The sequence below is a fragment of the Stegodyphus dumicola genome, chromosome 1, assembly GCF_044657685.1.
Source record: "Stegodyphus dumicola isolate Sdum_Otavi_A_Nest chromosome 1, ASM4465768v1".
Lineage (NCBI taxonomy): Eukaryota > Metazoa > Arthropoda > Arachnida > Araneae > Eresidae > Stegodyphus > Stegodyphus dumicola.
In genome coordinates, this window is record NC_140768.1 from 296365182 (window position 1) to 296509360 (window position 144179).

At 32.8% G+C, this 144179-nt stretch overlaps 1 protein-coding gene, 1 long non-coding RNA gene and 1 pseudogene across 7 annotated transcripts; 2 read left to right on the forward strand and 1 right to left on the reverse strand.

The window, feature by feature from the left end:
- Nucleotides 1-400: 400 nt before the first annotated feature.
- Nucleotides 401-1089, reverse strand: LOC118204821 (inositol polyphosphate-5-phosphatase A pseudogene; annotated as a pseudogene).
- A 2457-nt stretch (nucleotides 1090-3546) lies between these two features.
- Nucleotides 3547-79444, forward strand: LOC118203721 (uncharacterized). 6 transcript variants are annotated; one of them, XM_085808776.1, is made up of 8 exons: nucleotides 3547-3909; nucleotides 4376-4477; nucleotides 13127-13211; nucleotides 17349-17428; nucleotides 17536-17686; nucleotides 26218-26321; nucleotides 53584-53660; nucleotides 79046-79444. In XM_085808776.1, the coding sequence occupies exons 1-4, from the start codon at nucleotides 3831-3833 to the stop codon at nucleotides 17425-17427; spliced, it is 345 nt and encodes a 114-aa protein (XP_085664902.1). In that variant the 5' UTR covers nucleotides 3547-3830; the 3' UTR covers nucleotide 17428; nucleotides 17536-17686; nucleotides 26218-26321; nucleotides 53584-53660; nucleotides 79046-79444. The 6 variants fall into 6 exon arrangements, with proteins under 6 accessions (XP_085664902.1, XP_085664904.1, XP_085664895.1 ...); XM_085808769.1 differs by having other exon boundaries at nucleotides 3555-3909; nucleotides 17346-17428; XM_085808781.1 differs by lacking the exon at nucleotides 17349-17428 and having other exon boundaries at nucleotides 3561-3909.
- On the forward strand, nucleotides 13225-14726 carry LOC146999598 (uncharacterized). The gene is made up of 2 exons (XR_015038826.1): nucleotides 13225-14162; nucleotides 14263-14726. It is a non-coding gene; the product is annotated as an uncharacterized LOC146999598 (long non-coding RNA).
- Nucleotides 79445-144179: the final 64735 nt, after the last annotated feature.

Below are 144179 nucleotides of genomic sequence, written 5' to 3' on the forward strand. Positions count from 1 at the left end.
ATCACTACATACGTCTTGATCAGCCGATGGTGAGGTTGCAATTTGTCGCGCGACCAGACCCAGCATCTAGTGTTTTTCTTCTACCAGCATGATAACGGCAGCTTTCTGAGCAGGGTCTTCCGGAAAAGGCGTCGGCGTTTCCATGTGAGGATCCCTTCTTGTGTAGTTTGTTGAATTTAATTATTTCTGTACTTTAAAAGAAGACTCAACTAATGAGTATAACTCAAGAATTCAAAACTTTTATTATCGATTTCGTAACCTCGTGGTCAGCTTGTTTAGAATAACAGAAGACAGTTTGCCTTCGAAAGTTTTCTATGAAATTCCCGAGGCAGATATTCTCCAAATAAATTTGTCCTATTAGCAATCCTGTATTACACCTTTGGTATCTAAGCGAAAATTAAAGTCTCCAAAAATAAAGAATGGTACTTTCTCATATTGGTCAGTAGAAAACATCTTCCATGGCTATGAAATTTGATGCGTCATGAAAAAGATGTATATTGACTAGATCAAAGATTGTATGACCAATACTCCAGCGTGTTCTCATGAATCCTTCACTCTCAAGAAATATCTCTGTGGGAAATTTTAATTTTTCTTTCGTTCCAAAATGCTCAATACTTCCAATATAAACTTCTTTCCCTGTCAAAGGTAAGTATTTGTGGCCATGCAAGTCCCATATTTGAACATTCTTTGAGTTGTTATGTATAAAATATAAACTTCGAAGTGCTGTATATTTTTCTGGACATCTGATATCTTCATCAAGAAATATCCTTAACTGACCAAAAGGACACAGCTGTTCACTGGTTACGAGAGCTCTTAAGAATTCTTCAACATGCCCCATAGATTCTTTAGTATTTTTACCTCCAACTTCTTGGCAATGCAAGGTTATAAATTTTGGTTGATAACGCTTAACCACCAGTAAAAACTCCCTGAGCCAAATTTTCAACAGTTCTTGTGGTCATCAGCATCTGTATCCATATCTTCTTTAATGGAAAACTCAGGATTTTCATATTCATAGTCTTCAAACTCATCTTCATCAGACTTCCGTTCACGGAGTTCAACATGGACAGGCTCATTTTCATATGCACAAAGAGGTGCAGGCATTGATAAAACATTCGTATCAAGGCACTGACTTGTCTGAATTAATCATCTGAACGAGCCATCAATTGATCCACTGGCTCGTGGACTTGAGTTCTGATTAGGTGGTGATCTCTACGAGTTGCTTGCTGGGCTGCCTCGAATTTCATGGTATACACTAGAGAAGCGGTTCTCAACCTTTTGAGTAACGCGTACCATCTAAACAAAAACTGAAAACTTTTAGAACCACTACTACAAAATACTGATACTACCACCACTCTTGAACAAAGCTCAGATCTCATAAACTTGTGATTGTCAGAGAAAAAACTCAATCAGGATTTTGGGGTCTTAATTTTTGAATTTCATAGTTAAAGATACTTTGCTTCTTTGTGTACCACCTGTTTTCCCCTTGCGTACCACCGGTTGAGAACTCCTGCACTAGAACTTTTTTTAAGTCCTTGACATCCGCCATTCCTAAAGCTTTCTGTATTTCAGGATCCTTTATGCCGTCGATAAAGTACTACAAGGACAGTATTTCCCTTGTTTCTGTCGGGAACTCCAAAAAGGTCAGATGAGACAGCCTTTCAATGTCCATGGCGAGCTTCTGGAATGTTTCCGTGGACTTGTGTTCACGGGATTTTAATTGTAGCCTGCTGTAGTCATTTAAGCATTTCTTCGCGGAATGCAGCTCCACCGCCCCGGATAGAACTTCGAAATCTAACCTTTTGTTTTCAGAAAGAGTCTGAAGGATATCTGCTCGTTTGCTCTCAGAGAAGCGGCGAGATGACAACCTTATCTTGGGCATCCCATCTACTCGCTTCCTCCACTATAGAAAATCGTGTTTTGTACAACTGCCAGGAGGCCTTCCCATCATAGATGGAAAGCTTCAGAGAGATACGAGCAGACATGGGTAGAAATTTTAAACCTTCAGGTTTGTTTTCTGCTTTCGCTACACTTCTTTTAGGTGTCAACGTCTTTGCCAACGGCAGCAGAAACTCTGTCATCAATTTGTTGTTGGATGGCAGAAACTCTTCCTTCAATTCGTTTCTTCACAGTTTTTTCTTCTATTTGTTATTTTACAGAAGAAAGTCCTTCTTCAATATGTCCAACTTCGTTTTCAACAGGTAGGTCAATTCTATAATACAGGTAATCTCTTTTATATTTCCTTTTGACCTACTTTCATCTTTTGCTTTAACAGATTTTTGACCAGCTTCCAACTTTTTTGAAGAGCTTTCATTTTTATTTAACGGATTCTTAATCTTTAATCTTTTTAAAGGATGCTTGGCCAGCTTCCATCTTTTCTTGGAATGCAGCAAAATGAGCAAAAGCGGTCATGAGCTGTCTTAATTATACTTCGGTCGCTCTTGTCAATCACATTCAATCCCACGTTTGTCACCAGAAAGTGTTGCGTGCGTACGGGTTCGTAACAGATTGAACGCACATGTCCGATAAAAGCTTAATAAAATTTATTCTTATCAAAAGAAATATAATCAAAAACTGGAATTTTTCTCAAATATTTGTAAAAGTGTTCACAATATTCACGTAGTAATAATCAGTAGTAATACTTTGAACTACTAAAAACGTTAAACAGAACGCAAAGCAAAGCACAGAGAAGTCTAATGTGATCAACAATATCAACGGCAGCTAACTAAGCAACTGAGCTGAAATGTCTCTTTCCTGCTTTTTAAAACTTTCATTCGATCGTGAAAGAGTGCTTGTAATTTCTTTGCTTCTCAAGATTAAACAGACAGGCCGATAAAGTAGACAGATGACTCGTTCTGCACCTGCTAAGTCTTTCTGCACCGATGGGCAAAAAATCAAGCTTAGGTGAAGGAAAGGTATATAGAAAAGGGGAAATTTCGTATTTCAGAGAAAAGTAAAAAGGAACTTCGTACATTTTATACGAGTTTGAAAGGCCAGGAAGAAAGGATGGGACAAATAAAACTAAAATAAATAGTCCCAAATTAATAGAGGAAAAAAAAAAAAAAAAAAAAAAAAAAAAAAAAGGGCCTAGAGAAAGAAACTGAAAAGAAGTAGTAAATTTCCTAAACTATGATTGCGTCCACGAGTGTAGTCAAAAGGGAAGAAGAAAGCTGTGTTCATTATAATAAATAGTGTCTTCCAGGTGTTCGTAATGAGTGTCTGGAAACCATGCAGGATAGAATACCAATCAGAAACCAAGTAGATGATAGAATTACTGTTACAGCTAACACAGTAGTCAATTACATTTATTCAATTTCAATACAAATAAAAGAGATATTCATTTATTAACTTTTAAGTGCAAGTGCTCTTATATATATATATATATATATTTTTTTTTTTTCTGCCTAGCTTTCTCTTAAAATTCAATATGCACTGCATTACATGGGGAAATAAAACCATTTTAATTATAATTCTACTAAAAATATCTAACTAAATACAAAATTCGTAACAATATTTTTACTGGAAAATACATGCACGGAACAGCTTAAAAACGTACATTTCACAGCCGTAATGCAATGTTTTGATTTTACAAAAATGGACGCTGCTGGTTTATTCTCAGATCATGATGGAAACTGCGAACCTAATGATTTCGAACTTCTATTTTATTTATGACGAGCTAAAGCTTCTCTATTCTTTCTATTTGCCTTTTCTTCACACGTCTGTTTTTCACCCTATGGTTAGGAAGACTTAGCGGATGCAAAACGAGACATCTGTGTCCTTTGTGTGCGTAAATTTAAATACTATGTTTTCATTTGAAGTATGGATTTTATCTCATGGCTCAATCTCAGAAGACAATGTTCATACCAAGACGTTGCTTACTTAGCTTAGGCTTGGACGCGCCTTTTTATGTTGGTAAGTGTATGATCGTTTTCAATAATTTAAAGGGAAAAAAAAAAAAAAAAAAACATTTATGTAGTGATGCGCGTGTTCCCTTTTGGTTTTTTCCCGCATTTCGCAGTAAGTTTATTAAAAGTACTTATTATTGCTGGTATTTATTGCGGACCTTTTGAATCATCTATATTTTGCAAATGTTATCAATGTTTGACAGTATATATGTATGTGAAAGTGCTTTTTCTGCTGTCAAACAAATTAAATCAAAAACAAGAAATCGCATTGAAAATGCTTTACTGGATCGAGCCCGAGACTTTGCCTTACTGAAATTAAAGTGGCCATTGATAAACTTGTACCAAAAAAGCAGTGCCAATCATGACATTGATTTCTAGACCGTAAAATAAAGTGATATATTAAACTAGTGATTTTTTATATGTAATTCATTTTCTTTCTTTAATGTCTCTGGCCCCCACTCTTCTATACTAAGGTTTGATTGGCCCTAAAGATTGGACCATACTGGTGGAATGCAAAGATGAATTTCCTTTCGTAACTACTCTGATATGCACCCTCAAGTCGCCAAACATTTTCGGTAAGAAACTCCACGCTGCCATATTACTATCTAAATATTTTGTTTAAATTTCGAACTTTAAGCCTAAAATGTCTGCAAAAACCACGTTTTGAACACACAATTCAAGCTAAAAGTCTGAAACAAACGCAAAAAATTTAGATAGCAAAAACGTAAAGTTTCTAACCAAAAATATTTGATAAGAATCCTTGTACACAGCGACATTTTTTAACTTGAAAAAACATCGGTAAAATCCTAGTATACGGTGCAGCCTTGGGACGATTTTGAAAATTATCGCCAACACCAAAAATGACTGAAAGAACGTCTATGTATATACTATACACTATATACATAGTATATACTATGTATAACTATATATATTCTTTGAATACCCGTTTACTACTCATTGTATATGCCCCGTTTTTACTGCTCATCATAAAAGTAGCCAAATACCGTGTGCACTGGATACTAGGATTAAACCAAAACATCTACAATTTGCAAAATATAGGCAGCGAAGGAATCTACAAACTATGCACACCTCGCTTTAATAAATTAACATAACAACAATAAATTTCAAAGAATACCATGTACACAGCATCCTGTTTAAACTTATTAAAAAAATATATAAAAAAAATCTACGAATTGCGCAATTTAGGCAACGAACGAATCTACGAACTACTCACACCTCACTTTAATAAATTAACATAACAACAATAAATTTCAAAGAATACCATGTACACAGTGTTCTGTTTAAACTTTAAAATACATCTACAAATTGCGTAATTTAGACACTACGCACTAATCAACAAAATAAACTAAAATAAATTTAAAACAATTAAAAAAACAACAATAACGACAGAAATTCATACTAAAAAAACAATGAACATAACATTCTACAAAATAAGAACAAGTATAAAATAAAATGCCCTTACCATGAATTAATGCTTTTGCAAACAGCAGAAATACTAATTTCATATCGCCTTTAAAATGCCACCACGTAATCACTATCGTATTTATATGACAGCCAGACACACTATCCAGAAAATTCATAGGCTGATCTTTAGAATATAGGAACTGGTAGTTTGACGACATTTTGGAGGCCATAAAGGTTACTACCTAGGACTTTGGTAATAATGTGAGAAGTACTCAGTTCCGATTACGCATTATTTTGTGTGAGGGAAATGAGAGATCATGAGATATGTCATGTGACATTAATGGACGAATTACAGTTCTTTAATCGGAAAAGGGGGGGGGGAATTTGGAAAACTGTAGTACTATAATATTATGTATTAAGCTTCATTGTGTGTTGTGTGAAATAGTGGAAGTGTGCGTGCCACGTAATGGAGATTCTGAAGAAGATTAGGTAAGTTAGTATTTTTAATCATTTGAGGATATTATTTTTATGCATTGTTCTAAATGTAAGGAGTAAATAAATTAAAATGGTATTATTGGAAAATTGTTATTAGCAATGATTTAGTTTAAAGTAATTAGGATTGTAAACTAATTTTTATTAATTTAATGTATGTGCTTATTTATATTTTAAGTAGTGTTTTTTAATTTAATTATATTTTAATTTAATGATCGTGATTTTGTCAGTTATATGTTTGTAGTATTTTGGAATACGTTTAAGTAGAATACGTTAAGTATTTTCATGCATTTTCGTGAAATTTTTCTAATTTATGAGAAAAAAGCAGTATACATAGATATAGTGAAGAGTGTGCGCAGTGCCATTTTTGTGCAATTCTGGGATTTTTTTTAAGTAAAAATAAGTCGACGTGTACATGGTTAAGTGATATTTTAATTAAATGATGGTTATTTTGTGAATTTTATGTTTGTAGGAATTTGGTATACGTTTCAGTTGAAGTAAACGTGTATGGAAATAATTTAAATATTTGATGAAAGTGATTATTTGATAAGTATTTGTAACTATTTTTAATGTTTGTGTATAAATTCGTTGGTGACGTTTATAATATAATAGATAATTTAGAGGTAAAAGCTTTTGGATATTTTATTTATTTTATACATGGAAACATTTATCCTTGGAAAGGGTATATACTTTTTTGCGATCAGGTAATTTCATATATGTGCTTTTTACCGAGTTTAAAGATTAAGAAAATTTTCCTGCATTTTCGTGCAAATTTTTGTAATTTATGAGAAAATAGCAGTGTAGATGGATAAAGTTAAGAATGTGTGCAATGCCATTTTTGTGAAATTCTGGGATGTTTTTTTAAGTAAAAATAAGTCGACGTGTAAATGGTTTATGTGTATGTGCTATTCTGGAAAACGCGCAAGGAGTTTGTGATTGTGCACTTTTTCCCAATTTTGCAGTTAATATTTGTCATGATTAAGCAGTTTTGTTACATAAAATTTCTAGCATAAGTGTAATTCAGCTAGTAGATTGTTGGAAAAAGTGTTGAGTAAATAAAAAGAAAAGAAATATGTCTTTACTTCGTGAAGACAAAATGGCGGCGAAAAAAATAGAGGGTTGCTGTAGCAGAGTTGGTCGCCAAATTTTCGCCTAAAAATCGCCAAGTTACCATAATCCAAAGATCAACCAATTCATATTATGGTTCACAAATAAATATAATCACAAATCCCTACTTCTATCATGTATAGCCACTAAAAATAATCTCCCAGACCCTCTTTGGTAAAATCCTAGTATACGGTGCAGCCTAGGCGCGACTTTGAAAATTATCGCCAACACCAAAAATGATCCAAAGAACATCTCTCTCTATATATACTATACACACATAGTATATGTATATACACACATAGTATATATACTATATACATAGTATATACTATGTTTAACTGTATATTTTCTTTGAATGACCCGTTAACTACTCATCGTATATGTCCGGTTTTTACTGCTCATCATAAAGTAGCCAAATCCCGTGTGCACCGGATAATAGGATTAAATCCCTCTTTCCACTCCTCTAAACACTCACTGTCTCTCAACAGGATGGCCACAATGATATTTCCTTTTGCCGAACTTCAATTCAACAACTTTCACCATTTTATCTCCCCCCCTCCCCATCTTCTCAGACACAGATGTGAACAAACGAGCATGACGCGAACCAACGAGCTCCAGCGAAAGATTTTTCAACGTCAACAGGGTTGCTATATAACGCACAGTCGCGCCAAAAACCAGCGCAGAACACATATCGCCACATTTAGTGAAATTAGGGCGTATATCAGAGTTTTACCTTCCTTTCTTATGTTATTTCATTGTTTGATTTAAAGGTTAATCTTTGAATTATGGTAACTTAATGATTTTTTGGCGAAAATTTGGCGACCAACTCTGCTACAGCAACCCTCTATTTTTTTTTCGCCGCCATTTTGTCTTCACGAAGTAAAGACATGTTTCTTTTCTTTTTATTTACTCAACACTTTTTCCAACAATCTACTAGCCGAATTACACTTATGCTAGAAATATTATGTAACAAAACTGCTTAATCATGACAAATATTAACTGCCAAATTGGGAAAAAGTGCACAATCACAAACTCCTTGCGCGTTTTTCAGAATAGCACATACACATAAACCATTTACACGTCGACTTATTTTTACTTAAAAAAAATCCCAGAATTGCACAAAAATGGCATTGCACACACTCTTAACTTTATCCATCTGCACTGCTATTTTCTCATAAATTACAAAAATTTGCACAAAAATGCAGGAAAATTTTCTTAATCTTTAAACTTGGTAAAAAGCACATATATGAAATTACCTGATCGCAAAAAAGTATATACTCTTTCCAATAAAATATCCAAAACCTTTTACCTCTAAATTATTAAATTATATTATAAACATCACCAACGAATTTATACCGCAAGCATTAAAAATAGTTGCAAATACTTAGTGTCAAATATTTAAATTATTTCCATGCACGTTTACTTCAACTGAAACATATACCAAATTGCTACAAACATAAAATTCACAAAATAACGATCATTTAATTAAAATATCACTATACCATGTACACGTCGACTTATTTTTACTTCAAAAACATCCCAGAATTGCACAAAAATGGCATTGCGCACACTCTTCACTATATCCATGTACACTGCTTTTTTCTCATAAATTAGAAAAATTTCATGAAAATGCATGAAAATACTCAACGTATACTATTCAAACGTATTCCAAAATACTACAAACGTATAACTGACAAAATCACGATCATTAAATTAAAATATAATTAAATTAAAAAACACTACTTAAAATATAAATAAGCACATACATTAAATTAATAAAAATTAGATTACAATCCTAATTACTTTAAACTAAATCATTGCTAATAACAATTTTCCAATAATACCATATTAATTTATTTACTCCTTACATTTAGAACAATGCATAAAAATAATATCCTCAAATGATTAAAAATACTAACTTACCTAATCTTCCTCAGAATCTTTATTACGTGGCACGCACACTTCCCTACAGAAAGAGTTCCAATCGGCTGCAGTACTACTTCTAATTTCTAAATCCGAAATCCAGTAGTCAATTGGCAGTCTATTCACCCAGTAATAAGAAATTAATAAAATTTCACCCATATTCAAACTACTTTCAGGAAACCACGTACCCTTCCTTACACTCTGTTTCACAAAATATCCATTTTCACCAGATTTCTTGCACCGCCATTCAAACTTATCTGTAATATCCTTCCTTTCACACAATCTCAACTTATTATTATTATCAGATAAACGCTTTAAAAATTTAGAATTCACTTTACATAGCACCATGCAATCCGAAAATTAATCAACACTATTTCACACAACACACAATGAAGCTTAAGACAAAATAATATAGTACTACAGATATTTTTCCAAATTTTTACCCCCTTATCCGATTAAAGAACTGTATTTCGTCCATTAATGTCACGTGACATATCTCATGATCTCTCATTTCCCTCACACAAAATAATGCTTAATCGGAACTGAGTACTTCTCACATTATTACCAAAGTCCTAGGTAGTAACCTTTATCGCCTGCAAAATGTCGCCAAACTACCTGTTACCATATTCCAAAGATCAGCCTAATCTTCTTCAGAATCTTAATTACGTGGCGGATAAACTTTTCTTATATATACAATAAAATTATTGAATGATTTTTTCTGCAAATTTTTCCGCCATAGTACTTCCTCTGCTAAATAAAAAGCAAAATTCTCTTTATCATAATGCTTCGGAATGGAGCTTTTTATAGCACTCCACGTGCCCTCTATTGTATTCATATGTGCGCCTGTTTTAGGATCTTTAAAATGATACTTATGGTTCACAGCAAGATGTTGAAAACCTTCATCCTCCAAACATGCATATGACTTCCAGCAATCAGATATGATTATTGTACCAGGTAGACTATACTGCTTAATAAAACTTAATAAGCAATCTTTACTTCTATCTCGCACAACCTTAAAAAAAACACTTATTACTACCCCTTTCAATCCCACCAAATACCCATTTCGAATTCACTTTACATAGGGCCATGGGATCCAAAAATTAATCAACACTCTTTCACACAACACACAATGAAGCTTAATACAAAATACTATAGTACTGCAGGTATTTTTCCAAATTTCCACCTTTTTCCGATTAAAGAACTGTAATTCGTCCATAAATGTCACATGACATATCTCATGATCTCTCATTTCCCTTACACAAAATAATGCATAACCGGAACTGAGTACTTCTCACATTATTCCCAAAGTCCTAGGTAGTAACCTTTATAGCCTACCATAATGTTGCTAAACTACCTGTTACCATATTCCATACATATATATGTTCATAAAGATTAGCCGATTTAAAATGTAGTTTATTGAGATTATATATATTTTTGTTGGCTGCTCCTTTGACTTTTTAAGTTAATATAGTTCAATGTGTACATGGACAAAGTCGAGAGAGTGCACAAAACCTAGTTTGTGCAATTCTGGGATATTTTTTTTTGAAGTGAAAATAGGTTAGTGTGTATGTGGATATCGAGTTTGTGCAAGTTTTGTTATTTTTTGCTTTGTATAAGATAAATAAAATCACACAAACCAAAATAACAAGTCACATACTCGGTATCCATGTACCACCAAGTTTTGCGAAAATGGTACCCGTAAATGTACTTTTACCAGAATTTTAAAATGTTAAAACCAAAACATTTCAAACAAGCAAAACCCCGTATTAGTTCTAAATTTCTTACTTTATGTCTTTAATGATTATTTTTCTGCAGCTTAATGCATGAAAATACTAGGCATGTTTGTATTTTATTTTCAAAATTATTTTGTAATTATAAAATATATAAAAAAATATATGTGTTTTATAAAGCTTAAAAAAAGGCCTTATAATAATAATAATAATAAAGTGTTATGCAAAATCTTATGGTTATTTTAAAAAAAGGAAATAAAAAAAATTTTTTTTTTCAAATATTACTGTTTTCTCTACAGAACATGACTTAAATCATCAAGTAGATTTTACAAAAAATTATTGTAGATTTTACTGTGTTAAAAGCTAGAAAAATTTGAAAAAAGCTTTAAAATTAATTCAATACTTTTATATTAATTACAGTCAAAAGTCGTTAATTCGGACACCCATAATCCGGAATGATCTATAATCCGGACCTCAAAGCTACAAATTTTCTGCGCACTGACGCATGCGCGTAAGACCTTTACGGCTGCGAAATATGCTTGTGCGTATTCTCGGCACAGCAATTATAGGACTTGAACAGCGGAACTTTGTAACTAAACAAGAATTTATGTCTGTTTAATAGAATTAAAGAGAAAGTATTATCACATGAAACAAAGCAACTTAAACAACTTACATTAAAAGAAATGTTTAATAAAGTAAACAAATAAATATTAAGCTTTTTCTTTTTGTAAATTTTGATACCCTTTAGATCATAATTGTTCTTTATTTCATAAATTACGGTTTCATATTTTTAATTTTATAATTTCTGCATGCCATCTTACCAGATTTAAACTGATGATCTATAATCCAGAAAAATCGATAATCCGGAATCGCCGAAGTCCCGACGAGTCCGGATTAACGACTTTTGACTGTATATGTTATTATATATTATTTTATAATAATTTATATTAATTATAAATTTATAGTAGAGTTATTTGCTAATTATTAAAAAGGTATTTTTAATTTCAAAATTATAAACAATTTACACCTATTTGGTTTCTGAATATATAAATTTACATTAAACTATTATAAAAGTAATAGCATGATTTAGTATAATTACCTTTGCTGAATATGAAAGTGTCACTCTATTTGATTATACAGGGGTATGCATTTGCCTTTTTGCCACGGGAAAAAACGTAGGCCGAGCTCTCCACAGCAGAAATGTTGCGTCTGTTTATTTTTTAATTCAATTTTTTAATTGTTTTACTGTAATATCATTTAGCATATTACTTTAACAGAGCACAAGAAAAGAAAATATTTTGTGCTTTTTTTTAATCATAAGTAATTTTTAAAATTGGCTTTAAGGATGTAAAGTTATATTCTTGCTTAAATTATTAAACAAAGCTTTAAATTTCATAATAAATGCAATAGTGTGCATTATTGTTAAATTTCTGCTGGAGATTTTTGCGATGTAAATATTTGCATATTGTAATATTTTTTTTTTTTCAAATCAAATACAGACAAAAGTCTTTAATCCGATAATAACACCTCAAAGCTACACACTTTCCGCGCATGCGTCAACGCATTAATGAGTTGACGCGTGCGCGTTTAATGTATAACGGATGGTATAAGCTAATCTAAGTTATCTAACTATCTATTTCAGTTAATGTTTCAAATTGTGTTGTTCCTTAATCTTCGAATTGGATCCGGCTTATTATTTTTTGCAAACTGTTAGAGCAATTTTATAAAAATAAGCTTAACCTTCGATTATGTCAAAACGAATTTCCGATTCAGGAGCTGCCAAAGGATCTACAAAGCGAAAGCGTGTTTCAATGTCCATCAAACAAAAAGTGGAATTGCTGCAAAAAATGGAGAAAGGCATATCCTTTGTTTCTCTAACCATTCCGAAATCTGTTTATCAATTTCATGCTGCTGTGCGGGGGGGGGGGGACGTCGCGGCGCGCAATGAACTTGAAGTTGATCTGTCAGCACTATCCTTATCTTCAGGACAGATGTTGTAATTTTATTCAGCTTATAATTCCTTACTAAATATAGTATTTCATCTCTATGTACTCCATCTTTTATATGATTTAAATCAAATTCCTTATCATTATAAATATCACGAATACACATCAAATAGTTTTCTGGTTGCAATTTTCTAATTTTGACTATGCGTAATGTATGCTTTACGCATGCGCGCATGAAAGAAATGTTTAATAAAGTAAACAAATAAATAATAAGCTCTTTTTTTTTTTTTTTTTTTCTTTTGTAAATTTTGATACTCTTTAGATCATAATTGCTCTTTATTTCATAAATTACGGTTTCATATTTTTAATTTTATAATTTCTGCATGCCATCTTACCAGATTTAAATTGATGATCTATAATCCGGAATCGGCGAAGTCCCGACGAGGATTAAAGACTTTTGACTGTTATAGATCTTTCTGTTATAAAGTTTATTTCCATATTATTTACATTTCTGCTTAAAATATTTCAATTTAATTCAATTATTCGTACATCAGTACTTTTTAGGTATTTGTGTATAACTGACTTCATCCTTTTTTGATAGGCACCTCAGTCTCCAAACCACTGTCTTGGGACTACATGCTAACAGGATGCACCGTCTTCTTGAGATGGGCAGTTTACATGGCTAAGTATAACTTTGGAGAAATATTTACATAAATTAACTTTATAGCCCAGTTGTTCCAGTTTTTGGCACATTTTGAGAGGAACACTCGCATAGTTGTCAGAATTAACTTCAAAACTTTATCATTTTATTTTCCTTGACATTTGTAATGTAACAAGTGTTTTGCTAAGCAGTATACAAGCAGCCCTCAACCTTCACATATAATCAGTCTCTAAAAATATGTGCAAATATTAAATGTTTGAAAATAGAGGAATGTAAAAAAACATTAAAAATCGTATTTTAAAATATTTGTTCATCAATATAATTCAGGGGTGAGCAACACGTGGCCCGTTAAACATTTTTATGCAGCCCACCAAGCATTTCTAAAATTGAATTTATTTTATTGACTTTCTCCCATCAATATATTGTTATAAAAATAATTATAATAAAATGGTAGTACATACTAAACCGAAACAATTTTTTGTGAGGAGTTGTTCGAAGTTCAGACTTAGTGCATGAAGGTGCATTTGCCCCTCGCTCCCTATTTTTTGACTTTGCTGGTTTGTTTGCTTTTTAGTCTACATTTTATATGTTTGATCAGATAGCCATCATCAGATCAGATTACTATCTCAGTAAAAATAGGTGGCCAGTGTAAATTTAACTTAAAATCCGGTTTCGACCATGTGTGTGCTGTTAACGACCACGTGTTTCTGAGATTCCTTTGCCAATGCTTTATTTTTCTTCTTTTCCCTTTTCTAGTAATTTCGTTCTCCTGATGAGGGGGACCTTTAGCTGCCCTCGAAATCAATTGAGTGTTTTAATATATGTACGGGTTGTTATTGTGATTTTAATTGTCACATTGGCGTGTTTCTCTTCTATTCTAGTTACTCACTTGTCGGTGACTTGTTCAAACATGCAGTACAAATGCGCCACGTCTGTGCTTGCTGTGTTTGCTTCCGTCACACAATCAGTCAGAGTGGTAAGCTTTTAACTAGCAATTTTAGCAATTCTTGTGTTTCTTGAAAGGCGTGAGTGCAATATTATTGTCAAAAATAATGTGTCTCACTTTCCACATTTAGAAAAAGAAAACGTTACTACTCCTAAAAAATATGCACAATATATTGACATTTTAATCAACGAATTTCAATTACGACTTCAAAGCTGAGAAGACAGCGGTTTCCATGAAAAGGTTTTCCTCGCCGTTTAATATCGATGTGGATACAGTTCCTGAAGACTTTCAAATGGAAGTGATTGACATGCAGAATAATACCGATTTAAAAAATGTATTTTGCTCAGTAAACATCGAAAATTCTTATAAATCTTATGTGAGCCCTGAGAAATTTCTGCTTTTGATGGAAAATGCAAAGCAAATGATGTCTCTGTTCGGAAGTACATATGTTTGCGAACAATTATTTTCAACCATGAAATTAATCAAAAATGACCACCGATCAAGACTGAGTGATGCAAGTAAATTAGTTTTTCTGTTCTTTTCTTGTTTGTTTTTATTTTGCATTAAAATTTGTACATGTTCATTATAAATAAAGTTTTGTAAATTATTAATAAGTGTTACTTTATGTGCAGCCTGCCAGAAAATTTTAAAATTTAAATTGGCCCGTTGATTAAAAAGGTTGCTCGCCCCTGATATAAATAATTGATGAGACAGGTTTAAGCACTTTATTTTGTTTTCTTTATAAACTAAATAAAGCTTGTTTAGTATCACCCATCAGCTTCTTCTTCCTCACTTTTATGTATTTCATTTAGCTCTTGTTACTCAGTTAAGTATTCATATGACAGAGGTACTGAGTGAGATTCAATCAACTCATTAATATCTTCGTTGTTAGCTTCCAAGTTTAATTCATTTGTTAGGCTTATTATTTCATCTGTGATATTTTCTGGAGTTTCTTTAGAATTTGTAAAATTACTAATAATTTGTGGGCATAATTGTTTCCAAAAGCCAGTTATTGTTTACTCTTTTATTTCAGCCCATAAATCTCCAATATTAGTTACTGCGTCCCATATATATTCCTGTCTTCCAAAAATCTCTTAATGTAGGCCTTCCTTGCCAGTTGCCTTGATGGTCTGATTCACTGTCATCCTCTCATAATATCATTTATCACTATTAAATATTGATGACTTATATCAGCTGTCACTGTTTAATCTATGGCTGTATGATGCAGTAGTTTGGGAAGAAGGAAATGCAACATGAATTTTCCAGAGAATCCTACAGCACTCTCTAAGCTTAATAAAGCTTTAAGTTTGAAATTTTTATCTTTACAATATTGCTTAACTGCTGGCATAAAATGAAAAGGGGACTAATCTTTATATCTTAACATAGTAACCAATTCGACAGCTTGTCTTTATACTTTCTGGAGGCTTATAGAAAATGCTTGGGTAATTACATTTTAAAATTCACGCAACTCTATATCATTAATATGTTCATTAAGATTTTTTGTTAATGTGCTCACACAAACTGTTTCTCAATGGAGGTTGGGTCTCAAACCTGAAAACTCCGATGATGCACCACTCTTATTGACTTACATAGGAATGACTGGATTAAAGCAAATAGTGTTTGTAATGTTGACAGAAATCTTTGAAAAACTGAATTTTTAAAACTATGCAAAAGTGAAGAGCCTCCTGGATAAAATATTCATCTCAGCACAAGCCATATTGTAAGAGGAATGAATAAAAAAACCCTCTAATGTAATAGCATATATATCTCCATATCGCCCAAAACAAAAGTATTCAGAAGCATCGAGAAAATCCCTATATATTTATATCATCTGAGACAATTTATTTACATTACTCAACCAACGATTTCTGCTTTGATTCTGAAATGAAATAACAAAAATAAAAAAGTACTGCTATTTTTTAAGATCTGCTGATGAATGATAGAGGCATAACATGGTCTTAACTAATATTGTTATGTTAGGAAAATTTTTTATCATAAAGCAAATTTGCTCCCATTCAAAAAGAAAACAATCTTTGGTACTTTCTGATTATCGGCTGAAAAGTCACAGAAATGCATATATGAGGTAAAGCAGAATGTTGTCAAAATAGTTAATGTTGCAGACCATGAAGTCACTGAAAAATATTTATGTGTCAACACAGGAATGTCTGTTTTCACCAGTGTGCAATGCAGAAGATGCATGGAACCAAGTTTTGCTAGTCTTTGATGATCAGTGTGTCTGGAAAACAGCAGCACTGAAAAAGATAAATGTTTTATTATTGATGTTTCTTGCTTTTTTACCAATTTATTAGTCTTATGGAATTGTTAGTGCACCATAATTCTGAAAATAACTATTGTTGTTTGCACTTTAGCTTGGCAAAAAATTAGTTGCTGATAAGTTTGCAAATATTCTCAAAAATTTCCAGAAATTTCATGACTTTTGAGTGGGGGCTGTAAGTTATTGGAAAATACCAAATTTTCTAATTTGCATTCTCCATCAAATTGTCATAAATGTTTTCAATGACTTCACTGCAAGTGGTGTTATGCTGTAAAAGCAATCTAAACAAAAAGTTACATAGCAAACTTGGTTCTTTTATTCTTTCGGTTAAGAAATGCTACATTACCTGCTCTTAAGCAAACTGAAGCAGCAACTGATAGATTAAAATACACATAGTGTTGGTTATACTTGTGCAAATTATGTCTGAATAAAAGTTAATTACTGATATTACAGTGTTTACTTTTAAAATTTGTTTTCATTATAATAATTACCTTACAGTGCATGAAAAGTGCTTAAGTTATAGTTTATGGCTATAAACTTATTTTCATCAGCTTCCTGTAAGAATGTGTTCTGAGGGAGAAGGCTAGCGGACATCAAGATGAGAAGAAATCATGCTTCTGCTCTTGAATATGACATGTACAGAACTGAGAAAAGAAAATAATATTAAACTAAATTATTCTAATTCCCATTTTGTTGATGCTTTTAACACTGTTAATATTAAAAATAAGTAGCAGATTTGTTTTGAGTATACTAGAATGCTAAAAATTTATGAGATGTACGGTATATATAGAATGAAATATACTAGAAGTAGTCAAACTGACTACAACAATTATTATTCAAAAAAAATTTTTTTTAATAGACTAGATTTAAAAAGAATGCATTATGTTTGAAAGGTATTAATATCCAAATATTCAATAGGGGTATCTGTATTTTTATAGCAGTATCCAAGGTTTGTTGAGGCAAAGAATTTACTGGCCTCTGATCTGTGCGCTAGTACATAGCACCACTGCAATGATTTAACGTAAGTGTACTGAAGTCTCATGTAGAAATACAGTTATTAGATGCTGTTATATTTATGTGTAATTAACATATGTATGTGTGGAGTTTAACTGTTTTATTGTCTTCCAGGATTGAAATGGATTAGTTAGAAGGGAGTAATAAGTAGTTTTCTTCAATATATACAGCTGGAAGATATAACTTCTGCTTTCAACAGGCAATTTATCAGTCTTCACATTATGTGTTAGAGAGAAGGATTACTTTAAAAATGCATCCTATGCTGGTAAGAAATTTCAGAAATGATCATATAAGTTCAGCAGTTGTTGAGACTTTTAATCCTACTGTATGAAATAATTAAAGAAAATATTGCATTATGCCCTTTTTTATTTATTCTGCATTACTTTTATCTGATTATTGATATGAATATCAGTAGTCATTGCAGAGTGGAACATTTAATTTTTAATGAAACAGACTGTAAATTTAAGACACAATAACACGCCGAATAAGTACTCTTCAGAAGTCTAATTCAGAAGTCAAACAACAAAAATCAGTGTTAATTTTCAAAATTTTCACAGAACTAGTTTCGATGGTTTTACCGAACCACCATCCTCAGCTGCAAAACCGCAAATGAACAAGATAGGAAATAATGATTAGATAAGATAAGAAAGCCTGGACAAGAATAAGCAAGTGGCGCCATCTGCTGGTGAAACCAGAACTAAAACGTAATTTCTTTAAAGGACAAAGGCAAAGATGGATTCGAATTAGGATCGTTAACAAGAACAGAAAGAATTTTTTGAATGTTAAATGCCTCTAGAAAATCCAGTTCTCCAATGGAAGATGTTTTTTGAATAATTTTGGCAGCAGAAAAATTGAAAGTGTTATTTTCGGACCAACAATGTTGAGCAACAGAAGACTTCTATGTTTCCTTTTTTCTAACATGTGCCTCATGTTCCTTGACACGAAATTTTAAGGCTCTCTTAGTTTGGCCAATGTAAATTAAACCACACTGGCAAGGAATCCTGTAAATACCCCAAGAATTCATATCCGGAATGTGGTCCTTAAGTATGGAACTCGGAATTTTATTGATGGGAGAATAAACAACCCGAAAGTTAAATTTCTGCAAAATATGTGCAACTTTATAGCTAATTGATGGAAAGAAGGGAATGACAACAGAATTTTTATAATCTCCTAACACAAGAGTGTGTTGTAACCTTTTAGTGTGTTGAGATGAGAATTTTGTAACTGCTTGATTAATAATGTTGGTGGAAAAGGCCCTGTCAATAGCTATTGCTTTTAAATAATTATTACCGTAATTTCGCACGTATAGTCCGCAGACACGATTTTATATAAAAAAAATTTCAAAAATCGTCAGATAGTCCGTGGACTGTACGTCCGAAATTACGTTTTTTTTACTACGGCAATATTAATGTATTTTAGAAACAAAGAACTAAGTATAAATCTAAAAAATGCGATGTTTCATCAACGTTATCGAAGATGAAAGACTAAATACGAAAACAAAATACTTTGCAACGTGCTATCCTCATGATAAGTGGTAATGAAATGTGACCTTCGACCCCACTCACTCGGTGTCGCCAAACCATGCTATAAGTAAACGAATCACGCTTTTTTTTCGTACTCCAGGTACTTGCTACTAAGGCTCCTAAAAACCGAGCTGACACATCAACAACTTTTCCCCCTCCCGGCAGTTGCGCTAAAGCAGTGCGAAGGATACTGGGATACAATACTCTGGTTGCACTAAGTGAGTGCTCATATCCCGGCATCGCTTGATGCGCCCAGCCTGGATTTCAGGAGCTCTACTTGCTACTGCTCATTCGTTCTACACTATGCTCTATGGTTTACTATTGATACGATATATACGAATGTTTTCTTGGAATCTCTCGCTTTTTTTATATTTGATCATGGGCAGTTCACGACTTCGTGTTTTTTAAATTTCAACGATTTTAACCATGAACAACCAGCGTATTATCCGCATTGGTGGATAGTCCGCAGCTTCAAAAATTCGCATTTTAAACACAGATAGTCCGTGGACTTTACGTGCGAAATTACGGTATTTAACATATATGCGCATGCGTAAAGGTATTATGTGTTATTATTAAATGCATTATGCATTTACGCTTGCGCAGAAAGTTTGTAGCTTTGAGGTCCGGATTATACATTCTGGATTATGGACATCCGGATTAAAGACTTTTGACTGTATTTCTAGAAAAATGTCAAAATAATTCCTAAAAAACTTACAAAAATATGCAATATTCTAAAGCAACGCAAGGCTCTGTTTACAATTTACAAACACAGTTATCGCAAATTCGGTAGCTATGTAGCTACAAGAACTAAAAGGGAAAAATTGGGAAAAACTGGATTCTTAACACAAAGACCTTTGAAAGAGATAAGTAGTTAAAACACCAGGCATGTCAAATTCGACATTTCACCCCACTCTTTCAGCCTGGAAAATGGGGGAAAATGACATGGCCACTAAAGTGGACCATCCTGTCATTTCAAACAGAGGACTCTATGGCCACTATAATGGCCATTCCGTCTTCAAAAGGTTAAACTTATTTCCTCACCCCTGCTTTCAGTGTTGTAATGTATGTAAGTGGAAGTGAGAGAGTGCAGTTTTCGACAACTACCTGGTAACCAAAATCTTGCATGTTAATAACTTACATTTTTCAGTGATACTCTATTTGAAGACTGTACTTAATACTAATTCAGAAGTCAAACAACAAAAATCAGCGTTATATTTACAAAATGTTCTAAGCTAATGTACTTAATGTTCTAAGTTTCATTTTCTTTAAATCTCTTAGTGATAGCTGAAGAGCCTAACTTTTAACTACTTTAAATTCACTATACTAGCTTTTACTTTGCTTCAAATCATTATGACTTGCTACCTTATACTTGAAATTTATCATGCATAATATAGGAGCACTTAACTTTTACAAAAACAGTTAATAGAACATACTTCAACTTTTACAAAACAATTAACAACATGCTTTATGGAAAAACATTTAAAATTCAGACATAAAATCCTTCAAGGTAGATACATAACTAAATCGAAAAGCCTCTTGCTGAATAAAAACTAAGATGTCCCCACTTGAGGCAAAACTTAATATACATAGCAACTGTTGCTCTAAGGTATAAAATCAACTGAACATTCAAAGGAAATAATTTAAAAATTTTCACTTATATTTATTTATTTCGAACTCATTCATTCTTTTTTACAAAAATTCCTCTCGGGAGGGGAAATACTCACAGTACTCATATGACGGATACATAGTTTTTTCCTCGGCTATTGATTTCCTGGTAGTTTGCATTTCTGGGCTCTGTCCATTACTGATTTCGATTTCCTCTGGGGCTGTGGAAATTCTGGCATAGTTGGCCTCTTTCTTGGTGCTTGATGTCCTGTCAGAAACCTCCTCTGATTTGCTTAGAACTTCACCTTTTGGCCTGGCTCATCATCCATTAGTCATTTGCCATGTAAATTCTGGCATGGTTGATCCCATCGCCCCATCTTTTCCCATCACTTCACAGCCTCTCTCATAACTGGGCTTCTCATTTGATGACTTCCCAACAGTCATTTCTGATTACTTGATTGGTCACTGCATTTGAGGGATCTTAATATATATATATATATATATTTTTCCTTTTGGATAAGTTTCTCTTCTATCTGCTTGGCCTCCCATTCTGCATAGCTGTACTTTTTGAAGATTCATCGAACTTAGATTTTCTCTTCTCTTTTTCACTAGTTCTGACCTCCTTTCTTCTTTGTGGACATTGTACTCTGGATATTGATATTTTATATCAGCTGCATTTCAAGATTGTTTTTCTTTTCTCACATTACGTGATTTTTGCAAAACATCTCATAGCAGTGACATCAGCACGCTCATAATAATCCTTAATCTGATTAACATTAGCTTTGATATTTTCCCATTTTGACTTTTCAGAAGTACTCATTTTCCCCTTATTTGCTCAATTAAAATTGGAAATTTGAACTTATTACAAAATTTTCCATCCTTTCCTTCTTGTTTGTTTGAAAGATAATATTAATTTTCATCTCCCACCTTAAAATTGGCTTTCTGCTTTTTCTTCTCTTAATAAAATTTATGTTTCGTTCTGGTCATATTAAATTTCTAATTGTCTTGTCCAGTAAGTTCTGAATATCTGTTATCTTAAATTCCCCAGACCTTTTTTGAATAGCAAAGTTTTTTGACGGGCATAGTCCCAGTGTAACCTTCCTGATGGCAAATGGGACTTCATTGACACAATCATCCCAACACTCATGATGTTTTTTTTTACATAGCTGTGGATGCTTTTAGCTATTTTTCTATTCACTTTTTCTTCAATATTTGACTGTGGTCAATAAGGAACTATCTTGAAATGTTGTACGGCAAGACCTGTAGGTATATTCTAAAAAATTGACTAATGAATTGTTTTCTGTTTTCTGATATTATTTTAGGTGAAGTGCTGTATTTTATTATAGACGTATTTAAAAATAAATCTGCAACAATTTTAGAGGGAGCTCTTTTGAGAGGATCATTTCTACATTGAGCAAATATCTATTTCTGTTTTTTTCACTATGTGTGTAGGGACCTTGTAGGTCAATTTATATTAATTCATTAGGGAAAATAGCTTTTATGCTATTTATATATCCAGCCATGCTATAATTAATATCAGTAACTAACTGACAAATGTTATGGGACTTGACATATTTAGTTACACATTTTTGTAGTTGTGGAAAATAAACAGCTTGCTTTTACTCTTTGAATGGTTTTCCTTATTCCAAGATGGTCAGAAATTTTTACATCATGTAATCTGCGGAAAGTAATTAAACTTGCTGTGATAACTGATTTTTAATTCATTATTATTATTTGTTACTTTGAAATAAAACAAAAGATTGTCAACTATTTTATATTTTGCAGATCTGTTTCTAATACCTATCATAATGTGGTGTTCAAAGTGGTGGTGACCTTTCAGATACGTATAAATAGTTTTAAATTTTGGGTCTTTTTATAGTTCTGTGATAATTTTTTCTCAAGAACCTAAAATATTTTAAAGTTAATATTTGTTCTTGTCACAATTCTTTACAGAGCATCTGGTACAACGTTTTCTTTCCTAGGAGTAAGTTTAAATATTAATTGTATTCTTGCAATTTAAGGGTCTATGAGTTTAGGTGATAAATTCTTCCTGGAATACAAACAAACCACGGCTGCATGTATACGAAGTTTCCCAAAATAGAGTCAAAATTTCTGTATCACTAGAAAGAATGCTAAGGTTTCTCTCTCAGTAGCAATATAATTCGATTGCACTAAGTGTCTTGGTAAAATATGCAATGGGCTGTCTGTCTCAGGTAAACAAAGTACCTACTGCAAAATCTGATGCATTTGCTGAAATTTTGAATTTGCTATTCACTTCAGGAAATTTCAAGATGAGAGCTTGAATTCATGCCGCTTTAAGTCTTTCAAATGCTGTGTTTGCTTTTGCCTACCAGGTGAACTTGTTCCTTCTCTCTCTAAGTTGAATAATGAATGGCTCTGCCATATGAGCAAATTTTTGATGACAGATCTACAATAGGAACACAAGCCAAAAAATCAGGGCACATATTAGGTGATTGGTAGTGTTTTATGCTACAATTTTAGAATCTATTTATCTTAATTGATTTTACAATTAATTTTGCTTCCCTTTTAAGATATCTTATAGCTCATGTAATGAAGTTCTGTGTCTACATTTACATTTGTTCCACTAGTAACTATTATATTATGTAAGTAAATAAATGTAGATTTTCCAAGGAGAGGTCTTTGATTAATATCCAAAGCTCTTTGAAACAAGGCAGGTGCTCTATATAAGCTGACTGGTCTTCTAAGTAGAGCATAAAGTCCTGATTTGGTGATAAATGCATTTCCCCCTCTATTCTTCTGATTTTACACATATTTGAAAGTATCCTGGGCTGAGATCTAGCGTTGTCATGTATTTTGTAGATCTGATTTTTCGAATTATTTCCTTAATAATTGGTAAGGGATGAACCAGAAATTGTGTTATGCTATTTAGTTTTCCATGGTCAATAGTAAAACACAGTGCTTTAAAATCCATAGGTGGAAGATTATTTCTCTTTTGACACAGTGCTATAAGGCTAATATAAGGGCCACTTAAGGCGATTATAACTTTATTCTTTAGCATTTCTGCAGTTATGCTGTTCTATTATTTCTTCCTTGAGCTTATCATCATAGTAGGGTTTGTCATGGCAGGGTGGGTGGATGGGAGTGATTTCTACTTTCTATGGTGTGATTTACTGCCAGAGTCCATCCTGGGGCATCGTCGAATAAATCTTAAAATTTTCTCACCAACTACTCCAGCTTCACTCTCTCATCCATCACTGGTGACTGGACTTCTTTTGTCCACCAGCTGATTCATTTCCATTTGCACAGTACTTTCCTGAAAATTAATTTTTGCTCTTTCTGCCTTTAAAATATCCATTCCCCAATATTACATTAGACTGTAGATTTTTCACTGCAATGAAAACATCTTTCTGGTGTTCATTTTTCACCTGCGTATATAATGTTACTTTCTCCATGCATTCACACTGTTTGCCTTGAGCAGCGATCACTGGTGTTCATGTGACACCAAACACTGTGTACTGTTTAAAGTTTTTCCTCAAACTTTTTCTGCCAAAAAATTCTTTATGACCCTGTGTCCAGTAATGCATCTGCTGGTACATTATTTAACAGAATTTAAATCACTGGGAGAGACAAATTTTCTATGAACAGTATTTAATTGAATCTGAAAGAAATTATTTTTCACTCTGGGGTAGTTGTGCTTTCTGTATTTCAGTATTCCTGACCAGTTTAAAGGCTTAGCACCATCTTCCAAGTTGCTCTTTTGTGATTTAATTTGGTGCTGGCCATTAGAGCGTAAAATTTTCTTCTGGTTTTTCAAAACATTTGTTGCTGTCAAACCTTGATCTGCCAAAGATCTACAAAAATATCTGCTCATATCCTACTGTGCATATGCTCATTGATTGTCACCTACATTTGAACTTCACCGCTAGCTCATTTAAATGTTCTAGTGTACCCAAGTTTTGTAATTCAACATAATTCTGAACTTGAGGTAGCAACCCTTACAATAAGATTTGGATGACCTCTGCTTCAGGCTTCTTCCCATGTAATATGGTAAATACTTGAATTTTTCTCAATATAAACTCACTTAACCCTTCCACCTTAGTTAGATATCTTCCAAACAGTTCGGCTCCTGATTTTACTCTGTCTTTCACCCCTGGGGAATGCTTTTGCAAAGGTGGTTTTAAATATTTCAAACCTTAAATTCCCACTGCCTGGTTCACTTAAAAAAATTTACTGATGCTTTTGTACCAGCTCAGTGCCTGTCCATGAAGTGCTGCAATTGCTATTATGACCTTACGTAATTTTGCAATCAGAAAAAAGCAGAAAGTGCATCTCTTAAATGTTCCAAAAATGTCACTGCTGAACTTCTAACATCGAATATAATGGCTGGTTTATCGAAACTCATGTAGTGTCTAGGATTAACCCAAAGCCTTTAGTTAGACTTCCTGATAGAGCCTACAGTTTTGGGAGGAGGCAGACTAAATGTTGCCTTGTTTTGTAATATGATGCATAATTTTTTTTAGCATCACTTGTAAGGTTAAGTACTCGATTTGTTAATGCTATTTTAGTGTAATAGCTCTTATAGATGCAAAGCAACTTATCACTAGATCTGAGAATAATAACGTCTTGAGAAGGTAAAAATAATCGCTTGATTTAAACAAAATTTAGGACATAAAGGCACTGTGTTATGCTACAATTTCCAAAACTGTTGGGGATGCAAAATAAAATAGAACAGTCCAAATTAAATCTAATGTTGAAGAGCAGAACTAAATACTACTAGAAACTGTCTTATATTAACTCTACATGAGTTTTAGAATCAAAGTATTGGCAGCGAGAAATCAAAAAGCTGAACAAGTGCAAATACTAGAGCTGACTGCAAACTAGCATATAGCGTATATGCGATACCAGAAACACACTCTCTCTAATCCAAAAACCTCAGTTTAACACTCATTACTTATTTGTATTCTGGTAAGGATTACAGAAAGGGGAAGTTATAGTAAACAAGATATTATAACTAACTAATTAATTAACATAAGATACCTAATGGTGTAAAAGAAAATGTGTTTTCATCTAGGACATAGATGAAACATAGTGAAACCTGAGAGATTTAGGTTTTACTATCCACCATTTTCTTCTTTAACTCTTTCATCTATTAATGAAACAAAATTATGCATAAAAATTATACATTATAAGTGATAGTAAAAATACGAAATGATAGAAATATATAAACAAAAGTTATAAGCCACCTTAAATGTTTTGAAGTTCTTCAAAGTTTCTTTCAAGACTAGTAAGCTGCTAATTTTCTAAGGAATTGAACAAGTGAAATAGACTAGACATAAGATAGAAAATAATTTTGACAGAAAAAATACAAGACTATCTTGAAATTACTAGCATCGAAAGTGATAAATGAAATAGTGGTATAGTATATAATGTTTTTCTTGGATATTTATAGAATGATATTAAGTCTGACTGAAAAGCATAAAGAAGACATACAGATAAGATATTAAGTGATTGATAGGCATTCGCCTATTGAAAATCTGAAATTTGCTAAATTTTATGCACACCCTAAATTTAAAATAATGTGTATAGATGCATAACTTTATTTTTAAAGTGATGCTTGTAATTAAGTACCCTGTGTACTGATTAGTTTATCATGCTGTATTAATGTGTTCTTTTTTTGGTTCTATAGCACTCTGGAAAGAAAAGATTAGTTTGGATTATTGCCTGAAAATTTTCCAGATCTCTGTTACTTCTTGAAAGCTGATCTGATCTAGGTTTAGTGCAACATGTATGGTAAGTGTAATGTTATTTTTTCCCACTTGGTATTCCTCTTAGAAATAAAGATGAATCTGTTAAAATGTTCATTATATTTATTGCTTACATAATTATTTTTATTTAATTTAACTTTTATAATATTTAATTTATTTATTTTATTATTTTATTTAATTTAACTTTTACAGCAGATTATTGTTTTGTTATTTTAATATACACTTTGTGTCAAATGACAGATTTGTTTAAATTTGCTAACATCCTATTCACAAAAAAAAATTGACTGAATTAATTATGAGATTTCTTTGCTATACTTTTCTTTATACTTTTAGATGTTATGTATCCCCCATCTGCCTTGATCCTTTGAAACTATGTGTTCCTTTAGATCTATTAGCTTTTAAATATAAAAATATCTATTAAAAATTAATGGCTATTATGATTAATAGTTTATTTTCTGGATTTCTCAATTAGAATGTCATACCATTAATCCTTTCATTAAAAACTTTATCCTAAATTATTTTTATTAAATTATTAATAAAATTTATTATTCTTGATTTTCTATTTTTAATAACTGGCTAAACCACATTGGAAACTTAAGAAATTCAACCAATCAGAAAGTGCTGTTGCTGTAAGACTTTTAACATCATTGATGAAAAACTGAAAATTAAAAGAGAAAAAATGTTTTATCATGTTTTTAGATACTTGCACTTAATTTACATATGTTTTCTGAATTTAAATGATATTACAAATTAATTCACAGCAATAATTAATCTTTTATCTGTATACAATTGAATTTTCATAGTTTAAAATTTAAGTTAGCTTTATATAATAGAGAATATTTGTTAAATTCAAATTTCATTCCTTGCAGCAATGGCACAACATAATTCTTTAATTCTTTATTTAACTTTACTATTAGTTTCTTATATTAAGCAAATAATATAGTTGTACAAAGCAAAGAAGACACATGAGTCACACGGTGAGCATTGACAAGATATGTTTTAAAAAATATATACATTCTGTCTTTTTGACATTTTAGATATTACAAGGTTTAAAAAAATGGTGAATGTTGTGAAATTTAGTCAGTTTCTTTTAACTGAAGCACATGATTAAACATACTTACCAAGTTTTGTGGTTCAGGTGTAAAATAAGTTATTAAAATAAGCCAAGAATATAAAATGCAATAGCTCACCTTAACAATGCTATTTAACTGTAATACTTCTCGTAGTATTAACAAGTATAAACAACCTAATCCTAAACAAAGCAAAAAATAGATTTATAATCGTATGAAACACCAGTGGCGGCTCATGGCTAAAATTAATGGGGGTGCTTGTTCCAAAAAAATTTAACCTTTTTTTTTAAAATTGTGTACAAGGAAACAAACATGTATAAAAAGAAAATTTATTTTGAAACTTCATGAAATCTTAAAGAAAAATTTTTAAATTCTTAATTACTTGAACCAAAATTGTTACAGTTCAATCTTTGTCTATTCATTTAAAAATGAAATCCATTCTTCTTGCTTTAATTTGCGTGAAAAGATCAATAATTTTCTCCTTGATCTCTGGATGACAACTGAGGAAATTTTTCTTTATTGAAAGCAATGCAAGCGCATTTAGTCTGTCCGAATCCCTAGTGCTTCTTAGAAAAGTTTTCATTCTTTTCAATGTTGTAAAAGCAGCGTTCTGTCTCTGATGTAGTCATGGGAACTCTCAAGAGAATTTTTATCAGTTTCGTAATTTCACTAAGAACATCATCTAGATTATTTTTGAAGATAAATTTCAGTAGCTCAATTAATATGCAGTATTTATGGATATAAGGTCTACAATAGAATACTTTTAGTTCAGTTTCAAGCTTTTCTTTTTCATTCATTGGATAGGCTTCAGTGGTCAATACTATTTCTTCTGTAGAATGTTCATTCCTAAAACTAAGCATTTCTTGTTAAACAATTTAGCAGCTGCTTTTTAGTGTTTAGTGTTTAGTGTAATAATATCTGTGCATTATATCAATACATAATATTGAGTAGTTTTGAGTATAACTACTCAATATTATACATTGATCATAGTATTGAGTATACATAGTTTTAAGTCATATATTTCCTTAGCTTCTGCCATCAGGGTCTTTGAAAAATTCTCACAGTACTTTGAGTTTCTTAATTTTAAAATAGCAGTTTGAAATTTGTTATATATTCATTAACTTTAAACACACTAATTTCTCTGGATTGCATTTAGTTGTATATTATTTCAAGACAAGGCATCTGATAAAAAAGCTGTAACCGAAACTTGAAGTTATCATCATTTAGATATTTTAAAATTCCTGTTGCTTTTGCAATATTTTGATCTGCAGTTAATGTTGACTGAATTTCAGTAAAGCAATTTTTTAAAAGTTGCAAATTTTCATGAACTCTGTTTATGGTCTGTATGATGAAGTTCTACCTTGTGGAGAAATACTACACACGCGGAGTAAAAAGAAATCACGTTTTCAATAACATGGCAGAATTTCGGCACTGCAAGAGCGACAGTGCTCCTCTCTCTACCCGGCTAGTATGCTGCTTTCTGTGAGCGCATGCGCAGAACAGCCAAACACTACGTCGCTGGAACTGTGAAGCACGCAGTTCCAAACAAAAACTTTCGTACCTTTTTCCCAAAGTGGAGGATGGCTATTGACATCCTCCTGTAAAAGTATAAAGAAAGAATTAAAGACTAAAGGGCACACTATATTAAATATTAAAAATAATAATAAGTGGAAATAGCGGGTGCTGCAGTTCCACAGTGCTTATTACGAGCCGCCACTGTGAAACACTGTCACATAGACAAACTCAATGTCGAACACATGTCAAATTTAAGATGAGTGCTTATTATTGCGACTGTATATCAACTATCATTACCATTAGTTCAAAAAAGTATTAGGTTAAATGTGAGTGAGGTATTATGTTTGCTTTGTAGCACTGTAAAATTAATTAATGATGAGGATTAATGTGGCGAATGAGCCTGTTTTATTAAAACGAATTTAGATATGTCGGGCTATATTTTCATTAATGTCAAGTGCAAGTCAGGTTCAAGTTGCAACCATGTCCTATATTTTTGTTTAATAGCATAGCTGAAAATCCACTTTCATAAAGGTATGATGCATTAAAAACTTTATCACTTTTTTTGAAATATACTTACATTCATCTCTTCTTTTTAACCCATTCATGAGACTTCTGTCACATGAAATATCTGTAAGCTGATCTCTTTCTTGAATCGAAAGATTATCTAGCGCAGTATCCAAAACAGAAAACGGATCTCTTATCCGACGTTCTTTTTCTAAATTTTCAGGAAAGTAGGAATGAAAATTGTTAGCAAGTCCTATGCAGTTTTTTTGTATATCTTCAATTAGTTGCTCATTCAGTGACAAATTACTTTCCTGGAGAAACTCTTCTAGTGTTGGTAATGATAACAATGTTTTCGCTTTTCACATCCTTAATTATATATTCTAGTTTCTTCAAAAATGCATTTATTTTGTCATGTAATATAAAAACAGTGATATTTTCACCTTGTAAACTAGAATTCAGTTCATTCAGTTTTCCAAAAGCATTAGCTAAGCACACTAAACGTGATAGCCAGAGTTCATTGGTAAGGCAGTGATGCAGTTTGAATACTTGGGCCCCTGAACGTAATTCAAAAAGTCTAGCTAAAAACTTTTCGCCTTGATAATCACCTCAGTTCAACATGTAAAAGGAGCTTTTTAATGGTTAAAACCCATTTCATTGCACAAAATAGTGAACAGATGTGAATTAAGTGCCCACTATTTAATGAAATTCACTATTTTCACAGATTGATCTAGAACTGTCTTTAGACTTGTGGGCATTGTTTACGTAGCCAATGCTTCACGATGTATGCTGCAGTGTGTGAACTTCTTTAATCTACATCTGATGCAACTTCTTTAATTTTGGCAAAAACTCCACCACGACAACCTGTTATTGAACGTGTACCATCAGCACATACTCCAATACATTTCTTCCAAATTTTAATTATGGCCGGTAATAAACTCATAAATTTTCTTAAAAATCTCATCTGCAGTGGAATGATTTGGAAGAGGCTCAAATAAGAATTCTTCATTTATGACTGATTCTCTTTCAAATTGAATATAAGCCATCAACTGTGCTAAGTTTGTAATGTCTGTGCTTTCATCAAACTGAAATACAAAATATTTGCTTTGCTTTATATTTTCGATAAGTGTTTGTTTTACTTAAGCTGCAGTTACATTTATTAATTGCGAAACAGTGTCTTCTGACAAAGAATTAACATTCAACTTGGCTGCTGCAGTAAAGCCAATAATAGATGTCACAATAGCTTTGGCTGCAGGTAATATTAAAGATTCTCCAATAGTACAGGATTTTGCAGCAATTCTCAAACTAACCAAATATGATGCTTTTACTTCTAGTTTGTTTATTGTGGTGAAAGAATGAAATGAATGTTTGTTAGTTTTCATTTCAGTTCATTTTTCATTCAAAAAAACTGGAGGTGTTTACCTGCTACACTGGCATGTTTAAATTTAAAATGCTGTAGCAGAAGCAATGGTTTCATTGAGTGATTCGAAAATTGTTTGTATAAAAGAACACAAATGGGCCTCAGGCCATTTTCATTCTTGTTAAAAAAAAATGTATATTGCAAATAATTTTCAGTATATGTTTTTATAACAGTAGCTTTCCGTTTTGCGTGTGCTTCATGAGATTCAGGATATGAACAAAAAGTGTTAACTGTGTCAGAGTCAGCGTCTTCTGACGACCGTTTCTCCTTCAATTTTTCAATTCCTAACCATTGTCCATTGTTACAGGATTGATCCTAAGATGTAAATAAACAAAATAATAAAATGTAAAAAAGTGTAAGTAATTTATAATACATTAAAATGATTACATTAACGTCAGACAATTAAAAATATATAATAATAAAATAAATCAAACTAATATTCCCACATGTCTCTTAGTCATGGTCTTGTTAACAAAATATGCACTTCAAATCGACACCAGCTAATAACTCTTGAGCGGTGTATTTTATCTGATATCATTTAGATTAGTCTCAGTTTTAGTTTTGGGATAAATGATTTTCATAATCTGTTCTAACGTTAATTTTTCTGATTGAGCAGACTGGGCTCACTCTCTGCTAAGTATTTCATCCTTCAAAAAAATCCAGTAACCCTCTCAGATTCCAGTTTTTAGATTTATTTAATCTACTAAATTCCAGTGTGAGATCAGCTGGTATAATTTTTGTAAGGTTTGATGTAAGCAGGTTTCCATACGAATTTGAATCTATTCTCAACACTTCTAAATTTTTTATCTGGATCTCAGCATGATCAAATAATTTTCTTAAACCAACAATGTCATTGGAATGCTTAATTGGGGGGATGCATAATGACAGTCCTAAATGAGAATTAATCAGAAGATTATTTTATGTGTATACAAATGTGTGGTATGTGCATATTTGGAACCAGCATGGACAGTCTTGGTCTTTTTAATGCTCTGGAGATTAATGGTTGGGAATTTCACGCTGCTCTGGTTGGGCTGGTGAGGATTCTTTTTCAAATTTTAAACCTTCATGTTCAACATCACGTTGTTAAGCATTCTCTTACTGCCATGCATCTCTTAGCTGATCTGGAGCAACCACTGATGTCAATTTGGATGGAGGCAGGGTTACTGGTCTCGCCACAACTTTTCACTTAGTAATTCGGTAACACAAAAAGGGCAGTGAGTTTATGTTGTTTTCATGTGTGAAGTATCTCATCTACATGTTCTTGATCATTTTATCTCTATTCATTTTTTGTCTCATCATTTAGCAATTGGGGAAAAGAAAATGTGTGTGTAACCTGGAACAGCAATTTAAATTTTTGGAACTATGTAATGACAGTAACAATGAATATGTTTATTGCATATTATATGCAGAATTATCTGTTGCACATGAAGAAAAGGGTGACTTACAACTTACAGCAGCTAAACATAGGATTGCAATTGATGCTACTGCTTCAGCAAAGCTAGAGAGATTTTTTTTTAAAATCCAAAGATGGAAATAATAACAGGACTTAGGAGTGTGCTACTAAAGAAGCTGCATTTTCATACCACACTGTTAGACATGGATTCAGTTTCAAAATATTTGCCTGCACATCTAAACTGGCTAAAAAGTTGTATGATCCAAAATTTTCATTGAACCAAAACCTAAGCAATTATTGTTAATGTTATTTCACCATTTAATACATTGTATTCTTTGGAAAATATTAATTATGTAACGGTGATGATGGATAGCTCAAACAGAGCTGAAGTAAAACTTGTTCCAATTGTTGTAAGGTATTTCAGTCTGGAGGAGGGAACTCAAGTGCAACTTTTTTGATGAAACGTTGCTCAAATTTTCACTCAATATCTTTTGCAATGTGTGAAAAATACAAACTTGAAGAAAAGTTGGTTTGTTGTATTGCTGATAACACTAACAGTCATTTTAGTGGTGGGGAGGAACTTAAAAAAACTAAAAAAATCTGAAAGATTTCAGATTTTAAATTATGTCTAAAGGGGCATTTTTAAACCATTTTGTATGTTACCTTTATTTACTAAACATCATGTTCTTAGCACTTAAACCATAAAATTCAGTTCAAGAGTAATATCGCAAAATAATTTTAAATTGAGCCTATCTTTAGAATTTCCAATACACAATCTTATGCGCTGGAGACAAAAATGTTTTTTCTGTGCAATGTTGCCGTTACTTGCTTTGAAATCCTTGAGTTTGTTAATCAGAAATTCTCACAAAATATGAAATCTATAATGAAACAAATTCCAAATTTCAAATTTGGGCTTCTAATTCCCCATATTCGCAGTAGGATGATGTCATTCAAAATTTGATGGCTCTAGGTACCATTGTTTTATCACCGAGAAACATACATACATTTATGCAGATTCTTCATTATTTAATTTCTTCAAATATAATGCAGGGCGATTATATTTGGTGGTAACAGTTTTAAAAGGTGGTAACAGCCTTTTAAAGATTTCAGTGCAAAATACGAAAACAAAAACAATAGTCCCTCAGGGACAAAAAGGGGAGGAATAAAAATGTGTTCAGAAGAATTCACAGATTTAAATAGACAGGAAATGGTTGTTCATTCTACACAATTCAGTATAAACAACATGTGATTTTCTGCCCTGAACATACAAGGTATTATTATAAAAAATTATATCTTATATATATATAAAATAACAATATAGATCATCAATTTAAATCTGGTAAGAAGGCATGCAGAAATTATACAATTAAAAATGTGAAACCATAATTTATGATCTAAAAAGAATCAAATTTTACAAAAAAGAAAAAAAAAAAAGCTTAATATTTATTTGTTTACTTTATTAAACATTTTTTTCAAGGCGTGCATGCGTAAAGCATACATTACGCATAGTCGAAATTAGAAAATTGCAACTAGAAAATTATTTGATGTGTATTCGTAATATTTATAATGACAAGGAAATTGATTTAAATCATATCAAAGACAGAGTACATCAAGATGAAATACTACATTTAGTAAGGAATTATAAGGTGAATAAAATAAAAACATATGCCCTGAAGATGAGGATAGTGCTAACAGATCAACTTCCAGTTCATTGCGCGCCGCAACATCTCCCCCCCCCCCAGCAGAGCAGCGTGAAATTCATAAACAGATTTCGGAATGGTCAGAGAAACAAATCATTAAGCCATGCGGTTCTGATTACGCAAGTAATATTGTGCTAAGTAGGAAAAAAATGCAGTTCATTTAGACTATGTCTGGACTTAAACGACACTTAAAACCTGGTGAATCCCTTTCTGAATATTTAATTGCCATGCGTGAAATAGCCAGTCGTGGTTCTGTTGATGATTCATCAATTTTTGATTATGTAATCAATGGGATACTGGATCAGAGTAGTAACAAAATTATTTTGTATGGGTGTAAAACTATTCTGAATTCAAAGAGAAATGAAAAATTTATGAGAAAATCCACGTTCCAGATATGAAGAATAAGGGTTATTCAAGTACTAAAACACAAAATAAAGCACGTGCTATACCTAATAAGAGTAAAGAACCAAGGTTTTATGACTGTAGAAGTATAGGGCGCGTAATGCATGCGTATTCTTTACGCATATGCGTAAAGCATACAAAAATAAAGTTTGTGGCTTTGAGGTCCGCATAATGGACGTCCGGATTACTAACTTTGTACTGTACCATCTTCTGCTGAAGAATTGCTGTACACTCTGAAAGAAAATAACAGTGTTCAGAAATAAAAATTCTTCTCAAGCATAGGCAATTTTTATAATTCATGTATCCAATATTTAGTGTTCTAGGGAACCAGTTTTGATAAAGTTAGTAAGTTTCAATAGGTAAATTCATGAACTGAAATCGCATGGTTTGATTTAGAAGAGAGTGCACAAGTTGTTAATGAAATTATAAAGGATTCTCGAATGTACATTGTTGAACCATCTAATTCAAAAGCAATGTGGTTCAGGTTCTGAAAAAGTGCCAAGTACTATTGAAGAGAAATAGAAAGCAGTTTTTAATGCATTTCAAATAACTGACATTTCATGTTGCAAGGTTTCTAAGATTGTGCTTTGATGTTTTTGCCTGGGATATCATTTGAGAGAGTGTTTTCCAATTATGGGGAACATTTCACTTGCAGAAAGAGGTGGACTTTTAGTATCAACTGTTAAACATCACTAAATGTTAAAATTAATTCAGAACTTTTTTGTTGTGAATTTTGTGATGTAATTAAAGCAAGCAAGCCATTTCTGAAAAAAAAAAAAAAAAAGTTTTGTCTAGTAAAAAAAATACAGCTGAATAAATAAAGTTTAATATTACAATAAACTGTTAACACTTTTAAGCAATTTCAAAAATATGTCCTAGATTGGACTCCCCACCCCAAAAGAATATGGTAAGTTTACACATAAGAGTTTCACTGGCATGTTGGTCTCCATAGCCACAGTAATCTTGTTTTGCAGATCAGGTATGGTTTTGGGTAGTTATGACATTTTATTCTTTATTTAACATTTTATCGAGTTCATGAGACCAGATAAGCTGGGCCAAATGTGTTCAGATAGCACATTTGCTAGGATTTAAACCTAATTACCAGTATTTAGCAGTCTTACCACTCATGGACCTCTTTATCAGATGATTATTAACCGCATATAATAAATAATGCATTGTGAAGAAGGTTTTTACATTTAGCATTCTGTAGGTTATGCTACTGATATTTTTTTAACATTTATTTGTTATATGGATTAATCCTTGATGCATTTCCTATATTTGTAAAAATATTGCACCTAGTCACCTATAAGAAAATATTATTGTGGAAATCAAATATAGGTCCAGTTAGTTACACTAAGATTCTATGTATGTTCCTCATATGTTGAAATTGGGGGAGAATTCCAAATGTTATTAGATAAGTAATAAAATTTAAAAATTATGTATTAACCTTTTCAAAAATACATTATAGTTGAGACTATGCTATCAGTTTATTCAATGTGTTAAATTTTTTTTCAGAATCAAATATCGCAAGAAAATATTAAATTTAGCATTTTAGAAAAAATTAAAAAATCAAATTGTATATTAATATTTAATAACCTTCTGAAAAAAAAATGTAAGCTTGTGGGTTTCTCATTCACTAAATTTCAGTACCTAATATTAAAAAAAGAAAAGAAAAAAATAAAAGCAACATATCTTCTATACAAGAAAACTTAAGAAAGACATTTTCATGTGCTCTTGTTACTTGATGATCCAGGCTTTCTTATCTTATCTAATCATTATTTCCTATCTTGTTCATTTGCGGTTTTGCAGCTGAGGATGGTGGTTCGGTAAAACCATCGAAACTAGTCCTGTGAAAATTTTGTAAATATAACGCTGATTTTTGTTGTTTGACTTCTGAATTAGTATTTATTCGGCATGTTATTGTGTCTTAATTAAAGAAGTTATGTTTATGATGAAGAAAGCTCTTCCTCATTTGATATGTTTTTATTTTTTTATGAAGAAGTCTCTAACATTCTTTGCCTTTCCCAGTTTCATTCTAGAAATAATTCATCACATCAATGACACTTCATCTTGTTTTTGAACTTCTATCAAAAAATTTTTATAAACTGATCCATAATTTCCATGATAGTAGCTAAACTGTTTTATGGAAAGTCTGTTGTAAGTTCCTTTTGCTGTTCATTTTTAGAAATGTTAATTTTGTCATCTTTGTTTTACTAATTCTTTAAGATCCTCACTAGAAAGACTTTCATCAGTTGTAACTTGCAATTACTCAATATCCTATGCATTTATATTATCCAGTCCTGTTTCATTAGTTAGTTCGACAATTTTGTCGATATCAACAAGAAATTCTCTTGTTTCATTATCCTTGCTTAGCTCCTGCCATACATTCTTTCATACTCCTTTCAAACATTTCTCAGTCAGCTCATTTCAGGAAAGATTGAGTGTGTAACTTTTCCAAAAATCTCTAATGGACTGTTTATCTTCTCCATTGTTTTATCATTCCTGTTGGTTTTATCAACCAGTTTAAAATTTGATATTATGCTTTGATCCATTGGTTGAATTAACAAAGTTGTATTTGTTGGTAAATGGAAAACTATTTTTACTGGAATTCGTATAATTAAGTTGGACAAATCTGCTTGATTGCTTAGAGCATTCTCAATGAAAGGTAAAGCTTTCAGTTCTAGTTCTGTAAATTCATTTAGTAGCATTTAACAGACAGGTAAAAATGTTTGGTACGCCAGTTCTCAAAATTAAAATTTTTTATTGAACTCCCAAATTAATGGTAAAAGTAATTTTGAATTTCCCTTTATTGCTCTTGGGGAAGGAGAAACAAGCAGTGATTTTAATTTAAAGGCTCCTTTGGCATTACCATCCAGTGTAAGTTTTAAATGATTTTTTACAGCTTTCAGTTTTGGTGCTTGCTTTTTTTTACAGGATAAAAATGCAGGCTTTTGTTTTTATTTCTTTTTCCCATTATAATTGTTAATTTAATAACATATTGCAGGTATGGCCAAATTCCGGCTCTCGGGTCCCTTGGGACTCGTGAGTTGGACTCGCAGGACCCGAGAGCTGCTTGGAGCTGTGTAACTATCTTGTTAAAATCAGTTGTTTCACTTTTGAAGTGTATTTGCAGTTTGAAACAGATATTGTGCAATGTCACACATCTTTATTGATCAGTAATTTAAATTTTTTAGTTAATTTATGTTCATAATAATTTAATTTTTTTTCAAGTTGTCCATTGTGCACTAATCATTGCAATAGCAAGTAAAATGTTAGATAACTCGATTTGTACAAATTATAATGGCCATATTATTTTTAGATTAGTCAACGACCATTTGAATAACTGAAAAGATAAATGTGAAGTTTAGTAAGAAAATAATGCACTGCAGTTCCCCCTTCAGATGTTATTTTATTTCAGGCAGTTTCTCCTTGTAATTTATCTAGTTACCCTGCATCTCAGGAATCACGACTGGGTGCTCTACTATTTTTGTAGGGACTGCTTTATTTCAGTTTTCAAAGGGCTTGGGCATTTGCTGAAGAAACCTTTCAGAGAAGAAATATGCACTTAACAGAGGGCTCTTCCATATTAAACACATATTTAAGGTCTACTTTATTCATGTGTAGGCTTTATGCTGGATGAGTAGAGCTTGTTATTAATACACTGGTGGACAGTTACTAAGGATGGATGACAGTAGCAGTGATAGTAACCACAAAATGGAATGCAGGAAAATATGGAAGCTGGCATGAGTAAGACATAATAGCATATGCAAATTTTGGACTGCTGAAGTTGTTCATCACGTGATGCACTGATAAAAGAGATAAAGGATTTGATGCATGTTGACCTTAGCTGTTTGAAAGGGAAATTTAATGAGAAAGAATCAGTTGACCAACTTGCAATTTTCTTCATGTCTTCCCGCCATCACTTAGATGATTTTACGTTTGGATGTATTATTGGCAAGCTTGAAGAAGGGGAAAAAATAACAGATGTTCCTAGGGAGTTTGATGTCAGCCACAGTTGTTTCAAGGCTTTAGAAATTATTTCGAACAAATGGCATGTGTAGTTAATGTTCATGGGCAAGGTTGTGTGTGCAGTATGATGCCTGCAGAAGATAGGCAAATAGTGTTATTGAGAAAAAAGAACTAATGCAACACAGCTATTGAGGTAGCAAATCAGTTAATGTTGCTACTGGCAAGTTAATTTTCCAAAAAACTCTAGCCAGATGTTTGCATCAAAGAGGATTATACATAAGCCGTCTCAGTATAATGGTATGGGCCAGCACTACGATTAGTGGATGCATGCCTCTATATATGGTTTTAACTGGGATTATGACTGACCAATGATACATTAAAATGATATTCTGCTGCCTCATGTTTGCATATTTCATGATAAATTTATCAGTTAGTGATAAATTTGTTTTCATGGACAACAGTGCAACATGTAATTGAAGAGTTGCTGTCTAGGAGTGTCTAGAGAGCGAGCATATTCTATATTTCTTATGGCTAACAGGTTCTCCAGATTTGAATCCCAGTGAAAATGTTTGGGATGTTTTGAGGAGGAGTCTTGCTAGGACATTACCCTCCGATAAATAAGGACACCCTCATCCGTGCACTAACAGAGGAATGGGATAAATTGGCCCAACAGCTATTGGACAGTGTTGTGCGATGTATGACATGACGTATGGAATCTTACTTTGTCCCCATGGTGACCATATCCTGAACTGACATCTTACGACAGAATGCCTATGGATGGTAATTACATTTTTTTCTCTTTATATTCAGTACAATGTGACCATTTTGTTGCTTGAACACTTTTCAAAGCCTTCTAGATTTCAGAGCATAATAAATTATTTTTATTGTTACATCCTAGTATTCTTGCATTATTTTGTCACTTGGCATCCAAACACACTTACTTTTTAACGTGCTATATAACTGTTTGTGATCCATCTTTAGCAATTGTTTCCTAGTGTAGTTGATTATAACCTTTTCACGTGCATCTCAAAGCAACGTTTCAACCGCTCGCAGTAATATGATATAATCACAGTTTTTTTCGCTCGAAACTCTATCTTCTATAATAAGACCTTGGTAATTCTAAGCAGAGATGATCATTTCTTTCATCTATGATTGCACAATGTAAATTTTTTTGGTTGTGGAGAGGATGGAATTTCTGAATGGATTGACCGTAATTTAATCTCTGGTCAAAAGTCATTAAACTACATTTTGCTAGATTATTCAGGAGAAAAACCATTCACCTTTATTATTAGATCTTCATTTTAGTAAAGTTGCATCAAGCGTTAAGAACTTGGAATGCTCAAGCTTTTTTTTTAAGTGAAGCTTTTCCCAAAATACAATATACTGATGCTATAAGATATTTCTTCACATGTCGCTAGAAAATCTTCTTCCTTTCTAGCCTGTTCCAAGTATTACATTTCCTTTTTGTATCAATATTTTTTGGTTTTCCTGGATTTCGATCACTTAGTATATTCTGACATATTCTTCACAAAAGTGAATATCTCAGCTGAAGACTGAACTGCAATTTATTCTTTGATTAAACTTCATGCATTCCACTGTAAAATTCTGCTGCTGCTTTGCTGCATAAATTTTCAATTTTGAAATATGATTTTTGTTTTTCTACAATCACTGTTGCCCATATGCCTGCAGAATATGTTTTAAACACTCATTACTTCAAAATTGCATACTATAGAGACCTCAGCTGGACACTTGCTTTTGTTTGAGACCTTCAGCTGTAATTTGCAAATGTCTATAAGTGGTCGCATCATCCAAGGTTACCAGTAATTAATTTAATATTTTTTATATGGTATGTCAAAGTATATCTCCAAAATTGATTGGAAGATCTGTGGTGACGCTTTCAAATCTGAACCACAGTTGGTCCAACACCAAAAATACTTATATAGAAAATATGGCATAGTGTGTAAAAATAACATAAGGGGGGAACAGAAACATAGGAAAAAGTTATATTCATTATGTACAAACAGCCAAATTTTTCGTTCTTCAACTAATACATAACATTAATGATATGATATTATTAGTGATAGTTCTTTTGTACTGTTTGAAGCAGTGTGAATTTAAGAATTATATCTGTAACATTGACATCCAATCTAAAATGAGGGCATGTATACAATATTTTGTATTAAATCTCTCGTAATATATCTGAAAATACCCATCATCAGTAAAAACTCAATTAAGATATTTCTGTTTTGTATTAAATCTCTCATAATATATCTGAAAATAACCATCATTAGTAAAAGCTCGATTGATGTTGCATCAGGTTCTTCTATTTACAATAAAATTAATGTAAAATTCCTTACCTGCTGCATCTTCAGTGTTCTCGACGCCAGGCTTCTAATAATCACGTTTTCCAGTAAGAGTTTCTATTACAATTAGCAGGCCATCTTGTCTTTTAATTATTTATTGAAAAGAAAAGCTAATATACACTATTTACAAGGTAAGTGATAATTATTTTAAGACAGTACATTTTTAACTCTGAGTCTTTACGCTCCTCCGAGCGGTTCCAATCTCGACTGCTTCTCGGAACTTAATTACAGCAAAAGTAAAGGAAGAGATGCCCGCCACCTAGTGCCAAGAATGTGACATCCTCCCACCTTTTGATTTTACCTCGATAAGATGGGAAAATCAAAACAAAATTTATCAATAATCAAACAAAAATTCAAGTACAACTTTCACAAATATGAAAAGTAACTAATGCTCTAAAATTAATACTTACAAAGAAGGATTACACATCTAAACATTTTCTGCATTACATTCATACCATATCCAGATAACATGTTCCAATTGACAACTGTTAGGACAATTAAATTTCTAAAATACTGAAAAGAAACAAAAATTAGTATAGCAATTTAAAAATATGTAAGAGGTTTTACAGTTTTACGTCCATATCTAGTTTGATAGTTCATATCACTGTAACACTTATCCGCAGAGTTTTTTATGTTCATGGTGAAGTCACTAAACAAGTTAGGTCTATCAAGTTCGAGAGGATAAATACGTTTCACAGGTCTTAGGAGTTCACCTGTTGCAGTTTTCACTTTGACAACACGTACTTCGTTGTCTTTCCCAGGATATAGTTCTACAACACGACCTATTGGCCAATCTATTCTCTTCTTGTTGTCGCTGCCGACAAACACCAAGTCATTTTTGTTGATAGTCCAAGTAGATCGTTTAGATGGTTTTTGCACTAGGATAGCTAAATATTCATCACGAAATCTTTTGCGAAAATGTTCTCTTACGTTCTGCAAGAACTTGTATCTTTTTGTCAGATTGATGGTATCCAGGTAGTCTAAGTCTGGTACTCCGATGTCGTGCACATCTTGTAGAAACATTGAAGGAGTTAGTGCCGTAAGATCATTTGGATCTTCTGAAAGGTACGTAAGGGGCCTTGAGTTGATTACTGATTCGATATCACAAAGTATAGTCAACATTTCCTCATAAGAGACACATGACTTTCCGAGAACATTTCTCAACATCTTCTTGACTGTTTGTACCAACCTCTCCCACCAACCGCCCCACCATGAAGCAGTTGGGGGATTAAACTTCCACTATATTCTCATACTAGTTGAATTACATTCTATTTCTTTCCAATCTATCGATCTTAAAAGATTTTCAGTTCCAACGAAATTAGTGCCATTGTCGCTGTAAATAATACTTGGACGACCTCTTCTGGCAATAAATCTCCTTAATCCCAAGATGAACGCATTTGTTGATAAACTTTCTATCAGTTCAAGATGTATCGCGCGATAAACCGCGCAAGTAAAGAGCAAGATCCATGCCTTTTTTCCTTTTCTTAAATAAAGAGGACCGGCTACATCGACTCCGGTCACTTCAAACACCAGAGCATCTCGAACTCGATCTTCAGGAAGAGGTGCTGGAACAGTCTCTATATTCTTTGCGCTATATCTTCTACAGCGAACACACTTCATAAGAACTTTACGTACTGTTTTTCTTCCTCTCAGGACCCAGAATTTCTGTCGAATATTGGCTAGTACGAATTGCACACCAGCGTGGGATAGTCGCAAATGGTAATCTAAAATTAACCTATGAACTAAGTCATGATTTGAGGGCAATACAATTGGACAGAGAAAATTTTCTTCTTCCTCTCTTCTTCTAGTAATCTTGGTCTTTAACCGACTAAGGCCATCTGAGTCAAAAAAGGTACAAAGGTTGCTAACTTTAAGTTCTTTGCCAAATGCTTCTATTTGTATTATCTTGCATATTCTCTTTTCTACAGTTTCTATTTCAGGGACCGTGAGTTCTCCTGATTGTTTAGAATCTGGTCTTCTGCAGTTGTTGATAAATCTGCATATCCAAGCAGTTATTCTTAACATTTTATGGTAAGATGAATATTTCTCAAAAAAATGTTCTACCCTTTGCGTATTTAGTGCAGAAATGACTGATTTCCTTTTTTCTGAATTTACTATTTCCATGTCCGGTATTTCCCTTTGTCTTGGCCATTCTTCCTGATTTTTCTTCAGCCAGTTGGGGCCCTCCCACCATCTAACTGCTAAAAGTTGTTTGGCGGTGCAACCTCTTGATGGAAGGTCAGCTGGATTTTTTGTTCCAGCAATATGTTTCCACGTTTTTGGATCCATCAGTTTCCTAATCTCCCTGACTCTGTTTTCCACAAAGACAGCCCAGACAATCTCTTCCCTTTGAATCCATGTCAAAACTGTTGTAGAATCCGTCCAAAAATGCGTTTCCACATTTTGCCATTGTAAACCATTTAAAACAGAAGAGCATAGTCTGGCACCTATCGTGGCAGCTATCAATTCCAGACGAGGGATCGTAATAGATTTCACGGGAGCTACCCTAGACTTCGATGCCAACAGATGAACTTCAACTCCAGAATTCGTCACAGTTCTCAAGAAAACTGCAGCAGCATACACATTACTACTGGCATCATAGAATGTGTGAATGCTGCAGAACTTCCTATTGTCCTTGCTGGAATGTATCCAACGTAGGAGGGATATTTCTTCTAAGAGAAAAAGGCTTTTATACCAATTCACAAAATTTTGTTTTGTACTCTCGTCAACTTCAGTATCCCAAGAAATTCCTGTTTTCCATAGGTTCTGCAACAATATTTTAGGATACAAGAGAACAGGACTCACAATACCAATAGGATCAAATATTTTGTGTGTTACAGCGAGAATTGTTCTCTTCGTTATCATACCCATTTCAAAATCTTCTAGCCAATTCAGATTCAAAGTTAAATTATCTTCCTGAGAGTTCCATAACAGACCCAATACGGGTGAAATAGTTTCATGTTTCAAGTTATCTCCAATATGTAACCAACCTCGAAGATTAAACTTTCCTTCATTCATTATTTCTCGAGATTTTTCGATGAACTGAATCATCTCGGATTCTTTGTCAAAACTGGCAACAACGTTATCTACGTAGAAGCTACGCAAGAGTTTAGCTATTATCTCCGTATCATATGAAGAATTTTTCATGTACTTTTGTAGATGGAATTCTATAACAGCTGCCAAAAGGAAAGGACTACTCTTAACCCCAAATACTACCCTAGTATGACGAAATATTTTCGTTTTCCTTTCTTCCACATCATTCCACCAGAAAAACCGAAGCCAGTCTCTATCTTGAGGCCTTACACTGATCTGTAAGAAAGCCTTTTCAATGTCTGCTATAGCAGCAAACTTGCCTTCCCGAAATCTCAACAAAAGAGATGGAATTAGTTCTATCAAATTTGGTCCACACTCCAAACACTGATTTAGAGAAGGAGACAATTGATTTCTCGCAGACGCATCAAACACCGGTCGAATTGGTGTTGAGCTATTTTCTTTGATCACCGGTCTATGCGGTAAATAATGTCCATAGTCAACCGCAATATTTTCTTTAACTTCTTCGATCACTCCTAAGTTACACCAGTCATTAAAAACTGCATTGTATGAAGAAAATAAATTTTGAGATAAAAGTTTCTGGGTGGTAGATTGTAGACGTTTCAACGCTAAATCCTTGTGGGTGGAGAGTGGTACATGATTCTCCGCCCACGGAAGTGCGACTTCATAACGCCCTTCTTCGTTTAGAGATACACAATTTTCGAATTGCAATTTTGCTTGCAAATCCCTTTCCTCTCTAGCCTTTTTTGTAACTGGATCTGTTATTCCGATAACATCAAGCCTCCACAGTTCTGACAACGTGGCATCAGAAATATGTAAAGATAACGAAAGCGTGGAAAAGGGATTTTCTATTTCATAATTGTCAGTGTTCGCTTTCCCCATGACTGTCCACCCAAGTCTTGTACTTACAGCAACTAATCTTCCCCAAGGAAGAACTTCGATTTTACTTGTAAATAAATTTGCAGCAACATCTGCCCCTAACAACAAATGAATCTCTTGGGGGTTCTCCTGGAATAATCTGCAATTTCCATTTTCAAAAACATCACTGACGTAAATTCCTCTTCTTCTAAGTTCCCCAATCCAGTGTATATTTTTGATTTTAGGGACCGAAGAACATATTTTTCTTTCATCCAATACATTGATTTCGTAATTATACCGTTTATCTACGCTACCCAATTTTATTCTATAACGTTTATGTTTTTCCGAAACTTCTATGCCACCGAAAAGTCCGTGGGTTACACTTTGTTCACCTAAGCTTCTTAATTGTAACCTTTCTGCTGCATACCTGCTTATGTATGAGTTTTGACTTCCGGTGTCAATTATCGCTCGAACAAATTGGTTATTCCCTCTTCCATATATGCGAACAATTAAAGTTTGCAAATATACTTCTGAACATCCTGCTTGATTTGAAAGTACTTTATTTTCTATCTGTTCGTCTTTTTTAATTTCCGAAACCTCGACAGAAGGATTTTGTTTATTACACATAATAGTTGCATGTTGTTTTTTACAAATAGAACAAGTTATTTTTGTTCTGCAGTTTTGAGCCAAATGGTGTAATTTTAGGCATTTATAGCAAGCACATTTTCTTTTTAAAATGTCCCTTTTTTCTTGTAATGATAAGCCGGAAACGAAACTACAGTCATAAGTCTTGTGAAATTGATTACAGAAGACGCAGTTCATATTTTCCTCTCTGCATTCGGATTTTGTAAACAAATCTGTAGCGGTCGGAATCTTTGGTTTATTATGTCTATTTGAGAGACCATATGCGCTTTTCGTTGCAGGGGGGGAAGAAGACTGTCGCCGATCTGATACTTTTTGCTGTTGCGAAACCGTTGACCTTGTGCGTTCGCGGGATGAAAGTTCTGCGTGTAAAAATGACATTAAATCTTTTATGTTATAATCAGTGCCAACATTTTGTGTTCTATGAAATTCAAGCGTTAATTCTGAAGGCAATAACTTCAAAATCATCGGACACAGCTAAGCGCTGTAAGATTCCGATACAACATCTAACGCTTCGAGACATCTAATCTGCGTTTGTACTTTATCATACAAGTTACGAAATGTTTTTATGTCATTCGCATTTTTTAATGATTCAATATTCAGCAAATTATTCATGTGCGCATTAATAAGAATGTCTCTCCTTCCAAACCGGTCGTGTAAGATTTGAATTGCTGAATCATAATGTTTTGGCGATAACGGAAGTCCTTGAACGCAGCTAGAAGCTGTTCCTCCTAAATATGCTTTCAGGTAATTAAATTTGTCTACTTTGTTCAATGATTCGTTATTATGTATTGAGGACTCAAAACTATTCCAAAAAGTAAGCCATTGACTACTGTTCCCATAAAATACGGGAATCGAAAGTTTTGGTAATTTAACATTAGGTGTATCTTTTATATTTTCCTGTGTGTTCGGTGCATTTAAGTCATGAATAAGTTCCTTAATCCGTTTCTTAAGCCTGAATTTCCATAACGTTATCTTCTCGCGATATTGTTCTGTAATTTCGAATTCATTTTCGAATTCATCTACACTCAGAATTGGTTCAACTTCCACATCGGCATTAGATAGCGTTTCGGTTTTAGCATTAAGCTGTTCTAACAATTCTTCGAGCTCATTAATACTACCTTCAGGTTTATTTAATTCACTTTCGATTTTCTTAAATAGTTTTGTAACGGCAGTTCTTAAGATACTTCTTTTCTTTTTTAATTTTTCTACTTCAGCCATTATCTTTCTTAGATTCAAACACTTACACAAAAAATATACGTCTCATGAAAAACAAATATTTAACTCTTACTTAGAAAACAAAATTATTCTTTTGCTGAATACTTCAAGAACAAGTATTAAAATCTTCAATTTTAATATTCAGCTTTTGAATTCACTTTATTAGAACTTTTCAAAAAACCTGGCGTCCCTGTTCGGGCGCCATAAAAATGTTGCATCAGGTTCTTCTATTTACAATAAAATGAATGTAAAATTCCTTACCTGCTGCATCTTCAGTGTTCTCGACGCCAGGCTTCTAATAATCACGTTTTCCAGTAAGAGTTTCTATTACAATTAGCAGGCCATCTTGTCTTTTAATTATTTATTGAAAAGAAAAGCTAATATACACTATTTACAAGGTAAGTGATAATTATTTTAAGACAGTACATTTTTAACTCTGAGTCTTTACGCTCCTCCGAGCGGTTCCAATCTCGACTGCTTCTCGGAACTTAATTACAGCAAAAGTAAAGGAAGAGATGCCCGCCACCTAGTGGCAAGAATGTGACAATTGAGATATCTCTTAAATATACCTTTTATAAGAAATTTTGATAGAAATGTTAGTGTGAATCTTCTTTTACATAGCTGATCATCCTATCTGTTCTGTCTCTCAGTTACATTTACCTCGTAAACTTCACTTTAATTGTCGTAATTGGAGTTTTCATGAGGAAGTCGATATTGAGGGTGGGATTTCATTCTGATTGCATTCAGTTTTACTGCTTTCTGTAATATTTTTTATGAACCTGCATTCATTGGCATTATGATGATGTATCTCAAATTTTCCAAAGAAATATTACAATTATATGTAATTTTTAATTTGCATTGGAAAAAATCTAAATGTATGTCATAAAGTGAGTTACTTCTAATTTGAATTTGAATCTTAAAAGATTTCTGAGTTTTGCGAGTATCAGATTTCTCGAATTTTTCAAATAAAATTCAGAAGAAAAACAGTTTGATGAACATATTTGAAGCATAGCTCAGGTTTGATGTTTTGTTTGTCAAACAGTTTGATGAACATATTTGAAGCATAGCATTTCAAAATTCAGCAATTAAAGCCTGGGTAATTCAACAGTAGTCAGGTTCGGGTCAAATCATTGTTTGCTATACCAAATCCAGAACTGCGGCCAGGGGCTGTTTATAGTAGGTTATATATGCCCTAGAATTATTGAGATGATGATAGAGTTGAGTTCCAGAATTTTCGAGTAATTTTTTTTTTTTTTTTTTTTTTTTTTTTTTTTTTTGTGGAAAATCATATTGAAACAGTATAGTACTCTGGGCCATCACAGGTTAAATTTAGTAAATTTTAACCAGTGCTTACACATTTTAGTAAATTATTAAAACTGATCTTTTTGAAATGTTTAGTGATTTCTTCTTGTGGTTTAAAAGATTCATATTTAAAAAAGCTACTAAGATTTGAATTTTGGAAATTTAAATCTTGAAGATTCTCAAGATCTGAGAATCTGAATGTTTCATCATCATTTAAAAAAATAAAATGTAACTGATAATCCAGTTTGCATCATTTATTTGGGCCAGGTTTTGATCTTGGTATGTTGGTGCGCATGTTAATAAAACAGGAAAAACCACATTATTATTTTTGTTTAGAATACTGAAAAAGTCTTAAGTTTATTTTAAAACAATATTCCTTTTTTAAACAGCATATTTATGAGTCAGTTCTACATAGAAAGTTTGTTAGAAAGTATCCCTCCCCTTCGGCGTATTGCTGTTCTGTGCTTTACCAGATTCAAGCAAAGCTGTTTCCACTTTCCAGAAGAATGTGCACAGGTTTAAAAAAAAAAAAAACTGTGGATCTGTTGTTAAAATCATGTTTTATTCTTCACTCAAAGAAAAAGATTTTACATTATTGTAGTCATAAAGATCATTACAATTCCTTCTTTTGATTTTAGTATACTTCAGTTAAGGTCATTCAACAATTATATAAACAAGAGGAGGAGTGAAGGAAACCAGAAGAAAATGCTTGGTCTTCTGTCTGAACTGTTCAATTGCATCATACGATAATTTCAGATCTGTACATCTTAGAAACAAATTTTCCTGAATATACAAGAGAAATTAAAGTTCTTATTTATATTTATATGCAACCATATTAATTGCACTAAAATGCAAAATTCTCACTAATTTACTTCAAAAGTTTCTTTTCATGCAGATCTGTTTTATTATTTTTAAAATGAATTAAATAAGAAATTGCGACTAAGAAAAATCTAATTACGGCTTTCAAAGTTTTTTGAATCCTAACATGCAGCTCCTAGTGTCCTGAAGTTTGGCCACTCTTGGCGTATTACATTCAATTCCATTGTCAGTCCAGATAGAAAATCATTTTTTCATTTGATGATTCTTATTGCTTCTGGAACAGGTAATTTTTGTTGGAAAAGGAATTGTGGTTGCAGTTGGTTGATGCTATAATTTCTTCTTTTTTTTTTTTTAAGAAATGTGCATGTTATTGAAGTAGACAAATTTAATGCAGTGCGAATATCAGACTGCCATAGGCCTTCATCTAATCATCTGAGCAGTTGCATTTTAGTTTCTAGTGAAATGTTTTTCAGCCACTTTACTTTCTTTTGTTTGCAACCACCCATTGTAAAAGCTAAAAATTTTAGAATTTATTACAATAAATAAAATGTCACGTTCATACCTTTTTATGCACAGTAACACTGATGACTGATCATAAATCAACTGTGACTGAGCAAACATGCATTCACATTGTAGTGATATTGTAGCTGCTACCTCGATGTGCTCACCTTGATACCACCAAACTGCATATACTGCGAAACAAAGACTGGCACATAATGACCGAAAAGGATGCAGTGTGACAAACTAACCCAGCAATACTGATTTTGGGAAATCCCAATACTATCACATTTTACTGAAACAGCATTACATAGGGTTCTACTGTAATGAGGCAATTTTACTTTTCTTTATTTCATTATATTTAGCAACTTTAAAAGTGAAGAGTGTTGCAGGAATGAGATAAAAGGAAGGAATACTTCTCCATTGTTAAAATGTGTGTCAACTGATAGTAGTCTGTTTGCAGTTCTGGAATTGATTCATCTGGGACTTCCCTGGGTTCTTTGCTTATTATGATTTAAGGTTCTGTGAAGTATCAAAATTTATGGAGCCATACGGCTGAAAATAGATAGTGCTGTCAAATTCTGTGTTCTTTCTTTTCCTCCTTGTTTGGATCATTTATTGGAATACAAATTTTATTGGAATTCAAAATATCCGCAGTGTTGTAAAAATTTATGTCCTGGGCAGGCAGAGTCTTTCAATAGGATTATTTGATGGTGCTCTTTCTTTCATTTTCTTCTCTCAGAAGCAATTAACTTTAGTCTTCTCTCAGCAATTTCTTTATCTGCTTTACTTTTGAAATTCTATAGTGTTGTCAAATTTGTTAAAACTTCCATTTTTTTTTTATCTTTAATGAGAAATTACTTCTGTTTTCCCTCCATTTCTGCAGTAAGCAAGATTTAAAGCAGAAAACAAAGGACCAAAAAATTAAGATGTCATTATTGAATGACTGAGAAGTGAATCTTTTCATCTGCAAATTGTCTGATATGTAAACCTCCATATCAGACAATGTGACTGTCCTCCTCAGTGACCTTCTTTCCCACCAGGAGTGGGACTTAAACCCTAATAGTTTAAGGAGAAAAATATTTTAAAACAAATCAGGAGAAAAATGACATGTAATCAAAGTTATGAATTGTATAAATTAAACATTTTGCTATTATCATGAACAAAAATATGTCAGCACAAAAGTAAACTAACATATAAATACAAGAAACCTATAAGAATTCCCACTATGACTTTTTTATTTTTTTTTATCTTCAATGATATCTTATTCTTCCACATTCAACTTTGATTAACTACTTTCTCTCTAACAACATACCCTTGATAAATAGCATTTTGTTTTAAGAATTTAAATTGGTATATATTTTGCAATTCAAACATGTCACTTCTTATTTGATAAATAATTGTACAAGATTTGCATTATACACTGAATCTAAATATTGTATTATCTGTTATTATGCACTTCTTGTGATATTAATTGAAGAAAGCTTTTCATCCAGTATCAAAAGATATCAACTGATATACATGTGATTAATTTCTCACATTTCTTTGCTAAACTGTAACTACATTTTGCTGATACACAGTTAATGATCAACTTAATGACTACACATGTTGTAGTGAAACTAGATTTAGTATTCTTTTATCAGTTTCAAGTAAATTATTAATTTTGTTCATGCTATTATCAACTAAGCATTTGTAATAAAAATAATCTATCCAATTTAAGAGAGCAGGACTTATTTCTAGAATAAAAGTTTAAGGTAAATATGTAAATAAAATCTCCCTCTCCCCCCCAAAAATTGGTTATGCAACATTTGTATCTCAAAAAAAAGTAATCAAAAATAATTTTTTGGGGTAACTTTTTTTAAATATGCTTTTCTATCACAGTTAAAGCTAAGTAATTTTTTATTTTACTTTTTCTTTCAAATATTATTTAAAATGGCAGCAGCATTTGCAACCATTTCTCTGTCAGCTGTTGGCACTAACAGTGCATTTACATTTGTCTGTTGTATCTTATCCTTTCTGTATAAATCCTTACAAAGGAAAATTTGCTGTAAGATTTTTTACCCAGATTTGACTGCCAGGATTTTTAACAAAATTTTTTTTGCCTCCCAAAGAAAAGGGACCTGTGTCTGATCACCCTCAATATTGACAGAGTGTTAATGAAAATCTCTATGAAACTAAGGTTGCTTTTTATGTGATTTAAAATTTTACACTGCTTCCCTTTGATAGTGTTAATTACAAACCTACTATGACTATTGATTGATTCTTCAAGGTCATTCATGAATTTGAGTCAGTCATGATGTCGGTCAAATTCTGTTACTTTCCCTGGAACCTTGACATAACTCACTCATTCATTCAAACATAGCCAACAAACGCATAATGTAAACATTTATTAAGGAAGAAAAAGCTGGACAGGTTTTAAATTCATCTTTTTGATAGATTAGATTTTAGATCCCTCTTTTTGGATGGGTTTGCCATCTTTCAAAGTTCTAGAGAGAAATCATGGTGATGTCTCATTTTGCTTGCAGTTATTAGGCACATACAAAGTACATAATAAAGCTAGTTATGTATTATGGGAACTACATTAACATGATGTATAATTTTGATTGTAGCTGTTAGGCATATACATTGTGCAAAAAAAAGGGGGAGTCAGTTCTATATTTCCCGTTCTACTGGGCCGATTGACGAAATTCAATTTGCATTTTTCATATCTCGAAAGCATGACTTAGGATACGTATTAGATTTATATATAGCATTTTTCTAGCATAGGTATTTTGACACAGAATCGGACTTTTTCTGCAGTGACATGCCAACTTTTTTTCCATATTTAATTTCTGCTACTTAAATTATGTCAAACGGCCAAGTTTTGTAAAAATCGTATGAGTAATTTTTAAAAATTTAGGTCTCAGTGTTAATTGAATTTGGTGCTCAGTGTCCTCAGTGTTAATTGAATTTGGTGTTTATGTATTAATATCTCATTTTTTATTTAAACTTAATTGATTCTTTCTTTTTTTTTTCCTCATTTCAAAATTTAGTTTTTTTTCCAAATATAATTTGCACATTTTTTATGATTTATTTTTAAAATTTGTATTTTAAAATAATTTTTATAATTTTTTGAAAATAATTTTGAATTATAATCTATAAAATGTTTACCATCATCTTAAAGTAGATGTATTTCTAAGCATACCTGCAAAAAATTACAGTTTTTTATTCAAAATTTCCTAAGGTATATCTGAATTTACATTTTGAAATTTGCCGTATTTAATATAAGCGATAATAACAAAACTGTAATTTATGTACTTTGTTAAAATTATTTGAAAGAAGGAATGATAGACCTTTTTCCTTTAGTGCATCAATGAAAAAAAAAAAAGGGGGAAGGCAAGTAAATTGGAAGTCTGCAGAAATTGAAAAAAAAAAAAAAAATGCACCAAGATAAATGCTTGAATTTATCTGTAAATTTCACACCAAATTTTACGAAATGTAATATTTAGGCATAATTTGAGTTATACAGTTGATGTCTGTAAAAAAAAAAATTGACGTAATTTCTAAAAAAGTCTGATTTTGTGTAAAAATACCCATGTTGGAACAATGCTATATATAAATCTACTATATATTCTAAGTCATGCTTTCTTTATTTTGCTACAAATTTACTGAAGGGAACAATAAAAAGATGCATTTGGTTAGATAATTGGTTTGCAATACCGAGTTTGTGGAATTGTGTGATTTTTTTTTAAATGCAAAAATCCATTGTTGGGTAAATGGGGAGAAGAAAAATAGCATTAAAAAATAAAGGAAGATTTTGCAAAAAACATGTTATATTCTTTAAAAGTATCGTGTAATCCTTATTAAGTAATTAAAATTTGTGTTTAAAATTTTAAAATATGTTTTCTTTTGATATGTTGATAATGTCTGCCAGTTTATGATAAATATTTGTAGTTTGGGAATAATTTAAAAAAAAAGTCACGAAAATAGCCAGCTTGTGCCTCAATTTTTAAAGTAAGTAATTTTTACCTTTTCATCTGTAAAAAAATTGTGAAAAAATTATCCAGGGTGTTTGTGTTAATATGTAAGTACCCTTACAAATTACACAGTACTGGCATCTATGTCAATGTATAAGACTTCCTAGATACAAGATAAAGGTGTCTTTTTAAAGAAGAGCTAGGCTTATTATAGAATACAATACATATAATAACAAGCATTAGCCAAATGACAAAAAATGTTATGTATCTTCAGAACCAGCATAGTTCTCATAATTATCTCTGTTTAAATAACAGTCATTAAATTATTTTAATTAATTTTAATCGCCTTTTAAGTTACTTGAATAGTACCATGTTTTAAGTTTAATTTCTGATAGCTCCTTAAATGCAAACCATTAAGTGAAATGTTCTGAAGACATATTTAAAAAAAGAATGAATGATCGATATGAAAATTTTCAGAGTGGATTTTTATGTATAATTAATTATTTTTAAAGTTATGTTAAACTAATTGAAATAAATCAATAGACTATGATGCAGTAAACTGAGTTACTTTAATTTATTTTCTTATGCTATATATTGTTTATTTTTGTAGGTTTCATAATATTCCCAAATGAAGTTGGATTAACTCAGCTTTGCTCAGTTATTGATTTTGTGTCTTTAGGATTTTTAGTAAGTTTATTTCTTTTATTTCTTCCTTAATTAATTTTATTAAACAAAGAAATGTTTTGTCTCTGATGTTGTGACAAGAAAAGAAATTTATAAGTATGTAAATGTAGTACATTGCGATTTGAAAAAAAAAGATTTAATTAAATTGTCAGGTGTTAAAAGGTATTATGTGTAAAAAGTCAGATTTTGCAGGAACAACAAAAAACTATTCATCCCCTCCCAAAAAAAAAAAAAAAAAATTCCAGAAGCCGAAAGCAAAAAAAAATTATGAGACTGGTATAATTAGGATTCGAGTGATCCAGCTTCATTTAAACATTTTTTTTTTTGGTTCATGGATCTTCTCCCCATATATCTATATATATTGTTACGAATTTGGTATTTAAAAAGCTTATGTTAGTTCAATTATAAATTAAATGGTTGTATTTCTCGCGCAGTGCAGCGCGTGACGAATATTAAAAGAAAGCTAAGCCGGAAAATTGAAAATACAAGAGCGCGTGCATTAAATAAATAAATATCTCTTTTTGATTTCGAGAAAGTGCTGGAAAATTCTAGTGCGTGATTTTAAAATCTTATAAAAGGAGGAAAACATCTCAGTTTGTAGGAGTTGCTTAGTTTGTTGTTGTTTAGAAAACTACTCTTGTTGATTGTAGCGAATTCGCGGATTAGCGTTCTTTAGCTGTTTTGAATTACGTTCTATTGGACATTTGAGTAGTTAAAAGAAAACTTCTGTGAGATATTGTAATACTGCGTGATAATTTGAGAAAATTTAAGCATTTTTGTTGTGATAATAATAAATTTTTGTTCATTTTTCATCGGACTTGTGCATTCATTTCATAACGAACCCGTATGCACGCAACAATATAAATTAAACATATCTCCTTTTTACAGATTGCAATATTTCTTCTTCCCAGATTGTTCATGAAATAGAAAAATATTTACTATTATGAAAAATTTGTTGCTCTTTCTAAAACCCAATGTCACATTAAGATAATATAGCTATAGAAAAGCATTGCTAAGAAAATTAGGTATAATCTATCTGTTGTAAATTATAGAATAATAAAAAAAAATACCATTAAAATTTAAATTGTATTTTTTAGATAAACAGACCTGAATCTATTAAAAATGTACTAATAAGCAATAAGTAGGGGGGGAAAAAAAAAAAAAAAAAAAAAAACAAGCATGTTCCCAATTGTAATGAAACCTTAATTGTTCTCTTTTGCCATTCTCCTTGTTGCTTTTTATTCTTGTTGTCAGCCAGTGGATGATGAAGTTTTGAAAATCTGTATGCTCAGTCACCGTGTATTGAATGCTCTTTTGAACATCCATGATCTTCTTTTCATTAATCAAATTCTTTCCTTCATGTTTGGTTTGACAGGGTCATGGGAGTGCTGCAAGATTTTCTGAGGGTAAGCATATCTTGCCTTAAACTGCTTATGAAAAGAAATGGCTTGACTTTACATGGGTCACATATAATGAAATGCCATATTAACCATATCCTGAAGGCTGCGTTAGCTTCATTTCTGATACACCTGCTGTAGCTCTCACCTGATACTCTTAATCTTTTATAGAAACTAGTTCCCGACTTCTTGAACATGATTTGATCAGTGCCTGTTCGTATTACCGTAATTTCCGGAAGAAACGCCGAGGTGTTTACGTGTTTAAAACTTAACTTTCAGCGGGTGCGGCATTTCTACCCATGTGGCATTTAGGTGCACTAAAAATAAAATATTTCCTTATGATGGTCATTGTACATGGTTAAAATACATTCAAATCTCAAAACAATAACATTCTTCTCCCTTTCAATTCAGCATTCTCATCATTTTGAATAGTCTCTCTCCTCTGCCATTCGATGAATATTCCAGGACCCATCCTCTCCCCACCCCTGCCTTTTCTGGAATTTTTTTAGAAGACGGACACGACTCCACCTGCCTCGCAATAACAAACTCTGACGTGTTTTCTCTTCAGCATGAATAAATTTTTCTTCGCATTCTGCCAGATACAGATCCCATTAGTTTGGGTACAAGTATATGTTGGATAGTTTTTAAGTAAGAAAGAAGTGGAAATTTTTTGAAAATGGCACCTAAACGGCACAAAAGCTATACTGCTGGTTTTAAGCTTAATGTAATTTCACATGCTGAACAAATTAGAAATAAAGCAGCAGCTCAAGAGTTTGAAGTGCACGAGTTCAACGTTGTATTCGACGTTGTAGAACTGAAAAAGAACTTTAAAATATGCCACAACAGAAACTAGCCAAAAGAAGTGGTACTGTAAGGTGGCCGAATCTAGAGGATGACCTTGCAAACTGGATAAAGGAGCAACAAGGAAAGGGAATGGAAATTTCGACTGTAAAAATTCACTTACAAGCAAAATTTATAGCAAAACAAATGAACATAAATGATTTCAAAGGAGGGCCTTGCTGGTGTAGCAGATTTATGAAAAGAAAAAATATTTCTGGGCGTACTAGAACAACAGTTGGGCAACAATTACCAATGGACTGGCAGGATAAAAAGGCATCTTTTCTAAAATATGTGACAGATATTATTGACAAAAAAAAAAAAAAAAAAAAAAAAAAAAAAACTTCTTCGGTTACAGATAATAAATATGGATGAAACGCTGTTAGCTTTCGACTCTCCTGCAAACAGAACTGTTGGTGAAACTGGTGCAAAAACTGTATCTGTGCTTACGACGGGGCATGAAAGAATGTCATTTACATTAGCTTGTGCCGGAAACGGTGACAAGCTAAAGCCGAGGATCATTTTTAAACGAAAAACTATTCCGAAGGGAGATTTTCCTAATGGCATAATTATTTGTGCAAATGAGAACGGTTGGATGTGCGAAACAATCATGCATGAGTGGCCACAAAAAAGTTTGGCAGTGTCGTAAGGGATCTTTTTCCAACCAAAAGGGTTATTGACAATGGATTCGATGCGTGCTCATTTACTTGAGTCAGTAAAAACCAGATATCAAAAATTGTCTATGATCGTAGCAATAATTCCTGGTGGTTTGACAAAAATCTTACAACTATTAGATTTGTCAGGTAATAAATCCTTCAAAGCTGAAGTCCGAAGGCGGTGGAGTGTTGGATGAGTGAAGGATTGCATACGTATAACAAAAGCGGTAAAATGCGTAAAGCATCATATGAAGAAGTAGTAAAGTGGGTACGAAGTGCGTGGAAATCGGTGAAAACGTCGTCAATAATAGCAGGGTTCAGGGTTGCAACATTTTTTAAATTATATAGTCCAAGTATTACAAATATGGACTTCTTTAGTGGGTAAATATATTCGTGAATGTATATTTCAATATATTTTCAACATTTCTTACCTTTAACTTATTTTTGAGTTATGGTTTCATTTCATGCATTTTTCTTAACTGATATGCCATATATCAGGACATAGGTTGAGATTTTGCATCTATACGGTCCACGACGATGTCACGCGCAATTTAATCTATTGCAGCGCTTACGCTGATACGTTCAATTCTGATGATACTGCACTTGACTGTTCTGAAATCTTGATCCCATGGCAGAAACAAGTGAACCTTTATCCACCACTTTGTGTTTGACATTTTAGCAGTTTTTAGAAAGAAACTTTTTTGTGGTTCACTTTTAAGCCCTTCATAAATGAGAAATAATCAATATACACACTGTTTCAAAAAGCACTGAGAAGTACATTCCAATGTGGGAGTTATGGGAGGAGCAACACCAGGGGTTGGATTCATTTATTTCAAAATATATTAAAGCGCTTTACAGTAGAAGCAACTCAGTTAAAAAATGACAACAAATCCTTGCGTAGATTTTGAGTTATTGTCTTTTGAAAAAATGCTTTCAGTTACGGTTTATTGATACTCTATATACTCAAAGCCGTAGCTAGGAATTTCAGTGCCCCGGGACAACTAAAGATTTTGTACCCCCTTCTGGATGCCAAGATTGGAAAATATTTTATTCTAAAATTTCTTAACATGAATTTGTCATCCCCCAGATGCTGCACCCAGATAATCCATTGCCTTGCCCTAGCTGCACCACTGTGTACAGAATAGACCTTGATCTATACCTCCCCATCTGTATGAAATCTGAAAAAGAAACTACAACCCCTAAGTGATCCTCATTGGAAATGCGTAAGATAGGTATTTTTTCCCAAAAGAGGAAGGAAGAAAGAAAATCCCTTTGAAAGGCCTGATTCAAAATACATAGATAAATGACTTTTTATTCAAAAAAAGTATATACCCTTAGAATGGCTAAATGAAAAATTCACATATTTCAAATCTGACCATTCTAGGGGTTTGTTAATTTTGTGGAAATCCTGTAGAAAACAAGTGTCTTACCCACATTGCAATCATTTTTGTAATAAATATTCTAACCAACATCATTTACATAGTTATGGTAGTCTGTGCTTTCTTTATTATATTCCCCTTGTAGAGGCATTGATTATTTTTTAGTTTTTACACTCGCATGTTTTCTCTGATTCAGAGGAATTGGACTCCAATAAAATTATAAAAGTTAAGCAACAACCTGTGTTAGGCGTAGATTTTTAGCATAGAAACTCTATCGGTTTGGAGGGCAAACAAAGTCCCTCTTCATCAGAAGCAAAGAAATCTGCAACTAAAAAAAAAAACTAAGTTACAAACATATTTATACCCAAGTCGAGAGAGACCAGAAAGTAGCACCATCTGTTATAGAAATAATAATGAAAATTTAAAAACTAGGATAATAGGGATTTAAAAGTGTTACATAGGATTGGATTAAAATCATTAATTCTGAGCAAATCACTTTGTATTATTTATTTACTCATTTTAAATTGTTTCGTTTTTGTACTTCGTCTTGCTTTGTTACGTCTTAAGCGTATGACATTTTTTTGCAATCCCATTTTTTGCTTAAATGCAAAAATAATAATGTCATTCCCAAATTTATACAGGTGAAATGTAGCTTTAGTCCTCTCTTTATGTTTTAGACAAACGTTTGTCTAAAACTGAATATGAATTATAAAGTCCGTAATCCAGACCCGCCGGGACTTCGGCAATTCTGGATTATAGATCATGAATTTAAATCTGGTAAGATGGCATGCAGAAATTATACAATTAAAAATATGAAACCGTAATTTATGAAATAAAGAGCAATTATGATCTAAAGAGTATCAAAATTTACAAAAAAAAAAAAAAAAAAAAAGGCTTAATATTTATTTCTTTACTTTATTAAACATTTCTTTCAATGTAAGTTGTTTAAGTTGCTTCGTTTTTTGTGCTAATACTTTCTCTTTAATTCTATAAACAGACATAATTTCTTGTTTAGTTACAAAGTTCCACTCTTGAAGTTCTGTAATTGCTGTGTCGAGAATACCGACTATCTTGTCAATCGAAATTTTTTCGTTTTCAATAACTTCTCTGTCACTTTCTATCGGAAGCGTGCATAGATAAATGCTTTACATGCATGCGTAGCAGACGTGCACATTAAATGCGCATGGTAAATTTGTGGTTTTGAGGTCCGGATTATAGGTCATTCCGAATAATGGACATCCAAATTACAGACTTTGTACTGTATTTCCTCCATTTAAAAGTTGCTAATTCTACTCGAAATGTTTCCTCGTTTGACCATAAATCTTGGTCTAGAACTGAAATCACTTGTGTATGCCATAAAAATGTCTTAGATTCTAAATTCCAATAGCTCACACCCCATTCGGCTAACCCTGCCCATCCTGGTTACCTTCCCACAGTTAATGCTAATCCCATTATTAATATCTCAAATGTTAATCTTTCAGAGTATCAGATGAAAATATTCAAATGTAACTTCAATTTTCCGAGGACATCTAAACCTTCAGTTTCTCAGAACATAGCCCCTATCGAGAAAGCATTTAAATTCTCCAAAATGTCAGAAACCCAGAAAGATACAATTTGTCACTTGATTACTGATAACGTAAATTTCAGTAACAAATTGTTTGTTCCAAATCTTAACCAAAAAGGAAGGAAAGCCTTACTTGAAATTCATTCAAATCTCAAAATTGTAATTTCCAAAGCTGATAAGGGTGGACAGATTGTTGTTACGGACAAGCACATTAATGGAGTCACGAAACTGATAAGTGAAGGCCATATTACTTGATCCCTAAAGATCATTCAACTTCTGACCTCATGAAAGTTAAAACAGCTGTTAAATTGTCTCATATACTGTACAATCAGTGTAAGAAATCACTTATTCCACCTCTTACTAACTATGCTAGGTTTAATGCCCCCTCCCCCCCCAAAGTTCACAAAATTGGAATTCCTTTTCGACCTATAGTTTCCATCTTAGAAACGGCATCTTTTCCTTAGGCAAAATGTTTAGTTTCCGTATTTCCCCCTTTACTTTCTAATAATATTTGCACTGTAAAAAATTCTTTTGAAGTTATTGATAAACTTAAAGATATTTCTCCCATGTGCTTCATTATGGTTTCATTTGATGTTAAATCTCTGTTTACTAATGTTCCAGTCGAAGGATCACTTAAATGCGTTGAAACTAGGCTTCGAAAATTCCATTTCTACATACTGAAAATAAAGAGTTAATTTCACTTACTAAAATCTCTTCGAGTCAAACTCACTTTGTTTTCCAAAATAAATATTATCTCCAAATTGAAGGATTAGCTATGGGTAATCCCATCAGTCCGATAATTGCTGACATTTACATTTATTGAAATCAAATTATTTGAGAAACTATCCTTTCGTCTCTGCATTCACTAAAGTTCATGACACTTTTGCACTCTTTTATGGTAACAGAGAAGAATTATCACATACTTTATTCTATTATTAATTCGATGGATCCATCCATCCAGTTCTCATCTGAATCTGACAATACATTTCTCATCCTTGATAGTCTTATAATACGTAATGAACCTGATTTAAACACACTCTTTACTGTAAACCCTTTTCTGTTTGTTTGCTTCCCCATGCTAAGTCATGTCACTTGACTATACTACATCAAAAATGCCTTCTTTTTACTGTTATGTTTTTTGTGCTGTCAAAGTTTATTCCTCTGAATCTCTACGGATTTTCATCTATGGTCGTTGATAGAAGCTAGAAATGGGTACTGGCGGCACAAATAACTAGCCAGCAAGAACACAGATCATAGACAAATGAACTAGTCCATGAAATGAAAGAGCTCTGGTAAGTCACAAACTACAGTGCAAAAACGGGTCATGTGAGTGAGCACATGTTCTCTTTTAACAACTTCTGCTAATTTCCACCTCCCATTTCACCCCTTAGGCATTGCACTGAGAGTCTAATTTGTATGCATTCTGTAAAGCTTGGTGTAGTGGTGCATTGCCTCCATTAATCTGTTTTGTAAAAGTATCATATAATCCCTTTTTACATCGACTCATTCAATTAATTATCCATTTCCTCCTTTATTTTTGCTTTTTAAATGATGAGCTTAAAAGATTTAAAGTTGTGCACAGTTTTATAGTCCTTTCATTCTCATCACAATTTACATATTTTTTCAAAGTAATGTCTGCTTCCAAGAGAACAATCCTCATTTTATCTATAATGGCAATTTCATTGTCACTTTTGCTATCAATCATTTCACATGAAATCACCTGACTTAATTATGAATCTATTACATAGTTGTAATTATTTCTGTTTAAATAATAATCAATAGTTATTTTAAACTTCACTTAGTTACCTGAAAACATCCATTATTTAACTTTAACTTCTGACAGGTTCTTAATTCTGCCATTTGTATTCTAATGGCATATTTTAAACAAAAATATGCAGTTTGTCAGTATAACAATTAAAGGTTTATTTTTATGTTTGATTTAGTATTCCTAAAGGTGTGTTAAACTATCTGAAATAAATCATCAGATTTCTACTGTCTAGAGTTTGATAATCAAGTTACAAAGATAATCTGTATTTGTATATGTTCCTTCTGGTATGTAAAGTTGGCTTGAAATTTCTTTAAATCAAAACTCCATCTTTGTAACGTAGCATTTTTGAGCACTGCTAGGTTAAAAATTCTATAGACTGTGACCTCTAAAATTTCTGGAAATGTGTTGAAGTAACATCACTTGCTTCTATTTATGTCATGGTATGATTTTCTTGTGATTTAGAGAACTTTTTCCTTGTAATACACTGAAGTTTTCTTTATTGTAAGGGGTGTTCAAGATATGAAATGACATGAGTATTGTTGAAGTCTTTATTCACAAATAATCATCACAAGCATGACACGACTATACCACTGTTTCACGAGCCAAAGGATTTCCCCGTATCAAAATTCCTGTGCCTGTGACAAGAGCCACTGCTTTCCTTTAGTTTGTCTTTTGAGTTGAAGCACTTCCTTTCTTTTGAGATGATTTTTTTTAGTGGACCAAACACATGGAAATTGCAGGGCAACATGTCCAGCAGATGCTGAAGCTTCTCCGACCTTGAATTTGGTTATTATACTTTGTGTGACTGTGGAGATGTGTGGAGGCACGTTATCGTGGAGCAGAATCACTCCCACCATGAGCAACACAGGCCGTTTGCTCTTGTTGGACTTGTGTAGGTTATGGAGTGTCTCAGAGTACACATCACTGTTAATGTTTTTTCCATTCTTGAGAAATTCGACGACATCAGACATTGGATGTTGAAGAAGACAGTGAGCATCACCTTGCCTTTCTAAAAATACAACTTTCAATTTTTAGGAAGTGGTTATGATGCATGCTTCCATTGCGTGCTGTACTGCTTTGTCTCTAGCTCGAAATGATGGCACCAACTCTCGTCTCAAGTTATCATGTGCTTAAGGAAAGTGGGTTCACTCAGTTCCTTTTGCAGTTCACTGAGCTTCTTCGGAATCCACCGAGTGCCCACCTTCTGGTAACACAAACTGTCATGCAGAATTGTTCAGACAGTTCCAGCGCTGCTCCCCACCAACACCGTTTTGAAGAATAAAGCCTGAGCACAAGCATCTGACTGGTCAGTGACGTCACGAGCAGAAGACAAACGTGAAGGGGTCGAAATTTGTATGTTTGTGTGTTCCAAGACAGAAGGATCAGATGCTTTGTTAAGAACCAGAAGAATTTTTTATTTGCTTTGTCAAGAATCAGAAGAATTTTAAATTTGAGATCTTCACATTCATATACCGGCTGATTTCTGGAACAAAACATTTGTTAAACCATTCTGTAAGGATAACAGTAGTCATCCAATTCTTCTTTGCTGTCCAGTGAACTTTATTGATATCAATGCTTTTCATTGAATTGGAGCATAGGTTTTAATTTATCAGCAGTGCTTTTAACATGAGACCTACTGGAGTTTGTTAACAAGGTCGCACAATCCTTAGCTTTCTTAAAACCACCAGCAATTTTCCTTGATTTAGTTACGTGCATTCAGTCCTATCTTTTTAATAATTTTGTTCTCTGTTTTTATTTAAGATGAAGTGATCACTCCTTTTCTTCATTCTAACTATAGATTTTTAGTGCTGTTTGTTTAATAGCATTTCCTTCTATTGGTTCTCTTTTTTATGACTTATCTTCTATTCATATTACCAGATTCTTTTCACTTTAATTCCTTGATAATACCTTTTGTAAAAGACAATGAATTAACACTTCCCCCCCCAGAATATACCGATTTGCTAATTGCAGCTTAATTTTTCTTATAAGTTCCTAAAGTAGCATCATGTACATCAAAATGTTTTACTACAGACATAACATCTTGTCCAAAATGCAAGACTATCTAAAATTTGAATTTTAAGTTCCAAAGAAATCACTTTTCTTTTCAGCTTGTTAATAGAATTATGTGATATTGGATTACAGAAAAATATATCAATTATTATGAGCTATGTTGAATATCACTTTGAAATATATAGCTGTATACTGAATACCTTCTGAGATAAAAAGCACTGGTTTCGTTCCCAAATTCTAATTACATAGAGTTTATAAACAATAAGAAAAGCTAATGCATTTAGTAATGTGACTTACAGCTCGGCATGGATAAATTCTTCACTGTCCTCTATTAGCTGTTAGGCAATCTATTCACATGACTTACTGCTCGGCATGGATAAGTTCCGAGTACATGTACGGATACAGTCAAAAGTCGTTCCGGACTCGTCGGGACTTCGGCGATTCCGGATTATAGATCATCAGTTTAAATATGGTAAGATGGCATGCAGAAATTACAAAATTAAAAATATGAAACCGTAATTTATGAAATAAAGAACAATTATGATCTAAAGGGTATCAAAATTTACAAAAAGGAAAAGCTTAATATTTATTTGTTTACTTTATTAAACATTTCCTGCAATGTAAGTTGCTTGGTTTCATGTGATAATACTTTCTCTTTAATTCTATTAAACAGACATAATTTCTTCTTTAGTTACAAAGTTCCGCTGTTCAAGTCCTATAATTGCTGTGTTGAGAATACCGACTAATTTGTCAATGGAAATGTTTTCGTTTTCAATAACCTCTGGGTCACTTTCTTCACTATGGGAAGGGAATTATAATGACGATGAACTTGATTTAAATCATATCAAAGACAGAATGAAATACTACACTTAGTATGGAATTATAAACCAAATAAAAAACATCTGCCCTGAAGATAAGGATAGTGCTGACAGATCAACTTCCAATCCACTGTGTGAAATTGATAAACAGATTTCGGATCTCAAAACATACTTTCGCTTTGTAGATACAAATTACATATTAGTAAATATATATCGGAAATTCTATTTGACATAATCTTTATAATCTATCATAATCTAATAATGACGTTTCTGCCCCCCCTCTGCCGCAGAGCAGCGTGAAATTGATAAACAGATTTCGGATTTCAAAACATACTTTCGCTTTGTAGTAAATATATATCGGAAATTCTATTTGACATAATCGAAAGTTCAAGCTTACTTTTATAAAATTGCTCTAACAGTCTGCAAAAAATAATAAGCCGGATCCAATTCGAAGATTAAGGAACAACGCAATCGGCAACATTAACTGAATTAGATAACTTTAGCTTAGCGTATAACTCCGTTACAATTTAATTGCGCATACGCACAAACATATTCGCAGCCGTAAGGGTCTTACGCGCTCTCGTAAATGCCTGTGCGCATGCGTGAATGCGACGCATGCGCTGCGCAGAAAGTTTGTAGCTTTGAGGTCCGGATTATAGATCATTCCGGATTATGGGTGTCCGAATTAATGACTTTTGACTGTACTACTTTGTTCACAAATAAAAATTGCTTTTAGGATTTTAGAATTCTGAAAGCCTTCAGATTTTGTATTATACCCAAAGGACTTTTTTTTTATTTGCACACACATGCACATTTCAAAAGCATTTGGGATAAAAATATTTAAAACAGCATATCTTTAGAATTTCTGATAGATGGTCTCTCACACTGGAGATAAAAATGTTTTATTCCATACAGTGTTACCCCTGCTTTCTTTAAAATCACTTTGTTAATAAAAAATTCACTGAAGTTTTACAAAATATGAAATAAGTAATAAAACAAATTCAAAATTTGGGCTTCCAGGTGATTTGAATGGAGGACTACATTACTCAGAATTTGATAAGTCTAGCTGCCATTGTTTTTTCATAATAATGCAAGAAACATACATACATTCATGCAGATTCTTCATTATTTAATTTCTCTGAATAAAATACAGGGTGATAATATTTGTTGGCAACTATTTCAAAAGTGATTCAGCTCGTTTAGTGATTTGATGAAAAATACCATTTTGAGACTGACACCCTTTGGATTAAAACAAACTCTTAAAATTTTTCTTTCTCAGATCATGTTAACTCAAAAAGATATGAAATATTTATTTTGAATTCATATTAAATCAAATTTACATAGAAAAGGTTCATTCAGAAAACAGAACCAGGAGCATTGCAGTTTCTTTTTTTTTTCCATCCACTATGTTTCTCCAAAACTGTTTGTTTAACCAGTAATTTTTAAGTAAATAAATATATGTTCAAAAATTAATGGCTATCTCTGTTTCTTCTCTGCAGTTTTCTCATTTTCCTTCTTCTTAAAAATATCAATAGTTCTTCTTGGTTCTCGATCAGTACATTAGATCATAACTATTTGCTCATCTTTAGTTAAAAGTTTGACATACTGTATTGGCTTGAATATAAGCTCTATATTTATCCAAATATCACTTGCGAAAAATAAGGATGCAGCTTATATTTGCGATCTTTCAAAAGTGATTTCATTTCGTCATATTGTATACAGTTAAAAATGAGCCGATTTCTCATTTTGAAATGAGGACAATGCAACCATAGCATTTTGGTAGTTTCTAAAATAATTTTAATACATTTAATAAATTAAACAGTTTTTAATAATTCCAGTTTCTAAAATAAATTTAATAAATTTCTAAGATACTGGTAATACTGGTAATATTATCCAACAGTAGCTCTGTTGAGAGTTACAGAATATTAATAGAAATAATAGTTAACAGAAAACTCCCAATTTAGTGCACAGGTATAACCTATATACTTATCTGTAATTATAGTTTTCTGAATCTACTTTAAATAATTACCTGTATTTTCTTTTCTTCCCTTGGCTTATATTCAAGGCATATTTTACTACAGGTATGTTATTTTTCTTGTTGCATTGGTTGGCAGAGTGTTTATAAATATGTACTGTTATATAGCACACAATATATGCTTGAAACTTGTATTATTCAATTTAATGGGTTATATAATATTCACATGAATTGCTCAAATTGAATTACCAGTGTAATAGATATTCTGAAAAGAATAATTATTTTTAATCTTTGCATCTTCTCAACAGTGTCATAATGACACAATTCTACTACTATTTAAACTTTATAGTTTCTGATAATTCTGTTGCATTCCATTTTATATCCTTGGTCATTTTCTTATTTTTTCAAAATCTTTTTAAGAGACAAATAGCTTCTACACAGTTAACATAACTGTGTAGAAGATCATACCCCTAAGAATGTTTTAACATTTTACAGTGCAGTTAATTGTAGTTATTGATATTTGAGATTGTGATTGTATTATGCGGTTAAAAAATAAACCTACATGTCTAACTTTAATTATTGACTAGCAGCTCGCTTATTGACAGACCATATGATATCAACTATTAAGTATGGTGGAGAGAGTATAAAGGTTTCGAGCTCAATGGTAATGGCTGAAGTAGATAAATTAGTTTCAATAAATAGACATATGGATTAGATTTATATATCTGAAACTATTGTAATGTAGTCTGCTAAAAAACTGCAGCTAGGAAGCAGCTGTGTCTTTCAACAAGACAATGACTCAATATACTGCTAATATTGTTAGGGAATGATTCACTATAAAATATTCAGCCAAGTGCATTCACCACCTCAGTCACCAGGTGTAAACTCTATACAACAGATATGGGATGAACCTGATCGGCTAATCCAGGAGTATACTATTACAAGCATTTCATCGAGGACTGTTGCCTGACTGGAAGTGTGAGAGAAAAATTTACATTTGTGAAGTTTGAGGATTTATTTAGTAATTATAAATTGTTTAGAAAATTTGCAAGAGATGTTATGCAAACTATGAATGAGAATAAGAAGAATATTGGTATCGAGATATAACAAAGCAGAAAATCATACTGAAAACAGAAATAGTTGAGGTAACTTATAAATTTAAGATGAATTTTTATAATATAAAGAAGATTTGAATAATAATAACTAATTGAAAGTAAATATAAAAATTATATAGAATATAGAATTATAAAGATTTTGAACTTAGGAAAAACCACAGAAATGGAAACGACACATTTATATACTATTTCACTGAGAGTGTTTGGAATGTATGTACGTATCTACTTTATGGGTGGGTTTTTTTTTTTTTTTTTTTTTTTTTTTTTTCTTCCTATGCCTTTGTGGCTTGGCCTGTCCCATCATAGCCATATGGCAGGTTTCGCCTGCTAGGTAGGCTGGGGACCAGTGCTCATAACTAACTAACTAACTATTACAACTATTCCAAATCAAACTGAACAAGCATGATCTGAAATTAACCAGATATGACAACAAATCTGGTTTTATTAATGGCAGACAGATTACTGGCAGCGATAAATGCAAAAGGTGGACCCACACAATATTAACTTTACTTTTTTTTATTCATTTGACCAGCAGCGACCAATTTGGCCGTGGCAATGGCGGAGGTGTGAGTCGGTGTGTTGTCATGGTGGAAGAGCACATTTTTCTTCCCCAAATGGGGCCGTTTTTTCTGCAACTCGAGGTCGAATTGGCCCAATAGTTCGGCATAATAGAGCCCTGTGACTGTCTTGTCCTTCTCCAGGTCGTCGATGTAGATCACACCTTGTGAATGCCAGAAAACGGTGGCCATCACCTTTCTGGCCGATGGGACAGTCTTCGTCTTCTTCGAAGCACATTTGCCGGGTAAAGTCCACTGTTTCGACTGTTCCTTGGTCTCTGGTGTGTACCAGTGAATCCATGTTTCGTCAATGGTCGCGAAACGACGCAGAAACTCCTTCGGATTGCGCTTAAACAATGTCAAACACTGCTCTGAAGTGGTCTCATGGATGCGCTTGTTGTCCAGAGTGAGCAAATGTGGCATCCATCGAGCCGACAGCTTTCTCATGCCCAATATTTCATGCAGGATATGACCCACGCGGTCTTTTGAGATGCCTACTGTCTCAGCTATCTTGCGCACCTTCAATTGGCGGTCTGCCAATACGAGATCATGGACTTTTGTCACGTTATCCTCCACGGTAGCCGTTTTTGGGGCACCTGGGCGTGGCTCATCAAAAACTGACGTGCAACCACGTTGAAACTCTTTAAACCAATTTTTGACGGTCACCATTGAAGGAGAAGAGTCACCGTACACAGCATCCAAGCGCTCTTTGATTTTGCTGCGCGATTTCCCTTCCAAAAACAAGAATTGAATCACCCACCAATATTGCTCTTTTTCCATTTTTCTAAAATCCGCAGACACGCCCGCTTCTACACGCTGTCAAAACAAAACTACAAATACAATATGGCTGAAATTTTAAAATCCGCAGACACGCCCGCTTCTACACGCTGTCAAAACAAAACTACAAATCCAATATGGCTGAAATTTTGACAGTAGCCGTCTACAAGGATGTACTACACAATAATAAATTTCTCTTACGATAGTGGCGCCATTGGGCGGTGAGGCTAAGTACTTATCAGACTGCCCTTGTATGTCAACCTATTTTCCTTTTGTGCATGAGGGGGAAAAGTCACGATCGTTTCTTTTTTCAGATAATGGTCTGTATAAGTAATTTTTAATTATAATTGTTATCATTTTAAATATTTTTTCTTTTTTGAATTTCATTTTAATTGTTTAAGTTGCATGGTTTCTTTCGAATAACTGTTTTAAAATTTTCTATTTTCTCATTCGAACTGTGTAGTTTAAATCAAAGGTGCATCGTTTATTATTATTATTTTTTTTTTTTCAAATAGTTTTCGTTATACTATATTTTTTGTAATAGTTGCTATTTTAGGTAATTTTTAAATTTTTAGACTTTTATTTTAATTCTTAGTGTTGTATTGTCTCTTCAGATAATTATTTCAAAATTTTCTATAACTGAGCATTTTAAATATATTTATTAATATAAATTTTCCAGAATTTGATTTTATTTATTTGAATTGCGTTTCTTTCGGAAGAATACTTTGTAACCCAGACTACGATGCATTTGAAAACTGCATATATAAAAAGAGAAAATACAGTAAAACACAGTTAACATGCCTTTCAATGTTCCGTTCAGAAAAGATATATAAATAAGAGAGATGTGTAACCAACATTATAACTTAGGATGACTTGCATACACTGCTTTAAACAGTTTTATCATTGTGCCCATTGCTTTACACAATTTTATCATCCTACGTTTGGTTTCTTAAAATGTTATTCATATTTTAGTCAAATATTTTATTTCTGAAATTGCAAGAATCAAATATCATAGGATTAAAAAAAAAAAAAAAATACTAAATTTTATGCAAAAATTTATTTTTTCTTTTTTTTCTTCAGGCATTCTAATTCATTTTTGCTCTTTTTCTTCAGGCATTCTGCAAGTATATTAAAAAGCATCCAACTTTTTGAAACATCCTGGTATTTCTGACAATCATTTTAAATGAAGTTATCGCCTTCCATTTCATAAAGGCTCACAAATGGCTGAACGGTAAAGTCGCTGGACACTGGTAGTTCACTCCGCGGTTCGAATCCTGGTAAACGGGCTGGTTGCATGGCCATTTTCGTGGATTTTCTCATGTGTAACGTGTATGCCAGCTGGTTTGCCTTAGAAAGTTCTCCACGAAGGCATCCTTCCTTTTAGGCAGATAGCCCTGCTTTGCTGTACCTTAATAATCGAATTCAATCCATTTCATCAGTGTTTGGTCAGAGCCTTTATTAGTCTTTGGTGGCTAAGCATTTTGAAGCTATGAGATGAAAGGAAAGACTGGTTTCATCAAGAGATTTTGGTTTATTTAATTATGGCAAAGCACACTAGGGCTATCTGCCTAAGGGAAGGAGTGCCTTCGTGGAGGACTTTTTAAAGGGAACTGATTCATATACACATTACACATGGCGAAAACCACTATCACGCCCATGCAGTCAGTCCGTTCGCCGGATTTGAACCTCGTACCGAACTACCAGTATTGAGTGACTTTACCGCTCGGCCGCTGTTTCATCAAGAGGGGGAAAAAAACAAACGTCTTTAGGTGACATCCACATACGTCTCTAGATAAACTCCTGAATCTTCAAATAATTCGACTGAGAAATCATGAGATTCTCGGTTTATGATACGATATGATGTTCTATAACTTAATTTAAATTTGTACAACCATATAGTCTAAAACCAGTCGCTCTTCACTTTAATCTGCAATGATATTGTTTTTGTCTTTTCTGTTAACACAAGCTGAATTGATGGTATTTGCTGGTGTACACGTCCAAGTACAGTCCTCTTTGAACACCTAAATTCTTTTGAAGTATCCTGAAAGTATATTCAAAAGCATCCAACTTTTTTACACATCTTGGTATGTCTGACAGCCAAATTTCTCTTCAAACTTTTGCTTACTTTTCTCCCTAATTTTTTTCTTTCCTTCAACAGTTATTTTCAGTGCTCACACAAGAAAATTAAGATTTTTCGATTGCTAGACTTCCATAAATTTTGCATTCTTGTCAATTTTTTAAAAATATCAATTACATGAATTGCATTTCAGCTGAAAACAGCTTTTCATTTTCTAGTCATTTTAACTATAAATAAAGTTTAAAACAAAGTCCAAAGGATAAATATTTTAATTAATTTTTTTTTTTGCTAAACGACAACGAAATAAAATCCCGGCAGTGTTTATTCTGTCCAGCAGTGTTTATTCTGTACCACCGAGTGACCCGATTCTTATATCGTCTGAAACAATCATATTAAAAATCATGTTTTTTATACAATCTACAATGCAAGAGAAAAATTAGCTTCTTAAAACATTCTTTTAAGAGGATTAATATAAAAATTTATATATATATTTTTAACCCCTTCGCGCCGACTGTCACGTCTACGTGCCAGCAACGAACACACTCACTTCCCGGCCGACACGCAGGCGTGCCAGAGCATTTTCCCGTTCAGCGCCGACTGTCACGTATTTGTGCCAGTGTCCTGGAACGTTTTAAAAACTATAATTTCTGCCACAAGATGGCACTGTATGTCCATATGGTTTCAGATACATGTACATTAGACCTTTTACTTGAAATGAAAGAAGCATGACTCACATACACGTGTTTTTGATTATATAAGCAAAAGGGGAAATAAATCTTTCTGAATGGCGTGCTTTATGACGTCTCTTTAAATTCGCTTGTGGTAGTTGTTTATTGTAAGTAGAGAAGTTTTATTTTTGTTAAAGTGTTGGGTATTTCGGTTTGCAGTTCAGTATTTAGAAAATAATTAGATCTTGTTAGACGTGAATTCATTCTGTTTTTACCGTTGCAATGTCGAAGCGTCGAAAATGTTTAACAGAGCATGAAATAGCAGAAATGATGCAAAATATTTCAGATATTGATTCTGAAACAGATTCTGATAGTAGTGATAGTCATACTATGTAACGTAGTATCACTATCACATTTTCCAAATTTTTTTTCAGAAGAGACTGATAAGAAAATGATACGACGATGCTTTATTTGTTCACATTCCTGGAAAAATCCTCCAAAACGGCAAATGAGTTATTACGAGTGCAAGGAATGAAACGTAGGGCTGTGTGTAGATCCCTGTTTTTAAATTTTTCATATGAAAAGAGAATTTTAAGTAATATATTTAGTTTTCAGATGTATAATGTTAAAAGTCACAAAATGGTGAGTAATGAAAAGTGTAAAATATGCATTTAAACAAGAAATAAGGTAATTAAAGTATATATATATATATATAAAATATCTATAAAGCATAAGCCGTTTAAATACACTATAGAGCATTATTAAACAATGCGTTGATACTTCGGAAATTTCATGGATTTAGGCTTAATAGCAAAAAAGTCCCCGGCCCTAGACAGAGGCTCGCATAAGACACTGCCGGCCTCCGCGATAAGCGCACGTTTGCGCTACCCGCCACGAAGGGGTTAAAGCTGGGACTTGAACCAAACTTTAAACTTTTAAAGTTTAATTTACATGGTGGTTATAATTAAAGTTGCACTTTGAAATGGTCATAAAAGGAAAACTACGGGACTAAATGTTATTAAACTTGGGAATCGTGTAAAGGAGGTTATGGGAATTTATTTTCCGCGGGAAAAAAAGAGTTAAAAAACTCACCACCAGGAGAAAAATGGCACTGTATGCAATATTGTTAAATAAAATAAGACATGAAAACATCGGTTTAAAATGTGTTTAATTGTTTCTGAAAAGTGTTACAAAGCATGTTCAATGTAGCGTCCAGCATTTTCCGAGAGCAAGTTAAATCCTGTTACTGCATTCTCAACAGCAGCTCTTAGCATATCAGGAGGAATGTTACGGACATGTCGGTGTATCACATTTTTCATTTCTGTCAAATTGTTTAGATTATCACCATAAACACTGCTTTTGAGATAACCCCATAGGCAAAAGTCACAGAGGTTGAGGTCTGTTGGGAAGAGGGAAAGTGTCGGCCTATAAGACGTTCATTCGTGAAATGTTCCCTAAGTAACTGTGCGACACATGTGAGGTGTCACTCAGCCCTGCATAAAAATCGTAGTGTCTAAAATACCACGTTACTGCAGTTCATGTATCACGAAACATTTTAACATTAACTCTAAGCGAGCTGCAATCACAGTGGTCCAGCCGTCGACTGCTCTTCAGAGTAAAATGGTTCACTTATGAAACTAGCTATCATTCCACACCAAACAGTGTGGAATGACTATGCAATGGACTGCTAGGCAATGGAATGCAGTAGGAGAATGCAATGGAACTAGGTAGATAACATGAGGGATTTCTTTGGCCCAAATCCATAAAAGCGTTTTGAATCAGCATCTTCATGTTTTAGGACCGAGTTCAGGCTTAAAAAATTACAAATTAGCGATTCGTAAGAAAATGATTTCCAGATTGTATGCGAGTGATTTGCGATCTCACATTTTCTAATCGCTAATTCGTGGTTTTCACGGACAAATTTCTCCCTTACTAAAGGGACAAATTTCTCCCTTTAGAGATGGCACACTCGACTTTTATTGACTTTTAACGCCTTTAAATGGTAATTTACTTACTTCAAAGTTTCTTAAGGGTATACAAGATATTAAACCCGTGTAACAAAAGGTTAAGTTAGATTCCGACTCATATTTCATTTAACCATATTGCAAACAGCGCCATTTTCCCTCTGGTGGTGAGGTTTCGAACTTTCTTTTTTTTCGCGGAAAAAAATTCCCATGACCTCCTTTACACGGTTACCAAGTTTAATAACATTTGTTAACATTTCCTTTTATGACCATTTCAAAGTGGAACTTTAATTACAACCATCCTGTATATTATTAAATTTTAATTTGAAGCTATGCATTATATGTATAACCATGCGTAAGATTTTCGCTTTTATTGAAAAAATAAAGAGTCGAAGCAAATATACTTAAGATAATGGACCAAAACTTAAAAAATTTCCTCTCCCTCCGAAAACAAAATATTGAAAATTTAATCTCGAATTTATTGGATTATCGAAATATTCAATTTGACTTATCTTCTAAGTCCTAGTTCCGACAACAATGCTGTCAAAAATTCCGAATTACTGACGCTGAAGTAAAAGGTTTAGTATATATTCACGGTATGTTAATAAAGTAATCAGAGTGTAATAAAAATAGATTATAGAATTTACGCTGGTGCAACTTTTTGTCTGAATGCACAACTTGTAATGGAAGAGAAGGCTTGTAGAGACCTGTTTTTGACATGCCTCTAAAAGTAGATGTCATACTCTTTTTGTCTCTTCAATGTCAAAAAACTTTCCTTTGAGAGAGAAAGAAAAAAATTCACAAGAAGACAAATTTGAAGAACATGTAGGACGATTGAGTACACATACTTATTTTCAGAACACAAGCGGTTCTCTGATTGGTTATTGAATAATGAAAAAATGCATTGTCATGCAATACAAAATATTTGGAATATGTTTTCTGACTGAATAGCGTAAGATTAAAAGTCATCTGCTTAATTCACAGCCATTTACAAGTCAACTACTCGGGCAATTGCAGAATCGTTTTGATACCTGAGCTTGTAAGACAAACCTAATATCACTGGATTTAAACACTTCTTTAATCTTCCACGAACATTCCTTCTTTAGCTCATATTCCAAGAATATTAAGTGAATACAATTATTGCAAAAGAAATTGAATATTCATTTGCACTATGGCTTGGTAGTTTACTAACGAGTTAACAAAACTTAAATTCTGCTTTTTGTGTCTAAGAATACAACAATATTTTAAATATTTACAAATAAAATATTAAATTGGAGATTTAATTGGAGCCTCACCAGTTGCCTAGCATAAGTACTAATTGTTTGTTGCGAAGTCTAAGCCAGGCTGCATGGTTGGTTTTCGTAGTTTTCTAGGTTCTCTTTACAAATGTATGAAAGCATCTTAACCAAATAGCTCCCATGTTCTTTCTATGTTCAAATAACCAACTGACCTAGTTTAAGTGCAATTTCCAAGTGAAGTTTTATTATGTTTTATTATATTACTGATGATTAGAATTCAGTTCTTGACAATTACATTCTAAATTAGAATTTTAAGGATATAATGAAAATACGTTACGCAGAAAAATACATTTTAGGATAAAAAATGAGTCGATTTTTTATGTTTAAAAACTTCTTAAATTCGTTTAATAAACATTGTACCCTCATTGGTAATTGAATCCAGAATGTTGAATGTCGTTTATATAATTATTCTTACTTGTCAACAGAACCTGCTGACATATCTAGCCATTAAGTAGCTGCAGATCATTTCTACATAACCATTGAACTTCCATTAATTCGGTCTCTAGTGGGTTGTATGTTTATATCATAATTTGACTTTTATAAAAATGATTATTCTAAATCTTCTATAAAAATATACCGTGCTTTAAAAATATGGATAGTATCAGCCGCTCTTTCAGCCACTTCATAAGCAACAGCTTGCTTAGAAATAAATTATGCAGTTAATGTCATAAAATATTTTCATAAAATTCAAATAAACATCAAACGAAAGTTCACAGTTTTAGACAAATCGATTTAAACGAAGTTAAAGTAAAGTAGCAGACGATAAACGTCAAAGATAAAAATTTACTCATAATTTTTTTTTTTTAGTCCAAAGGGGGTTTTTCCCTGAAGGACTATTGTTTTCGTTTTGCGATTTTGCGTCGGACTCATAAACGTCGGTTCACTTTTCAAACTGTTGCCACAAAATGTTAGAGTCCTGCATTATATTTGAAGAAATTAAATAATGAAAAATCTGCATAAATGATTGTCTATTTCTCGCATTGTGATAAAACAATGGTACATAAAACCATCAAATTTTGAATGACGAAATCCTACTGCGAATATGGGCATCTGAAATCCCAAATTTGGAATTTGTTTTATTATAGATTTTATATTTTTTAAAACTTTAACGAATTTTTGATTTACAAACTCAATGCTTTAAAAGCGAGAAATGGCAACGTTATATATAAAAAAAAAAATACTTTTATCTCCAGCTCGCGAGACTGTGTATATCGGAAATTCTAAAGATATGCTTAATTTAACATTATTTTGCGATATTGCTCTTGAACTGAATTTTATGGTTTAAGTGCAAAGAACATGATATTTAATAAATAAAGGTAACACTCAAAACGTTAAAAAAACGCCCCTTTGGACGTAATTTAAAATCTGAAACATTTCAGATTTTTTTTTTTTTTTTTTTTTCTCTTTTAGAAAGAAAGTTTTAAAAAAAAAGGTAAAAATTTGAATAATACCATCTATAATTTAAAAAATAATAGTTTTTCACATAGTATTAATAAATATTTATTACGCATCATTAAAGGAAAAAATTTCACATAATTAATTCTCCGTAAAAACTTAATATATATATCTTAAGTCGCACTTTCGAGACATTAAAAACCCAAATTTGAATTTTGTCAATCGGCCCAGCAAAACGGGAGATATTGAACTTTTTTTTTAAAAAAAACAGTGTACATGCTATAATAACTAGTCTATATATATTTGAGCACAGGAAGGAAGATTTACATGACTTATTTCAACTGCTGTTTCACTGCACAGTATCCATAGCTTTAAATATATAATTTAGTGCAGTTAAAAAATAAAACTAATTTTTAATTTAATGTACCTTGAATTTTAAATACTACTGAACTGGAATAAATGTTATAATAAAATAAAGTTTTTTTTAGTCCAAAAGGGCAATTTGCCCTGAAGGACTATAAATTCCGTTTTAGCATTTTGCGTCGAAAACTTTAAAAGGCTGTATCACTTTTCAAATCGTTGCCGTCATATATTATCGCCCTGTCTTATATTTAAAGAAATTAAATAATGAAGAATCTGCATAAATGTATATGTTTCTCGCATTGTGATAAAACAACGGTACCTAGAGCCATCAAAATTTGAATAACGTAATCTTCCATAGAATATGGGCATGTGGAAGCCCTAATTTGAATTTGAAATTTGTTTTATTATGGATTTCAGATTTTGTAACACTTCAACGAATTTGTGATTAAAAAACTAATTGATTTCAAATTGAGCAATGGCAACACTGTGCGAAGGGGGGGGGGACATTTTTTATCTCCAGCGCAGGAGACTCTCTATCGGAAATTTTAAAGATAAGCTCATTTTAAAATTAATTTGGGGTATTGCTGTGGAACTGAATTGTATAGTTTGAGTACATCGGAAACCTTTCAGATTTTTTTCTTTTTTTTTAAATCAAGCCATGAAACGGTTTTTTCATGCATATGTTAAAGTTTAATTGATTTTTTTTTTATTTCAGAGGTTTAATAAAAGTCTTGGTTGTATTCCTTTTATACTAAAAACTTGTAAATGTTACCATATTTAGCAGTAAACAAGCATAACAGAAAATCCGTTAGAGAAATTTCAATAATTCATGGCTATAAGTGCAGAGAAATATCATAAATATGTCCTTCTGCTTGTTTATTCTAGAATATTTTGTGTTATGTCATGTCATCTGAAATAAATTAATGGAATAACGACTTTATTCTTTTAACCCCCGATCCCAGAACCCGTAAATCAGTCATTTGTTTATAGATGAAAGGGAAAGGAAGTGGAAACCAAGTGCTGAAAGGCAAAACTGTTTATCATTCAGCGGCGAGGGAGGAGGGAAAGCCGTTAAATCATCTGAAGTACTTGAACAGCCTGCCAAATTAAGAGAAAATTCTTTTTGACAATAAAAATAACCTACTTATTTCATACGAAATTATTAATTAAATATAAAATGCAGTTTTGCACTTGGGATTTTTTTCTGTATTTTTGCAATGTTAATTTATCAGCTAATTTCTCAGGCTTTATTTCTACTTAGTTTCAGTTAAAAAAGCAAAAAAGGTGGAATCATTGATAAATTGTTATTCTAGATCTTTTTGGTTCGAGAAAATTGTCTTTCCAATACTTTATTATTATGACTGTGTCAAGTATTGATTAATAATAGCATTTACATCCTTTAGAAATTTTTATTTTCATATTTTAAATTTAAATAAAAACTATGAGTGAGTTACATAAAAGCATGTAAAACATATGAATGTAATATAATTTTTTAATATATCTAAATGATAGTTAAATAAATGATTATAAATATCCATAACATCAGTTTGTCTTTCTGATTACTTGAATTTTTGTTTTATTTTGTTTTGAGGATTTCTATTTTTAAATAAGTTGCTGTAAATTTACAAATGCTCATAATTTGTGTACAACAATGCGAGAGAAATACTATAGCTGTCTATAGCTACTTACAGTTTTCTGATGCATAATTAAGTTTTATTTTTAAATAAATTAAATAACAGCTCATTTTCATATTTTCACTATTTCCTCATTTAAATGGTTGCAAGTAAAAAAGTATGAGTTCAAAATAAAACTTATGATCATGTTATTTTATTTACTTTAGCATGTGATAAAATACAATGTAAGGCAGAGAAAATGCCACACCATGAATAAATTATTTGATAAAGACCAGACTTTGTGCATAATTAAATAGTCAAGCACATAACAAATAGTTTAATTTTCAAAAATATACAAAGAACAAAAAGATAATATTAATTTCATGCATTCATTATTGCATCTAACCAATGAGTGCCTGAATAATATCCTGCGGTACCTATGGAAACACATTATTGATAACTTCACAATTCATCTCTTGTTTCAGGGAGGAGCAGATGTATTCAATCATATTCCATAAATGTTTGTTATGTGAGATATCAGATGAAAGTGCTTGCTAAGGTATTACTTGTATACCTATAAATGTATTTATGGTCAGTCGAGCAATTTGTGGCCAGATGTTATCCTGTTGAAAAAATGATCTTGGGATCACTTGAAGATATAGTAATACAGGTAAATAGTATTTCTCTCACATTCACCTGATCTGTCACAAAATGAACATTTGCGGCATATGATTGAATATATTTGCTCATCCCTGAAATGAAAGTTGAAGAAAATGATGCTGCAGCACTTCATAATCATTTGGTGAGGCAGACGTGAGTTATATCACTGAATATCATTTCACTTTGTTTATACCACTGTGCTATGATACCATTTCAGTTGTTCATGAGTATGGTTTGCTAATAATGAAATCATTCATAAAAAATTACTAGGTATGTGATGTCCTAAAATCATGCTTATATTCTGCATACTAATAATCTGATTAGTGTACAAAAATGCAGTCATATATGTAGCTGCTACAGATAGTTAGATGTCAGTGATTTTGCTTCTTCATGATGTTTTTTCCCATGTCAAGTACTTGAAACAAACAAAGGTGCTTGTTTTCTGTTTATGTGAATTTCTGTTTGATGCGCTGATTGATTTGTTTAATTCATTTTAGCTAAACATGCAGAGGCTGTCTTCCCAAGAAGAAAGATGCTTCTGTGTTGGACTGTGTAATGAAAAATGACTTGTATTCACTCTCTACATGAGAACAGGGAAAAAAACTGAATTGGGACCTTTCTAAAATATAACAGGATACATTCTATAGATTGCTACATTTTCATAGTTCAGTACACCACAAGGAGACACCAAGTGAACTTTCTTCAATAAAGATTCTAAATGAACTTCTAGAAACGTTTCATTTAGAACTAATTGTTTGTTATGTGAATTCACCTGCTTTAATTTTTAAACTGTTGACTTACTTCTGCAGTAACATTATATTTTTGTAATAATGTATGCTATTGTCTATCTTTGTAGCTTTTAATAGGTTTTTAAAAATAAATTTTTTTTAATGAGATTGTGTATTTCAGTTATTTTTTGTATTAATAATTTCCCTTTTTCTAAAGGACTGAATCTAGCCAATATTACTCAAGACAGCTTTAAAAAATACATTTACAGTCGTCGAAACACTACATAAATTCCTTTTCACATCCACACTGTAATATACACACACAATATAGTTCATGGCATTAGTAACACATCAGTGTACATTTGTATGATTTTGAAAAGAGGAAAAAAATTTTAGAAATTAAGTTTGAGCTTTATATTTGTGACTCAGAAAAATATGGGAAATCTGTGGTTCAGCAATTCTGCAACTACTGAAAATCGAATAATCACATGAATGTTGACACTAATACTGAAAATCTACTCATTGTTATATTAGAAATAAGGTTAGTTATAGAAAGGTTGCTGTTTATATTTCTGGAGGCAACCGCAGACGATTCCAGTCGAAAGTCTGATATTTTTAACCATAATTTCTTCAGAACGTTTTGCCACTTTAGCGTGATTTGTGTTATTTACAGTAAATTGAAAAAATTCAACTCGGCAAAAAATATAACATTTTCGGGCGATTATTTTTCATAACTTAGGACGTGGATTATCAAGACAAGAGTGCTTCGATTAACTTAATTCTTTATACAGCGATAAAGGACCATCCTACAGCACTGTAAAAAACTGGTATAACGAATTCAATCGTGGTCAACGTTCGCTCCAGGATGAATTCCTTAAAGATAATCGAAAATCGGTTGTTGTGCTAGAAAATATCGATGCTGTGCTTGAACTGATAAAGCAAGATCGTCATGTGACATACCGTGAGATTAACGCATCATTGGGGATTAATTTGACTAGCATGAACAAGATATTACCTGAAAAAAATCTCTTTTTCAATAGGCGTCTTTGGGCATTATTATGACAATCATCAATAAGATATTACATGAAAACATTTGGCCGTAAAAAAGATTTGTTCTCGTTAGATCCCGCATAATATGACAAACGCTCGAAAAAAGTTTCGTGGGGATTGGTGTAAGGAAATGTTAGAAAAATACGTTCAAGGTGCATCAAAGGCTGTGTATAACATCTACATAGGTGAGGAGTCATGGATCTATGCATATGAGCTGGAAACAAAACAGCAGTCGACTGTATTGGTTTTCCAAGACGAGTCAAATCCAACAAAAGTTGTTCGCGGAAGAAGCACATCGAAGGAAATGGTTGTGTGTTTCTTCGGCATTACCGGTCACCGGGCCATGGCCGAATGATACACGACCATTTGTTTGCCAGAAGTAATCGGAGAAATTCGGGAAAAAAAAAAAAAAAAACAGAAGAGGTGAATCATTCTTCATCATGACAGTGCGAGCTCTCACACATCGGCAAAAACAAAAGAAATTTTGGACGGGGCAAAACATCGAATTCACGGGTCGTTCGCCGTACAGCCCTCATTTGTCAGCCCATGACTGTTTTTACGTGGTCAGCGACTTTCGACACCTGAAGAAGCGGTTGATGCATTCAAAACGCATGTTTTGGAGTTACCTCAGTTGAAATGGAAAAAGTGCTTCGAAAACTTGTTCAAACGCATGCAAAAGTGTATTTATGTTCTTGAAGAATATTTTGAAAAACAATAAGACCAGTTTCCATCATAAACATTTGTTTCTTCGTTATTAGGCTAGAAACAAAAATAGTAACACTCCTATAGTATTTTTGAATTAGAAGCAAGACACTCTTGTGAAAATATACTGCTTTCTTTTCTTTTTCAAAACACTTATTGTCATTTTTCCTCTTTAGTTTGCAGGTAATTGCCGTTTTTTTATTTAAAAAAAAAATGTTAAAACTGAAGTTGTATTGACCGTTATATTTCGGGCTAGACAAATGAAATTTCTGCAGCCGTATTTTTTATTCTAAATTAATTTTATCTAGTTTTCCATTATCGTGTTTTTGTTAACAATTCATTAAAATTAGTAGGATTAATTACGTTACTTAAAATACATATTCTCAAAGTAAAGGGTATAGTATTCATTTTTCTTTTGTAGTGTAAAAGAAAACAATATTATCTGATAGGAATCGGAATTTAACGAATCTCGGTGATGGAAATGCTGTTGGCGAAAAGTAAATAAATTACCGAAAAACTAGAGTACTAGTAGGAGCATTTATAAATGACAAAAGTAAGAGGAGAATTGTAATCAACACCAGCTTTAAAATATAAATAATATTGCAGCTGGAACAGAGTGTATTTATTGAGCTGTCCTGACATCTCTGAAGAATTGGCTAATAAATTTGTCATCTATCCGTATTCCACCCATCCCCTTCTTTTTTTTGTGTGTGTGTTATGAGACTTTATGAGATCCGACGCCCGAAGAATTTTATGAAACACTTTTTGAGGACGATGTTTCAAACATCCATATTCCTGGAGCGCACTAATAATAATTTAAACACAAAATGGAGGGGATTTGGGGATACCGGATGCAGCCTTTTTTTACATTCAGGTAAGTGAAAGTATTTTAATTTTTCACTGTTTTGTAACGATTTTATGTGTTTGAAAACTTTACTATGTTTTTAAAACGATTTTTAGTTTTTAAAATTATGTTTTTTGGAAGGATTGGATTTTCATTTTTTAAAATTTTATGGGAGTGAAAGTATTAATTTTTAAGGGTTTTGTAAGGATTTTATGTTCTTTAAACTTACTATATTCTTGAAACGATTTTAAAGTTATTAGATTTTTTCTGAAAGAATTTCCAGTTTTTTAAAATTTTTTATAGGTGAATGTATTTTGGTTTTGTAACGATTTTAAGTTTTTGCAGCTATGTTTTCTTAGCAATGTTTGTTTTTTAAAATTAATATGCTGTTTTTTTTTTTGTCTTCTGCATTTTAAGTGTGTTAATTTAACAGATCAGAATTAATTTTTGTACTTCGCAAATTTCCTGCAAGTATTACTTGAATATATTGTCCTTTTATTTTATCCGAAATATATTGTTTTTATAAGCCTGCATATATCACCATAACTCTTAAATGCTTTAGAATAATAATAATTACATATATTAAACTGTGATAATTTAGTGATTTTTTGAAGAATGCGATTTTACCTAATTAAACTGAAGTCTCTTTCAAAGACTATTGAGCTACTGACATGTTAGATGTTGGAAATAAATATGATGTTACCGAATATGAATCACCAGAAGCAGAAAAGAGAATTTTTTCCTGCCACCTTTTCTGCCACCTGTTCTGCATCTCCGTCTTCTGCATTTTAAGTGTGTTAAGTTAACAGATCAGAATGTAAACATTAGTGAGAGGTATGAGTATTAATTTTTATCTTTGTTTAACGGAAGTTTAATTTGAGAATATATTTTTTGTAAAATTAGTTTTCGTAATTCGCAGGTTTCCTGCAAGTATTACTTGAATATATTGTCCTTTTATGTTATCCTAAGTATAAAAATTCCATATATTAAACTCTGATAATTTTAACCATTACTCCTAAATGCTTTAGAATAATAATTCCATAGATTGAACTCTGGTTATCTAAAGTGATTTTAAAATGTTTAATAAAGTAATTTTTTGATGAATGAAATTTTACGTATTTAAACGGAAATTTGTTTGTATTCAGAAAACAGTCTGACTGGGTTAAATTCTAGACAAATTCGGCAGATAAATTGAAATTACCTGTACTATTTTTTGATGTAGTCCCATTTCCTAAAGCATACTAGTCTTATCTGACTGCAAACTTACAAATCTGAAGTGTAGAAATTTGTTGGCTAGTTCTTGGATTATTGTTCGAACAGCCTAAGTAACTGCTATCTGTGTGAAATGTTTTTGCAGGATGCTCTTTCAGGCGACCAAAAGGGTGAAAATCACATCTAAAAAAGAATGCCGGATTTGAATGTACTATAAATAGAATTTGTTTATTTGAAAGAAGCAAACAAAACACACCATTCTGTTTAGAAGATGTTGAGATTATACGTGAAACACAATATCAGGCATATGACACCCCCTATCCCTACAAGCAATCGTTCTGTCCATGAAATTAGCCATCACTCGCTCACACAATTTCCCTATCAACTTCGTTGAGAACTCGTTGAATTTCTTGTTTGAGTTTCAACAGATTACGGTTTTTTTTTTTTTTTTTTTTTTTTTTTTAACTCGTGACTTATTGTAACCCCACAGAAAAAAAACAAGATCGAGGTGGATAGGTTTGGTCTCCTCGTAACGAGATTAGTCTGTGTGGGAACTTTTCACACAGCAAAGCGATTGTGTCTCCTGAAGTGTGGCAAGTTGCACCCGACTTGTTGGAACCAGAAATATTCGATGTTCATTTGATCCAACCGGGCCAAATAAATTAGCATAACTCCCTAGCGCCTGATAACGAATTCCATTCACCGTGACATCCCTTCCTTGATCGTCTTCAAAAAATAAGGACCGATTAAATCCCCACTCCAAATTGCACACCACACCGTAACTCGCTGACGATGCATGTCTTTTTCGTGAATTACTCTTGGATTCTCTGATCCCCATATTCTGCAGTTATGTATATTCACAAAGCCGTTTAAATGAAAGTGAGCTTCATCTGAGAAAATGATGCGTTTTGTGAAACCACGTGTCTCTCGTTCTTTTCCCATGATCCATTGCACAATTTGCCGTCGTTTTCCATGATCCACTGGTTTAAGTTCCTGTGTTAATTGAACTTTGTACAGGTGTAAATGTAGATCTTTCGTTAAGATTCTATGCATTGTTGCTGGGCACATGTTCATTTCTTGAGCATAACAGCGACATGATTTTCCCGGACTCACGGTGACCGAATCAAGCACAACAGCAACATTTGCTTCACTCCGGCCACTTCAAGGGCGTCCCGGGCTTTTGATGTCTACTGTTGAATTTTTTTTTTTTTTTTTCCTTTCCTCTCCTCAAATTTTTTTTATCAACCTACGAACAGTGGATTCATTTGGTGCATTGTTGTGTCCCATAAACGTACGGAGTTTTCGAACGGTTTCCGCGAAACTTTCACCATTTTTGTAGTGAGTTTTCACAATCAACACTCGCTGTTCCGTACTGTATCTTGACATGACTATATACCACAAACATTAACCTGGAAAACAAAAGCACAGAATCAAAACACAACCTCAATGATCAGTGATAACAAAACATGCAAAAACAATATTGCCAACAACAACAAATAAAAATAACGGCCTTTTCAAATCCAGCATTCTTTTTAAGACACCCTTTATAATCGTTATACATAAAATTCAATAAAGTTTTAGAACTTCGATAATTACATAATAAAACTTAAATGTCAAGAAATAAGTGCATAACTAGATACAATAAATAAAAATTTAGAATTAGATAAATGACTAAATACAATAATGAATGTTGTTATATATGAAATCCATATAGTATTAGAATTTTGAGAATATCATGAAAATTTAAAAAAATAATTATGTAAATATTCAGTACCTTAATAAATATGTAAGTAAATGAAACATAAATACGGAAGTAAATATGTAAGAAATCATTACAAATTCAGAAAATGATCTACATATTATATAAGAATAGTGGGGGCTGAGAATATAAGTTATTATAAAGAGTTTAGTTTTTTCATTAGAGAGTTCTTGAGTAAAGAGTAGTTCTTGAATTAAAGTTGAAGAAAAACATTTTTTGAATGAACTATGATTATGATGACTTGAATAAAACGTTCTTGATAGAGAGTAATTCTTGACTAATAATCTTGAACTGGAATTGATTAATGTATTAAGGAGATGGAATTGGGAAATTTGTTTGAACTTTCTGTCAATGATTAGGCTTCACTTGAATTTATTAACATTATTGTTTTTAAAGATTTTTAGATGTTCTTCATTTAGGAGAGTGATCTATAATAAAAATATTGACTAGGGATGAGAATGGAGATGAGCTTCGGACATCTTGAAAATGTATTTAAATAAAAATGGTCTTGAGTGAAATATGTTTTTAAGAAGTAAGTGGTTAAAATGTGGAAGCAAAAAGGATGGCGTATTAAGTAAGGTAAATGAACATACAAAAATATGATTTTAAGTTCCTTAAAGATTATCGATGTTTGTGGAGAACTTTATTATAATTTGAAGTTGAATTCTTAGAATATTACTTTTTAATAATTGTTGAAACTATAAAAAAGACATATATATATATGTTCTGCTTGTTTTTTTAAGACATAGAGGCCATCTAAAAAATGATGTATTTTAATTTTATAAGCAAATATTCATAATGAATAGGACTTATTCATACCTTTTTAAGAATTTGATACAAGAATTAGGAATATTGTAATTCATCAAAAATTTGTATACGTATTTGAAATTTCTAAAAGTTTAACAATGGCAGAAAGACATTCGCAATTAACTGTTGATTATTTTTGGAAATATAAAATCGAGTGGATGCACACATAATTCAAAACGTAAATTCACATGTGTGGTAAAATATACCACATGGAACGGTTTTAGAATGTATTTAAATATTTTACAAGTTGTGAACTGCAAAAGTATATATTTGAATTACATGCTAATTAATTTGTATAGCTAATAATATTACTTGTACTTATTATTATTACTTATAAACTTGAAATTCTGGTTCCGCAAATGACAAAGATATTTCCCACCAAGAATGAAAGAAGCAGTATACACGGAGGAAAAGCTGGATCCGGATTGAAAATAAGAGAAATAAATTTACGCACGCTATTTTCGCGTGACCCGTATTACGAGACTGACTTCGCATCCTGTGGAAATTGCGAGAGCCGTATGCAGAGGTTTTAACACATAAATGACATACTTAGATTTTTTTTCCTTTAAATAAATGTCAATGAATCGATTATATATGAATCAAATTCAAACATTTATTTTTTGAATAAAAATGTGTAAATTTAAATACTTTTCATAATTTGCGTTTGGGCCGCACTTTAAATACCCATGGTATAGATGGTGAGTTCATATTTATTGAATTCAGAATTTGCCAAGAGATTTTGTCTAAAATTTGTAGGATGCAGCTTTAAGTTGTGTTTTATATCAAAGTCTGTGGGATGTTATATGTGATTATTCATTATACTTTGAATTCTTAGTCTTGATATTCTTGTTTTATTTGCTTCTTTTATTAAAGTTATTGGAGGGATGCCCGTTATTATTTGTAATGCACTAGATGATGTAGTTCTAGTATATGCTTTTGCCAGAGAGGGGAGAAAAGGTCTTTGTATTGAGAGTAAATGTTTTTGAGCCTGGGAGTTCAAGTTTAAGCCCCAGGCGGGGAAGTTTTGTATAGTAGTATTTTTTCAGTAACTGTTATGCAACATATTTTTTCTAATTTGGGGGAGATGCTCCCAAGTGCTTGCTGTTACAGATCGAAGATAATTGTGAAGGATTATAGTTATGTTTTTGAGGTATTGAATATGGTAATATCAGGATTGATGAATAGCTATTACTATTTCGAGATATGTGATGCTGAAGATGACTGTCAATTTTGATTTTTTTCTTGAGAAATTCTGATTATTGGCTTTTTTAAGGTTTGGAATTTGCTTTACATTTTGTATGTGAAATTTTAAAATGAAATTTATCTATCTAATTCCGGAAAATCTTTAAAGAATAACTGGAGTTGATTTCTATTGATTTCCGGCTGCTTACGTTCACAATGAGAAGAAAATCATCTGCATATTCTTGGATATGGGTATGATTAATATCGTCACATAGTTTTAAAACTTCGTTTGGTACGAGATTCCAAAATGTAGGGCTTAAGCAAAATCCTTTAGGACAACCTTTTGTTAGTTTGTAATTTATTACACTAAAATCGGAAGAGTATTGTCGAGTTCTATTGCATAGGAAATGAAATGCCCCTTGAAAATGCTCCATGCTTCTCATTTTTAGTTAAATATGAATGATATTTGGAAGAAACTATCTTGTTATACGTTACAGTAGATCTGTGTATGCATTTTTGGATATGAGGTTATTAAGAAGTTTAAACTTTTGATACTGTTTAACAAAAGGTGATTTTTTTTTTCCGAAAACAAAGTTCACAAAAATCCTTTTTAAAAATTTCTGATCCATCCTATTCAATAAAGGATGCACAAAAACATTTGTCAAGTCTTTATGACTAATTTAAAGGAAAAATTAGGGGAAAACAATTGAAAATTAGCGCGCAAGAAGCATTTTAAATCCTTGTTTAAAAATTTTTTTATTTAAAATAAATTGAAATTTTGAACATATATTTTATAAACTGATGTTATAATATGTATATGCATAAAATTTCTTGTTGAAAACACAAAAACCTAAAAAATTAATTTTTGAAGTCCACTGTCCCCTTAAGTCAATCCAACCTTGGTGCTCTTAATGTTAGGAATGTAGGTGGACTTTTTGCGTTATTCAAAATTAAAAGGCGTTTTTCTTGAATAAATTCTAAAAGTAGTCTACCTCTGTTATTTTGTGCTCGTGCCACCCATACAGGGCTATGTGCATTGAAGATTCCTGCAATGATATGATTTGAATTTGGAGGCAGTTGAATTAAGTCCAGTTCTGTATCTGAGCATAAATAGAGGTACAAAATAAAGGATGAAGTAGAGGAATTCTAGTTTGATGGTTATTGTATGTAGAGTAGTTTGAACTATTGGAGTTAGAAGGCCAATATAGATTACAGTAGATTTTTGAGAATGCGAGAGTTGGGAAAATAGTCCCGATGGAACTTCCCGTTTCCTTGTTGAGGGAATATATGGTTCTTGTGCAAAGATGATACTGACATTTTCTTCCTTTGCAAATTGTAAAGCATTAAGATTCGCAGGTGACAACCAGGTGTCCTCTTTTAAGTTTGATTATTTTTTTAATTTTCTGTTTCAAGTTGTTTAATGGTACATATAGTGATCCAAATCATCTAAAAGTGTTTCAGTCATATTTTCTTTTCGAAGAATGATGAGTGTTGGTGATTTTTTTTATTTTTTTAATCGTTAACAGATGGATAATTATATGGTTGAGTGTTAATTCGAGTTAAATGTGTATGGCAGTTTGATCCCATATGCAGATGATCTTGATGAAATTGAACAGTTTTGAGTTTCATTTAAATGATAATTAGGAATAATTTGAGCTCATTTTGAATATTGATTTTTTTCTTTATGACATTGAGGAGATTGAATAGGTGGTCCCTGTTTTTTTTTTTTTTTTTTTTTTTTTTTTTCGGCAGTAGTCTTTTTATAAGTTTCTGGAGAAGGATACTATGTGTGACTTGGCCTGATTTATCAGAATAGTTCTTATTTTAAATGAATTTTGGAACTTTAATGAAATTGTGTTCTTGTCACCTCTTTTAAATTTTAAGAATTTAAATCTTTTTTTGTAATAGGATTCGATGACCTCCTTTTGGATAATGATGAGATAGATGTTCAGGATTGTCGAGTAATTCAGTTGAATACTTCATATCTAATTCTGAATTTGTGTCAAGTATCAACGGAACACATTATAAAATATTTGAAATTTAGAGAAGTAAAACAAAAGTAATAAGCTTGTAAAACTGAAATCTAGAAAATCAAGAGTCCATGCTTTCTTCTATTAAAATGTAAATAGTGAGGAAATTTTAATTTCGTTTTAATATTTAAAGTGTTGCCAAGATCAGAAAACTATTATTATTTCTTAAAATATTTTTATAATGAAATTCTTTTATAATTAAGGATGTTACCAATTTTATTTATTAGAGAGTGCATGCGCTTAGTTAAATTTTGATGTGTGTGTCGTTAGCAATTTTCAAATGATTTAAATATGAAAATAAACAATTAAATATTGGAAAATGTTTAAAATGTCCTTTTCCATTTCGCCGCCCCAAATGTCTCCACGCAGCTTAATTGGCAACAACACACACAATCCACATGAAAAAATGTTAACAAATATTAGTTCTAAGAATTTTTTACTTTAGATGTATAAACATTTTAATATCGTTTCAATTTCTTTTCCCCCCAAATGGGTCCTTCATTTCTCATCTCCGTATAAATTCCGCTAGATAGCTATTCAGATGCTGACATGCCGTTCCTCTGTGTTTCTTATTTCGCCATTTTGCGCTACTTCTATCTTTCTATTTTTTGTGTGTGCGTTCTAGTTTCCGTATTGACAAAATTGTATTTATAATTTACTTTAAAATGTTCGAAACTTTCCTCTTTCAGTTCTTAAGTGCAACGTGTGATTGTCATGAATCTGAATATATTATAGTTTCTTTTCCGATATTTTCTTTAACTGCTTCTAATATAATACTCATGGCTCGGTTTAGCAGCTTCATTCAGATGCTGACATGCCGTTCCTCTGTGTTTCTTATTTCGCCATTTTGCGCTACTTCTATCTTTCTATTTTTTGTGTGTGCGTTCTAGTTTCCGTATTGACAAAATTGTATTTATAATTCACTTTAAAATGTTCGAAACTTTCCTCTTTCAGTTCTTAAGTGCAACGTGTGATTGTCATGAATCTGAATATATTATAGTTTCTTTTCCGATATTTTCTTTAACTGCTTCTAATATAATACTCATGGCTCGGTTTAGCAGCTTCACAAGGAAACATTGGTTTGTTTCACGGCAAGCTCCACCAAAGATCGATCCACTGTTGTAGAATCCGTCTGTCATTGTTTCTGCGCTTCGTGAATACACTTTCATCCACTTCCAGTATCATGCCAAATCATCCCGTTTTCCTTTGACGTTTAAGCAAAGAATGCAGAAAACCTCGCGCATGTAGTTATTCCAGTCCACAACTGTTCCGTGACTGATTTTCACACCAATTAACGAAAGTTAATCCTTTGCTTCAGCCATAAATAAACCTCGCACGCTTCAAGAAACTCAGTTTCGATGACTCAAATGACCTTTCTGGATACTTCTTTTACTGCGACAAATTAAAAGCTTACAGCGGTACTGCATTTCGTCTCCAAAATACAATTTCATAATTATTATTAGAAATAGCAATTTTAGGCAAAACGCCTTTCGCTTGAAAGAATTTGACAGATTCTTCCTCTGTTCTGGCAAACCCTAAATTTGCTTTGGTTTTTCTTTCATTTTTTACGCAGTAGGGAAAAGACGTGATTAATAAAAAAAATGACCGCGACTTGTTTGGTACTGTAAATATTTTTTTTTTTTTTTTTTTTTTTTTTTTTTTTTTTTCAATAGTTTCCAGAATTCGAAAACTTCGTTTATGTTTGTGAAATTTGCCCAAAGAATTTTTTTTTTGTGTTTTTTGTTTTTGTTTTTGTTTTAGGTAACATTTATAATCAGTATTGTTGTTGTCATTCCTTCTCTTTTGTAGATGTCATATTGACAAGGAATTCGATCTGAAACTGAGGACGGAGAAAGTAAAGGGTGCTGTTGAATATGTTTAATAAACTTTTTTTTGAAAAAAAACTTATGTCTACACTGATTTCTCTTTTAACCTTTAAATGCAGATCCATGCAAAATAATAAAGTACCAAAAAATTGTTTTAAGATAAAATTGTTAAGGATGTAATTGTTTTAATCTAACAAAGTTTATTCACTAAAGCTCAGCTTTTGCATTTTGATTATGTTTTGATTATTTTCGCAATAAAGAGAATGAACTAAAGAGCAAAAATTGATTTTTAAGAAATAACCGTTATTAAATATGTAAATACTAATAATGCCGTAAAGAGTAATACCACTGTGAAGCAGGAACATTTATTATTTTTTATTATGATGAAGTATATGATTGTTATGAAATTTACGTAAAAGTGAACTAATGGGTTTTGTGTTATTAATAAAATCAAAATCATATGCATACAGTAAAAGATTTCTCAATATTTGAGTAATTTTTGATGAGGCGTGATTTGGGTAATGATTAAATTGAATTTGACTTTACACAAAATGTAAGAACACAAATTCTTTATTGAACTATTATCGAAATTAATTATAATGATCACATTTCGCTTAAAAAGAGTACACAGGCGATGCATTTAAGGGTTAAAAGGACGTATGTTTATATACAAGTAAGTACTTTTATTCTTTTTTCATTGATATTCATATGTCCACTATAAAACATGCTATCATGATTAAGCTTTTGTGAGAATGTCGTTTTCAAAACACTTAAAAAATGTTTAATTAAACTTAACAGTAAATTTTTGAGGAAATTGTATTTTTCAAAATATATGAAATTATAATTTAATGAAAGAATAACTGGAATTTAATCTTAATAAAATCTGTTCATAAGTATGCGAGCGAAGTGATTTTTATGAAAGAACCAGTCACACATCTAGAAACTGTGTTTACTTATGGTAGCATGTTGGGACTATCTAACACTTGCATGCTGGCAGCACTAATGCCTCATATTTAAATTGTCCCCCTCGCTCGTTTGCATTTTAAGTAGAATATTTCCATGCAGAAGGCTCCCACTTAAGCCTTCATGGCAGGGTTTTGTTGTTTCCCCCCCCAGCTCTTTTATTAGTGTTCAGCTTGGAGCTGGAAGAGAGCGCAAGATAGATTTTCGCCGTTTGCGAAAGCTGGGTTTTGAGTGCGTCCTTGATATGGCCTTGTCTCTGGCGTGGCTGGCGCTATTTTAGCACTTGTTCGCTTTCCCTGCCGTCCCGCTTTTTCGAGGGGAATATCTTGACACTCGCTGTCGGCAATCCGCTGGGTGGCAGATTTTCGGCTTGCCAGCTCGCGTGACCCCGCTTTTTCTTTTTACTCGCTTGAAAATTTTTCCGGTCAAGCCCGCTAACGAGCACTCCGTCCACTCGACTGGCCGATTTGACAAGTGAGGTGATGTCGATCAGTTGGTTTAGGCGAAGTCCCCGGTTAGCGTGTTTGGCCCCTGCGGGGAGACTATGTGCGCGGCTTCGGCGCGCACCAGGAGGGGGGGCCAAACACACAAACCGGGGACTTTGCCTAAACCGACTGATCGCCATCACCTCACTGCGGTCGATGCGATCACTATATTCCAAAAACAAGTTATGGCAATTCTTCTAAAAAGTTTTGTGATACACTGCTTCTACAACACTTTATTCTCATAAAAATTTCGATTCCATTTCAAAAATTATAGCAAGCACAACTCTTTCTGAGTGCTCCCGTTACAGTTTCCGAAAGAATATTCACATTTATTCAACTCGATTTACATTTGTTGAATTTGCTTTTCTAACAATTCCTTTCAACAGTTCAGCTTTGCTAACAGTTTGATGTAACTCTCATAGCTCTCTCACCCTTAAATTAAAACAATATCCGATAAAATATTTCAACTTTTCATTCCACATTCAAAGGTGGTGTGAGCATTTTCCACTAATTATTTAAAGGTTTATTTCCTTGAACAGACTTTATTTTCATTCCTTTTTTTCTCAGAGAGAAACTGCATTCATTTACTTCTTTTTCCACTCTGTTTGCATCTGAAAGAAACCCTGAACATATAAGGGACACTGTGTTCATTCTTTACTTTCAGCGTGACGCACATAAAAGCTGCATTGAAATGCGCTTCGTTACTGGCGTTTGGTACCGAATTCACGCCCTTTTTTTGACTCTTTTCGAACCTGTTATGAATTCATTTCCATGCCATTGTCAATTCTAATGATTTCCTCATCCTCTCTCGACCCTGCGTACTTGTTTCCTTGTGTGTTTTGAATGAATTGTCGTTCAGTTCTGCGCGTCAAACTCATTTCCTCCCTGTACATTCGATATTCTGTCAACAATTCGATTTTCTTTTCACTTCCACATGACGTGTAGATCGAAGTAGTTAACTAAAAAAGAGAGGGACACTGCATTCTACCACTCTTTCATTTCCTCCCTGTACATTCCATACTCTGTGAAGAAGACCAAACATCAGTTTAAGAAAGTTTTCCATGAATGATCACGAACTGTTGATTAAAACTGACCTCAACAGTTTAGGTTCATTTATTTACTAGATTTTGCACTGAATAAATATTAATTTCTATGCCTCTGTTCCTGTACTTCCACGTATCTTATCTTTATTTACTTCTCTTATTTTGTGAGGCTACTTCCCCCCCCCACACACACACACACATTTTCTTCTGCAAAAGAGAATTTTTCGCCTTCTGTTTTTACATGTTCTTGTACGCGTTTTACTCATGTCCGTATTTTGATTAATTAAAGATTTAATTTTATTTTATTGGGTGTCTAGCCATTAATAAGACCTCACAATTTCTTAATCCCGTTTCTGTTTCTTTCTTTCTTTATTAAGATGTTCTTAAATAAGCAATTCATTTTTATTTTTTTATTTTTTTTTTTTTTTTGTTTAGGTAATACTGCGGCTACCTGCATGAGGGACGGACGTCTGTTATGCATGTTACAAATTCATGAAACCAATATTCAGCGATCCGACCGCTGCGCCGCCAGTTTCCCTGTAAGATTTCTTTTTATTTAATTAAAATTTTCGTAACATACATGAATGAATTCCATCGGATATTTTTTAGGATAATTCATTTCGGTTCATATTTTTTTTTAATTTAAATTTTCGTTACATACCTGATTAGGTTTCATCACAGTTTTTTGCTTATAATTTTTGTTTAACACCTAACACTTCTTTTGAGTATCATTTTCTTTTTCATAACTAACAGTTCTTTTATGTATGTATATTTTTACTTACTTTATTTTAAATACATACATATTTCAAATTCCTTTTTCATTTCAATGGCGCATCCACGTCACTGTTTTTTAATTCTGGTAGCACTCCTAAGGCGACTTCGTTACTTTCTGGCAACCTTTTAACACGTTTTCGCTCAGTTTAATTTTGGAAACCAAACGTGTAAGGACGCAGGTATGTGGCTCTTTTGTTCATTCATTTTCATCACGAATACTCAGCTTTTTGGTCTTTACGGGACCCCTCATTCTCTTCATTTTTTTTTTTTTTTTTTTCAATAGAATAAAGTTTTTATTTTTTGCGCTTACGGGCTAGTCCCTTAAAATACTGTTTATAATCTAAAATACTGTTTTCTAATTTTTTAAGTTCACTTCTGTGTTTTCTGACGCGCAGGCCATGTTGGGAAAAGGGACAGATCATTTGAGACATCGTTAATAATAAATAAAAATAATTAATTTCAAACTTTTACTTACATTTCATACTAGGAACGCCAATTACAGTCTCAATGGACCTGTCCAACGATTTTTTCGCCTACCTATTTTGAGTTTGCTGTGCAGTTGTCCTTCTGTAATATGTAGGGTTTTTTTTTTTCGAGTGCAGTTTGTTGTTTTAACATAGATTGAACTTTGCATAACATGTAATCTCTAGAATAGGATTCTCCAAATGTTCCTTGCAGTTTTTTGATCAACTAGATCATGATATATACATACAAATATGTATATATTATGATAAGAAAAGTTGTGAGAGCGAAAATTACAACATATGCATATTCAGTAGTTTTCACGAGTTCGAATAAAAATAGATAGATAGATAGATAGATAGAGAGAGAGAGACAGACAGATAGATAGATAGATAGACAGACACAGATATATAGGTAGATAGAGTTAGATAGATAGATAGATAGATAGACAGACAGACAGACAGACAGATAGATAGATAGATAGAGAGAGTGAGTGAGTGAGTGAGAGAGAGAGAGAGAGAGAGCATGTATATAGATGTGTTTTTTGTGTTTGATTAAATTTCTATTGAAATATTTATTGATTTATTGCATGTTTTAAATGCCGAAAATCTGTGATAGTAGCCTTACATATCACATATGCGTTTCCCTCCTTCTAACAATGTCCTTCTAACGATCCTTCTAACAATTAATGTAACTCCAATAATACTAACAATTAATGTAACACCAATAATACTAACAATTAATTTAACTCCCATAATACTAACAATTAATGTAACTCCTTCTAACAATTAATGTGTTCATATAGATGTGTGTGTATTCAATTTAATTTCTATTTAAATATTTATTGAATGAGTGCAAGTGCAGCTATGAAATCCCGAGTATGTGCTGTGAAAGTAGCCTTACATTTTACATACGTGTTTCCCTCCCTGTTACATGTTCTTTATATGTATATTTCTACTTTATTTATGTTCTTTTAATTTCAAAATTATAATGTGTGTAGCATGTGTTTATATAGATGTGTGTATATTCAGTTAAATTCCTATTTAAATATTTATTGAATTTGTGCATTTGTGTCTCCCTCTCTGTAACATGCTTGTTTTCAGTTTTATTTATTTGTGTTCATTTACATTCAACTTTATTTTATGCCTTCGTGGAGGACTTCTCACATAAAATACAAAAATGACTTGAAAAAACTGGTCCGTATTTACGTGACACATGAGGGAAACCACGAAAACCCCATGCAACCAGTCTGTTCAATCATTATGCATAAATTTATACTATAAAAACAAGAACTCAAAACTTTAAAAGTTTCGCGTTAAACAAGAAAGCATGCAATTTTTAAGTCCCCGGTTAGCGTGTTTGGCCCCTGCGGGGAGACTATGTGCGCGGCTTCGGCGCGCACCAGGAGGGGGGGCCAAACACACAAACCGGGGACTTTGCCTAAACCGACTGATCGCCATCACCTCACTGCGGTCGATGCGATCACTATATTCCAAAAACAAGTTATGGCAATTCTTCTAAAAAGTTTTGTGATACACTGCTTCTACAACACTTTATTCTCATAAAAATTTCGATTCCATTTCAAAAATTATAGCAAGCACAACTCTTTCTGAGTGCTCCCGTTACAGTTTCCGAAAGAATATTCACATTTATTCAACTCGATTTACATTTGTTGAATTTGCTTTTCTAACAATTCCTTTCAACAGTTCAGCTTTGCTAACAGTTTGATGTAACTCTCATAGCTCTCTCACCCTTAAATTAAAACAATATCCGATAAAATATTTCAACTTTTCATTCCACATTCAAAGGTGGTGTGAGCATTTTCCACTAATTATTTAAAGGTTTATTTCCTTGAACAGACTTTATTTTCATTCCTTTTTTTCTCAGAGAGAAACTGCATTCATTTACTTCTTTTTCCACTCTGTTTGCATCTGAAAGAAACCCTGAACATATAAGGGACACTGTGTTCATTCTTTACTTTCAGCGTGACGCACATAAAAGCTGCATTGAAATGCGCTTCGTTACTGGCGTTTGGTACCGAATTCACGCCCTTTTTTTGACTCTTTTCGAACCTGTTATGAATTCATTTCCATGCCATTGTCAATTCTAATGATTTCCTCATCCTCTCTCGACCCTGCGTACTTGTTTCCTTGTGTGTTTTGAATGAATTGTCGTTCAGTTCTGCGCGTCAAACTCATTTCCTCCCTGTACATTCGATATTCTGTCAACAATTCGATTTTCTTTTCACTTCCACATGACGTGTAGATCGAAGTAGTTAACTAAAAAAGAGAGGGACACTGCATTCTACCACTCTTTCATTTCCTCCCTGTACATTCCATACTCTGTGAAGAAGACCAAACATCAGTTTAAGAAAGTTTTCCATGAATGATCACGAACTGTTGATTAAAACTGACCTCAACAGTTTAGGTTCATTTATTTACTAGATTTTGCACTGAATAAATATTAATTTCTATGCCTCTGTTCCTGTACTTCCACGTATCTTATCTTTATTTACTTCTCTTATTTTGTGAGGCTACTTCCCCCCCCCACACACACACACACATTTTCTTCTGCAAAAGAGAATTTTTCGCCTTCTGTTTTTACATGTTCTTGTACGCGTTTTACTCATGTCCGTATTTTGATTAATTAAAGATTTAATTTTATTTTATTGGGTGTCTAGCCATTAATAAGACCTCACAATTTCTTAATCCCGTTTCTGTTTCTTTCTTTCTTTATTAAGATGTTCTTAAATAAGCAATTCATTTTTATTTTTTTATTTTTTTTTTTTTTTTGTTTAGGTAATACTGCGGCTACCTGCATGAGGGACGGACGTCTGTTATGCATGTTACAAATTCATGAAACCAATATTCAGCGATCCGACCGCTGCGCCGCCAGTTTCCCTGTAAGATTTCTTTTTATTTAATTAAAATTTTCGTAACATACATGAATGAATTCCATCGGATATTTTTTAGGATAATTCATTTCGGTTCATATTTTTTTTTAATTTAAATTTTCGTTACATACCTGATTAGGTTTCATCACAGTTTTTTGCTTATAATTTTTGTTTAACACCTAACACTTCTTTTGAGTATCATTTTCTTTTTCATAACTAACAGTTCTTTTATGTATGTATATTTTTACTTACTTTATTTTAAATACATACATATTTCAAATTCCTTTTTCATTTCAATGGCGCATCCACGTCACTGTTTTTTAATTCTGGTAGCACTCCTAAGGCGACTTCGTTACTTTCTGGCAACCTTTTAACACGTTTTCGCTCAGTTTAATTTTGGAAACCAAACGTGTAAGGACGCAGGTATGTGGCTCTTTTGTTCATTCATTTTCATCACGAATACTCAGCTTTTTGGTCTTTACGGGACCCCTCATTCTCTTCATTTTTTTTTTTTTTTTTTTCAATAGAATAAAGTTTTTATTTTTTGCGCTTACGGGCTAGTCCCTTAAAATACTGTTTATAATCTAAAATACTGTTTTCTAATTTTTTAAGTTCACTTCTGTGTTTTCTGACGCGCAGGCCATGTTGGGAAAAGGGACAGATCATTTGAGACATCGTTAATAATAAATAAAAATAATTAATTTCAAACTTTTACTTACATTTCATACTAGGAACGCCAATTACAGTCTCAATGGACCTGTCCAACGATTTTTTCGCCTACCTATTTTGAGTTTGCTGTGCAGTTGTCCTTCTGTAATATGTAGGGTTTTTTTTTTTCGAGTGCAGTTTGTTGTTTTAACATAGATTGAACTTTGCATAACATGTAATCTCTAGAATAGGATTCTCCAAATGTTCCTTGCAGTTTTTTGATCAACTAGATCATGATATATACATACAAATATGTATATATTATGATAAGAAAAGTTGTGAGAGCGAAAATTACAACATATGCATATTCAGTAGTTTTCACGAGTTCGAATAAAAATAGATAGATAGATAGATAGATAGAGAGAGAGAGACAGACAGATAGATAGATAGATAGACAGACACAGATATATAGGTAGATAGAGTTAGATAGATAGATAGATAGATAGACAGACAGACAGACAGACAGATAGATAGATAGATAGAGAGAGTGAGTGAGTGAGTGAGAGAGAGAGAGAGAGAGAGCATGTATATAGATGTGTTTTTTGTGTTTGATTAAATTTCTATTGAAATATTTATTGATTTATTGCATGTTTTAAATGCCGAAAATCTGTGATAGTAGCCTTACATATCACATATGCGTTTCCCTCCTTCTAACAATGTCCTTCTAACGATCCTTCTAACAATTAATGTAACTCCAATAATACTAACAATTAATGTAACACCAATAATACTAACAATTAATTTAACTCCCATAATACTAACAATTAATGTAACTCCTTCTAACAATTAATGTGTTCATATAGATGTGTGTGTATTCAATTTAATTTCTATTTAAATATTTATTGAATGAGTGCAAGTGCAGCTATGAAATCCCGAGTATGTGCTGTGAAAGTAGCCTTACATTTTACATACGTGTTTCCCTCCCTGTTACATGTTCTTTATATGTATATTTCTACTTTATTTATGTTCTTTTAATTTCAAAATTATAATGTGTGTAGCATGTGTTTATATAGATGTGTGTATATTCAGTTAAATTCCTATTTAAATATTTATTGAATTTGTGCATTTGTGTCTCCCTCTCTGTAACATGCTTGTTTTCAGTTTTATTTATTTGTGTTCATTTACATTCAACTTTATTTTATGCCTTCGTGGAGGACTTCTCACATAAAATACAAAAATGACTTGAAAAAACTGGTCCGTATTTACGTGACACATGAGGGAAACCACGAAAACCCCATGCAACCAGTCTGTTCAATCATTATGCATAAATTTATACTATAAAAACAAGAACTCAAAACTTTAAAAGTTTCGCGTTAAACAAGAAAGCATGCAATTTTTAAGTCCCCGGTTAGCGTGTTTGGCCCCTGCGGGGAGACTATGTGCGCGGCTTCGGCGCGCACCAGGAGGGGGGGCCAAACACACAAACCGGGGACTTTGCCTAAACCGACTGATCGCCATCACCTCACTGCGGTCGATGCGATCACTATATTCCAAAAACAAGTTATGGCAATTCTTCTAAAAAGTTTTGTGATACACTGCTTCTACAACACTTTATTCTCATAAAAATTTCGATTCCATTTCAAAAATTATAGCAAGCACAACTCTTTCTGAGTGCTCCCGTTACAGTTTCCGAAAGAATATTCACATTTATTCAACTCGATTTACATTTGTTGAATTTGCTTTTCTAACAATTCCTTTCAACAGTTCAGCTTTGCTAACAGTTTGATGTAACTCTCATAGCTCTCTCACCCTTAAATTAAAACAATATCCGATAAAATATTTCAACTTTTCATTCCACATTCAAAGGTGGTGTGAGCATTTTCCACTAATTATTTAAAGGTTTATTTCCTTGAACAGACTTTATTTTCATTCCTTTTTTTCTCAGAGAGAAACTGCATTCATTTACTTCTTTTTCCACTCTGTTTGCATCTGAAAGAAACCCTGAACATATAAGGGACACTGTGTTCATTCTTTACTTTCAGCGTGACGCACATAAAAGCTGCATTGAAATGCGCTTCGTTACTGGCGTTTGGTACCGAATTCACGCCCTTTTTTTGACTCTTTTCGAACCTGTTATGAATTCATTTCCATGCCATTGTCAATTCTAATGATTTCCTCATCCTCTCTCGACCCTGCGTACTTGTTTCCTTGTGTGTTTTGAATGAATTGTCGTTCAGTTCTGCGCGTCAAACTCATTTCCTCCCTGTACATTCGATATTCTGTCAACAATTCGATTTTCTTTTCACTTCCACATGACGTGTAGATCGAAGTAGTTAACTAAAAAAGAGAGGGACACTGCATTCTACCACTCTTTCATTTCCTCCCTGTACATTCCATACTCTGTGAAGAAGACCAAACATCAGTTTAAGAAAGTTTTCCATGAATGATCACGAACTGTTGATTAAAACTGACCTCAACAGTTTAGGTTCATTTATTTACTAGATTTTGCACTGAATAAATATTAATTTCTATGCCTCTGTTCCTGTACTTCCACGTATCTTATCTTTATTTACTTCTCTTATTTTGTGAGGCTACTTCCCCCCCCCACACACACACACACATTTTCTTCTGCAAAAGAGAATTTTTCGCCTTCTGTTTTTACATGTTCTTGTACGCGTTTTACTCATGTCCGTATTTTGATTAATTAAAGATTTAATTTTATTTTATTGGGTGTCTAGCCATTAATAAGACCTCACAATTTCTTAATCCCGTTTCTGTTTCTTTCTTTCTTTATTAAGATGTTCTTAAATAAGCAATTCATTTTTATTTTTTTTTTTTTTTTTTTTTTTTTGTTTAGGTAATACTGCGGCTACCTGCATGAGGGACGGACGTCTGTTATGCATGTTACAAATTCATGAAACCAATATTCAGCGATCCGACCGCTGCGCCGCCAGTTTCCCTGTAAGATTTCTTTTTATTTAATTAAAATTTTCGTAACATACATGAATGAATTCCATCGGATATTTTTTCGGATAATTCATTTCGGTTCATATTTTTTTTTAATTTAAATTTTCGTTACATACCTGATTAGGTTTCACAGTTTTTTGCTTATAATTTTTGTTTAACACCTAACACTTCTTTTGAGTATCATTTTCTTTTTCATAACTAACAGTTCTTTTATGTATGTATATTTTTACTTACTTTATTTTAAATACATACATATTTCAAATTCCTTTTTCATTTCAATGGCGCATCCACGTCACTGTTTTTTAATTCTGGTAGCACTCCTAAGGCGACTTCGTTACTTTCTGGCAACCTTTTAACACGTTTTCGCTCAGTTTAATTTTGGAAACCAAACGTGTAAGGACGCAGGTATGTGGCTCTTTTGTTCATTCATTTTCATCACGAATACTCAGCTTTTTGGTCTTTACGGGACCCCTCATTCTCTTCATTTTTTTTTTTTTTTTCAATAGAATAAAGTTTTTATTTTTTGCGCTTACGGGCTAGTCCCTTAAAATACTGTTTATAATCTAAAATACTGTTTTCTAATTTTTTAAGTTCACTTCTGTGTTTTCTGACGCGCAGGCCATGTTGGGAAAAGGGACAGATCATTTGAGACATCGTTAATAATAAATAAAAATAATTAATTTCAAACTTTTACTTACATTTCATACTAGGAAAGCCAATTACAGTCTCAATGGACCTGTCCAACGATTTTTTCGCCTACCTATTTTGAGTTTGCTGTGCAGTTGTCCTTCTGTAATATGTAGGGTTTTTTTTTTTCGAGTGCAGTTTGTTGTTTTAACATAGATTGAACTTTGCATAACATGTAATCTCTAGAATAGGATTCTCCAAATGTTCCTTGCAGTTTTTTGATCAACTAGATCATGATATATACATACAAATATGTATATATTATGATAAGAAAAGTTGTGAGAGCGAAAATTACAACATATGCATATTCAGTAGTTTTCACGAGTTCGAATAAAAATAGATAGATAGATAGATAGATAGAGAGAGAGAGACAGACAGATAGATAGATAGATAGACAGACACAGATATATAGGTAGATAGAGTTAGATAGATAGATAGATAGACAGACAGACAGACAGACAGATAGATAGATAGATAGAGAGAGTGAGTGAGTGAGTGAGAGAGAGAGAGAGAGAGAGCATGTATATAGATGTGTTTTTTGTGTTTGATTAAATTTCTATTGAAATATTTATTGATTTATTGCATGTTTTAAATGCCGAAAATCTGTGATAGTAGCCTTACATATCACATATGCGTTTCCCTCCTTCTAACAATGTCCTTCTAACGATCCTTCTAACAATTAATGTAACTCCAATAATACTAACAATTAATGTAACACCAATAATACTAACAATTAATTTAACTCCCATAATACTAACAATTAATGTAACTCCTTCTAACAATTAATGTGTTCATATAGATGTGTGTGTATTCAATTTAATTTCTATTTAAATATTTATTGAATGAGTGCAAGTGCAGCTATGAAATCCCGAGTATGTGCTGTGAAAGTAGCCTTACATTTTACATACGTGTTTCCCTCCCTGTTACATGTTCTTTATATGTATATTTCTACTTTATTTATGTTCTTTTAATTTCAAAATTATAATGTGTGTAGCATGTGTTTATATAGATGTGTGTATATTCAGTTAAATTCCTATTTAAATATTTATTGAATTTGTGCATTTGTGTCTCCCTCTCTGTAACATGCTTGTTTTCAGTTTTATTTATTTGTGTTCATTTACATTCAACTTTATTTTATGCCTTCGTGGAGGACTTCTCACATAAAATACAAAAATGACTTGAAAAAACTGGTCCGTATTTACGTGACACATGAGGGAAACCACGAAAACCCCATGCAACCAGTCTGTTCAATCATTATGCATAAATTTATACTATAAAAACAAGAACTCAAAACTTTAAAAGTTTCGCGTTAAACAAGAAAGCATGCAATTTTTAAGTCCCCGGTTAGCGTGTTTGGCCCCTGCGGGGAGACTATGTGCGCGGCTTCGGCGCGCACCAGGAGGGGGGGCCAAACACACAAACCGGGGACTTTGCCTAAACCGACTGATCGCCATCACCTCACTGCGGTCGATGCGATCACTATATTCCAAAAACAAGTTATGGCAATTCTTCTAAAAAGTTTTGTGATACACTGCTTCTACAACACTTTATTCTCATAAAAATTTCGATTCCATTTCAAAAATTATAGCAAGCACAACTCTTTCTGAGTGCTCCCGTTACAGTTTCCGAAAGAATATTCACATTTATTCAACTCGATTTACATTTGTTGAATTTGCTTTTCTAACAATTCCTTTCAACAGTTCAGCTTTGCTAACAGTTTGATGTAACTCTCATAGCTCTCTCACCCTTAAATTAAAACAATATCCGATAAAATATTTCAACTTTTCATTCCACATTCAAAGGTGGTGTGAGCATTTTCCACTAATTATTTAAAGGTTTATTTCCTTGAACAGACTTTATTTTCATTCCTTTTTTTCTCAGAGAGAAACTGCATTCATTTACTTCTTTTTCCACTCTGTTTGCATCTGAAAGAAACCCTGAACATATAAGGGACACTGTGTTCATTCTTTACTTTCAGCGTGACGCACATAAAAGCTGCATTGAAATGCGCTTCGTTACTGGCGTTTGGTACCGAATTCACGCCCTTTTTTTGACTCATTTCGAACCTGTTATGAATTCATTTCCATGCCATTGTCAATTCTAATGATTTCCTCATCCTCTCTCGACCCTGCGTACTTGTTTCCTTGTGTGTTTTGAATGAATTGTCGTTCAGTTCTGCGCGTCAAACTCATTTCCTCCCTGTACATTCGATATTCTGTCAACAATTCGATTTTCTTTTCACTTCCACATGACGTGTAGATCGAAGTAGTTAACTAAAAAAGAGAGGGACACTGCATTCTACCACTCTTTCATTTCCTCCCTGTACATTCCATACTCTGTGAAGAAGACCAAACATCAGTTTAAGAAAGTTTTCCATGAATGATCACGAACTGTTGATTAAAACTGACCTCAACAGTTTAGGTTCATTTATTTACTAGATTTTGCACTGAATAAATATTAATTTCTATGCCTCTGTTCCTGTACTTCCACGTATCTTATCTTTATTTACTTCTCTTATTTTGTGAGGCTACTTCCCCCCCCCACACACACACACATTTTCTTCTGCAAAAGAGAATTTTTCGCCTTCTGTTTTTACATGTTCTTGTACGCGTTTTACTCATGTCCGTATTTTGATTAATTAAAGATTTAATTTTATTTTATTGGGTGTCTAGCCATTAATAAGACCTCACAATTTCTTAATCCCGTTTCTGTTTCTTTCTTTCTTTATTAAGATGTTCTTAAATAAGCAATTCATTTTTATTTTTTTTTTTTTTTTTTTTGTTTAGGTAATACTGCGGCTACCTGCATGAGGGACGGACGTCTGTTATGCATGTTACAAATTCATGAAACCAATATTCAGCGATCCGACCGCTGCGCCGCCAGTTTCCCTGTAAGATTTCTTTTTATTTAATTAAAATTTTCGTAACATACATGAATGAATTCCATCGGATATTTTTTAGGATAATTCATTTCGGTTCATATTTTTTTTTAATTTAAATTTTCGTTACATACCTGATTAGGTTTCATCACAGTTTTTTGCTTATAATTTTTGTTTAACACCTAACACTTCTTTTGAGTATCATTTTCTTTTTCATAACTAACAGTTCTTTTATGTATGTATATTTTTACTTACTTTATTTTAAATACATACATATTTCAAATTCCTTTTTCATTTCAATGGCGCATCCACGTCACTGTTTTTTAATTCTGGTAGCACTCCTAAGGCGACTTCGTTACTTTCTGGCAACCTTTTAACACGTTTTCGCTCAGTTTAATTTTGGAAACCAAACGTGTAAGGACGCAGGTATGTGGCTCTTTTGTTCATTCATTTTCATCACGAATACTCAGCTTTTTGGTCTTTACGGGACCCCTCATTCTCTTCATTTTTTTTTTTTTTTTTTCAATAGAATAAAGTTTTTATTTTTTGCGCTTACGGGCTAGTCCCTTAAAATACTGTTTATAATCTAAAATACTGTTTTCTAATTTTTTAAGTTCACTTCTGTGTTTTCTGACGCGCAGGCCATGTTGGGAAAAGGGACAGATCATTTGAGACATCGTTAATAATAAATAAAAATAATTAATTTCAAACTTTTACTTACATTTCATACTAGGAAAGCCAATTACAGTCTCAATGGACCTGTCCAACGATTTTTTCGCCTACCTATTTTGAGTTTGCTGTGCAGTTGTCCTTCTGTAATATGTAGGGTTTTTTTTTTTCGAGTGCAGTTTGTTGTTTTAACATAGATTGAACTTTGCATAACATGTAATCTCTAGAATAGGATTCTCCAAATGTTCCTTGCAGTTTTTTGATCAACTAGATCATGATATATACATACAAATATGTATATATTATGATAAGAAAAGTTGTGAGAGCGAAAATTACAACATATGCATATTCAGTAGTTTTCACGAGTTCGAATAAAAATAGATAGATAGATAGATAGATAGAGAGAGAGAGACAGACAGATAGATAGATAGATAGACAGACACAGATATATAGGTAGATAGAGTTAGATAGATAGATAGATAGATAGACAGACAGACAGACAGACAGATAGATAGATAGATAGAGAGAGTGAGTGAGTGAGTGAGAGAGAGAGAGAGAGAGAGCATGTATATAGATGTGTTTTTTGTGTTTGATTAAATTTCTATTGAAATATTTATTGATTTATTGCATGTTTTAAATGCCGAAAATCTGTGATAGTAGCCTTACATATCACATATGCGTTTCCCTCCTTCTAACAATGTCCTTCTAACGATCCTTCTAACAATTAATGTAACTCCAATAATACTAACAATTAATGTAACACCAATAATACTAACAATTAATTTAACTCCCATAATACTAACAATTAATGTAACTCCTTCTAACAATTAATGTGTTCATATAGATGTGTGTGTATTCAATTTAATTTCTATTTAAATATTTATTGAATGAGTGCAAGTGCAGCTATGAAATCCCGAGTATGTGCTGTGAAAGTAGCCTTACATTTTACATACGTGTTTCCCTCCCTGTTACATGTTCTTTATATGTATATTTCTACTTTATTTATGTTCTTTTAATTTCAAAATTATAATGTGTGTAGCATGTGTTTATATAGATGTGTGTATATTCAGTTAAATTCCTATTTAAATATTTATTGAATTTGTGCATTTGTGTCTCCCTCTCTGTAACATGCTTGTTTTCAGTTTTATTTATTTGTGTTCATTTACATTCAACTTTATTTTATGCCTTCGTGGAGGACTTCTCACATAAAATACAAAAATGACTTGAAAAAACTGGTCCGTATTTACGTGACACATGAGGGAAACCACGAAAACCCCATGCAACCAGTCTGTTCAATCATTATGCATAAATTTATACTATAAAAACAAGAACTCAAAACTTTAAAAGTTTCGCGTTAAACAAGAAAGCATGCAATTTTTAAGTCCCCGGTTAGCGTGTTTGGCCCCTGCGGGGAGACTATGTGCGCGGCTTCGGCGCGCACCAGGAGGGGGGGCCAAACACACAAACCGGGGACTTTGCCTAAACCGACTGATCGCCATCACCTCACTGCGGTCGATGCGATCACTATATTCCAAAAACAAGTTATGGCAATTCTTCTAAAAAGTTTTGTGATACACTGCTTCTACAACACTTTATTCTCATAAAAATTTCGATTCCATTTCAAAAATTATAGCAAGCACAACTCTTTCTGAGTGCTCCCGTTACAGTTTCCGAAAGAATATTCACATTTATTCAACTCGATTTACATTTGTTGAATTTGCTTTTCTAACAATTCCTTTCAACAGTTCAGCTTTGCTAACAGTTTGATGTAACTCTCATAGCTCTCTCACCCTTAAATTAAAACAATATCCGATAAAATATTTCAACTTTTCATTCCACATTCAAAGGTGGTGTGAGCATTTTCCACTAATTATTTAAAGGTTTATTTCCTTGAACAGACTTTATTTTCATTCCTTTTTTTCTCAGAGAGAAACTGCATTCATTTACTTCTTTTTCCACTCTGTTTGCATCTGAAAGAAACCCTGAACATATAAGGGACACTGTGTTCATTCTTTACTTTCAGCGTGACGCACATAAAAGCTGCATTGAAATGCGCTTCGTTACTGGCGTTTGGTACCGAATTCACGCCCTTTTTTTGACTCATTTCGAACCTGTTATGAATTCATTTCCATGCCATTGTCAATTCTAATGATTTCCTCATCCTCTCTCGACCCTGCGTACTTGTTTCCTTGTGTGTTTTGAATGAATTGTCGTTCAGTTCTGCGCGTCAAACTCATTTCCTCCCTGTACATTCGATATTCTGTCAACAATTCGATTTTCTTTTCACTTCCACATGACGTGTAGATCGAAGTAGTTAACTAAAAAAGAGAGGGACACTGCATTCTACCACTCTTTCATTTCCTCCCTGTACATTCCATACTCTGTGAAGAAGACCAAACATCAGTTTAAGAAAGTTTTCCATGAATGATCACGAACTGTTGATTAAAACTGACCTCAACAGTTTAGGTTCATTTATTTACTAGATTTTGCACTGAATAAATATTAATTTCTATGCCTCTGTTCCTGTACTTCCACGTATCTTATCTTTATTTACTTCTCTTATTTTGTGAGGCTACTTCCCCCCCCCCCACACACACACACATTTTCTTCTGCAAAAGAGAATTTTTCGCCTTCTGTTTTTACATGTTCTTGTACGCGTTTTACTCATGTCCGTATTTTGATTAATTAAAGATTTAATTTTATTTTATTGGGTGTCTAGCCATTAATAAGACCTCACAATTTCTTAATCCCGTTTCTGTTTCTTTCTTTCTTTATTAAGATGTTCTTAAATAAGCAATTCATTTTTATTTTTTTTTTTTTTTTTTTTGTTTAGGTAATACTGCGGCTACCTGCATGAGGGACGGACGTCTGTTATGCATGTTACAAATTCATGAAACCAATATTCAGCGATCCGACCGCTGCGCCGCCAGTTTCCCTGTAAGATTTCTTTTTATTTAATTAAAATTTTCGTAACATACATGAATGAATTCCATCGGATATTTTTTAGGATAATTCATTTCGGTTCATATTTTTTTTTAATTTAAATTTTCGTTACATACCTGATTAGGTTTCATCACAGTTTTTTGCTTATAATTTTTGTTTAACACCTAACACTTCTTTTGAGTATCATTTTCTTTTTCATAACTAACAGTTCTTTTATGTATGTATATTTTTACTTACTTTATTTTAAATACATACATATTTCAAATTCCTTTTTCATTTCTGGCGCATCCACGTCACTGTTTTTTAATTCTGGTAGCACTCCTAAGGCGACTTCGTTACTTTCTGGCAACCTTTTAACACGTTTTCGCTCAGTTTAATTTTGGAAACCAAACGTGTAAGGACGCAGGTATGTGGCTCTTTTGTTCATTCATTTTCATCACGAATACTCAGCTTTTTGGTCTTTACGGGACCCCTCATTCTCTTCATTTTTTTTTTTTTTTTTTCAATAGAATAAAGTTTTTATTTTTTGCGCTTACGGGCTAGTCCCTTAAAATACTGTTTATAATCTAAAATACTGTTTTCTAATTTTTTAAGTTCACTTCTGTGTTTTCTGACGCGCAGGCCATGTTGGGAAAAGGGACAGATCATTTGAGACATCGTTAATAATAAATAAAAATAATTAATTTCAAACTTTTACTTACATTTCATACTAGGAAAGCCAATTACAGTCTCAATGGACCTGTCCAACGATTTTTTCGCCTACCTATTTTGAGTTTGCTGTGCAGTTGTCCTTCTGTAATATGTAGGGTTTTTTTTTTTCGAGTGCAGTTTGTTGTTTTAACATAGATTGAACTTTGCATAACATGTAATCTCTAGAATAGGATTCTCCAAATGTTCCTTGCAGTTTTTTGATCAACTAGATCATGATATATACATACAAATATGTATATATTATGATAAGAAAAGTTGTGAGAGCGAAAATTACAACATATGCATATTCAGTAGTTTTCACGAGTTCGAATAAAAATAGATAGATAGATAGATAGATAGAGAGAGAGAGACAGACAGATAGATAGATAGATAGACAGACACAGATATATAGGTAGATAGAGTTAGATAGATAGATAGATAGATAGACAGACAGACAGACAGACAGATAGATAGATAGATAGAGAGAGTGAGTGAGTGAGTGAGAGAGAGAGAGAGAGAGAGCATGTATATAGATGTGTTTTTTGTGTTTGATTAAATTTCTATTGAAATATTTATTGATTTATTGCATGTTTTAAATGCCGAAAATCTGTGATAGTAGCCTTACATATCACATATGCGTTTCCCTCCTTCTAACAATGTCCTTCTAACGATCCTTCTAACAATTAATGTAACTCCAATAATACTAACAATTAATGTAACACCAATAATACTAACAATTAATTTAACTCCCATAATACTAACAATTAATGTAACTCCTTCTAACAATTAATGTGTTCATATAGATGTGTGTGTATTCAATTTAATTTCTATTTAAATATTTATTGAATGAGTGCAAGTGCAGCTATGAAATCCCGAGTATGTGCTGTGAAAGTAGCCTTACATTTTACATACGTGTTTCCCTCCCTGTTACATGTTCTTTATATGTATATTTCTACTTTATTTATGTTCTTTTAATTTCAAAATTATAATGTGTGTAGCATGTGTTTATATAGATGTGTGTATATTCAGTTAAATTCCTATTTAAATATTTATTGAATTTGTGCATTTGTGTCTCCCTCTCTGTAACATGCTTGTTTTCAGTTTTATTTATTTGTGTTCATTTACATTCAACTTTATTTTATGCCTTCGTGGAGGACTTCTCACATAAAATACAAAAATGACTTGAAAAAACTGGTCCGTATTTACGTGACACATGAGGGAAACCACGAAAACCCCATGCAACCAGTCTGTTCAATCATTATGCATAAATTTATACTATAAAAACAAGAACTCAAAACTTTAAAAGTTTCGCGTTAAACAAGAAAGCATGCAATTTTTAAGTCCCCGGTTAGCGTGTTTGGCCCCTGCGGGGAGACTATGTGCGCGGCTTCGGCGCGCACCAGGAGGGGGGGCCAAACACACAAACCGGGGACTTTGCCTAAACCGACTGATCGCCATCACCTCACTGCGGTCGATGCGATCACTATATTCCAAAAACAAGTTATGGCAATTCTTCTAAAAAGTTTTGTGATACACTGCTTCTACAACACTTTATTCTCATAAAAATTTCGATTCCATTTCAAAAATTATAGCAAGCACAACTCTTTCTGAGTGCTCCCGTTACAGTTTCCGAAAGAATATTCACATTTATTCAACTCGATTTACATTTGTTGAATTTGCTTTTCTAACAATTCCTTTCAACAGTTCAGCTTTGCTAACAGTTTGATGTAACTCTCATAGCTCTCTCACCCTTAAATTAAAACAATATCCGATAAAATATTTCAACTTTTCATTCCACATTCAAAGGTGGTGTGAGCATTTTCCACTAATTATTTAAAGGTTTATTTCCTTGAACAGACTTTATTTTCATTCCTTTTTTTCTCAGAGAGAAACTGCATTCATTTACTTCTTTTTCCACTCTGTTTGCATCTGAAAGAAACCCTGAACATATAAGGGACACTGTGTTCATTCTTTACTTTCAGCGTGACGCACATAAAAGCTGCATTGAAATGCGCTTCGTTACTGGCGTTTGGTACCGAATTCACGCCCTTTTTTTGACTCATTTCGAACCTGTTATGAATTCATTTCCATGCCATTGTCAATTCTAATGATTTCCTCATCCTCTCTCGACCCTGCGTACTTGTTTCCTTGTGTGTTTTGAATGAATTGTCGTTCAGTTCTGCGCGTCAAACTCATTTCCTCCCTGTACATTCGATATTCTGTCAACAATTCGATTTTCTTTTCACTTCCACATGACGTGTAGATCGAAGTAGTTAACTAAAAAAGAGAGGGACACTGCATTCTACCACTCTTTCATTTCCTCCCTGTCCATACTCTGTGAAGAAGACCAAACATCAGTTTAAGAAAGTTTTCCATGAATGATCACGAACTGTTGATTAAAACTGACCTCAACAGTTTAGGTTCATTTATTTACTAGATTTTGCACTGAATAAATATTAATTTCTATGCCTCTGTTCCTGTACTTCCACGTATCTTATCTTTATTTACTTCTCTTATTTTGTGAGGCTACTTCCCCCCCCACACACACACACACATTTTCTTCTGCAAAAGAGAATTTTTCGCCTTCTGTTTTTACATGTTCTTGTACGCGTTTTACTCATGTCCGTATTTTGATTAATTAAAGATTTAATTTTATTTTATTGGGTGTCTAGCCATTAATAAGACCTCACAATTTCTTAATCCCGTTTCTGTTTCTTTCTTTCTTTATTAAGATGTTCTTAAATAAGCAATTCATTTTTATTTTTTTTTTTTTTTTTTTTTTGTTTAGGTAATACTGCGGCTACCTGCATGAGGGACGGACGTCTGTTATGCATGTTACAAATTCATGAAACCAATATTCAGCGATCCGACCGCTGCGCCGCCAGTTTCCCTGTAAGATTTCTTTTTATTTAATTAAAATTTTCGTAACATACATGAATGAATTCCATCGGATATTTTTTAGGATAATTCATTTCGGTTCATATTTTTTTTTAATTTAAATTTTCGTTACATACCTGATTAGGTTTCATCACAGTTTTTTGCTTATAATTTTTGTTTAACACCTAACACTTCTTTTGAGTATCATTTTCTTTTTCATAACTAACAGTTCTTTTATGTATGTATATTTTTACTTACTTTATTTTAAATACATACATATTTCAAATTCCTTTTTCATTTCAATGGCGCATCCACGTCACTGTTTTTTAATTCTGGTAGCACTCCTAAGGCGACTTCGTTACTTTCTGGCAACCTTTTAACACGTTTTCGCTCAGTTTAATTTTGGAAACCAAACGTGTAAGGACGCAGGTATGTGGCTCTTTTGTTCATTCATTTTCATCACGAATACTCAGCTTTTTGGTCTTTACGGGACCCCTCATTCTCTTCATTTTTTTTTTTTTTTTTTCAATAGAATAAAGTTTTTATTTTTTGCGCTTACGGGCTAGTCCCTTAAAATACTGTTTATAATCTAAAATACTGTTTTCTAATTTTTTAAGTTCACTTCTGTGTTTTCTGACGCGCAGGCCATGTTGGGAAAAGGGACAGATCATTTGAGACATCGTTAATAATAAATAAAAATAATTAATTTCAAACTTTTACTTACATTTCATACTAGGAAAGCCAATTACAGTCTCAATGGACCTGTCCAACGATTTTTTCGCCTACCTATTTTGAGTTTGCTGTGCAGTTGTCCTTCTGTAATATGTAGGGTTTTTTTTTTCGAGTGCAGTTTGTTGTTTTAACATAGATTGAACTTTGCATAACATGTAATCTCTAGAATAGGATTCTCCAAATGTTCCTTGCAGTTTTTTGATCAACTAGATCATGATATATACATACAAATATGTATATATTATGATAAGAAAAGTTGTGAGAGCGAAAATTACAACATATGCATATTCAGTAGTTTTCACGAGTTCGAATAAAAATAGATAGATAGATAGATAGATAGAGAGAGAGAGACAGACAGATAGATAGATAGATAGACAGACACAGATATATAGGTAGATAGAGTTAGATAGATAGATAGATAGATAGACAGACAGACAGACAGACAGATAGATAGATAGATAGAGAGAGTGAGTGAGTGAGTGAGAGAGAGAGAGAGAGAGAGCATGTATATAGATGTGTTTTTTGTGTTTGATTAAATTTCTATTGAAATATTTATTGATTTATTGCATGTTTTAAATGCCGAAAATCTGTGATAGTAGCCTTACATATCACATATGCGTTTCCCTCCTTCTAACAATGTCCTTCTAACGATCCTTCTAACAATTAATGTAACTCCAATAATACTAACAATTAATGTAACACCAATAATACTAACAATTAATTTAACTCCCATAATACTAACAATTAATGTAACTCCTTCTAACAATTAATGTGTTCATATAGATGTGTGTGTATTCAATTTAATTTCTATTTAAATATTTATTGAATGAGTGCAAGTGCAGCTATGAAATCCCGAGTATGTGCTGTGAAAGTAGCCTTACATTTTACATACGTGTTTCCCTCCCTGTTACATGTTCTTTATATGTATATTTCTACTTTATTTATGTTCTTTTAATTTCAAAATTATAATGTGTGTAGCATGTGTTTATATAGATGTGTGTATATTCAGTTAAATTCCTATTTAAATATTTATTGAATTTGTGCATTTGTGTCTCCCTCTCTGTAACATGCTTGTTTTCAGTTTTATTTATTTGTGTTCATTTACATTCAACTTTATTTTATGCCTTCGTGGAGGACTTCTCACATAAAATACAAAAATGACTTGAAAAAACTGGTCCGTATTTACGTGACACATGAGGGAAACCACGAAAACCCCATGCAACCAGTCTGTTCAATCATTATGCATAAATTTATACTATAAAAACAAGAACTCAAAACTTTAAAAGTTTCGCGTTAAACAAGAAAGCATGCAATTTTTAAGTCCCCGGTTAGCGTGTTTGGCCCCTGCGGGGAGACTATGTGCGCGGCTTCGGCGCGCACCAGGAGGGGGGGCCAAACACACAAACCGGGGACTTTGCCTAAACCGACTGATCGCCATCACCTCACTGCGGTCGATGCGATCACTATATTCCAAAAACAAGTTATGGCAATTCTTCTAAAAAGTTTTGTGATACACTGCTTCTACAACACTTTATTCTCATAAAAATTTCGATTCCATTTCAAAAATTATAGCAAGCACAACTCTTTCTGAGTGCTCCCGTTACAGTTTCCGAAAGAATATTCACATTTATTCAACTCGATTTACATTTGTTGAATTTGCTTTTCTAACAATTCCTTTCAACAGTTCAGCTTTGCTAACAGTTTGATGTAACTCTCATAGCTCTCTCACCCTTAAATTAAAACAATATCCGATAAAATATTTCAACTTTTCATTCCACATTCAAAGGTGGTGTGAGCATTTTCCACTAATTATTTAAAGGTTTATTTCCTTGAACAGACTTTATTTTCATTCCTTTTTTTCTCAGAGAGAAACTGCATTCATTTACTTCTTTTTCCACTCTGTTTGCATCTGAAAGAAACCCTGAACATATAAGGGACACTGTGTTCATTCTTTACTTTCAGCGTGACGCACATAAAAGCTGCATTGAAATGCGCTTCGTTACTGGCGTTTGGTACCGAATTCACGCCCTTTTTTTGACTCATTTCGAACCTGTTATGAATTCATTTCCATGCCATTGTCAATTCTAATGATTTCCTCATCCTCTCTCGACCCTGCGTACTTGTTTCCTTGTGTGTGTTGAATGAATTGTCGTTCAGTTCTGCGCGTCAAACTCATTTCCTCCCTGTACATTCGATATTCTGTCAACAATTCGATTTTCTTTTCACTTCCACATGACGTGTAGATCGAAGTAGTTAACTAAAAAAGAGAGGGACACTGCATTCTACCACTCTTTCATTTCCTCCCTGTACATTCCATACTCTGTGAAGAAGACCAAACATCAGTTTAAGAAAGTTTTCCATGAATGATCACGAACTGTTGATTAAAACTGACCTCAACAGTTTAGGTTCATTTATTTACTAGATTTTGCACTGAATAAATATTAATTTCTATGCCTCTGTTCCTGTACTTCCACGTATCTTATCTTTATTTACTTCTCTTATTTTGTGAGGCTACTTCCCCCCCCACACACACACACACATTTTCTTCTGCAAAAGAGAATTTTTCGCCTTCTGTTTTTACATGTTCTTGTACGCGTTTTACTCATGTCCGTATTTTGATTAATTAAAGATTTAATTTTATTTTATTGGGTGTCTAGCCATTAATAAGACCTCACAATTTCTTAATCCCGTTTCTGTTTCTTTCTTTCTTTATTAAGATGTTCTTAAATAAGCAATTCATTTTTATTTTTATTTTTTTTTTTTTTTTTTTGTTTAGGTAATACTGCGGCTACCTGCATGAGGGACGGACGTCTGTTATGCATGTTACAAATTCATGAAACCAATATTCAGCGATCCGACCGCTGCGCCGCCAGTTTCCCTGTAAGATTTCTTTTTATTTAATTAAAATTTTCGTAACATACATGAATGAATTCCATCGGATATTTTTTAGGATAATTCATTTCGGTTCATATTTTTTTTTAATTTAAATTTTCGTTACATACCTGATTAGGTTTCATCACAGTTTTTTGCTTATAATTTTTGTTTAACACCTAACACTTCTTTTGAGTATCATTTTCTTTTTCATAACTAACAGTTCTTTTATGTATGTATATTTTTACTTACTTTATTTTAAATACATACATATTTCAAATTCCTTTTTCATTTCAATGGCGCATCCACGTCACTGTTTTTTAATTCTGGTAGCACTCCTAAGGCGACTTCGTTACTTTCTGGCAACCTTTTAACACGTTTTCGCTCAGTTTAATTTTGGAAACCAAACGTGTAAGGACGCAGGTATGTGGCTCTTTTGTTCATTCATTTTCATCACGAATACTCAGCTTTTTGGTCTTTACGGGACCCCTCATTCTCTTCATTTTTTTTTTTTTTTTTTCAATAGAATAAAGTTTTTATTTTTTGCGCTTACGGGCTAGTCCCTTAAAATACTGTTTATAATCTAAAATACTGTTTTCTAATTTTTTAAGTTCACTTCTGTGTTTTCTGACGCGCAGGCCATGTTGGGAAAAGGGACAGATCATTTGAGACATCGTTAATAATAAATAAAAATAATTAATTTCAAACTTTTACTTACATTTCATACTAGGAAAGCCAATTACAGTCTCAATGGACCTGTCCAACGATTTTTTCGCCTACCTATTTTGAGTTTGCTGTGCAGTTGTCCTTCTGTAATATGTAGGGTTTTTTTTTTCGAGTGCAGTTTGTTGTTTTAACATAGATTGAACTTTGCATAACATGTAATCTCTAGAATAGGATTCTCCAAATGTTCCTTGCAGTTTTTTGATCAACTAGATCATGATATATACATACAAATATGTATATATTATGATAAGAAAAGTTGTGAGAGCGAAAATTACAACATATGCATATTCAGTAGTTTTCACGAGTTCGAATAAAAATAGATAGATAGATAGATAGATAGAGAGAGAGAGACAGACAGATAGATAGATAGATAGACAGACACAGATATATAGGTAGATAGAGTTAGATAGATAGATAGATAGATAGACAGACAGACAGACAGACAGATAGATAGATAGATAGAGAGAGTGAGTGAGTGAGTGAGAGAGAGAGAGAGAGAGAGCATGTATATAGATGTGTTTTTTGTGTTTGATTAAATTTCTATTGAAATATTTATTGATTTATTGCATGTTTTAAATGCCGAAAATCTGTGATAGTAGCCTTACATATCACATATGCGTTTCCCTCCTTCTAACAATGTCCTTCTAACGATCCTTCTAACAATTAATGTAACTCCAATAATACTAACAATTAATGTAACACCAATAATACTAACAATTAATTTAACTCCCATAATACTAACAATTAATGTAACTCCTTCTAACAATTAATGTGTTCATATAGATGTGTGTGTATTCAATTTAATTTCTATTTAAATATTTATTGAATGAGTGCAAGTGCAGCTATGAAATCCCGAGTATGTGCTGTGAAAGTAGCCTTACATTTTACATACGTGTTTCCCTCCCTGTTACATGTTCTTTATATGTATATTTCTACTTTATTTATGTTCTTTTAATTTCAAAATTATAATGTGTGTAGCATGTGTTTATATAGATGTGTGTATATTCAGTTAAATTCCTATTTAAATATTTATTGAATTTGTGCATTTGTGTCTCCCTCTCTGTAACATGCTTGTTTTCAGTTTTATTTATTTGTGTTCATTTACATTCAACTTTATTTTATGCCTTCGTGGAGGACTTCTCACATAAAATACAAAAATGACTTGAAAAAACTGGTCCGTATTTACGTGACACATGAGGGAAACCACGAAAACCCCATGCAACCAGTCTGTTCAATCATTATGCATAAATTTATACTATAAAAACAAGAACTCAAAACTTTAAAAGTTTCGCGTTAAACAAGAAAGCATGCAATTTTTAAGTCCCCGGTTAGCGTGTTTGGCCCCTGCGGGGAGACTATGTGCGCGGCTTCGGCGCGCACCAGGAGGGGGGGCCAAACACACAAACCGGGGACTTTGCCTAAACCGACTGATCGCCATCACCTCACTGCGGTCGATGCGATCACTATATTCCAAAAACAAGTTATGGCAATTCTTCTAAAAAGTTTTGTGATACACTGCTTCTACAACACTTTATTCTCATAAAAATTTCGATTCCATTTCAAAAATTATAGCAAGCACAACTCTTTCTGAGTGCTCCCGTTACAGTTTCCGAAAGAATATTCACATTTATTCAACTCGATTTACATTTGTTGAATTTGCTTTTCTAACAATTCCTTTCAACAGTTCAGCTTTGCTAACAGTTTGATGTAACTCTCATAGCTCTCTCACCCTTAAATTAAAACAATATCCGATAAAATATTTCAACTTTTCATTCCACATTCAAAGGTGGTGTGAGCATTTTCCACTAATTATTTAAAGGTTTATTTCCTTGAACAGACTTTATTTTCATTCCTTTTTTTCTCAGAGAGAAACTGCATTCATTTACTTCTTTTTCCACTCTGTTTGCATCTGAAAGAAACCCTGAACATATAAGGGACACTGTGTTCATTCTTTACTTTCAGCGTGACGCACATAAAAGCTGCATTGAAATGCGCTTCGTTACTGGCGTTTGGTACCGAATTCACGCCCTTTTTTTGACTCATTTCGAACCTGTTATGAATTCATTTCCATGCCATTGTCAATTCTAATGATTTCCTCATCCTCTCTCGACCCTGCGTACTTGTTTCCTTGTGTGTTTTGAATGAATTGTCGTTCAGTTCTGCGCGTCAAACTCATTTCCTCCCTGTACATTCGATATTCTGTCAACAATTCGATTTTCTTTTCACTTCCACATGACGTGTAGATCGAAGTAGTTAACTAAAAAAGAGAGGGACACTGCATTCTACCACTCTTTCATTTCCTCCCTGTACATTCCATACTCTGTGAAGAAGACCAAACATCAGTTTAAGAAAGTTTTCCATGAATGATCACGAACTGTTGATTAAAACTGACCTCAACAGTTTAGGTTCATTTATTTACTAGATTTTGCACTGAATAAATATTAATTTCTATGCCTCTGTTCCTGTACTTCCACGTATCTTATCTTTATTTACTTCTCTTATTTTGTGAGGCTACTTCCCCCCCCCACACACACACACACATTTTCTTCTGCAAAAGAGAATTTTTCGCCTTCTGTTTTTACATGTTCTTGTACGCGTTTTACTCATGTCCGTATTTTGATTAATTAAAGATTTAATTTTATTTTATTGGGTGTCTAGCCATTAATAAGACCTCACAATTTCTTAATCCCGTTTCTGTTTCTTTCTTTCTTTATTAAGATGTTCTTAAATAAGCAATTCATTTTTATTTTTATTTTTTTTTTTTTTTGTTTAGGTAATACTGCGGCTACCTGCATGAGGGACGGACGTCTGTTATGCGTGTTACAAATTCATGAAACCAATATTCAGCGATCCGACCGCTGCGCCGCCAGTTTCCCTGTAAGATTTCTTTTTATTTAATTAAAATTTTCGTAACATACATGAATGAATTCCATCGGATATTTTTTAGGATAATTCATTTCGGTTCATATTTTTTTTTAATTTAAATTTTCGTTACATACCTGATTAGGTTTCATCACAGTTTTTTGCTTATAATTTTTGTTTAACACCTAACACTTCTTTTGAGTATCATTTTCTTTTTCATAACTAACAGTTCTTTTATGTATGTATATTTTTACTTACTTTATTTTAAATACATACATATTTCAAATTCCTTTTTCATTTCAATGGCGCATCCACGTCACTGTTTTTTAATTCTGGTAGCACTCCTAAGGCGACTTCGTTACTTTCTGGCAACCTTTTAACACGTTTTCGCTCAGTTTAATTTTGGAAACCAAACGTGTAAGGACGCAGGTATGTGGCTCTTTTGTTCATTCATTTTCATCACGAATACTCAGCTTTTTGGTCTTTACGGGACCCCTCATTCTCTTCATTTTTTTTTTTTTTTTTCAATAGAATAAAGTTTTTATTTTTTGCGCTTACGGGCTAGTCCCTTAAAATACTGTTTATAATCTAAAATACTGTTTTCTAATTTTTTAAGTTCACTTCTGTGTTTTCTGACGCGCAGGCCATGTTGGGAAAAGGGACAGATCATTTGAGACATCGTTAATAATAAATAAAAATAATTAATTTCAAACTTTTACTTACATTTCATACTAGGAAAGCCAATTACAGTCTCAATGGACCTGTCCAACGATTTTTTCGCCTACCTATTTTGAGTTTGCTGTGCAGTTGTCCTTCTGTAATATGTAGGGTTTTTTTTTTTCGAGTGCAGTTTGTTGTTTTAACATAGATTGAACTTTGCATAACATGTAATCTCTAGAATAGGATTCTCCAAATGTTCCTTGCAGTTTTTTGATCAACTAGATCATGATATATACATACAAATATGTATATATTATGATAAGAAAAGTTGTGAGAGCGAAAATTACAACATATGCATATTCAGTAGTTTTCACGAGTTCGAATAAAAATAGATAGATAGATAGATAGATAGAGAGAGAGAGACAGACAGATAGATAGATAGATAGACAGACACAGATATATAGGTAGATAGAGTTAGATAGATAGATAGATAGACAGACAGACAGACAGACAGATAGATAGATAGATAGAGAGAGTGAGTGAGTGAGTGAGAGAGAGAGAGAGAGAGAGCATGTATATAGATGTGTTTTTTGTGTTTGATTAAATTTCTATTGAAATATTTATTGATTTATTGCATGTTTTAAATGCCGAAAATCTGTGATAGTAGCCTTACATATCACATATGCGTTTCCCTCCTTCTAACAATGTCCTTCTAACGATCCTTCTAACAATTAATGTAACTCCAATAATACTAACAATTAATGTAACACCAATAATACTAACAATTAATTTAACTCCCATAATACTAACAATTAATGTAACTCCTTCTAACAATTAATGTGTTCATATAGATGTGTGTGTATTCAATTTAATTTCTATTTAAATATTTATTGAATGAGTGCAAGTGCAGCTATGAAATCCCGAGTATGTGCTGTGAAAGTAGCCTTACATTTTACATACGTGTTTCCCTCCCTGTTACATGTTCTTTATATGTATATTTCTACTTTATTTATGTTCTTTTAATTTCAAAATTATAATGTGTGTAGCATGTGTTTATATAGATGTGTGTATATTCAGTTAAATTCCTATTTAAATATTTATTGAATTTGTGCATTTGTGTCTCCCTCTCTGTAACATGCTTGTTTTCAGTTTTATTTATTTGTGTTCATTTACATTCAACTTTATTTTATGCCTTCGTGGAGGACTTCTCACATAAAATACAAAAATGACTTGAAAAAACTGGTCCGTATTTACGTGACACATGAGGGAAACCACGAAAACCCCATGCAACCAGTCTGTTCAATCATTATGCATAAATTTATACTATAAAAACAAGAACTCAAAACTTTAAAAGTTTCGCGTTAAACAAGAAAGCATGCAATTTTTAAGTCCCCGGTTAGCGTGTTTGGCCCCTGCGGGGAGACTATGTGCGCGGCTTCGGCGCGCACCAGGAGGGGGGGCCAAACACACAAACCGGGGACTTTGCCTAAACCGACTGATCGCCATCACCTCACTGCGGTCGATGCGATCACTATATTCCAAAAACAAGTTATGGCAATTCTTCTAAAAAGTTTTGTGATACACTGCTTCTACAACACTTTATTCTCATAAAAATTTCGATTCCATTTCAAAAATTATAGCAAGCACAACTCTTTCTGAGTGCTCCCGTTACAGTTTCCGAAAGAATATTCACATTTATTCAACTCGATTTACATTTGTTGAATTTGCTTTTCTAACAATTCCTTTCAACAGTTCAGCTTTGCTAACAGTTTGATGTAACTCTCATAGCTCTCTCACCTTTAAATTAAAACAATATCCGATAAAATATTTCAACTTTTCATTCCACATTCAAAGGTGGTGTGAGCATTTTCCACTAATTATTTAAAGGTTTATTTCCTTGAACAGACTTTATTTTCATTCCTTTTTTTCTCAGAGAGAAACTGCATTCATTTACTTCTTTTTCCACTCTGTTTGCATCTGAAAGAAACCCTGAACATATAAGGGACACTGTGTTCATTCTTTACTTTCAGCGTGACGCACATAAAAGCTGCATTGAAATGCGCTTCGTTACTGGCGTTTGGTACCGAATTCACGCCCTTTTTTTGACTCATTTCGAACCTGTTATGAATTCATTTCCATGCCATTGTCAATTCTAATGATTTCCTCATCCTCTCTCGACCCTGCGTACTTGTTTCCTTGTGTGTTTTGAATGAATTGTCGTTCAGTTCTGCGCGTCAAACTCATTTCCTCCCTGTACATTCGATATTCTGTCAACAATTCGATTTTCTTTTCACTTCCACATGACGTGTAGATCGAAGTAGTTAACTAAAAAAGAGAGGGACACTGCATTCTACCACTCTTTCATTTCCTCCCTGTACATTCCATACTCTGTGAAGAAGACCAAACATCAGTTTAAGAAAGTTTTCCATGAATGATCACGAACTGTTGATTAAAACTGACCTCAACAGTTTAGGTTCATTTATTTACTAGATTTTGCACTGAATAAATATTAATTTCTATGCCTCTGTTCCTGTACTTCCACGTATCTTATCTTTATTTACTTCTCTTATTTTGTGAGGCTACTTCCCCCCCCACACACACACACACATTTTCTTCTGCAAAAGAGAATTTTTCGCCTTCTGTTTTTACATGTTCTTGTACGCGTTTTACTCATGTCCGTATTTTGATTAATTAAAGATTTAATTTTATTTTATTGGGTGTCTAGCCATTAATAAGACCTCACAATTTCTTAATCCCGTTTCTGTTTCTTTCTTTCTTTATTAAGATGTTCTTAAATAAGCAATTCATTTTTATTTTTTTTTTTTTTTTTTTTTGTTTAGGTAATACTGCGGCTACCTGCATGAGGGACGGACGTCTGTTATGCATGTTACAAATTCATGAAACCAATATTCAGCGATCCGACCGCTGCGCCGCCAGTTTCCCTGTAAGATTTCTTTTTATTTAATTAAAATTTTCGTAACATACATGAATGAATTCCATCGGATATTTTTTAGGATAATTCATTTCGGTTCATATTTTTTTTTAATTTAAATTTTCGTTACATACCTGATTAGGTTTCATCACAGTTTTTTGCTTATAATTTTTGTTTAACACCTAACACTTCTTTTGAGTATCATTTTCTTTTTCATAACTAACAGTTCTTTTATGTATGTATATTTTTACTTACTTTATTTTAAATACATACATATTTCAAATTCCTTTTTCATTTCAATGGCGCATCCACGTCACTGTTTTTTAATTCTGGTAGCACTCCTAAGGCGACTTCGTTACTTTCTGGCAACCTTTTAACACGTTTTCGCTCAGTTTAATTTTGGAAACCAAACGTGTAAGGACGCAGGTATGTGGCTCTTTTGTTCATTCATTTTCATCACGAATACTCAGCTTTTTGGTCTTTACGGGACCCCTCATTCTCTTCATTTTTTTTTTTTTTTTTCAATAGAATAAAGTTTTTATTTTTTGCGCTTACGGGCTAGTCCCTTAAAATACTGTTTATAATCTAAAATACTGTTTTCTAATTTTTTAAGTTCACTTCTGTGTTTTCTGACGCGCAGGCCATGTTGGGAAAAGGGACAGATCATTTGAGACATCGTTAATAATAAATAAAAATAATTAATTTCAAACTTTTACTTACATTTCATACTAGGAAAGCCAATTACAGTCTCAATGGACCTGTCCAACGATTTTTTCGCCTACCTATTTTGAGTTTGCTGTGCAGTTGTCCTTCTGTAATATGTAGGGTTTTTTTTTTTCGAGTGCAGTTTGTTGTTTTAACATAGATTGAACTTTGCATAACATGTAATCTCTAGAATAGGATTCTCCAAATGTTCCTTGCAGTTTTTTGATCAACTAGATCATGATATATACATACAAATATGTATATATTATGATAAGAAAAGTTGTGAGAGCGAAAATTACAACATATGCATATTCAGTAGTTTTCACGAGTTCGAATAAAAATAGATAGATAGATAGATAGATAGAGAGAGAGAGACAGACAGATAGATAGATAGATAGACAGACACAGATATATAGGTAGATAGAGTTAGATAGATAGATAGATAGATAGACAGACAGACAGACAGACAGATAGATAGATAGATAGAGAGAGTGAGTGAGTGAGTGAGAGAGAGAGAGAGAGAGAGCATGTATATAGATGTGTTTTTTGTGTTTGATTAAATTTCTATTGAAATATTTATTGATTTATTGCATGTTTTAAATGCCGAAAATCTGTGATAGTAGCCTTACATATCACATATGCGTTTCCCTCCTTCTAACAATGTCCTTCTAACGATCCTTCTAACAATTAATGTAACTCCAATAATACTAACAATTAATGTAACACCAATAATACTAACAATTAATTTAACTCCCATAATACTAACAATTAATGTAACTCCTTCTAACAATTAATGTGTTCATATAGATGTGTGTGTATTCAATTTAATTTCTATTTAAATATTTATTGAATGAGTGCAAGTGCAGCTATGAAATCCCGAGTATGTGCTGTGAAAGTAGCCTTACATTTTACATACGTGTTTCCCTCCCTGTTACATGTTCTTTATATGTATATTTCTACTTTATTTATGTTCTTTTAATTTCAAAATTATAATGTGTGTAGCATGTGTTTATATAGATGTGTGTATATTCAGTTAAATTCCTATTTAAATATTTATTGAATTTGTGCATTTGTGTCTCCCTCTCTGTAACATGCTTGTTTTCAGTTTTATTTATTTGTGTTCATTTACATTCAACTTTATTTTATGCCTTCGTGGAGGACTTCTCACATAAAATACAAAAATGACTTGAAAAAACTGGTCCGTATTTACGTGACACATGAGGGAAACCACGAAAACCCCATGCAACCAGTCTGTTCAATCATTATGCATAAATTTATACTATAAAAACAAGAACTCAAAACTTTAAAAGTTTCGCGTTAAACAAGAAAGCATGCAATTTTTAAGTCCCCGGTTAGCGTGTTTGGCCCCTGCGGGGAGACTATGTGCGCGGCTTCGGCGCGCACCAGGAGGGGGGGCCAAACACACAAACCGGGGACTTTGCCTAAACCGACTGATCGCCATCACCTCACTGCGGTCGATGCGATCACTATATTCCAAAAACAAGTTATGGCAATTCTTCTAAAAAGTTTTGTGATACACTGCTTCTACAACACTTTATTCTCATAAAAATTTCGATTCCATTTCAAAAATTATAGCAAGCACAACTCTTTCTGAGTGCTCCCGTTACAGTTTCCGAAAGAATATTCACATTTATTCAACTCGATTTACATTTGTTGAATTTGCTTTTCTAACAATTCCTTTCAACAGTTCAGCTTTGCTAACAGTTTGATGTAACTCTCATAGCTCTCTCACCCTTAAATTAAAACAATATCCGATAAAATATTTCAACTTTTCATTCCACATTCAAAGGTGGTGTGAGCATTTTCCACTAATTATTTAAAGGTTTATTTCCTTGAACAGACTTTATTTTCATTCCTTTTTTTCTCAGAGAGAAACTGCATTCATTTACTTCTTTTTCCACTCTGTTTGCATCTGAAAGAAACCCTGAACATATAAGGGACACTGTGTTCATTCTTTACTTTCAGCGTGACGCACATAAAAGCTGCATTGAAATGCGCTTCGTTACTGGCGTTTGGTACCGAATTCACGCCCTTTTTTTGACTCATTTCGAACCTGTTATGAATTCATTTCCATGCCATTGTCAATTCTAATGATTTCCTCATCCTCTCTCGACCCTGCGTACTTGTTTCCTTGTGTGTTTTGAATGAATTGTCGTTCAGTTCTGCGCGTCAAACTCATTTCCTCCCTGTACATTCGATATTCTGTCAACAATTCGATTTTCTTTTCACTTCCACATGACGTGTAGATCGAAGTAGTTAACTAAAAAAGAGAGGGACACTGCATTCTACCACTCTTTCATTTCCTCCCTGTACATTCCATACTCTGTGAAGAAGACCAAACATCAGTTTAAGAAAGTTTTCCATGAATGATCACGAACTGTTGATTAAAACTGACCTCAACAGTTTAGGTTCATTTATTTACTAGATTTTGCACTGAATAAATATTAATTTCTATGCCTCTGTTCCTGTACTTCCACGTATCTTATCTTTATTTACTTCTCTTATTTTGTGAGGCTACTTCCCCCCCCCCCCACACACACACACATTTTCTTCTGCAAAAGAGAATTTTTCGCCTTCTGTTTTTACATGTTCTTGTACGCGTTTTACTCATGTCCGTATTTTGATTAATTAAAGATTTAATTTTATTTTATTGGGTGTCTAGCCATTAATAAGACCTCACAATTTCTTAATCCCGTTTCTGTTTCTTTCTTTCTTTATTAAGATGTTCTTAAATAAGCAATTCATTTTTATTTTATTTTTTTTTTTTTTTTGTTTAGGTAATACTGCGGCTACCTGCATGAGGGACGGACGTCTGTTATGCATGTTACAAATTCATGAAACCAATATTCAGCGATCCGACCGCTGCGCCGCCAGTTTCCCTGTAAGATTTCTTTTTATTTAATTAAAATTTTCGTAACATACATGAATGAATTCCATCGGATATTTTTTAGGATAATTCATTTCGGTTCATATTTTTTTTTAATTTAAATTTTCGTTACATACCTGATTAGGTTTCATCACAGTTTTTTGCTTATAATTTTTGTTTAACACCTAACACTTCTTTTGAGTATCATTTTCTTTTTCATAACTAACAGTTCTTTTATGTATGTATATTTTTACTTACTTTATTTTAAATACATACATATTTCAAATTCCTTTTTCATTTCAATGGCGCATCCACGTCACTGTTTTTTAATTCTGGTAGCACTCCTAAGGCGTCTTCGTTACTTTCTGGCAACCTTTTAACACGTTTTCGCTCAGTTTAATTTTGGAAACCAAACGTGTAAGGACGCAGGTATGTGGCTCTTTTGTTCATTCATTTTCATCACGAATACTCAGCTTTTTGGTCTTTACGGGACCCCTCATTCTCTTCATTTTTTTTTTTTTTTTTCAATAGAATAAAGTTTTTATTTTTTGCGCTTACGGGCTAGTCCCTTAAAATACTGTTTATAATCTAAAATACTGTTTTCTAATTTTTTAAGTTCACTTCTGTGTTTTCTGACGCGCAGGCCATGTTGGGAAAAGGGACAGATCATTTGAGACATCGTTAATAATAAATAAAAATAATTAATTTCAAACTTTTACTTACATTTCATACTAGGAAAGCCAATTACAGTCTCAATGGACCTGTCCAACGATTTTTTCGCCTACCTATTTTGAGTTTGCTGTGCAGTTGTCCTTCTGTAATATGTAGGGTTTTTTTTTTTCGAGTGCAGTTTGTTGTTTTAACATAGATTGAACTTTGCATAACATGTAATCTCTAGAATAGGATTCTCCAAATGTTCCTTGCAGTTTTTTGATCAACTAGATCATGATATATACATACAAATATGTATATATTATGATAAGAAAAGTTGTGAGAGCGAAAATTACAACATATGCATATTCAGTAGTTTTCACGAGTTCGAATAAAAATAGATAGATAGATAGATAGATAGAGAGAGAGAGACAGACAGATAGATAGATAGATAGACAGACACAGATATATAGGTAGATAGAGTTAGATAGATAGATAGATAGATAGACAGACAGACAGACAGACAGATAGATAGATAGATAGAGAGAGTGAGTGAGTGAGTGAGAGAGAGAGAGAGAGAGAGCATGTATATAGATGTGTTTTTTGTGTTTGATTAAATTTCTATTGAAATATTTATTGATTTATTGCATGTTTTAAATGCCGAAAATCTGTGATAGTAGCCTTACATATCACATATGCGTTTCCCTCCTTCTAACAATGTCCTTCTAACGATCCTTCTAACAATTAATGTAACTCCAATAATACTAACAATTAATGTAACACCAATAATACTAACAATTAATTTAACTCCCATAATACTAACAATTAATGTAACTCCTTCTAACAATTAATGTGTTCATATAGATGTGTGTGTATTCAATTTAATTTCTATTTAAATATTTATTGAATGAGTGCAAGTGCAGCTATGAAATCCCGAGTATGTGCTGTGAAAGTAGCCTTACATTTTACATACGTGTTTCCCTCCCTGTTACATGTTCTTTATATGTATATTTCTACTTTATTTATGTTCTTTTAATTTCAAAATTATAATGTGTGTAGCATGTGTTTATATAGATGTGTGTATATTCAGTTAAATTCCTATTTAAATATTTATTGAATTTGTGCATTTGTGTCTCCCTCTCTGTAACATGCTTGTTTTCAGTTTTATTTATTTGTGTTCATTTACATTCAACTTTATTTTATGCCTTCGTGGAGGACTTCTCACATAAAATACAAAAATGACTTGAAAAAACTGGTCCGTATTTACGTGACACATGAGGGAAACCACGAAAACCCCATGCAACCAGTCTGTTCAATCATTATGCATAAATTTATACTATAAAAACAAGAACTCAAAACTTTAAAAGTTTCGCGTTAAACAAGAAAGCATGCAATTTTTAAGTCCCCGGTTAGCGTGTTTGGCCCCTGCGGGGAGACTATGTGCGCGGCTTCGGCGCGCACCAGGAGGGGGGGCCAAACACACAAACCGGGGACTTTGCCTAAACCGACTGATCGCCATCACCTCACTGCGGTCGATGCGATCACTATATTCCAAAAACAAGTTATGGCAATTCTTCTAAAAAGTTTTGTGATACACTGCTTCTACAACACTTTATTCTCATAAAAATTTCGATTCCATTTCAAAAATTATAGCAAGCACAACTCTTTCTGAGTGCTCCCGTTACAGTTTCCGAAAGAATATTCACATTTATTCAACTCGATTTACATTTGTTGAATTTGCTTTTCTAACAATTCCTTTCAACAGTTCAGCTTTGCTAACAGTTTGATGTAACTCTCATAGCTCTCTCACCCTTAAATTAAAACAATATCCGATAAAATATTTCAACTTTTCATTCCACATTCAAAGGTGGTGTGAGCATTTTCCACTAATTATTTAAAGGTTTATTTCCTTGAACAGACTTTATTTTCATTCCTTTTTTTCTCAGAGAGAAACTGCATTCATTTACTTCTTTTTCCACTCTGTTTGCATCTGAAAGAAACCCTGAACATATAAGGGACACTGTGTTCATTCTTTACTTTCAGCGTGACGCACATAAAAGCTGCATTGAAATGCGCTTCGTTACTGGCGTTTGGTACCGAATTCACGCCCTTTTTTTGACTCATTTCGAACCTGTTATGAATTCATTTCCATGCCATTGTCAATTCTAATGATTTCCTCATCCTCTCTCGACCCTGCGTACTTGTTTCCTTGTGTGTTTTGAATGAATTGTCGTTCAGTTCTGCGCGTCAAACTCATTTCCTCCCTGTACATTCGATATTCTGTCAACAATTCGATTTTCTTTTCACTTCCACATGACGTGTAGATCGAAGTAGTTAACTAAAAAAGAGAGGGACACTGCATTCTACCACTCTTTCATTTCCTCCCTGTACATTCCATACTCTGTGAAGAAGACCAAACATCAGTTTAAGAAAGTTTTCCATGAATGATCACGAACTGTTGATTAAAACTGACCTCAACAGTTTAGGTTCATTTATTTACTAGATTTTGCACTGAATAAATATTAATTTCTATGCCTCTGTTCCTGTACTTCCACGTATCTTATCTTTATTTACTTCTCTTATTTTGTGAGGCTACTTCCCCCCCCCCACACACACACACATTTTCTTCTGCAAAAGAGAATTTTTCGCCTTCTGTTTTTACATGTTCTTGTACGCGTTTTACTCATGTCCGTATTTTGATTAATTAAAGATTTAATTTTATTTTATTGGGTGTCTAGCCATTAATAAGACCTCACAATTTCTTAATCCCGTTTCTGTTTCTTTCTTTCTTTATTAAGATGTTCTTAAATAAGCAATTCATTTTTATTTTTTTTTTTTTTTTTTTTTTTTGTTTAGGTAATACTGCGGCTAACTGCATGAGGGACGGACGTCTGTTATGCATGTTACAAATTCATGAAACCAATATTCAGCGATCCGACCGCTGCGCCGCCAGTTTCCCTGTAAGATTTCTTTTTATTTAATTAAAATTTTCGTAACATACATGAATGAATTCCATCGGATATTTTTTAGGATAATTCATTTCGGTTCATATTTTTTTTTAATTTAAATTTTCGTTACATACCTGATTAGGTTTCATCACAGTTTTTTGCTTATAATTTTTGTTTAACACCTAACACTTCTTTTGAGTATCATTTTCTTTTTCATAACTAACAGTTCTTTTATGTATGTATATTTTTACTTACTTTATTTTAAATACATACATATTTCAAATTCCTTTTTCATTTCAATGGCGCATCCACGTCACTGTTTTTTAATTCTGGTAGCACTCCTAAGGCGACTTCGTTACTTTCTGGCAACCTTTTAACACGTTTTCGCTCAGTTTAATTTTGGAAACCAAACGTGTAAGGACGCAGGTATGTGGCTCTTTTGTTCATTCATTTTCATCACGAATACTCAGCTTTTTGGTCTTTACGGGACCCCTCATTCTCTTCATTTTTTTTTTTTTTTTTTCAATAGAATAAAGTTTTTATTTTTTGCGCTTACGGGCTAGTCCCTTAAAATACTGTTTATAATCTAAAATACTGTTTTCTAATTTTTTAAGTTCACTTCTGTGTTTTCTGACGCGCAGGCCATGTTGGGAAAAGGGACAGATCATTTGAGACATCGTTAATAATAAATAAAAATAATTAATTTCAAACTTTTACTTACATTTCATACTAGGAAAGCCAATTACAGTCTCAATGGACCTGTCCAACGATTTTTTCGCCTACCTATTTTGAGTTTGCTGTGCAGTTGTCCTTCTGTAATATGTAGGGTTTTTTTTTTCGAGTGCAGTTTGTTGTTTTAACATAGATTGAACTTTGCATAACATGTAATCTCTAGAATAGGATTCTCCAAATGTTCCTTGCAGTTTTTTGATCAACTAGATCATGATATATACATACAAATATGTATATATTATGATAAGAAAAGTTGTGAGAGCGAAAATTACAACATATGCATATTCAGTAGTTTTCACGAGTTCGAATAAAAATAGATAGATAGATAGATAGATAGAGAGAGAGAGACAGACAGATAGATAGATAGATAGACAGACACAGATATATAGGTAGATAGAGTTAGATAGATAGATAGATAGATAGACAGACAGACAGACAGACAGATAGATAGATAGATAGAGAGAGTGAGTGAGTGAGTGAGAGAGAGAGAGAGAGAGAGCATGTATATAGATGTGTTTTTTGTGTTTGATTAAATTTCTATTGAAATATTTATTGATTTATTGCATGTTTTAAATGCCGAAAATCTGTGATAGTAGCCTTACATATCACATATGCGTTTCCCTCCTTCTAACAATGTCCTTCTAACGATCCTTCTAACAATTAATGTAACTCCAATAATACTAACAATTAATGTAACACCAATAATACTAACAATTAATTTAACTCCCATAATACTAACAATTAATGTAACTCCTTCTAACAATTAATGTGTTCATATAGATGTGTGTGTATTCAATTTAATTTCTATTTAAATATTTATTGAATGAGTGCAAGTGCAGCTATGAAATCCCGAGTATGTGCTGTGAAAGTAGCCTTACATTTTACATACGTGTTTCCCTCCCTGTTACATGTTCTTTATATGTATATTTCTACTTTATTTATGTTCTTTTAATTTCAAAATTATAATGTGTGTAGCATGTGTTTATATAGATGTGTGTATATTCAGTTAAATTCCTATTTAAATATTTATTGAATTTGTGCATTTGTGTCTCCCTCTCTGTAACATGCTTGTTTTCAGTTTTATTTATTTGTGTTCATTTACATTCAACTTTATTTTATGCCTTCGTGGAGGACTTCTCACATAAAATACAAAAATGACTTGAAAAAACTGGTCCGTATTTACGTGACACATGAGGGAAACCACGAAAACCCCATGCAACCAGTCTGTTCAATCATTATGCATAAATTTATACTATAAAAACAAGAACTCAAAACTTTAAAAGTTTCGCGTTAAACAAGAAAGCATGCAATTTTTAAGTCCCCGGTTAGCGTGTTTGGCCCCTGCGGGGAGACTATGTGCGCGGCTTCGGCGCGCACCAGGAGGGGGGGCCAAACACACAAACCGGGGACTTTGCCTAAACCGACTGATCGCCATCACCTCACTGCGGTCGATGCGATCACTATATTCCAAAAACAAGTTATGGCAATTCTTCTAAAAAGTTTTGTGATACACTGCTTCTACAACACTTTATTCTCATAAAAATTTCGATTCCATTTCAAAAATTATAGCAAGCACAACTCTTTCTGAGTGCTCCCGTTACAGTTTCCGAAAGAATATTCACATTTATTCAACTCGATTTACATTTGTTGAATTTGCTTTTCTAACAATTCCTTTCAACAGTTCAGCTTTGCTAACAGTTTGATGTAACTCTCATAGCTCTCTCACCCTTAAATTAAAACAATATCCGATAAAATATTTCAACTTTTCATTCCACATTCAAAGGTGGTGTGAGCATTTTCCACTAATTATTTAAAGGTTTATTTCCTTGAACAGACTTTATTTTCATTCCTTTTTTTCTCAGAGAGAAACTGCATTCATTTACTTCTTTTTCCACTCTGTTTGCATCTGAAAGAAACCCTGAACATATAAGGGACACTGTGTTCATTCTTTACTTTCAGCGTGACGCACATAAAAGCTGCATTGAAATGCGCTTCGTTACTGGCGTTTGGTACCGAATTCACGCCCTTTTTTTGACTCATTTCGAACCTGTTATGAATTCATTTCCATGCCATTGTCAATTCTAATGATTTCCTCATCCTCTCTCGACCCTGCGTACTTGTTTCCTTGTGTGTTTTGAATGAATTGTCGTTCAGTTCTGCGCGTCAAACTCATTTCCTCCCTGTACATTCGATATTCTGTCAACAATTCGATTTTCTTTTCACTTCCACATGACGTGTAGATCGAAGTAGTTAACTAAAAAAGAGAGGGACACTGCATTCTACCACTCTTTCATTTCCTCCCTGTACATTCCATACTCTGTGAAGAAGACCAAACATCAGTTTAAGAAAGTTTTCCATGAATGATCACGAACTGTTGATTAAAACTGACCTCAACAGTTTAGGTTCATTTATTTACTAGATTTTGCACTGAATAAATATTAATTTCTATGCCTCTGTTCCTGTACTTCCACGTATCTTATCTTTATTTACTTCTCTTATTTTGTGAGGCTACTTCCCCCCCCCCCACACACACACACATTTTCTTCTGCAAAAGAGAATTTTTCGCCTTCTGTTTTTACATGTTCTTGTACGCGTTTTACTCATGTCCGTATTTTGATTAATTAAAGATTTAATTTTATTTTATTGGGTGTCTAGCCATTAATAAGACCTCACAATTTCTTAATCCCGTTTCTGTTTCTTTCTTTCTTTATTAAGATGTTCTTAAATAAGCAATTCATTTTTATTTTTTTTTTTTTTTTTTGTTTAGGTAATACTGCGGCTACCTGCATGAGGGACGGACGTCTGTTATGCATGTTACAAATTCATGAAACCAATATTCAGCGATCCGACCGCTGCGCCGCCAGTTTCCCTGTAAGATTTCTTTTTATTTAATTAAAATTTTCGTAACATACATGAATGAATTCCATCGGATATTTTTTAGGATAATTCATTTCGGTTCATATTTTTTTTTAATTTAAATTTTCGTTACATACCTGATTAGGTTTCATCACAGTTTTTTGCTTATAATTTTTGTTTAACACCTAACACTTCTTTTGAGTATCATTTTCTTTTTCATAACTAACAGTTCTTTTATGTATGTATATTTTTACTTACTTTATTTTAAATACATACATATTTCAAATTCCTTTTTCATTTCAATGGCGCATCCACGTCACTGTTTTTTAATTCTGGTAGCACTCCTAAGGCGACTTCGTTACTTTCTGGCAACCTTTTAACACGTTTTCGCTCAGTTTAATTTTGGAAACCAAACGTGTAAGGACGCAGGTATGTGGCTCTTTTGTTCATTCATTTTCATCACGAATACTCAGCTTTTTGGTCTTTACGGGACCCCTCATTCTCTTCATTTTTTTTTTTTTTTTTTTCAATAGAATAAAGTTTTTATTTTTTGCGCTTACGGGCTAGTCCCTTAAAATACTGTTTATAATCTAAAATACTGTTTTCTAATTTTTTAAGTTCACTTCTGTGTTTTCTGACGCGCAGGCCATGTTGGGAAAAGGGACAGATCATTTGAGACATCGTTAATAATAAATAAAAATAATTAATTTCAAACTTTTACTTACATTTCATACTAGGAAAGCCAATTACAGTCTCAATGGACCTGTCCAACGATTTTTTCGCCTACCTATTTTGAGTTTGCTGTGCAGTTGTCCTTCTGTAATATGTAGGGTTTTTTTTTTTCGAGTGCAGTTTGTTGTTTTAACATAGATTGAACTTTGCATAACATGTAATCTCTAGAATAGGATTCTCCAAATGTTCCTTGCAGTTTTTTGATCAACTAGATCATGATATATACATACAAATATGTATATTATGATAAGAAAAGTTGTGAGAGCGAAAATTACAACATATGCATATTCAGTAGTTTTCACGAGTTCGAATAAAAATAGATAGATAGATAGATAGATAGAGAGAGAGAGACAGACAGATAGATAGATAGATAGACAGACACAGATATATAGGTAGATAGAGTTAGATAGATAGATAGATAGATAGACAGACAGACAGACAGACAGATAGATAGATAGATAGAGAGAGTGAGTGAGTGAGTGAGAGAGAGAGAGAGAGAGAGCATGTATATAGATGTGTTTTTTGTGTTTGATTAAATTTCTATTGAAATATTTATTGATTTATTGCATGTTTTAAATGCCGAAAATCTGTGATAGTAGCCTTACATATCACATATGCGTTTCCCTCCTTCTAACAATGTCCTTCTAACGATCCTTCTAACAATTAATGTAACTCCAATAATACTAACAATTAATGTAACACCAATAATACTAACAATTAATTTAACTCCCATAATACTAACAATTAATGTAACTCCTTCTAACAATTAATGTGTTCATATAGATGTGTGTGTATTCAATTTAATTTCTATTTAAATATTTATTGAATGAGTGCAAGTGCAGCTATGAAATCCCGAGTATGTGCTGTGAAAGTAGCCTTACATTTTACATACGTGTTTCCCTCCCTGTTACATGTTCTTTATATGTATATTTCTACTTTATTTATGTTCTTTTAATTTCAAAATTATAATGTGTGTAGCATGTGTTTATATAGATGTGTGTATATTCAGTTAAATTCCTATTTAAATATTTATTGAATTTGTGCATTTGTGTCTCCCTCTCTGTAACATGCTTGTTTTCAGTTTTATTTATTTGTGTTCATTTACATTCAACTTTATTTTATGCCTTCGTGGAGGACTTCTCACATAAAATACAAAAATGACTTGAAAAAACTGGTCCGTATTTACGTGACACATGAGGGAAACCACGAAAACCCCATGCAACCAGTCTGTTCAATCATTATGCATAAATTTATACTATAAAAACAAGAACTCAAAACTTTAAAAGTTTCGCGTTAAACAAGAAAGCATGCAATTTTTAAGTCCCCGGTTAGCGTGTTTGGCCCCTGCGGGGAGACTATGTGCGCGGCTTCGGCGCGCACCAGGAGGGGGGGCCAAACACACAAACCGGGGACTTTGCCTAAACCGACTGATCGCCATCACCTCACTGCGGTCGATGCGATCACTATATTCCAAAAACAAGTTATGGCAATTCTTCTAAAAAGTTTTGTGATACACTGCTTCTACAACACTTTATTCTCATAAAAATTTCGATTCCATTTCAAAAATTATAGCAAGCACAACTCTTTCTGAGTGCTCCCGTTACAGTTTCCGAAAGAATATTCACATTTATTCAACTCGATTTACATTTGTTGAATTTGCTTTTCTAACAATTCCTTTCAACAGTTCAGCTTTGCTAACAGTTTGATGTAACTCTCATAGCTCTCTCACCCTTAAATTAAAACAATATCCGATAAAATATTTCAACTTTTCATTCCACATTCAAAGGTGGTGTGAGCATTTTCCACTAATTATTTAAAGGTTTATTTCCTTGAACAGACTTTATTTTCATTCCTTTTTTTCTCAGAGAGAAACTGCATTCATTTACTTCTTTTTCCACTCTGTTTGCATCTGAAAGAAACCCTGAACATATAAGGGACACTGTGTTCATTCTTTACTTTCAGCGTGACGCACATAAAAGCTGCATTGAAATGCGCTTCGTTACTGGCGTTTGGTACCGAATTCACGCCCTTTTTTTGACTCATTTCGAACCTGTTATGAATTCATTTCCATGCCATTGTCAATTCTAATGATTTCCTCATCCTCTCTCGACCCTGCGTACTTGTTTCCTTGTGTGTTTTGAATGAATTGTCGTTCAGTTCTGCGCGTCAAACTCATTTCCTCCCTGTACATTCGATATTCTGTCAACAATTCGATTTTCTTTTCACTTCCACATGACGTGTAGATCGAAGTAGTTAACTAAAAAAGAGAGGGACACTGCATTCTACCACTCTTTCATTTCCTCCCTGTACATTCCATACTCTGTGAAGAAGACCAAACGTCAGTTTAAGAAAGTTTTCCATGAATGATCACGAACTGTTGATTAAAACTGACCTCAACAGTTTAGGTTCATTTATTTACTAGATTTTGCACTGAATAAATATTAATTTCTATGCCTCTGTTCCTGTACTTCCACGTATCTTATCTTTATTTACTTCTCTTATTTTGTGAGGCTACTTCCCCCCCCCCCCCCCACACACACACATTTTCTTCTGCAAAAGAGAATTTTTCGCCTTCTGTTTTTACATGTTCTTGTACGCGTTTTACTCATGTCCGTATTTTGATTAATTAAAGATTTAATTTTATTTTATTGGGTGTCTAGCCATTAATAAGACCTCACAATTTCTTAATCCCGTTTCTGTTTTTTTCTTTCTTTATTAAGATGTTCTTAAATAAGCAATTCATTTTTATTTATTTATTTTTTTTTTTTTTTTGTTTAGGTAATACTGCGGCTACCTGCATGAGGGACGGACGTCTGTTATGCATGTTACAAATTCATGAAACCAATATTCAGCGATCCGACCGCTGCGCCGCCAGTTTCCCTGTAAGATTTCTTTTTATTTAATTAAAATTTTCGTAACATACATGAATGAATTCCATCGGATATTTTTTAGGATAATTCATTTCGATTCATATTTTTTTTTAATTTAAATTTTCGTTACATACCTGATTAGGTTTCATCACAGTTTTTTGCTTATAATTTTTGTTTAACACCTAACACTTCTTTTGAGTATCATTTTCTTTTTCATAACTAACAGTTCTTTTATGTATGTATATTTTTACTTACTTTATTTTAAATACATACATATTTCAAATTCCTTTTTCATTTCAATGGCGCATCCACGTCACTGTTTTTTAATTCTGGTAGCACTCCTAAGGCGACTTCGTTACTTTCTGGCAACCTTTTAACACGTTTTCGCTCAGTTTAATTTTGGAAACCAAACGTGTAAGGACGCAGGTATGTGGCTCTTTTGTTCATTCATTTTCATCACGAATACTCAGCTTTTTGGTCTTTACGGGACCCCTCATTCTCTTCATTTTTTTTTTTTTTTTTTCAATAGAATAAAGTTTTTATTTTTTGCGCTTACGGGCTAGTCCCTTAAAATACTGTTTATAATCTAAAATACTGTTTTCTAATTTTTTAAGTTCACTTCTGTGTTTTCTGACGCGCAGGCCATGTTGGGAAAAGGGACAGATCATTTGAGACATCGTTAATAATAAATAAAAATAATTAATTTCAAACTTTTACTTACATTTCATACTAGGAAAGCCAATTACAGTCTCAATGGACCTGTCCAACGATTTTTTCGCCTACCTATTTTGAGTTTGCTGTGCAGTTGTCCTTCTGTAATATGTAGGGTTTTTTTTTTTTCGAGTGCAGTTTGTTGTTTTAACATAGATTGAACTTTGCATAACATGTAATCTCTAGAATAGGATTCTCCAAATGTTCCTTGCAGTTTTTTGATCAACTAGATCATGATATATACATACAAATATGTATATATTATGATAAGAAAAGTTGTGAGAGCGAAAATTACAACATATGCATATTCAGTAGTTTTCACGAGTTCGAATAAAAATAGATAGATAGATAGATAGATAGAGAGAGAGAGACAGACAGATAGATAGATAGATAGACAGACACAGATATATAGGTAGATAGAGTTAGATAGATAGATAGATAGATAGACAGACAGACAGACAGACAGATAGATAGATAGATAGAGAGAGTGAGTGAGTGAGTGAGAGAGAGAGAGAGAGAGAGCATGTATATAGATGTGTTTTTTGTGTTTGATTAAATTTCTATTGAAATATTTATTGATTTATTGCATGTTTTAAATGCCGAAAATCTGTGATAGTAGCCTTACATATCACATATGCGTTTCCCTCCTTCTAACAATGTCCTTCTAACGATCCTTCTAACAATTAATGTAACTCCAATAATACTAACAATTAATGTTGTAACACCAATAATACTAACAATTAATTTAACTCCCATAATACTAACAATTAATGTAACTCCTTCTAACAATTAATGTGTTCATATAGATGTGTGTGTATTCAATTTAATTTCTATTTAAATATTTATTGAATGAGTGCAAGTGCAGCTATGAAATCCCGAGTATGTGCTGTGAAAGTAGCCTTACATTTTACATACGTGTTTCCCTCCCTGTTACATGTTCTTTATATGTATATTTCTACTTTATTTATGTTCTTTTAATTTCAAAATTATAATGTGTGTAGCATGTGTTTATATAGATGTGTGTATATTCAGTTAAATTCCTATTTAAATATTTATTGAATTTGTGCATTTGTGTCTCCCTCTCTGTAACATGCTTGTTTTCAGTTTTATTTATTTGTGTTCATTTACATTCAACTTTATTTTATGCCTTCGTGGAGGACTTCTCACATAAAATACAAAAATGACTTGAAAAAACTGGTCCGTATTTACGTGACACATGAGGGAAACCACGAAAACCCCATGCAACCAGTCTGTTCAATCATTATGCATAAATTTATACTATAAAAACAAGAACTCAAAACTTTAAAAGTTTCGCGTTAAACAAGAAAGCATGCAATTTTTAAGTCCCCGGTTAGCGTGTTTGGCCCCTGCGGGGAGACTATGTGCGCGGCTTCGGCGCGCACCAGGAGGGGGGGCCAAACACACAAACCGGGGACTTTGCCTAAACCGACTGATCGCCATCACCTCACTGCGGTCGATGCGATCACTATATTCCAAAAACAAGTTATGGCAATTCTTCTAAAAAGTTTTGTGATACACTGCTTCTACAACACTTTATTCTCATAAAAATTTCGATTCCATTTCAAAAATTATAGCAAGCACAACTCTTTCTGAGTGCTCCCGTTACAGTTTCCGAAAGAATATTCACATTTATTCAACTCGATTTACATTTGTTGAATTTGCTTTTCTAACAATTCCTTTCAACAGTTCAGCTTTGCTAACAGTTTGATGTAACTCTCATAGCTCTCTCACCCTTAAATTAAAACAATATCCGATAAAATATTTCAACTTTTCATTCCACATTCAAAGGTGGTGTGAGCATTTTCCACTAATTATTTAAAGGTTTATTTCCTTGAACAGACTTTATTTTCATTCCTTTTTTTCTCAGAGAGAAACTGCATTCATTTACTTCTTTTTCCACTCTGTTTGCATCTGAAAGAAACCCTGAACATATAAGGGACACTGTGTTCATTCTTTACTTTCAGCGTGACGCACATAAAAGCTGCATTGAAATGCGCTTCGTTACTGGCGTTTGGTACCGAATTCACGCCCTTTTTTTGACTCATTTCGAACCTGTTATGAATTCATTTCCATGCCATTGTCAATTCTAATGATTTCCTCATCCTCTCTCGACCCTGCGTACTTGTTTCCTTGTGTGTTTTGAATGAATTGTCGTTCAGTTCTGCGCGTCAAACTCATTTCCTCCCTGTACATTCGATATTCTGTCAACAATTCGATTTTCTTTTCACTTCCACATGACGTGTAGATCGAAGTAGTTAACTAAAAAAGAGAGGGACACTGCATTCTACCACTCTTTCATTTCCTCCCTGTACATTCCATACTCTGTGAAGAAGACCAAACGTCAGTTTAAGAAAGTTTTCCATGAATGATCACGAACTGTTGATTAAAACTGACCTCAACAGTTTAGGTTCATTTATTTACTAGATTTTGCACTGAATAAATATTAATTTCTATGCCTCTGTTCCTGTACTTCCACGTATCTTATCTTTATTTACTTCTCTTATTTTGTGAGGCTACTTCCCCCCCCACACACACACACACATTTTCTTCTGCAAAAGAGAATTTTTCGCCTTCTGTTTTTACATGTTCTTGTACGCGTTTTACTCATGTCCGTATTTTGATTAATTAAAGATTTAATTTTATTTTATTGGGTGTCTAGCCATTAATAAGACCTCACAATTTCTTAATCCCGTTTCTGTTTCTTTCTTTCTTTATTAAGATGTTCTTAAATAAGCAATTCATTTTTATTTTTTTTTTTTTTTTTTTTTTTTTTGTTTAGGTAATACTGCGGCTACCTGCATGAGGGACGGACGTCTGTTATGCATGTTACAAATTCATGAAACCAATATTCAGCGATCCGACCGCTGCGCCGCCAGTTTCCCTGTAAGATTTCTTTTTATTTAATTAAAATTTTCGTAACATACATGAATGAATTCCATCGGATATTTTTTAGGATAATTCATTTCGGTTCATATTTTTTTTTAATTTAAATTTTCGTTACATACCTGATTAGGTTTCATCACAGTTTTTTGCTTATAATTTTTGTTTAACACCTAACACTTCTTTTGAGTATCATTTTCTTTTTCATAACTAACAGTTCTTTTATGTATGTATATTTTTACTTACTTTATTTTAAATACATACATATTTCAAATTCCTTTTTCATTTCAATGGCGCATCCACGTCACTGTTTTTTAATTCTGGTAGCACTCCTAAGGCGACTTCGTTACTTTCTGGCAACCTTTTAACACGTTTTCGCTCAGTTTAATTTTGGAAACCAAACGTGTAAGGACGCAGGTATGTGGCTCTTTTGTTCATTCATTTTCATCACGAATACTCAGCTTTTTGGTCTTTACGGGACCCCTCATTCTCTTCATTTTTTTTTTTTTTTTTTTCAATAGAATAAAGTTTTTATTTTTTGCGCTTACGGGCTAGTCCCTTAAAATACTGTTTATAATCTAAAATACTGTTTTCTAATTTTTTAAGTTCACTTCTGTGTTTTCTGACGCGCAGGCCATGTTGGGAAAAGGGACAGATCATTTGAGACATCGTTAATAATAAATAAAAATAATTAATTTCAAACTTTTACTTACATTTCATACTAGGAAAGCCAATTACAGTCTCAATGGACCTGTCCAACGATTTTTTCGCCTACCTATTTTGAGTTTGCTGTGCAGTTGTCCTTCTGTAATATGTAGGGTTTTTTTTTTTCGAGTGCAGTTTGTTGTTTTAACATAGATTGAACTTTGCATAACATGTAATCTCTAGAATAGGATTCTCCAAATGTTCCTTGCAGTTTTTTGATCAACTAGATCATGATATATACATACAAATATGTATATATTATGATAAGAAAAGTTGTGAGAGCGAAAATTACAACATATGCATATTCAGTAGTTTTCACGAGTTCGAATAAAAATAGATAGATAGATAGATAGATAGAGAGAGAGAGACAGACAGATAGATAGATAGATAGACAGACACAGATATATAGGTAGATAGAGTTAGATAGATAGATAGATAGATAGACAGACAGACAGACAGATAGATAGATAGATAGAGAGAGTGAGTGAGTGAGTGAGAGAGAGAGAGAGAGAGAGCATGTATATAGATGTGTTTTTTGTGTTTGATTAAATTTCTATTGAAATATTTATTGATTTATTGCATGTTTTAAATGCCGAAAATCTGTGATAGTAGCCTTACATATCACATATGCGTTTCCCTCCTTCTAACAATGTCCTTCTAACGATCCTTCTAACAATTAATGTAACTCCAATAATACTAACAATTAATGTAACACCAATAATACTAACAATTAATTTAACTCCCATAATACTAACAATTAATGTAACTCCTTCTAACAATTAATGTGTTCATATAGATGTGTGTGTATTCAATTTAATTTCTATTTAAATATTTATTGAATGAGTGCAAGTGCAGCTATGAAATCCCGAGTATGTGCTGTGAAAGTAGCCTTACATTTTACATACGTGTTTCCCTCCCTGTTACATGTTCTTTATATGTATATTTCTACTTTATTTATGTTCTTTTAATTTCAAAATTATAATGTGTGTAGCATGTGTTTATATAGATGTGTGTATATTCAGTTAAATTCCTATTTAAATATTTATTGAATTTGTGCATTTGTGTCTCCCTCTCTGTAACATGCTTGTTTTCAGTTTTATTTATTTGTGTTCATTTACATTCAACTTTATTTTATGCCTTCGTGGAGGACTTCTCACATAAAATACAAAAATGACTTGAAAAAACTGGTCCGTATTTACGTGACACATGAGGGAAACCACGAAAACCCCATGCAACCAGTCTGTTCAATCATTATGCATAAATTTATACTATAAAAACAAGAACTCAAAACTTTAAAAGTTTCGCGTTAAACAAGAAAGCATGCAATTTTTAAGTCCCCGGTTAGCGTGTTTGGCCCCTGCGGGGAGACTATGTGCGCGGCTTCGGCGCGCACCAGGAGGGGGGGCCAAACACACAAACCGGGGACTTTGCCTAAACCGACTGATCGCCATCACCTCACTGCGGTCGATGCGATCACTATATTCCAAAAACAAGTTATGGCAATTCTTCTAAAAAGTTTTGTGATACACTGCTTCTACAACACTTTATTCTCATAAAAATTTCGATTCCATTTCAAAAATTATAGCAAGCACAACTCTTTCTGAGTGCTCCCGTTACAGTTTCCGAAAGAATATTCACATTTATTCAACTCGATTTACATTTGTTGAATTTGCTTTTCTAACAATTCCTTTCAACAGTTCAGCTTTGCTAACAGTTTGATGTAACTCTCATAGCTCTCTCACCCTTAAATTAAAACAATATCCGATAAAATATTTCAACTTTTCATTCCACATTCAAAGGTGGTGTGAGCATTTTCCACTAATTATTTAAAGGTTTATTTCCTTGAACAGACTTTATTTTCATTCCTTTTTTTCTCAGAGAGAAACTGCATTCATTTACTTCTTTTTCCACTCTGTTTGCATCTGAAAGAAACCCTGAACATATAAGGGACACTGTGTTCATTCTTTACTTTCAGCGTGACGCACATAAAAGCTGCATTGAAATGCGCTTCGTTACTGGCGTTTGGTACCGAATTCACGCCCTTTTTTTGACTCATTTCGAACCTGTTATGAATTCATTTCCATGCCATTGTCAATTCTAATGATTTCCTCATCCTCTCTCGACCCTGCGTACTTGTTTCCTTGTGTGTTTTGAATGAATTGTCGTTCAGTTCTGCGCGTCAAACTCATTTCCTCCCTGTACATTCGATATTCTGTCAACAATTCGATTTTCTTTTCACTTCCACATGACGTGTAGATCGAAGTAGTTAACTAAAAAAGAGAGGGACACTGCATTCTACCACTCTTTCATTTCCTCCCTGTACATTCCATACTCTGTGAAGAAGACCAAACGTCAGTTTAAGAAAGTTTTCCATGAATGATCACGAACTGTTGATTAAAACTGACCTCAACAGTTTAGGTTCATTTATTTACTAGATTTTGCACTGAATAAATATTAATTTCTATGCCTCTGTTCCTGTACTTCCACGTATCTTATCTTTATTTACTTCTCTTATTTTGTGAGGCTACTTCCCCCCCCCACACACACACACATTTTCTTCTGCAAAAGAGAATTTTTCGCCTTCTGTTTTTACATGTTCTTGTACGCGTTTTACTCATGTCCGTATTTTGATTAATTAAAGATTTAATTTTATTTTATTGGGTGTCTAGCCATTAATAAGACCTCACAATTTCTTAATCCCGTTTCTGTTTCTTTCTTTCTTTATTAAGATGTTCTTAAATAAGCAATTCATTTTTATTTTATTTTTTTTTTTTTTTGTTTAGGTAATACTGCGGCTACCTGCATGAGGGACGGACGTCTGTTATGCATGTTACAAATTCATGAAACCAATATTCAGCGATCCGACCGCTGCGCCGCCAGTTTCCCTGTAAGATTTCTTTTTATTTAATTAAAATTTTCGTAACATACATGAATGAATTCCATCGGATATTTTTTAGGATAATTCATTTCGGTTCATATTTTTTTTTAATTTAAATTTTCGTTACATACCTGATTAGGTTTCATCACAGTT

Bases quoted from the DNA above. Each gene is read 5' to 3' on its own strand.
- LOC118203721 (XM_085808769.1), top strand. From the start codon at position 3,831: ATGGCTCAATCTCAGAAGACAATGTTCATACCAAGACGTTGCTTACTT. The intron at 3,910-4,375 runs GTAAGTGTATGA...TTCTATACTAAG, and splicing joins GGACGCGCCTTTTTATGTTG to GTTTGATTGGCCCTAAAGAT. The intron at 4,478-13,126 runs GTAAGAAACTCC...CTTTTTTGATAG, and splicing joins CAAGTCGCCAAACATTTTCG to GCACCTCAGTCTCCAAACCA.